Source organism: Neophocaena asiaeorientalis, unplaced genomic scaffold (assembly GCF_003031525.2).
Source record: "Neophocaena asiaeorientalis asiaeorientalis breed wild unplaced genomic scaffold, Neophocaena_asiaeorientalis_V1.1 scaffold391, whole genome shotgun sequence".
Classification (NCBI taxonomy): domain Eukaryota; kingdom Metazoa; phylum Chordata; class Mammalia; order Artiodactyla; family Phocoenidae; genus Neophocaena; species Neophocaena asiaeorientalis.
In genome coordinates, this window is record NW_020174056.1 from 2,215,860 (window position 1) to 2,359,637 (window position 143,778).

Consider the following 143,778-nt stretch of genomic DNA (forward strand, 5'->3'; position numbering starts at 1 on the left):
GCCGCAGAGCGGCTGGGCCCGTGAGCCATGGCCGCTGAGCCTGCGCGTCAGGAGCCTGCGCGTCCGGAGCCTGTGCTTCGCAACGGGAGAGGCCACAACCCTGAGAGGCCCGTGTACCGCAAAAAAAAAAAAAAAACAAAAGGATACACACTAAATCCAGCCATACATAAACAGGATTACATACCATGATCAAGTGGGGTCTATCCCAGGAATGCAAAGTTGATTTCACATTCAAAAATCAATTAATATAATACACCATATTAATAGAATAGAGGACAAACCCCACATGATCATCTCAATAGATGCAGAAAAAGCATTTAACAAAATCCCATTCAATGTTTTTTTAAAAATCTTATAAACTAGGAATAAGAGGAATTCCATGAATTAGAATACTCGGTGCTACTAAGATGGCAGTTCTCCCCAAATTGAAATACAGATTCAACACAGTCCCTAACAAAATCCCAAGCTGAAATTAAAATTTATATAAAATTTATATGAAAATGCAAAGGACTCAGAACAGTCAAAACAATTTTGAAAAAGGAAAACAAAGTTGGAGGAATTACACCTTCCAATTTCAAAGCTTTGACGCTACAGCCATCAAGACAGGCACGGATGGTACTGGCACATGTGTTGACATAAAATCTATGGAACAGAAATGAACATCCTGAAATTACGGTCAACTGATTTTTGACAAGGCTGTCAAGGCAATTCAATACAATTCTTTACAATAAGTGATGCCAGAACAATTCAATATCCAAATGTAGAAAGAGATTAATTTAGACCCTTACCTCAATAGCACACACAAAAAGTAACCCAAAATGGATCATAGTCTTAAATGTTAGAGCTGAAAGTATGAAACTTGTAGAAGAAAATTTTTGTGACTTTAAGCTAGGCAAAGATTTCTTAGATACAATACCCAAAGCATGATCCATAAAAGAAAAAGAATAGATAAATTGGCTTCATCAAAATTTGAAAGTTTGTACTGCAAAAGACACCATGAAGAAAATGGAAAGATAATCTACACAGTGGGGCAAAATATTTGCAAATTATATATCTGATAAAGGATTTGTGACCAAAATATATGAAGAAAGATGGTGGATTCAATGCTTTTATTGACCTTCCTTTCCTCCTGAAATGCCCATAAATGATGATAAACACAATATGAGAAAGAGAATGGAAGAGAAGTGACAACAAATTTTGGAGGATGAAAAACAGACAATTGTTGCTTATTTTCATAAATGACAGGAAGGCTGAACCTAAACTTGCAAAGGTGGGGAGTCCAGAAGTAGTAGCCTAGTTCACGGAGCAGAAGTCTGAAACACTCGGGAACAGAACTCAGAGACAGCAACACAAAGTGATGTGGGGCTGAAAATAGAACTTCTGTTTAAATAGCAATCGAAGTGGCCTAAAGGCTCGAACAGATATTTCACAAAAGAGAATACCAATATGGTCAACAAAGTGTCATCGTGGAAATGCAAAGTGAAACCACAATGAGATATCACAACACACTCATCAGAAAGGCAAACATTTAAAAAGCTGACATGTCAAGGTTGCTGAGGATATTAAGCAAATGAAAATTTCATATACTGCTGATAGAGGTAGAAATTGATACGAGTTTTGGAAACTCTTTCAATATCTACTAAAGTTGAGCATTGCATACCTTATGATCCAGCAATCCCATTCCTTTTATGTACCCAACAGAAATGCATAGATCTGTGCATATAAAAAGTTCATAGGTCCGTATAAAAAAACCCATATAAAAAAGGTTCATACCAGCATTATTCATAATAGCCACTTTGGGGAGAGGGGTTTTCTTCTTTTAGTTCTTTGGGCTGGCAATTAAAATGAAATAAAGCTGATAAACAGGAAAAAATCAAACTTATTACATGCGCATGGGGAAACCACATATGCATGAAGAATTCCAAAGACAGCAAGGCAAGATGAGGTGTGTATATATTCTGGACTAAGAAGAAGGAGGTGAGAGGATCTGAGACTTCAAAAGGAAGTAAGGTAATTTCAGGAAGATAAAAATAGTTGATGTTTGGTAAATAAATATTTGCTGGCCCATCCAAAGGCAACTGGGCAGTGAGAGGACTTTGAGTAAACAGACCTTGCTAGGTTCCTCCCTGCCTACCACACCTAATTCATACTTTACTATAGTTGTCTATGGTGATAGCTTCTTCCTGGGACAGGCCTCTATCTTAAATTCTTTCAGGCAGCAAGGGTGGGAGTTCAAAGCTTCTTCCGTAGTCTTTTGGGCCCTGCTTCTTTTCAGCTCAAAATAATCCACATGCCAGAGCAGCACATACTGGGGCAGCTTGCCCAGAGCCTCATCACCACAAACCAAAAGAACCCAAATATTTATCAATAAGAGAATGAATAAATAAATGGTAAACTATTTATACAGTGGAATGCTGTACGTGACAAAAGATAGCAAACTACAGCTACATGCAACAGCATGGATAAATGTCATGTAAAAAACCAAATGCAAAAAATTACAAACATGATTCCATTTATAAAAACATCCAAAATAGGTAAAACTAACTCGTGGTGATAGAAGTCATAACTTCGGTTATCTTTGAGGGGTAATGGCTAGAAGGGACATTGAAGGTTTGAGGATGTTGAAAATGTTCTGTCTGGGTTGGGTGGTGTTTACTTGAGTGTGCTGCTGTGTTCCATGTATAAGAATACATTGAGCTGTACATTTATTATCTGTGCACTTTCTGTATATAATTTTATTCTTCAGTAAAATTTCTATTTAAAGAAAAAAGTAGTGAAATCCTTGGTGGTCCAGTGGTTAGGACTTGGCGCTTTCACCGCCATGGCCCAGGTTCAGTCCCTGGTCAGGGAGCTAAAATTCTGCAAGCCATGCAGCATGGCCAAAAAAAAAAATTTAAAAATAAAGAAAAAAGTAGTTAGACATTTGGATTCCTTTCTTAACTGAGGAACGACACAGCTATCCCTACCCACTTTATGCCTTTTCCTTTCTTTATGTTATTTTGAAAAATAAGTGTACAAAATTGAATTTACCATAATTCTCTTTTTCTGGCACCTATCGTGGTTGGTCCATGTCAAGCCCTTTTTCATATTTTTGGTTTCCCTTTTTTCTTTATACCCAGTCTCACTTCCTTCAACCTCATGAATATCCACTTTTATATATTTAATGGATGACTTTGCAAGTTATCATCCAACTTTTATTTACACATGCTGATATCCATGGACAACATATAGTATTGCAGTTTTTGTGAGTTTTAAAATATATATGTTCATTGCAGCACTATTTACAATAGACAGGACATGGAAGCAACCTAAATGTCCACAGACAGCTGAATGGATAAAGAAGATATGGCACATATACACAATGGAATATTACTCAACCATAAAAAGAAACAAAATTGAGTTATTTGTAGTGAGGTGGATGGACCTAGAGTCTGTCATACAGAGTGAAGTAAGTCAGGAAGAGAAAAACAAATACCATATGCTAATGCATATATATGGAATCTAAAAACAATGGCACTGATGAACCTAGTGGCAGGGCAGGAATAAAGATGCAGATGTAGAGAATGGACTTGAGGACATGGGGACGGGGGAGGAAGGGGAAGCTGGGGCGAAGTGAGAGTAGCATTGACATATATACACTACCAAATGTAAAATAGCTAGTGGGAAGCAACGGCATAGCACAGGGGGATCACCTCAGTGATTTGAGATGACTTAGAAGGGTGGGATGAGGGAGTGGGAGGCAGGCTCAAGAGGGAGGAGATATGGAGACACATGTATGCATACGGCTGATTCACTTTGTTGTACAACAGAAACTAGCACAGCATCGTGAAGCAATTATACTCCAGTAAAGGTGTGTAAAAAATAAAAAAATAACAAAAAATACAGATATATATGACTTGTGCTAGACATCTATTCAGCATTGTTTTTTATATCCCTCAGAGTGGTATAGGTAGATCATGTCCATTCCTACCAGCAGCTGTACAGTTTTACGTTGTATGTATACACTATTTTACTTATTCATACCCCTTCTCATGGATATTTAAGTGTTTCCAACTCTTTGATATAGAACTGTGTTGTGATGAACATCTACATAATTATCTCTTTGGGTGACTATGTGAGAATTTTTCTGCCTGAGTTTATTTTCAGTAAATATTCTCAAATTGCTCTCTTAAATAGGAGGATCAGTACAGTCAGCCCTCCATACCCACAGGTTCTGCAAACACAGATTCAACCACCTCAGATCCAAAACATACACTTTTTAATTCCAGAAATTTCTGAAAAAGCAAAACTTGAATTTCCATGCTTCAGCAACTATTTACATAGCATTTCCATTGTATTGGGTATTATAAGTAATCTAGAGATGATTTAAAATATGCAGAAGGATGTGTGTAGGTTATATGCAAATACCATGCCATTATATCAATATATTAGGGACTTGAGCATCCAAGGAGTTTGGTATCCTTGGGTGTCCTGGGACCAATCCTCCCCCGAATACCAAGGGGTGACTGTATAGTTCCCAACAGCTGTGTGAGCAAAAACGTTCTTGTTTTCTCACATCCTAGGCAGCATATGATGTTGTCCAACCTAAATATTGTTGCCAATATGGATGTGAAGTGATCTCAGTTTTCATTTTTATTTATTTATTTTACTTCTCTACTAATAAAGTTAACATCTCTTTATATGCTAACCAGCCATTTGAATATCCCCATGTGAAAATTACCTATTCATTTCCTTTGCCAGCTGTCCAATATTTAAAACTGGACTTCCTATCTTTTCTTTAACCAATTTACAGTAGTTTCTTATATACTCTAGATTAATATTCTAGATATTAATCACTTGTTTTTTAAATTGCAAATATATTTCCTAATCTGTCAGCTTTCTTTGCAAATGGTGTTCTTCACTGAACAGAAATCTTTCATTTTGATGACCTCAAATCCATCATTTCCTTCTATAGCTGTGCTACGTTGTATCTTAACTCATTCTTTCTTAACCCAACATTTAAAAGATATTACCCCTATGTTTTTTCTAGTAATTTCCTCATTTTACTTTTAAGTTTTAATCATGAATCCATCTAGAGTTTATTTTTGAATGTACTGTTTGCCATGCACTTGCTTTTATTTTTATGTTTTTTTTAATATAATGACCCTTCTATTAAATAATCTTTCCCTTCCTCCTCTGGGTCTCCAGGCCACTATATAACTCAGGGTTCTGTTGGTAGATTCCATTCTGTTCCATTATTCATTTTTCCATTCCCATGCCGGTGTCACACTGTTTTAATGACCATGGCTTTGTGATATCCCTTAATACACGGTAGGGCTAATCTCTTTGTTCTTTGTTTTGAGCATTGTCTTAATTATACACGGACTTTTATTATTCCGTAAAAAATATAAAATCACTTTACAATTCTCCAAAAGTCCTGCTAGGATTTTTTTTTAATTTATTAAATTTATTTTTTGGCTGCGTTGGGTCTTTGCTGCTGTGCGCAGGCTATCTCTAGTTGCGGCGAGCCAGTGCTACTCTTCGTTGCAGTGTGCAGGCTTCTCATTGTGGTGGCTTCTCTTTGTTGGCGAGCATGGGCTCTAGGCCCACAGGTTTCAGTAGTTGTGGTACGCAGGCTCAGTAGTTGTGGCTCACGGGCTCTAGAGCGCAGGCTCAGTAGTTGTGGCCCACGGGCTTAGTTGCTCCGCCCCATGTGGGATCTTCCCGGACTTGAACCCATGTCCCCTGCGTTGGCAGGCAGATTCCCAACCACTAGTGCCACCAGGGAAGTCCACCTGCTAGGATTTTGATTCCAGTTGTATTAGGCTTATGTATTAATTTGGGTACAATTGACACCTGTACAATATTAAATATTCCCATCCATGAGAATAGCACGTTTCCCCATTTATTTGGGCCTTCTTTTATACCCTTGAAGAGAAATTCAAACACTTTCTCCACAAAGGCCAAGTGCATTTTTGTTAGTGGACACTTTATAGTTTCGTTTATATTTCAAATATCTTATTTTCTAACCAGTTTTTGCTCATACAAAGGAAACTTATTCACTTTAAAATCTGATTTTGAATATAGTCACTTGGATGAACTCTTTAACAAGTTCTAGTGGCTGATTCTCTTGGATTTTCTATGCAAATGGTTATATCCTCTGCTCTTTCCAATAAGCACGTTGAGACCCTTATAAGGGAGCTAAAACTTGGGTCGGGAACTCCTCGGAACACACCTGCTTCCTCCCTCGAGAGCCAGCGAATCCCGTGACCCGCGGGCTCTTGGCTGAGCGCTCTGCCCCAGCCAGGTGGACCCACTTCGCCGCAGGCCCCCGCCCGGAGGAGGGGCGCCGCGCCCGCAGCCCCCGCCCCGCCAATCACAGCGAGGCCTCGCCACGGGCCGGGAATGACCAATCCGCGACTTCTCTCCTCCGGGGCCGCCAACGCTCTGCAAAGTTAGTCGGCTTCTGGGAAACTTCTTCCGCAAGATGGCCCAGCGCTGATTTGCGGGACCCGCAGCGACGGTTACCTGCCCCGGGGCCACAGAGCCGCCGGCCCAGCCCCCGAGCCTTGCACCTCCGCAGCCCTCGAGCTGTCCTCTCGCGCCCATGGCGGTGGCCGAGCTGTACACGCAGGTAGGCAGGGCGGCCCGACCTAAGGGAAGGAGCGCGGGAGGGAAGCGGCCGGGCGCTAATGCTGACTGTACCTGGCGCCCGGGCCACACCTGTGCACCTGGCGCGCTCGCCGCGGGGAGGGGCCGCGGAGACAAGGGGGGTTCCGGGGAGCCTCGTATCCCCCGCCCCGCCGAGAGCTCGGGTCCCTATCGGTGGGGATGGCGCCCCCGGGAGCCTGGGTCCCCTCGGGATGGGAAGACCGAGTGCTAGGGGCTGCTTCTCCGGCCGGACCCGAGCTTCCCGGTGTCCAGGAGTTGCGGGTCCGTCCCTTCTCCCGCGCCACAGAGGGAATCAGACTTGCCCACGGAAACTCAGAAACCTCAGACACGGGCGAAGAATAGTCTGTAATCTTACCCCTTGAACAACTCGGCACAGAAGCTCGGACCGCAGTATTCAGGATGCTTTCTAGAATTCCCGGGTCTTCGAAATACCTGCACGTGCACTGAAGTTCATCTGGTGCCTGGAGCTGCGGGTGCTTGGGAGTGTGGCCCAGGCCTTACCCGTAGTAGAAGTTGAGGGCTCCTGGGAATCCAGGGATCCTGACGCTGTAGTCACAGGCTCTTTACTCACATTTATAAGGTGCTTTACCGCTTATAAAAATACCTTTCATGTACACCCCGAGTACGGGAATCACTCTAGAGCATTCCTCTGAAACCTCCTCTTCCCGCAAATGAGGGCTCCCCCCCTTTGCTGGGAAGGTCAGGATTCCCACATGGTGCCCAGAACCTTCTGAGATGAGCTTGGTTAATTATTTGGATAAAAAGTGTGAAAGAGGGGCTTTCCTGGTGGCGCAGTGGTTGAGAGTCCGCCTGCCGATGCAGGGGACACGGGTTCGTGCCCGGTCCGGGAAGATCCCACATGCCGTGGAGCGGCTGGGCCCGTGAGCCATAGCCGCTGAGCCTGCGCGTCCAGAGCCTGTGCTCCGCAACGGGAGAGGCCACAACAGTCAGAGGCCCGTGTACCGCAAAAAAAAAAAAAAAAGTGTGAAAGTGTTGGAAAAAATCCACTCGAATAGCCATAAAACCAGATACTCCTGTACCCCAGTGGGGGAAATATATGGTACCCAGTATTCAGATAGATGAGACTAGAATTCATCCATTTCCCCTGACAAGTGCACTAGCTTTATAATAAAGAGACACTTTTGCTGTAGACATATACCATGGCTGTAAATAATTTGTTTCAATGGTTTAAGTAAGCGTTTTTTCTTCTACTTTGTTTAATTAGTTAACAGTACAAATACAAACTAACCAAACAGTATTTCCCCCTCTATTAACTAGAGTTCTAAATGGCAGTGGTAGAATAGTTTTACCAGTGAGAATGTGAGACATCAAATATCCAGCAGTGCTTCTTAGATCTTCAGCTTACTGGAGCTAAAAAAAAAATCTTGAAAAAAACCTATTCTTGGAAGATACTTTGGAGGTTGGAGGAAAATGCTGATTAATCCATTCTAAGTAACAATTTTTCCTGAAGCAAAAAGACACAAGTGTGAATACCCCTATCATAAAGTGACTCATGCCACAAATATTTATTAAATACCAACTAGGTACCAGGCACAATGTAGGAAAACTAATATGGAAGAGTTTTCTAGAGGTGAGCTTGGATGGACAAAGACTGAGAATCGCAGAGCCAGAAGAAGCCTTGATGGCCATCTCTACCCACTTTGTGTCCAAGTAAGCACCTGTGTCCAGGCACCTCCCTTCCCAGTGGTCAATCAGCCTCCAGTTTGTCAGTTCCAGAGGTGGGAAGCTCCCCCATTTGTGTAGCTACCTGTTTAGGTTTTAGAGAACTTCTTTGTTAAAGAGTTCTTCCTTAAACTGACACAAAAATCTTAAGCTCTCTCCCTTGCTTCCCTACCACTCCCTCCCACACTCGCGAGTCTGCAGATCTAGCCATTAGTCTAAGTCAAAGTGTGTGACGGGGGAACCTTGGCCACAGTGAACCCACAGGAGTGCTCTGTTTCCCTGCACAATCTTAGCCACATAATGTTTTAAAAGAACCTGAAACCCATTGCTGCACTCAGAGGCAAGTAGTCACCCTGTAGCAGGGTGATGGGTGGGCTGTCCAATCAGGGATCCGTGTGTGGCAGCCAGTTCCTGTGTGACATCCAGACCCGCCCTATGATCTGCCCGCTGCCCCACTCACCCACTTTACACTGCTGTTACCTGCCTGGCCCCTGACTAATTTCCCTTCCTGCATTGAAGACAGGCATATTATCTCCCATAAAACATTTGTTTAGCCCTTTTTGTATATAAAACATTATGCCTGGGGAAGGTTAGTCTTGCCTCAGGGAGTTTTCTGATGAGTGAGAAATGAGAAATGTCAAGTAATTCAATCTGCTGAGGCCTGAAAGGCATGGAGGAGCCTGCTGGGGGATGGGGCTTAGCAGGGGAGAGTCATGGCAGCCAAAGAGTTAGGTCAGGGCTTTATATTCCATTGAATATTTTGAATGGGGATGACAGGATCCAGGGTGGTGTAAGTCAGATATGCCAGCGGTGACCATGAGATTCTGTGCCCATGGGAGAGAGGCTGGAGCCAGGTAGCTGAATTCTCAGGTCATCCTAAGTGCATGGGGGAAAAAATTAGGGCTGCAGTGTTAGACATGGAGGATGGAAGGAGCTCGCAGAGAGCATGGAGAGGTAGGTGAGAATGGGAGACGGCACTGGGGCGTGTGAGGAAGAGAGATGACCCAAGGCTGACATGAGGTTAGAGTCTGAAAGATCGAAGCAGGCTGGTGCTGTTGACACAGGGACTTCAGGAGGAGGAGACGTTAGGGAAGTCATGAGGCAAGGTTTGTACCTGCGGGGGTTGATGTGGGGAAGGGGCTTCCAAGGGAGAGTGCCCTGAGTGGTTGGAGGTTGGTATAGAAGATGGGCCAGGAGTTTTCCCCGTAGGTAGTGATTGAAGCCCAGGCATGAGGGCATCATCAAGGGAGAGAAGAGGGCTAAGACAGGACACTGGGGATGCATCTGTTCAGGGAGGAAAGGAGGCAGAGGGGCCGCAGATGGAGCCGTCACAGGGAGGGGGACACGGGAGGCCTGGCACGGGAACCACAGGAAGAGAGGTTCTGAGAAAGGGGACACTCCGGAGGAAGTGGGTTGAGAGTAGTTGCTGCCAGTTGAAGTGTGAAACGACCCACCCCTTTTCAAAAGCTCTTTGGCAGCGTGCCTTAGAAACGTTCAGAGCATTTGCTGCTGTTCAGCAGTGCCACTGTTTGAAATCTCTCTGAGAAAAACCGGTCCGGCCATCCTCTAATTGAGCCCCTCTGGAGGCCCCTGTCACTTTCAGACTCACTGAGCAGCCGCAAGGCCCCGCCTCTCTATCTTCCCCTGCTGCCTGCCAGCTCCTACCTTGGCTCAGCCTCTGCCCAACTTCTTGCCATCCTGCAGTGCATTCCCGCAGTGTCACCACTCTCTGTCTGTTCTGCTCACCGGTGCCTGCACCTTTCAGATTCAATGTGAGCAGTGCCTCTTCGTCTTTCCTATTTTTTAAATCAAAGTATAGCTGATTTACAATATTGTGTTAGTTTCAGGTATACAGCAAAGTTATTCATATTATTTTCCATGATAGGTTAATACAAGATATTGAATACAGTTCCCTGTGTTATACAGTAAATCCTTTTTGCTTGTCTATCTTATGTATAGTAGTTTGTATCTGTTAATCCCATACTCTTAGTTTATCTCTCCCTCCCCCGCTCCTTTTCCCCTTTGTAACCATAAGTTTGTTTACTATGTGAGTCTATTTCTGTTTTGTATATAAATTCATTTGTATTATTTTTTATATTCTACATATAAATGATATATAATATTTGTCTTTCTCTGACTTACTATGATAATCTCTAGGTCCATCCATGTTGCTGCAAATAGCAATATTTCATTCTTTTTTACTGCTGAGTAATATCTATATCTATATATATACACAGTCCATTTTGTGTGAGATATATATATATATATATATATATATATATATATCTCACATCTTCTTAAACCAGTCGTTTGTTAATGGGCACTTTCCATGTCTTGGCTGTTGTAACTAGTGCTGCTATGAACATTGGGGTACCTGTATCTTTTCGAATTAGAGTTTTCATCTTTTCTGGATATATGCCCAGGAGTGGGATTGCTGGATCATACGGTAGCTCTAAGGAACCTCCATACTGTTTTCCATAGTGGCTGTGTCAGTTTACATTCCCACCAACAGTGTAGGAAGGTTTTTTCCTCCACACCCTCTCCAGCACTTATGAGCTGTAGACTATTTTCTTTTAATAAATAAATTTATTTATTTATTTTTGGCTGTGTTGGGTCTTTGTTGCTGCACGCGGTCTTTCTCTAGTTGCGGCGAGAGGGGGCTACTCTTCCTTGTTGTGCGTGGGCTTCTCACTGCGGTGGCTTCTCTTGTTGTGGAGCACGGGCTCTAGGCATGTGGGCTTCAGCAGTTGTGGAGCACGGCCTTAGTTGCTCCGCGGCATGTGGGATCTTCCCGGACCAGGGCTTGAACCCGTGTCCCCTGCATTGGCAGGTAGATTCTTAACCACTGTGCCACCAGGGAAGTCCCAGTTGTAGACTTTTAGATGACGGCCATTCTGGTCAGTATGAGGTGATACCTTGTTATGGTTTTGATTTGCATTTCTCTATAATTATTAATTAATTGCTAGTCATTAGCAGTGTCGAGCATCTTTTCGTGTGCCCATTGGCCATCAGTTTGTCTTCTTTGGAGAAATGTCTGTTGAGGTCTTCTGCCCATTTTTTGATTGGGTTGTTTGTTTGTTTTATATTGAGTTGTATGAGCTGTTTGTGTATTTTAGATATTAACCCCTTGTCAGTCACATTGTTGAGCAGTGCCTCTTCTGAGAAATCTTTGCAGCCAGCCCCTCCATCCAGGCACTTTTCATGATGACTTGTAACAGCTCCTTAACTCTGTCTCCCTATTGACCAAGGGTTTCTAGAGAACAGGGAGCAGTAGAGACTCAGTAAATGTTTGATGTGTGCATGCGTGAATGAATGAGTTTTTTTGCTTTCAGAAAGAGCTATGGTCATGACGATGATGATGTTGATGATAGTTACTTTTATCTTATAGTTATTGAGTACTTCTTATGTGCCAGATGCCATCCTCAGAACTCTGTGAACTTTATCCGCAGAACGTCTTTCATTTAATCTGAATAAACAATGCCATGTGTTAGTTATTGCTATTCCATTTTTACAAATGGCTCAGGTTAAGTAAGTTGCCTAAGGTTACATAGAAGCGATGAGCTAGGATTAAAAACCTATCTTCTCGATACCTCCTACTCTCACCACCTTATTCAACGACCTTATCATCTTCCTTCTCTTCAAGGGATCTGACCTTTCCCCCAACACACAGAGGATTTTTGGAAAGTCCATTCATTTCATAGCTGCCTCCTCCAACATCTGGTTATTTATCAGATTATTCCTTCTAATAACTAAAATGGAACCAACCCCAATGTCCAGGAAGAGGGCTAGAGTTACGTGAATTATAGATTGAAGAATAGAATAGTATGAAGCCATAAAAAATGCTACTGTGAAGAGTTCATAACAACATGGGAAAACGTTTATGTTACGTGGAAAATGATGGCACAAAAATGCATCTGCTCTGTGATCATAAACATATAAAATATGCAAAGTAAGAAGACCATGTGTATCAATAACAATTCAGCAGTCAGTTCTATAGCTGCAGAGAAGTCAAGGAGGATGAAGGCTGAGGAAGTGTCATGGGATTTGGCCACCAGGAAGTCCTTGGCATTGCTTCTCTTTTAGTAGAACCGTGCGGGAGAGAGGGGACAGCTGGGCATGGTCACAGTCTGAAGGGATGGAACTGGTGGAGGACTGGAATCTGAAGATGTAAGCAAGGCACCAGGCATGGAATAGCTTCAGAAGGTAATGGTGGACCTGAGGCTGGGTGGCAGGAGTTGAAAGACATGGAGCTCTTTAGAATGAGCTGTGGGCAGGACTGAGAGCTTGAGGAGAGTGATGATAGCACCAACTTTTTTCTTACAGCATCATTCCAGACCCTTCACCATCAAGGCCACCACCCTCTGGGTGGATTTCAATTCCTTGATGCCCATCTTTGTGGCACTATTCTCTAGATCTGATCTGCTCAGCCAGAGTACCGTGGAACTCGTGGGGCTGCTGCCTCCTGTGAGCTGCCCTTAGTGCAGGCGAGCATTAAGTCAGTGTTCTGTTTTAAGCAGAGCTGCTACATGCTGCCCCTGGAATGCACATGCATGGTGGCTGGGGCTAAGTCTTGGTTCTGCTAACTGGATGACATTGAGCAAGTTACTTAATTTCTCTTGAGTTTCCACACCCGTAGAATGGATTTAAGTCTTACCAGTCATTGTAAGGATTAAATTACCTGTGGAAAATCCTTAGCACAATTATCTGACACATAAGGCTTAATAAAAGTTAGTTGCTTTTTATATTGATGCTATTGTAATACAGTTAATTTTTGGTACCTAACTATTGGACTTCACATTTATTCCTTTTAAATTTTCCGTCTTGTTGTTTAGTGTTTAATGTTCTGCAGCTTGTCAAAACCTTTTTGAAGCTTTTTTAAAACCTTTTTGTATCTTGATCATCTTTGGCTGATCATTTTATCTGCATATTTGATATACATGTGTTCTGGTTTTTTATCTAAGATACTGGTGAAAGTGATGAATGGAGGGTGAGGCGGTAGAGCTGTATAGCATGCCTCTAAAGACCTTTCTAATTAACCAGAACTCAGGTTTTAGCCACAGATTCACAAATCATATTATCCTTCACCCATCTCTTTCTCTTCCTTGTGCTTGAGGAACTCACAAGACATCTTCACAGAAATTCTGTGGAAACTCCGATATGCAAGGTCAAGAGAAATGCAGTCCAGGGCCTCTGTCTCAAATAAGGTCAAAGCTCAGTTTAATAACTTTCCATTAGCTATTCTAAGCAGCTTTTAGATTTCTATGTGACATTAACCACCCTGGAAAATTAGGTTTTTCTATTGTATTATATACGGATAGTTCAAAAGAGTAATAAAAGGGACCTAAAGACTAAAATACCAGGTTGATTGGTGCAGACTACTTGGAATTTGAGTTTTTGTTCAGTAGATGTTTTTATGGGGTGCTAGCCATGGGGAAATCGTTGTATTGAGTTCCAGGGCACAAAGACAAGGCTCTTGAAGCTCACATGCCAGTGGGCGAGATGGGAAGCTACCTGAAAGCTGGGGAGGGAGCATCCAGTCCTGCCTAGTGGGAATGCTGAGCTGACTCTTGACTGCTCAGAGCAGTTTGCTCACAGATGGGGAGAGGAGGGGTGGCACTGCGAGTGGAAGGAACAGAAGTGCAGAGCAGAGAGCCAGGAAGAGCTTGGCATGTTCTAGAAACTGCTGGTGGTTTGGGTGGCAGCAGGCAGAGGGTGGATTGAAAAGAAGGTGAGGCCTGAGTAGGAAAACTGGCCAGGACCGTGGTTCCCAGGCCTGGATGTTCATCAGAATCCATCAAGGGGAACTTTCATCTTGCTGGGCCCCACCCACGGAAATTCTGATTCAGGTGTGGGTAAAGGAATCTGTCTCTCCACAGAAACCGGTACTCAGCCTGGTTGAGGAAGCACTCCGCAGGTTGTGGTACCCATCAAGAGAATATTGGTGGGCACAGCATAGGGAGAGCTGATTGATGGCCATGGCATTGCGGGTGGATGGGGCAGACAGGTGAGACCTGTTTACGTATAGGCGTCCTAGCACCTGATAACCATTTGATTGTTGGGGGCTAAGGGAAGGAGGGAGAGGGTGTCCAGCGCTGTCCCAGGTTTCTGATGCGACGGGTGGGGGAACTGAGGAGGAAGGTTGTGTGTGGGGCAGGCGTAATGATCACTCAAGCTTGGGATTTGTGACTGTCAGAGGACATTTAGGGGCTGACGTCTGGGAGACAGTTGGAAATGTGGTCTAGACCCACTGAGAGATCTGGGCTGGAGGCCTCAGTGGTGCACAGTTGCCAGGGCAGTCGTGGAAGCTGCGGGAAAGGGTGAAACGCTCCAGAAACAGCCCGTCATGAGGAGAGGCCGGGAGGGATTTAGGGAGACACGGGAGGAGGCTGGGGAGCTGGGAAGGCCTGGAGGAACGAGTGAAGAGAAGAGAGGGAGCGTGGTGTCGCTGCCCTGGCCTGGCTGACGGAGAACGTGGAGACTCCCTTCCAGTCCAGAGTGTGGCTAGGAGAAAACCCCTGTCATCCCATACGCCATGTAAAGTCTCCAAGCCATTTCTGTGGCTGATGCCGGTAGACCCCTCAAATAGACGGGAGACATGAGAAGATGCCACTCTGGTTGTATCTGAGCATGTGGGGTGGGTGGGTTTGGCCTGTTCCTGAGGACGTGGCCCTTCCTCTTGAAGCCTTTGCCTCATTCCGGAGCCTTCCCGGATGTGGATGCACCCTGATCTCCCTCCACAGGGGAAGATTCCCAGGACAGGCGTGGGCGGCAGGCCTCGCTGCTCTCCTGGCCCTGCTGCAGGCAGCCCCCGGAGGGCTTGGCAAGTGACCTGAGTCAGGAGGCCCCTGCCCCACAGGAAGGAGCCACCCTGGGGAGGTCCTATGACCTCATGTCGTTTGTCCAGACACTGCAGTTAGCTCTCTCTCCGGTTTGAAGCATTGCCTTGTGGGTTGAGGAATGTGAGGCAGAAGGGAGGGACCGAATGGGTGTAACTGAGGTGGAACCAGGTAAACTTGGGCATGTTTACTTACCAGGCTGGGTCTCAGCTGCGGGGCCCTAAATGGCCGACAGCCTTGCCGGCAGAGGCATCAGGCCTGGCGGGGTGTGCGCAGCCTGGGGAATCCGGGGCTGAGGAAGCCATTTGTGTTCACGCCAGAAGAGAAGCAGACCTTTGGTTCCATACGTCCTAATGCATTTAAGGCTGCTTTTAGCTGAAACAGACCAGCCTGTGCACTCTCAAGTAGATGGCTGCCGTTGAGAGTTCAGGATTATTTTCAGAGCCAGACTCATTTAATTAACAAGTAGTTCAAAGAAGGAGTCCCAATCTCTGGTTACGTGGAGTCCTGGCCTTTGAGATTCTCTGTGTGGTATTTGGTGAGTTATTGACCTCTCTGGGCTTGAGTTTGGGGATCAGGAAAACAAAGGCCTTGGGTTAGCTTAGTGACTTGCATCCCTTCTCAGAGCCTCAGGTTTCCATGGAAGGGCCTGAGAGACCTCAGCTGCAGAACATGGTGGGCTACCACCATTTCATTTGAAGCAAGCTTTGAAAAGAACTTTGACAGCTTGGAGTAGACAATCTCCTGGGACCCTTTCAGCTATAAAATTCTGTAGTGGCCAATTCTTGATAAATGAGATATTCCCAATTATCATAAAAATATTATCCTATAAAAAAGTATTAATGATTTCAGCTTTATGAGGTTCGCAATAAATACTTTCAAGAGCAGACCTGACATGGAAGATAGTCGTCCATGGCAACAAGTGTGTGTGGAGTTTGGGTGTGTGTGTCTGTGTGCTTGTGAGGCTTCTCTCCACCTATTTGCATGGGCGCGTGTCTCTGAGTGTGTGTCATTGCCCGCCAGGTCATTCTTCCATTTTCTCTCTCTTTCCCTTTCCCTCCCTCTGTCTCTCACAAGTATCACTCATCCCGTGCCACATTTCAGCAAACTTCTGCTCTTAGTTAGCTGTCAAGAATTAAAGCAAACCCAAATAACTTAGGGAGTCATGATTGATATTCAACCAATGATACATATATATCTTTTGTTTGATAAGTGAGGCAGCTTATATTAACTAGTAGTTTAATAAATGTGCTCCTCAACCAACTTTGTCCTAGTCTAGTCCTGACACCCCAAAGTTTGTTTTATACTTATTCTTTGTTTCCTTCAACATCTTATTATGAAAATTTAAAGTATACAAAAAAGTTGAAAAAATTCTACGGTGAGTATCTGTCCCACCACCTAGATTCTAGCATGAATATTTTACCATATTTGTTATATCACATGTCTATCCATCTTTTTATACTTCAGTCCTCAGCCCATCTTATTTTTTGAAGTGTTTTAGGGTAATCGCATACATCAGTACATGTCCTCCTAAATAGTAGTATGCGTATTGTTAAGAGTTCCGTTGTTGTTTAGTTCTTTTTATAAAATTTCCAGACAGTGAAAGGTACAAATCTTAAGTGTGCGTTCTCTGAGGTTTGAAAAAGGGCTTAACACCTATGTAACCCAGACCCCTTCAAGGTATAGAATGTTGCCATCGCCCCACAAGATTCCCTCCCCAGACCCTCCTACCCCCAGAGGCAACTACTGTTCTGATTCTTTTCCCCACGTTGTATTTGTTTTACCTGTTCTAGTACTTCATTTAAAGGACTCATACAGAATTGTACTCGTTTGTGTACAGCTTCTTTAACTCAGCCTAATACTTTGGAGATTCATTCATGTTCTTGCTTGTATCAGTAGTTGATTCTTCTTATTGGTAAGTAGTATTCCATTGTATGAGTATACCACAGTTTTATGTTTTTTTTAATTTACTCTCATGTTAGTGGACATAGGGTCTGTTTCTAGTTTTTAGCCATTATGAAGAAAGTTACCATGAACGTTCACGTACAAGTCTTTTTGTGAACATATATTTTGATATTTGCCTTTAAAGATGGCATATTCTGATTATAAAAGTAAAATATGCAGATTATAGAAAGTACATAAAACTATAAAGAAGAAAAGTAGAATGTCATAATTATTGCCCAGAATTTTTTTGTAACTGAAAACTCCTGAAGGTGCGGTCTCTCAACCCAAGGGAAGATTTCCTCACAGTGGAAAGGCCCCAGCAGTCCACAAGCCACGTGTTCAGCTGGCTCATATCCAGGTCGTCATTTGGTCATGATGTTTGCCCTCTCAGCTGTTAAGAAGCAGATATTCACAAAGGGCAGTGTCTTGTTTGTGACTATCCCCAGAGTCCAGGATGATGCCTGGTGCCAATTCAGTGCCCAGGAACTGTACTCAGAAGGATGGCAGGCACTTAGGCAAAATGCAGCATTCTTGGGCTTCCCTGGTGGCGCAGTGGTTAAGAATCCGCCTGCCAATTCAGGGGACACGGGTTCAAGCCCTGGGCCGGGAAGATCCCACATGCTGTGGAGCAACTATGTCCGTGCGCCACAACAAGAGAAGCCACCTCAACGAGAAGCCAGCACGCTGCAATGAAGAGTAGCCCCTGCTCGCTGCAACTAGAGAAAGCCCGCGTGAAGACCCAACGCAGCCTAAACAAATAAAATAAATAAATAAGTGCAGCATTCTCTCCTAAAGGCACAAACATTCCCTGCTACAGGAGTTTACACACTCGACAATTACCTTCAGAAGGTCCATTTGTCCCATTGAGGGACAATGCCAGAGGACCAATATTCCTTTGGCCTGTGAATGTAAGGAGGTGGAAAGGAGATGCCACTGTAGGCACCAGCCTGAACTGGGTGCTCATGTCAGCTCTGCTCTTGGAGGACTTGGAGTCCCTGAGGCCAGTTTTCTCTGGGAAACGAGGGTTGGACGCTGCATGGCTTCTTAGGCTTCATCTAGATCTGGGATCCCGAGCTATTGAGCCTTTGGATTCAGGAGCTTTCCTGGGTGCTACGTCATATCTCCATGTGAGTGCTTCCCAATTCTTGTTCCTTTTGGCCTGGTTATGTCCCAGGACATCAGGGTATCCTGTAGGGGTGCCCGCATTGATAGAAACCACCGATATGTGAGTAGAGAGTTGCAAATATACACATAATGCACTTGCAGCTCCAGGTTAGAGATTGGCTGAGTTAGTAGGAAGACCATGATGATTAAGAGGAGATGCCTTTCTTTCTTGGTAATCCAGCACTGTGCCAGACGCATACATAAGAGATGCCCAGGTGTTTTTTCTTTTAATTTTTTAGGTTTATTTATTTATATTTATTTATTTATTGGCTGCGTTGGGTCTTCGTCGCCGTGCATGGGCTTTCTCTAGTTGCAGCGAGCAGGGGCTACTCTTCGTTGCAGTGCAACAGAGACTCTCCCTGAGTCTGGTTGTGGCACATGAGCTTAGTTGCTCCTCGGCACGTGGGATCTTCCCAGACCAGAGCTCGAACCCACGTCCCCTGCACTGGTAGGTGGATTCTTAAACATTACATCACCAGGAAAGTCCCAGGAGGTGCCCAGGTGTTGGATGGATGGATGGATGGGATGAATGGATGGGTGAATGAATGAACGAAAGAGTGAATGAACAAACAAACAAATAGATGACCACAGGAGAACATGAAATGTGGGGTCTGGGTGAAAGCAAGAGTAGTCAGTGCGTCATGCTGCAGCATGCATGCAGGAGAGAGAAGAATGACTCACGGGGCCCTGTGACAGCTGCAGTATAGAGACATGGCAGTCACTTTGTGTTTACCTCAAGCTGCATTCAGGTGCCACTGGTGACTTCTGGAGAGTGAGCCTGCCCCCTTCCCAGTGTGTGAGTGTGAATATTAGATGTGTGTCTTGGTCGGCTTGAGCTGCCATAACAACATACCACAGACTGGGTGCTTAAACAACAGACGTGTATTTTCTTACAGTTCTGGAGGCTGGGCAGTCCAAGATCAAGGTGTTGGCAGGGTTGGTCTGGTGAGGGCTTCTCCCCTTGGGTGCAGACAGCTGTTTTCTCACTGAACTCCCATGGCCTTTCTTCTGTGCGTGCAGGTGGAGAGAGAGTGTGCATGCAAGCTCCCTGGTATCTCTTCTTATAAGGACACTAATCTTATCGGATCGGGGCCTTATGACCTCACTTAACCTTAATTGCCTCTTAAAGACCTTATCTCCAAATGTATTCACATTGGGGGTTAGGGCTTCAACATATGAATTTTGAGGGGATAATTCAGTACATAGCAATGCAGTTCTGCTTAAGGACTTGCACATCGGCGCTGAGCCAGGTGGGACATTGAGCTCGGGACTTCCACGTTTCCCACGGTGGGAATCCTTGGCTGCTGACCAGTGTGATAAGACTGTGATAACACTGCTGTAACACTACTTCCACAGCATTTTGCAAAGTGCTGTCAGCTACTCCGTCCAATTTAACCTCCCAGCAAACCTCAAAGTATTGAGTAGGTACTGTTGTGCCCATTTTATAGATGAGAAAAATGAGCACAAGAAGTTAAGTGTCTGGCCCAGAGCCCCATAGTTCATCAGTGGTGAACCACATCCCTCTGCTCCAGCTCTTGTAGACAGTGCTCAGATCTTCCCGTTAAGAGACTCACAGATTTCCTTTCCACTCCCAGGCTTTCCTTTTTCAATATGTATTTAAGAGGCTTTGGGAATTCTATTACCTGTGAAATGAAGCAGCTAGGCTGGTGCATTGCAGATACACTAGCGATTACCTCACAAGCAAAAATTAGGTAAAAGTATTCCTAATGAGTTTACTGACGTTAGTGGACAGAAGGAAATCTCCCTGAGTCTAATCATCTAACGATTTGTGTTTTGCTTTTAAAGTGCTGAAATTAAGCCTTTCTTATTCTGTTGATCAGTACAACAGGGTTTGGATTCCTGATCCTGAAGAAGTTTGGAAGTCTGCCGAAATAGCAAAGGACTATAGAGTTGGTGCCAAAGTCCTGCGTCTCCTGCTGGAGGATGGAACGGTGAGGGTCCTCGATCATAACTACCATGATGTATAAAGGAGAAACTGTAGGGTGTGTGTGGGAGGGGAGCACCTTCGGCAGAGGGCACATGAGGGGGCACCTAACATGGCCAGCTGGTGCTGTGGATCCACCCGTGTGTTTGTAGCCCTCCCCACCTCCCTGCCTCCACCCCCCACTACCCTAATGAAGACATAAAGTGTCCTGCGTCAGCTGGGCCTCTCTCTGGAATGAGATGCAGTGGACAGGTCTGTGCTCTGTGCTGCCTTCCTGGGGATTCAGCAATGTTGGGAGAATGCTGAAAAATGATCACCATTTTGGTTTTATGGGTCTCAGCACAGAGACTGGGTGAAGATGAGAAACTTGGAGAGGAAGTAGTTTGAGCCCAAGACGTAAACTGGTAGAGAAAAACATCAAGATGGGAAGAGGAAGAGACATAGAAGAAGGGAGATAGAAAACAGGAAGGGAGGGCTTCCCTGGTGGCGCAGTGGTTGAGAGTCCGCCTGCCGATGCAGGGGACGCAGGTTCGTGCCCCGGGCCGGGAAGATCCCACATGCCGTGGAGTGGCTGGGCCCGTGAGCCATGGCCGCTGAGCCTGCGCGTCCGGAGACTGTGCTCCGCAACGGGAGAGACCGTAACGGTGAGAGGTCCGTGTACCGCAAAAAAAAAAAAAAAAAACAGGAAGGGAGAGGGAGGTGTGGGAGAATGGAGAGTCAGTCTAAGGATGGATAGAAACAGGTAAGAATTGGGACCTCCAGGAGGGAGTGTAACAGGGCAGTTGGAGGAGTGACGGGAGATGGGACAAGGGGACAGGAAGCCCAGCTGGGTAGGACATTATGAGGAAGCTCTGTGGTGCCGATGTGGCAAGGGAGAGGCAAAGGATGACCAGGAGGTTGGGCAGTTGTCCCCATGGTAGAGCATGCTCGTGAAGAGTTCCTCTCAAAGGCTGGTCATGGCTTTCGATTACCAGTTTCTATGGATTTTATCTCCGCTTTAAGTTTCCATGATGAGTCGTCCTTTCCCCCCATAGCTGTAATGACATCCCACTGGATCCATAGCTAGGCTGACCTTAGGTTTTTAGAATCAAGTATCTGGATGCAGAATTGGACAAAGGATTCATGATCCATCTGGATGTCAGAGTTAGTCCTGGGAATTTCACATGAATATTAAAATGCTGGAATTTCCAAGGCATGGAAATGGTCTCTGCAGAGACAGGACATATTACTGCCAATCAGACTGTCCTGGATTTGGAGTCATCTCCTCAGATCCTGGGAAGGGAGATAAACATAGCAGTTAAGAGCACATCCTCTAGAATCAGACTATCTGAGTTCAAATCCTTCCCAGTCTGTGGCAGACTGTCTGGGTTCGGATCCCACTAAGTCTGTGACAGTGAGTCCCTCGGCTTCCTCACATGTCAGATGGAGTTAGTAACAGCATATCACAGGGCGGCTGAAGATCAGATGAGATAATCCCTGGGGGCGTGTGTAAATGCAAAGGGGGAGGCAGAGGAGCTGCTATTTCCATTTAACCTTTCCCTTCCCATCAGAAACTCCTTGGGGGCATTTATTGAGTATCTCCAGTGCAGTCAAGGTTCTGATTAGGGATCAGGTGGCTTTGGGGAGAAAAATCTCAGGGCAGCAGCTGCAGTGGCAGTTTGCTGCTTTAGTAATATGAGCAGGGCTTCAGGAGGCGACATTCCTGGCCCTGAATGAGCTGCTCTGAGGAGGAGGGGGAGAGGCAGGTAAGATGGCAGGTGGCCAGGCTGCTTTTTTTTTTTTTCTTTAACATCTTTATTGGAGTATAATTGCTTTACAATGGTGTGTTAGTTTCTGTTGTATAACAAAGTAGATCAGCTATACATATGCATATATCCCCATATCCCCTCCCTCTTGTGTCTCCCTCCCACCCTCCCTATCCCACCCCTCTAGGTGGACACAAATCACTGAGCTGATCTCCCTGTGCTATGAGGCTGCTTCCCACTAGCTATCTATTTTACATTTGGTAGTGTATATATGTCCATGCCACTCTCTCACTTGGTCCCAGCTTACCCTTCCCCCTCCCCGTGTCCTCAAGTCCATTCTCTCCGTCTGCATCTTTATTCCTGTCCTGCCCCTAGGTTCTTAATAAACTTTTTTCTTTTTTAGATTCCATATATACGTGTTAACATATGGTATCTGTTTTTCTCTTTCTGACTTACTTCACTCTGTATGACAGACTCTGGGTCCATCCACCTCACTACAAATAACTCAATCTCGTTTCTTTTTATGGCTGAGTAATATTCCATTGTATATATGTGCCACATCTTCTTTATCCATTCATCTGTTGCTTTTTAACTTAACCCTTTATCTATACCATGAAGGACAAAGCCTGCTTTATGTAAGAAGATATCACCTCTGTTTCCAGCTGTCGAGCTCATGTTCTTCACATTCATATTTTCTCCCCTCCCCCAAAGACTGTCTGTTCTATTTGTCTTTCTCTCTCTCTCCTTCTGTTTCTTTCACACATAAGACACACACACACACACACACACACACACACAATGGCTGAACTGGAAAAAGGAGGTTGTTGATTTAAAACATAATGGAGGGCTTCCCCGGTGGTTGAGAGTCCGCCTGCCGATGCAGGGGACGCGGGTTCGTGCCCCAATCTGGGAAGATCCCACATGCCGCGGAGCGGCTGCGCCCGTGAGCCGTGGCCGCTGAGCCTGTGTGTCTGGAGCCTGTGCTCCTCAGCGGGAGAGGCCACAACAGTGAGAGGCCCGCGCACCGCAAAAAAAACCCCCGAAAAACTCAGGGTAAGTATAAATTATGTATGAGCAGCACTTTATCTTATTCTCAAAAGTGTGTAGGTTAAAAATATCCTGCTTGGGGCAGGTCCATAAATATAATTGCATTGATAATGAGCAGGCAGCTGCTGTGAGGATCCATGCCCAGTTGTCCCGGATTGCCCTGAGCTGCTCTCCTTATGGAAAACAGTCCAACCAGCTAACAAACCAAACACCTGTCAGTGTTGACCAGGCATCATGACGCAGGCTTCAGAGTCAGCCAGACCCATATGAACTGTGTGACCTTCAACAAGGAGCTTAACTTCTCTGAATCTGTCTCCTTAACGCATAGTTAGGGATGTCATGCCCTCCTTAGATAGCAGTTTTGAGGATCAGATGAAAAACCAGTGCTGAGTCCTTGGCACAGGGCCTGCAGAGTGGGCTCTTGCTAAGGGACAGCTGGGTCACTTTGTGCAGCTGTCCAGGACCAGGTATGGAAAGGAAGGCAGCTTGGGCGGTAGAAGGGAAACCAGCCTGCTGGGTGTCCTTGCTCAAGTCACTTCCCCAAGCTGTGACGTGAAAGTGAAGGGAGGTAGAACAGGTGGTAATAAGGTCCCTTAATGCTCTGACATCTGCAAAGCCTGCAAGGCATGCTGACCTTGCCTTTATTCTGCTCAGACAGCTACTTTCAGAATATACATTGGTGAAATCTAGCAGATGACAGGCCATCCTGGGCCAGTTACTCAGCCCAGGGCTGAGAATCATAGAAATAGGCAGCCCTGCAGCCCTTGGGAACACAGGTGGCTGCAGACAGGAGCCACCTGTATAGGGGGCCCTCTCACAGAGAGACCATCATCCCACGCAGACTCCTTTAGACGCTTGTCACCACCACGAATGTCAACTTCCAACAGAGATTCGGCAACCTTAGAGCTTCAAGGGACCTTAGATCGTTGAGTCACTTTAGCAACAGAATCCTGTTTCCAAATGAAAACTTTCATGGCACCAGCAACTAAACCGCATGCAAGTAGAGCCCCTGTGGTAGCATTGGGATGGGATGCCCAGGTCCCTGACCATGTAACTTCCCTGCCACGCCTCATTGAGGCCTCTGTAGCTCTGAGGACCCCTGATCTGGTCCAGCCGGGCTTTTCACAGATGCGAGAAGGGAGGGCCAGAGAAGGTGAGTGACACACCCTAGGGCACACAGCCAATACCTTGATCACCTGGCTCCCAAAAGTCAGCCACGAAGGTTATTTTCTCGCTGCTATACATAAATTTGTTTTTTTAGAGTGTCAGAGGTCACTCCAAAGTGGGGTAGATAGGAAAGAGGACAGTGATTCAGCAGAAACACCAAAAAACTTTTACTTCCAGAACTTTAATTTCATCTTTGTCCACAGGAGCTGGATTATTCCGTTGATCCAGAATCTCTGCCTCCACTTCGGAATCCTGACGTCCTCGTGGGTGAGAATGATCTCACGGCCCTCAGCTATCTCCACGAGCCCGCTGTGCTCCACAATCTCAGAATCCGCTTTGCAGAATCCAAACTCATTTACACCTACAGTGGTAAGGAGAGCAATTCTAGGAGCGCAGGAATGACACTGAAACTTAATGCTCGTTGTCTAGAGCATCCTGATTATGTTTTATATTATGTTTATATTAGAAATGTTGACTCTGTCAAAATGTGTAATCACACCTAAAAATTTGCCCAGATTTCTATCTAAAAGGTACACACATCTGATCTTAGAGTTTGTTATAAAACGAAGTATCTAGGTGGGGAGAGTCTTCAACAAAAACTAAGATTGGACTACCAAGAAAAATAGATGTGGTTAAAGCTTGTGTGTGAGTTTCTCATTGGATATGATAAGTTTATTACTTATTTTGGGCAGCGGTATTATCATTATGTTTACACTGAGAATTGTAAGAGCCTCTCAGTTTTAGGGCATTGCCACCTGTCATCTCACCTAACCTTCAGAGTAGCCTAGAAATGTAGGTGACCTCAGCAGGGAACTGAGATTCGGAGCATTAAGTGACCTGCCCAGAGTCACACAGGAGATTTAATAAGTGACAGAGCTGCGGTTTCTCAAAAGAACTTGGAGAAAGAGGTGACACTAAGAATCCCATCACTGCGTCTGACATCTTTCCTCAGGAATCATCCTGGTGGCCATGAATCCTTACAAGCAGCTGCCGATATATGGAGATGCCATCATCCACGCCTACAGCGGGCAGAACATGGGCGATATGGACCCGCACATATTTGCTGTGGCAGAAGAGGCATACAAGCAGATGGCCAGGTAGCCTCCTGCCAGGCAGGGCTTCCTCTTGCTCTCCCGGTGCTCCTGCATTTGCTGGGCCTTCACATTGATGGTCGTTAAAAGTGACCATCAATCAGACCGGTGGGGGTGCTTGGTAGAGTAGACTGACTGTACCAAGTAGCAAATGACTGTTTGCTCTATTACTGTCTAAACCAAGTTTCCTGGTTTTGCCCCTTCTAGGTAGTCAAGTCAGTCCTACCAATCTGGGAGTAGCCGACGCTTTTCTTGCAGTGTGTTTGGTTGGAAGAAAACTGATTTATTCTTCACTGTGAGATGCTTAAGCATTTTTACCCACCCATGGCAGCAGACTAATGATAGATGAGCACAGGTTTTAGCTGTAGGAGATTGGGGGTTTTATTCTAATTTTGCCACTTGTTTTTTGTATGGCCTGTGAAGTTATTGTTTTGCTAGCAAACAAGGAGGCTTTTATGAAAAGCCTCCCGTGGACCAGGCACTGTGCACACACTCTCACACATCATCTTGAGTGCCCTCCCAAGAGTGTGTGATGAGGATGCCTGAGCAGTAGTCAGACAACTGAGATGTGAAGCCATCCACCCAAGGTCACCCAGCAAGAGAAAGGCAGAGCTGGGATTTGTGCTCAGACTTCTAGACTCCATGTGTAATTTCTTTTCCCCGTAACTATCCTGTTTTGGCTTCAACATCCTGATCTGTAAAAGGATCTTTGTAGATCCTTACAGTTTGCAAAAGAACTTTCACAGGCAGTGGTCTCCTTTGAGTCTTAGAACCTCTGTGAAGTCTGTTGAACCGCCATCATGACCTTATTTCACAGATAAAACCCGAGACACAGGACCTGGGTCTGCTACGTTTACTTCATAACCCTGGGCACATCCCTGATCTCCCTCAGCTTCAGGATCCTCATCTGTGAGCTGGATGCTCAGAGAGCACCCATTCCAAGCTCTGCTTATAACCAGGAAAAAACAATGGTGGCTTATACAAGGTAGAAATGCATGGTTCTCTCCTGCAGAGAAGTCTGATGGGCAGTCCAGGGCTAGCACACCACCTCTACCAAGTCATCAAGGATCAGTGCCTTCCAGCTTCCCAGTCCTTGGCGCGGGATCCTTGGCTTCAGGGCCAAGCAAGTACTCAGCCTTCTTTCTCTCTTTTCTAGGCTACAGAGTGTCCCAGGGGAAGGGTGTGCCCCTCCTGGTTAAGGAGCCCTCCCAGAAGCCCCCACAGAGCACTTCTGCTCATAGTTCATTGGTCAGGTCCTACTCACATGACCATGCCTAGCCACAGGGGAGGCTGGGATATGTAGTCTTTCATATACACAGCAACATGTCCACTAAGAATTGGGGCCTAGTCCCTAAGAAGCAGGGGAGGATGAATGTTGGGTAGAGAATTACTGATTAAAAGCCAGTAACCTGGGACACCCGAACCCCACGTCCTCAGTCTCAGCAGGTGCCCTCCATGCCTCGATGCACCTGTCAGCCCACAGCAGATTGTGTGACTCCCTCTCTTTTGTATACACATCAGAGGCTTGGGAGCCCAGCCAGGCTCAGAGGACGCCAGCTGGACCCGAACCTGCCGTCCCTACTCTGGTGCTGTGACGAATGATGTAAAAGTCTCCCCCCTTTCCTAAGCCCTGCGGGTAGTGTGGAGGCTCATGAGCAGAGGGCAGCCAAGCCCGATGGTACCAGAAAATGAAAGATCCTGGAGGTTCCAAAAACATTTGCCAATTACCTTGGCTTCTGCCACAGCAAGGTTCTTTCCGGTGCTAAAACACCCGTGGTTCTGGGATTTACCCTGGCCCCTGCAGGTCTCCAGGGCATCTGCAAGATTAGAGTCGGTGTGGCTCAGAGCCTGACAGGCCAGGACTGCTCCTGGGTGTCAGTAGCCTGAGCTCGTTAGAGCTGCAGGACTGAGCCAGCTTCAAGCTTGAAGAGCCAGTTTCCCCTGGAGGTCTGTCTAACTGTAATAGCAGAACCGAACCTAAGGCAGGCTCTCGCTGGACTTGCTGATGCTAGACTAGGAGTCCGGAGAGCCCAGCTTTAGTAACCCCAGTCCCACTCCATGCAGCTGAGGGGCGCTGGGAGTGTCGTTCACCTCCTGAGCATCTTGGCTTCCTCAGGCCAGGCTCCTGAGGCCAGGAGCTCTCTCTCTAAGGTCCGCTCCAGTGTTCACAGGGAGGTTGTGTGTTCTGTGCCTCGCTGAGTCACTGTTCTACTCGTGTAAAATGGATACACAGTATGTGGCATAGGATTTTTGTGAGGCTTAAATGAGAATCCCTGTAAAGTTTTCACCAAGCACCTGGCACGTAAGTGGTGCTAGGACAGCACTATAATAAGGTTCTGCCATCATGATCTTATGACACAAAAAGTTTAATGCATTTTTTAAGATCTCTAGGTTGTGTAACAGAGCATGTTGGCTTATGGAGCACACGTGTTCCCAAGCACATTTCAAGTAATTTCTCTCCAAGTGATGTCTTTAAAATGGTTTTATATTTAAGTGGGGATATACAGAAAGGAGTTGACATAGGCTTGAGACTGCTACCTTTAGAAACCTGCTTGCAGGTTTGACCTGTGGCCAACCTCTGGGAACTCGGATTTCAGGAAGGTCCTCAGCATTTCCTAATTGCTAAGAGTGGCTCACTGCACCTAAACTGTTTGTGTGAACAATGTGGTCCTGCTGAATATCTGCTTTCCTTCTGGGCATCTGGAATTTTGGTGTGTGATAGCAGAGGATGCCTATGCGACCGGCCCCCAGTAAAAACCCTGGACACTGAGTCTCTATTGAGCTTCCCTGGTAGACAGTGTTTCCCGTGTGTTGTCGTAATTCATCGCTGGAGGAAGTAAGTGCATCCTGTGTGACTCCACTGGGAGAAGGCTCTTGGAAGTTTACACCTGGCCTCCTCTGGACTTGGCCCTGTATGCCTTTTCCCTTTGCTGATTTGCTTTGTATCCTTCTGGTGTAATAAATCTTAGCCATGAGTGCGAATGTGTGCTGAGTCCTGGGAGTCCCGCTAGTGGATCACTGATCTGGGATTGCTCTTGGGGACTCTCAGCACAGGGGACACGACACGAAACAAAGCTGTGTGTTCAGCAGGATCACAGAGAAAAAGACTAGAAGGAAATTCACTGGTATGTTAAAAAGAGTTACTTTCAAGTGATAAAGTCCCTTCTTCGGGCTTATCTGCATTTTTTTTGATGAGTATATATTGCCTAATAGGAAGAAATGAATATTTTTAAGAATCCTTTTATTTATTTGCTTTAGAAATAATAAAAATCAGTCAATAATTGTAAGCGGGGAGTCGGGTGCTGGAAAGACAGTATCTGCTCGCTATGCCATGAGGTACTTCGCCACCGTCAGCAAGTCCAGCACTAAAGCTCGCATGGAAGACAAGGTTCTGGCGTCGAACCCCATAACTGAGGTGTGTACCCGGTGGGGGTGGGGAGTGAGGACAGAGGCAGAGGCGTGTATGGAGAAGTGGGCTGGTTCGTGTATACAGGCATACCTCGCTTTGCAGATATTGCTTTTTTTCTTTTCTTTTTTAACTAGTTAAAGGTTTATGGCAATACTGCATCAAACAAGTCTATCAGCGCATTTTTCCAACAGCATTTGCTCACTTTTGTCTCTGTGTCACGTTTTGGTAACTCTCGCAGTATTTCAAACCCTCCTCCAGCAAAAAGATTCTGACTTGCTGAAGGGTCAGATGGTGGTTAGCATTTTTTAGCAATAAAATATTTAAAATTAAGGTGTGTACATTGTTTTTTTAGACATAATGCTGTTTCACTCTTAATAGACTATAGTATAGTGTAAACATAACTTTTGTATGCCCTGGGAAACCAAAGAATTTGTGTGACTTGCTTTATTGTGACATTTGCTCTATTGCGGTGGTCTGGAACTAAACCCACCATATCTTCAAGGTATGCCTGTATGTTGTCCTTGTTAACTTGAGTTCCCTTCCTTTAAAAACCAAAGAAGTGAGGGCAGGGAAGGAGCAAGGAAGTCTGTTCCCCGGTGGGATTTGAAGGAGATTGGGGCATAGATTGCTGCTTCCAAGGCCTCTCTCTTCTACCTGCTGGGCTAGAAGTTCCACCATCAGGATTTCAGGAGTCCCCTGTTTACGTTTATATCCCAGGGGAAATTTCCTCAACCACAGAGACAACTGGTACACCAAGACCAGTGGTGTTCTCCAGCCAAACCAGCACCAACTTTCATGAGCTGATTGTTAAACAATCAGGAATTCTTTTTGCAAGTTATTGTTAAACCTTTGGTAGTTTGAAATCAGTCATGGTGGAAGTATTTACACCTTACAAATTGGCAAATGTCACATATCCAGGCTGTTCCTCCTTCCCTCCCCAAGAGTGATTCATTAGCACACCACTGACTGGCTCAGATATGTGGGCAAGGCCAACCACGATGGCACCCAGTGGTAAGGAGACAACCCTCAAGGAAGAAGGGGCATCTGCCAGCTTACGAGAGGGCCCAGAGGCCAACTCTGGCTGCCTTGCAAATTGGGAAGAGGATTGATTTGGATTTATTTGGAAGCATAGCATATAATCAAGAACGTTAGATTCCTAGACCCTTTCTCCCTGTTTTCTTGAATCAAAATCCTCCATGAATATTTATCAGACCACCTATTTTGTTTAAGCCACTGTGCCGAAATAATACAGGAAGTAATGAAAATAAGGTCCAATCCCCAAGTTTTAAGACTCCTCTAACATAACATATTTTAAATTTTAATAGAAAGATAAATCATGATCCAAGATGGCAGTAAAAAGGTTGTCAAGAAGCACTACCCTGTTAAATGCCCAGTGGATGATATCATGTGGTTATTTGTTTAGGGTTGGTCTCACCCGCTATTGTAAGCTCCATGAAGGCAGGACCATGTCTACTTTGGTTTACTTTTGCCTGCCAGTAAATAAATACATGTTGTCCAAAAGCATGACGGCCTGGACAGGAATGCGACGTGTGTGCATAGGAAGGGTACTTCCAGATGGAAGGTGCCCAGGAAGGGAGAGCAGGGTGGGCAAGAGGAGAGACAGAATTCAGTGGCAGAAGTAAAAAAGAAACAATCATGCTCAGTGTGGGAGGGATGGAGGAAGGCAGTTTTTTGGTTGAGTAGAAAGTTCGAGTAGGGAAGTGGTAAGGGATAAGGACAGAAATAAAGGTTGGGTGGAGGATGTAGACTTTGAATTGAGCATCTCTAATATTTTAGGCATAGATGAGTTGAGGCACTGTATATTATCTCATTTAATTCTCCCAACTCTGTAAGATGCATCCTTCCCCATATTACAGCTAGAGAAATTGAGACTTGGAAAGATGGAATAACTTTTCTAGCATCACACAGATAGTAAAAAAAGGAACCTGGGGCCTTGAAACGTCAGAACCCGTGTGTTTTCTCATCCCGCTCAGTGTCTACCAGTAAGATTGAGGAGAGCCTTAGAGGTGAGACTGAGGAGACCTAAGGATGTGTCTTATTCCTTGCGAGCCCCTGCCTCCCGGCTGCCCCCTATAATCAGACTTTTCCCCAGCATACAGGACTGGAATTTACTGTAACTGCTCCAATAATATTGATGCAGAGGTTTTTTTAATGTTGTTACTATGTTTTGTAGGCTGTTGGAAATGCCAAGACCACCCGCAATGACAACAGCAGTCGGTTTGGGAAATACACAGAAATCAGTTTTGATGAGAGAAATCAAATTATAGGAGCCAACATGAGAACTTACCTGCTGGAGAAATCCAGAGTTGTCTTTCAAGTAAGGATAAAAATATTAAATTTCCTTTTCCCCAACTTCTGTAGTATGGTTCACTTTCATATATTCATTCGACAACCTACATTGTTCTGTGACTTGAAGAATACAGTTTTCCTATATTTCGTTTGCAGTTTGGGTTATTTTATTTTCTATTTCTTTTTTTTTTACTATTTCTTAAAAATGAAAATTGATGAGTAGGTGCAGTATTAGTGGAATTATATGGTTGAGGGAAAAGTTTATGACTTTCAGTTTTAGGCACGTAAGTCCTTAGCATTTAAAAATCAAGTTTATCTTTCTAGAACACAAAGACTACTTGAAATAGACAAAGCTGTTAGACTGGCTTTTGTATCAGGAAGGGAATGGGATCAGATCTAGAGAGGCGGGGTTTAAGAAAAAGGCTTCTGTCCATAAAATGGAGAAAATTCTCATCGTTTTGGCCCAGAAGGAGAGTAACAGTAAACCTTGTATTGCAGGGAGTTTCTTTAAAGTTTCACCTGGTACTAACTACATTATTTCCATTTCGTAGAATGTTTCGTTTAATAACATTTTCTCTGTGGTGGTTATTTGGAAGGTGATCTTGGGCCACCAGTTCTCCCTCTGTGAGCCAGTGGAGGCAAGAAGTTGGGTCACAGCAAAAACACACGTAGATGTCCGTGTCCGTGAGAGCAGAACTGTCAATCCAGATTAGCCATCTAAGACCCTCTTGTTGAAAACCTCACATTTTCATTTGTAAAGGGCCTGTGTAATTTCAGGGCTTTTCTTTATTTTACAGTCAGAAAATGAGCGAAATTACCACATTTTCTATCAGCTTTGTGCGTCTGCACAGCAGTCGGAATTTAAACATCTTAAATTGGGTACGTAATGCATGGTGTGTGGAAGAGTCTCTTTTTTATGTAGGAATTTAAATTCTAGGTTAATTTCATCTTATAATATCGTCACTTAAAAAAAAAAAAAGTATTCTGTCCAAAAACATAAGATCCTTGGGTTCCAGGGGTGGAAATGATGCATTTAACTAAGGAGATAGATTAGTTAGGGGCAAAGGGAGTCCAGGAATAGGGGACCCCTTCAACTCCAGGGTTCTTTTCAAAGCTCCAGAGTGATTGTCGTCCATCCAGCTAGAGCTACCTGAAGAAGGCCTTCTGACCACTGGGACTTACTGATCTAAGTCCCCAAACTTTTCTTTTAATCTGAACTTCTTGGATGGTCATTTTTCTAACAGCTATGACATATTTCTGTGTCTTCTGAGACAGAGTACCTCTATCATAATTTGAATTTCCTTGATGACTCAAAATCATTATTAATCGTAACCATAATTAATTAGCTATCTGTCGGTTCGTGCAAATGGCCCGACTCCGGTGGTATCTCGGCTCTCCTGTCTTGGTCGTTTGTGCCATGTCGGTAGACAGAATTGTCTAGTGTCTCGGAGTTGAATGCACACTCCCTAATCCTGGAGAACTTACTTGCACTTGTAGAATCTAAGTTTCTTCAGATTTCGTAGAATGATAATATCCATGCCTTGTCTGCCAAATAGAATGTGAAGAGCGAACATGGAAGAGCTTTCTGAAGGCTCCCCTACTGTTCAAATATTAGATGCATATATGGTTATTATCTTGACCATAGTGATGTTTTTATACCGGTATATGTTTATCAAAACGTATCAAGTTTTCTACAGTTAATCGTACGTTCAGTAAACCTCAGTAATGCTGTATAAAGTTATTAGGTATGGGAGCAAAAGCCATGCGCTCTGGAGTCAGGCCGGTGTTTTAATTCTTGCCCTGCGGTCAGCTGTGGGTCCATGAGCAGGCCACTTCACTTTTCTGAGCCTTAGCTACTGAGTGAGCACCGTAGAATTCTAAGGAATAAGTGGAAAGACATTTGTGAAGTGCTTAAGATAGCACATTAAGTGTGAACTTTTCTTCTCGCTTCTGATGTACATGTACGTTCAAATTTCTGTGTCACAGATATCACAGCCTGACTTTTGATTTCAGGGAGTGCAGAAGAATTTAATTATACGAGAATGGGGGGCAGTACCATCATTGAGGGCGTGAATGACAGAGCCAACATGATAGAGACTCAGAAGACCTTCACACTACTGGGTAAGTGAAAGCATCCTATCCCAGGAGTGGCCATTTTCTCCAAAAAGGCTGGGATGCCCAGCATGCATGTGTTCTGAAGACACCTAATAAATTCTGATTTTAAGATGAGCCAATCAAAAAACATATTTGGAGACCAAGCGGTCAAAAAGGTGCTTTTCCCTTAAAAGATATAGAAATCAACTCTGTGCTCTATGATGACTTACATGGGTGGGATTGAAGAGGGGGTGAGAGGGAGGGGATATATGTATACATATAGCTGATTCACATCGTTGTATAGCAGAAACTAACACAACATTGTAAAGCAGCTATACTCCAATAAAAATGAATGAATGAATAAATAAATAATTTAAAAAACCCTATGGCAGGGACTTCCCTGGTGGTCCAGTGGTAAAGAATCCACCTTGCAATGCAGGGGACACGGGGTCGATCCCTAGTCAGGGAACTAAAATCCCACATTCCACCAGGCAACTAAGCCTTTGTGCCACAACTACTGAGCTCATGTGCCTCAACTAGAGAGCCTGAGTGCTGCAAACTACAGAGCCCACATGCTCTGAAGCTGCGCTCCACAACTACAGAGCCCATGCACTCTGGAACCCGGGTGCACAACTACAGAGCCCACACACCCTGGAGCCTGCGTGCCACAACTAGAGAAGAGAAAACCTGCATGCCACAACTAGAGAGAAACCCTCATGCCGCTATGAAGAGCCCGCTCGCCACAACAAAAGATCCCCGATGCCTCAACGAAGATCCTGTGTGCTGCAACTAAGACCCGAGACAACCAAAAAAATAAATAAATAAAATCCTTAAAAAAAAAAAGAAACCTTATGGAAGGGGCACCAAATTATAGCAGTAGTCAAAGTATTCTTCACCTCCATGGGCTCACAGTAAAAAAAAGTTTTACTGGGCTTCCTTGGTGGTGCAGTGGTTGAGAGTCCACCTGCCGATGCAGGGGACACGGGTTCGTGCCCCGGTCTGGGAAGATTCTTGGGAGGGTGGGATGAATTGGGAGATTGGAATTGACACATATACACTAATATGTATAATAGATAACTAATGAGAACCTGCTGTATAGCACAGGGAGCTCCACTTCAGTGTACAGTAGAAACTAACACAACATTGTAAAACAACCATACCCCAATTAAAAAAAAAAAAAGGAAAAAAGAATATCCTTGAAGAAGCAATAAAAATAATTAATTTTATTAAAAAGTAAATAAATGATCTTAACTAAGAGTATAACTCTTTGAGAAACAGTGACTTATTGCCAGTGGTTCTGAATACTAGAATGTCAGATCACCCGAGAAGATTTTCTTTTTTAATTCTAATATCTAGATATCACCCCAGACCTACTAAATCTGAATGAGAATATTTGAGAACAATGATATACCTAAAAGAGAAGAAATAATCATGTAGAAGCTTCTCATTCTAATATGTGAACTGTGTGAAAACCTCAAGATAGACCTTTCAAATAAAAAGTGTCTAACTTTGGGCTTCCTTTCCATCAGGAATTTATGAACTAGCATTCAATTTCTACCCTAATCAGCCGTTCTAACAAAACTTCTAATTTTAAAAAGATCAGATCTTTTTTTTGCTACAAAATTTAATTTTGCAAAGTTCACTTAAACTGAACAAAAGAAAATCTTTGTAGAGAAATATGCAGCTCTTAATGTTGCTCCACATGCATGCATCGGACATGGCTATGAGTCCTCTAAGAACAAGAACTTTATCTTTCTTAAAATGGCAATTTATTATTATCTCTTGTGATTCCAGGCTTACTGGGCTCACCTGGGCACTTCTTACTTCGGGATTCTCGTATGATGGTGGCAAGGGCTGGATCAACTGAGGGCTTCTTCTGTCACATGGGCTGGGATGGCTAGAACTACTGAGGGCTGGGTGGGCATTTCTCTTCCTCCACGTGGCCTTCCTCACAGCATGCCGGTCACATGTGGCTAGCTTCTCCCAGAGCTAGTTCCAACAGGCTCACGTGGACTCTGCAGGTTTTTTTATGAACCAGCCTCGGAAGCAGTGCAGCATCACTGCTGCTGTGTGCTAATAATCAAAAGCAAGGCATAGGGCCAGCTCAGACCTTTGACCCACGGGGAGAAAACTACACAGGGCATGAACAATGGGAGGGTAATGCATTGGGGGTCGTCTTTGGAGAGTAGCCAGCACAGTAGCTGTTGGGGATGTTGTGAGGGTTAAGAGATAACGTCTCTTGGTTTATGAACTGTGGCGTGCTCTATCAGAATGAGAGATCAGTACACATTTCATGAAAGCATGACCTCAAAGTATGAATCACTAAAAAATGTCCTAGGCCAGAGGTTGGCAGATTGCAGCCTGTTTTTTTAAATAAAGTTTTATTGGAACACAGCCACGCTCATTTAAGTATGATCTATGGCTGTTTTCATGCTATGGTGGCAGAGTTGAGTACTTGTGCCATAGACTCTATAGCCTGCAAAGCCTAATAAGGAAACGTTTGCTGACCCTTGTCCTAGGTGATAGAGTGAGCATAGTTGATGCGTTCCTTATAGTTTTCTTGCAGTTTGTGAAAAGATTCGTGGGTGGAGTCATGAAGCTAAGCTTCAACCCCAGTGCGTTTAAACATGGATGTCCCCTGAGGACCCCTGGCCAGGCAAAGAAGTTTGAGCAGGCTTCGGAGGTCTGTTTGCTGCTGTGGGGTAGATTCATGCGTGGAACTCACTATAACTTTGAGATTGCCATCATCCAGTGACCCCCACAGCCAATAATCTCATGCTGTGTGTTGATTTCATGGTCTCTAAACCTGCGTTGCCCAACACAGTTAACTACTAGCCACAAGTGACTGTTTACATTAATTAAAATGAAATAAATTTTAAAATTCATTTCTCAGTTGCACTAGACATGTTTCAAATGCTCATAACCATATGTAGCTAATAGCTGCCATATTGTTCAGCACAGATAAAGAACATTTCATCCCCAAGGAAAGTTCTATCCAATAGCATGTCTCCAGCAATGTGAATATCTCGTGTATACTGCTTGTGCCATTGGCTTTGTCCTCTTGTTTGTGTCTCAGTGTTATCATCTTAGACAGAGACCCCCTCAAGGGCAGACTGCCCAACACGAATCATACATTCGGGCAGATACCTTTTTTAAATGTAATTGCTAAACACGTACTTGTTGGTTGATTTGTCCATTGCTGTGGTTTGCTCTGGAGACAGTTTGGAGAAACAGACAAGGTTAGCAGTGAGGTCATCTAGTTCAGTACACAAATCCACTTCACAACACGCCCAGTAAGCAGACTTCTGGGATCTGCTCAGACTTCTTTGCCTGGTGCAGGGTCATAGGGAACCATCACTTTTATACACCCTGGGGTGAGCTAAGGCAGCTTCATGACTCCGCAGGTCTTTTCTCACACTGCAGTGGTCACTGGCGGTACACTGCTTAGCCATGATATACCCGGTGTGATTGTAACTTTGGCAGGTTCCCTAACCCTTCTATGCCTTAGTTTCCCCCTCTGTAAAATGGAAACAGTACTAGTACTTTATATAGTTGTTGTAAGCATTAGACGAGGTGATATGTAGAAAGTACTAAGGATAATGGCAGCTGCAGAGCTTCATTTGCTTTCCCTTCTGGCTCTGCTTCTGAGGTACTAAAATGGTTCTGAGACCCAATTCCAGTGTGTGCTGGGGGGGGAGGGGAGGGGAGGGGGGTCCCCACACCAAGTGATTCTCTGGACACCAGCTGTGTGTCCTACAATTCGCCTCAATTCTGACACTATCTACCTGGAGAAAGCCTCAGATCCCACAGGTTGAGGGCTCAGTTCCACAGGACTGCCCCCAGCCCACCCCGCTTCAGATCAGGTTGTCACCTGTGATTGTAACCGAATGGCTGTAATCACAGGTTCCCACAACCACCTCCTTGGATTCAGTTAATTTGCTAGAGCAGCTCACAGAACTCAGAGAAACATTTTACTTACTAGATCATCAATTTATTATAAAAGGATAGAACTCAGGAACAGTCATTTGGAACAGATACACAGGGGCAAGTATGTGGGAAGGAGCACAGAGCTTCCATGCTGTCTGAGTGTGTCACTCTCCACAATCCCCACGCATTCACCTGGGGGCTTGCAAACCTCGTGCTTTTGGGTTTTTATGGAGACTTCATTACATAGGCACCGTTGATTAAATCATTGGCCATTGACAGTTCAACTTCTAGCCCCTCTCTGCTCCCTGGAGTTTGAGGGCTGAGACTGAAAGTTCCAACTCTCAATCACAGGGTAGATTCCCCTGGCAACCAGCCCCCATCCTCACATGACCTAGGGGCATTCCAAAATTGCCTCATTAACAACAAAAGACATCTTAATCTCTCTCAGAAGTTAGGAAGTTCCCCTGGTTTTAGAAGTTCTGTGTGTTAAGAAACTGGATGAAGCCCAAGTATATACTACTTAGTTTAAATCACAATATCACAGGTACTTTAGCTAGCCACAATTTACCCACTGAGGAAGCAGAATGGGGGTGCATTTTGATCAAGAGCTCATTTCCTTTGTTCTTCTGCTGACTCTCATTTAATTCATCCTTTGATCTTTGCCTAGCCATTAAGATCTCTGACAGAAAGAATACTCTGGAAACAGACCTATCCTGGACCTCAGGCTCAAGAAACTTGACCACTATGTTTCTCGTTGAAATCTACCTCAGGCCAGTGGCGCTTTTGCAGTGATTTTATCTTACTAAAAGTAATTACTTAAGTGAGGTCTTAAGTTCTTTCTTTGACATCATTGCTTTGCAGTTGTTATTTCACTTTTTTCAGTTTTGGAAAGCATGGGGTAAGTAAGCAATGGATCATACAGAGACTGGGAGTGCCAGAGCAGATTCCCAAACTTTGTATATTTAGTTGCTTTTCTTCATCACTTACCTGTCATTTATCATGGTGATGCTCAGGGGTTTATTTCTGTTAGAATCGTCTGTCCTTCAGATGTAGGCATTAGCGCGAAATGGAACAGCTGCAAACGCCTGGACTCAGATTGAACTGGAGGCTTCCATGTAATTTTGGTTTGAAATTTTTTTTTTTAATTTTTATTGGGGTATAGTTGTTTTACAATGTTGTGTTAGTTTCTACTCTACAGCAAAGTGAATCAGCTATACGTATACATATATCCCCTCTTTTATTGGATTTTCTTCCCATTTAGGTCACCACACAGCACTGAGTAGAGTTCCCTGAGCTATACAGTAGGTTCTCATTAGTTATGTATTTTATACATAGTATCAATAGTGTATATGTGTCAATCCCAATCTCCCAATTCATCTCCCCCGCCCCGCCCTTTCCTCCTTGGTATCCATACATTTGTTCTCTATGTCTGTGTCTCTATTTCCATTTTGTAGATAAGCTTGTCTATACCGATTTGTTCAGATTCCACACGTATGTGTTAATATACGATATTTGTTTTTCTCTTTCTGACTTACGTCACTCTGTATGACAGTCTCTAGGTCCATCCCCGTCTCTACAAATGACCCAATTTCATTCCTTTGTATGGCTGAGTAATATTACATTGTATATATGTGCCACATCTTCTTTATCCATTCCTCTGTTGATGGACATTTAGGTTGCTTCCGTGTCCTGGCTATTGTAAATAGTGCTGCAATGAACATTGGGGTGCATGTGTCTTTTTGAGTTAATGGTTCTCTCTGAGTATATGCTCAGTAGTGGGATTGCTGGGTCATATGGTAGTTCTAGTTTTAGGTTTTTAAGGAACCTCCATACTGTTCTCCATAGTGGCTGTATCAATTTACATTCCCACCAACAGTGCAAGAGGGTTCCGTTTTCTCCACACCCTCTCCAGCATTTATTGTTCATAGATTTTTTTGGTGATGGCCACTCTGAGTGGTGTTAGGTGATACCTCATTGTAGTTTTGATTTGCATTTCTCTAATAATTAGTGATGTTGAACATCTTTTCATGTGTTTGTTGGCCATCTCTAGGTCTTCGTTGGAGAAATGTCTGTTTAGGTCTTCCACCCATATTTTGATTGGGTTTTTTTTTTTTTTTTTGATATTGAGCTGCATAAGCTGCTTGTATATTTTGGAGATTAATCCTTTGTCAGTTGCTTTGTTTGCAAATCTTTTCTCCCATTCTGAGGGTTGTCTTTTCGTCTTGTTTATGGTTTCCTTTGCTGTGCAAAAGCTTTTAAGTTTCATTAGGTCCCATAGGTTTGAAATCTTTTATGACTTTGATTTTGTGTGATCTTAGTAGAGAGAAGTCTCTCCAGGTTTGGAAATTATTTAAGAACCTGACCTAGCTGACATTGAGATAGTCCAGATGTCCTCAAGTCAGAAGCAGAAGGTGGCTGCAGTGGCTCTTACGGGGCATTTAGGACCTGCTGCTCTTTTGCTGGAGGAGTCGAGGGTCTCCTGTTAACTGAAAAAAATGCACAACCTAAAAGTTGAATTATGTTTTATTTGGAGGACAAAACTGAGGACTTAAGCCTGGCACACAGCCTCTCAGCTAGCTCTGAGGGACTGCTCCCAAGAGGTAAGGGAGGAGCCAGGATATGTAGGAGTTTTAAGTCAGAACATCAAAAGATTACGGTTAATTAAAGAAAACCAGACATCTCAAATTAAGGAATTTAGCACTTTTCTATTTATGGGAAGATTCAGGAGTCTGGGTTCATTGAAATCATTCCTTTGATACGCACCTTAGCTATCTAGGACCCGTATCCTGCTTTTCTCCATCCGGAATCCCCTCAGGGTGCACCATTGTGGGCAGCGATAGTGGCTGATGGTCTGATGGCCACAGCATCCATTGTTTGATGATATGGCAGGCAACATTTTTCATTCACGAGTGATATTCCACATACATTGGTCGGGGTCCCACCGAGGAAACATGGGGCACATTCAAATAGGATAAAAGGAGGAGGGCTTATTTATGAAGGGAGCAACTACAAACTGTGTGGGGCTAAGGGGGCTCCGAGGAGCAGTAGGGACCTGGAAACAGCAGCGCTTTCTGTTCAGGCACAGAGCCTGAAGGGAAGGGTGGGGAAAGTCAGTGCTGACTCGGAACAGTAACGTTCTGTCAGTTGGCAACACAGCCAGGCTGAGGCAACTTTGCAGGGAAAGAGATGGGGAGATGTACCCAGCACCTGTCTCCTCCTGCTCTCTGATCTCCTGCCAGGGTCCCCACTGGTCAAACCCCACCAGAACCCATTGCCTTGGTCCAAACAGGCCAGTCCCCTGGGGCAGAGAGCAGGGTGCAGAGCTGGAGGGGCAAATGAAATCCGTCCAGCATCCATCATAAAAAGCATCCAGAGGGGCTTCCCTGGTGGCGCAGTGGTTGAGCGTCCGCCTGCCAATGCAGGGGACACAGGTTCGTGCCCCGGTCCGGGAAGATCCCACATGCCGCGAAGCGGCTGAGCCCGTGAGCCATGGCCGCTGAGCCTGCGCGTCCGGAGCCTGTGCTCCGCGACGAGAGAGGACACAACAGTGAGAGGCCCGCGTACCGCAAAAAAAAAAAAAAAAAAAAAAAGCCTCAAGAGGCTTTAGTAGAAAAAAAAAAAAAAAAAAAAAAAGCCTCAAGAGGCTTTAGTAGAAAAAAAAAAAAAAAAAAAAAAAGCCTCAAGAGGCTTTAGTAGAAAAAAAAAAAAAAAAAAAAAAAGCCTCAAGAGGCTTTAGTAGAAAAAAAAAAAAAAAAAAAAAAAGCATCCAGAGAGCTTATGAGCAAAAAAGAAAAAAAAAAAAAAATTAACAAGAAAGCACAGCACACAGAATGAATGAGAGCTGGTTCTCCCAGGAACCCGACATGAAGTGGTTACTCAGATACTAATTTCTGTGTTGAACTTCCTAGCAGCCACAGCAAAAGGGAAACCTGGTGGGTTGTACAGCTCACATTGTGTGTCTGCACACGTCAAACTAGAAAGACAGTGAACTGGATTTTCCCTGGGGTCTACTCATTGTTCCCTGTCCCAGCTCTTGGCACTGATGGTACTAGAGTGTCATGAGAGAATTCAGGTGTTTATCTTACTAGTAACTGAGCAAGAGAAGAAATGCAGTATTCCTAATTTGGGAAAAATTTTATTTTCAGGTTTCAAGGAAGATTTTCAGATGGATGTTTTTAAGATCCTGGCAGCCATCCTACATCTGGGCAATGTGCAGATCATAGCAGTGGGCAACGAGAGATCGGCGGTCAGTGTAAGATATGTGTTTGCTTCACCCTTCCTGTGTTGGGAGGATTATCAGTAGAAACCTCTCATGGTTACCCTGCTTTTGCATTTTAGCACCAGGCACATTGGGCCTACTGGGGAGACCAGTTTAACAGGAACAAGGAAGGTAGGAGTTTCCATGGGTTACCTTCAAAAAGTAAAGCTTCTTCCCCTTGCAACAGTAGAGAAGGGGGAAATGCATTCTCTGTTTTTCTTTCATTCAACAAATTTTTACTGAGTGCCTACTCTGTGCCAGACACTGTTATAGGCTCTGGAGAAACAGCAGTGAACAAAACAAGATCAGAAGGCCTTCATGAAGCTTATGATCTGGGGGAAGGAAGTGGAGGAGGAGGAGACACAATAAACAGTTACAGGCTCTGGCAGCTGGCGATAGCCATTAAAAAGGAAAATGAAGCAGAGTAGGGGTGGGGCAGGGCTGTGCCTTTTGTATCTGGCATTCAGAGAAAGCCTTTCTAATTCCATAAGGAAGTGAATTGTGTCACCTCACACACACACTTTGAGGAAGAACATTTGAAGTAGAGGGAACAGCAGGTGCAAAGGCCCTAAGGCAGGAAGTGTTATTGGAAAAAATAGCCAAAAGGTTGGTAAATGCAGAAAGGAGTGAGAGAAAGGAGGGGTGGTAGATGAGGCCAGAAAATGGGGGGTAGGCAGGAGGGAAATGTGCAGATCATGCAGGGCCTTAAGGGCACTGGACAGTTTTAGTAGAAAGGACACCTCCTACCTCCCGACACATGCCTGATTCAAACACCAGTGGTGCTGTCTATGGAAATATATTCCCATGTAAGTCTTGTGATGGATTTCTTTTATTTAATGGACACAAGATAAGTTTATGTGTGTGTCTCTTTAGCAACAAATGTTATGAGTGGTGATTCTTGGTGGGGTATGTGTTTGCTTATTCTCAACAATATCCATGTAAAGAGGACAGTCACACAGTTAAAAATGTTTCTCTGAAGTGCAAAATCTTCTTATCGTTAAAGCTTTGTATTAACATTTGTGTCTTAGTCATCTCTGGTTGCCATAACAAAATACCACAGGCTGGGTGGCTCAATAACAGAAATTTATTTTCTCACAGTCCTGGAGGCTGAAAGTCCAAGATCAAGGTGCCAGCATGGTTGAACTCTTGGTGAGGGCCCTCTTCCTAGCTTGCAGACAGCTGCCTTCTTGCTGCGTCCTCACACAGCAGAGAGAGAGAGAGATAGCAAGCTCTAGTCTCTTTTCTTATAAGGACACTAATCCTATCATGAGGGCCCCTTCCGCATGACCTCATCTAAACCTAATTACCTCCTAAAGACCCCACTTCCAAATACCATCACATTGGAGGTTAGGGCTTCAACATATGAGTTTTTCATTTGACTGAAACAAACATTCAGTCCATAACAATATCTACTTTCATGTCCCCAAAACAACAGATGGGAACAATTGTTAATTTTGTACACCTGGTAATTTCTCAGCTCTGGGACCTGCGGTTTAAGGGGAGAGAGGGCTGAGCAGAAATGGAGGGTGTGTTTTTGGCCTGTTGCCCTACGACCAGGAAGTAATTCTCCTCCCTCTCCTCAGAGTCCTACACTAAGCGCCCTGCCCCCATCGCCACCAATATCCAGCCCTGACAGAGTCAGTCCGTTCACAAAGGAATGGGAAGTTCGGAGAAAGGTGATGGTAGGCCTGGAATGTGTGTAGGTGTGGTTCTCCCTCTAGATCCTGGCTCATTTATCCCAGAAATGGGCTGCTGCACTTTTTCTTCTGAAACTCCCATGACTTCCACCCAACAAATGCCCTTGCTTTGAACTCTGTCCTGTGAAGTTTGTTGTGAAGGTAGTATTTTGGAGGAGGAGTTAAAATTGATAGACTAAAAATCCTTTGTCTATCAATCTTAGGAGACAGATTCCACAAAAGAGATGTCAAATCTTTGTAGAAAATTATCAGTCCTGTAATTTTCAGTCATTTGCATCAAGAACTTGAAATATTGGGCAAATTCAATCGGATGAAGCCAGCTTACTTTTTTAAAACTTGCTGCCCCTTTGCATTTCTCCCGGTAGCTGCACCTGTAGCTGAATGTTTTTAACTCAGAAGGTTTGGTTCCTGCTTAGAAGGAAGGAAACCAATGGCTCTGCCAGTCCCCTCCCCCAGTGAGGGAATCAGGCACATTAAAGACAGGCTTCATATTATTGTGGTCTTGGTCAGAAGGGATGTGGGTTGGCTGTAGCACTTTTTAGGTTGTTATCTCCACTGTAATCTGATGCTTTTTTTTTTTTTTTTTTTTTTTTTCAGGGCCTCTCACTGCTGTGGCCTCTCCCGTTGCGGAGCACAGGCTCCAGACGTGCAGGCTCAGCCTCCATGGCTCACGGGCCCAGTCGCTCCGCGGCACATGGGATCCTCCCAGACCGGGGCACGAACCCGTGTCCCCTGCATCGGCAGGTGGACTCTCAACCACTGCGCCACCAGGGAAGCCTTCTGATGCTTTTTAAGTGCAATCATGTGGTTTTCCCGATTGGCTGAGATGGTGTCTACAGATCAGCCTGCCTCAAGTTCCCCTTCCCGAGAGGAATGATGGTGTGCAGTCACATGGGATCACATCTCCTTGCCTGGTGACAAGGACCCCTAGTCCATGCTGCCTGAAGACAAACAGGAGGAGAACTCTCCTTGACTGCTGGCCAGTGGGGCAGCTCTGCTGCCCAGGCTTGGGAGAGAAATAAGATTCACTTTGTACGTCCGGGAAGAGTCCCCACCACAGCCCTCAAGTTGGCTGGGAAGCTACTTTAATCCAGGGAGCCCACCATGTTCTTTCTGACAATGACACCTAGGTACCTCCTGGGCCAGACCCCCCCGGGCAAATCCCAACAACACAAGGAGGGACAGGGTGAGTGTAGGCTCTGACAGGTGGCCTGGATGTGATGCAAAGGGAAGAGAGGCTTCAAGGCTGTGTCCACATGCACAGGAGAGGGGAGAGGATTGCTTCTGTGGCCTAAATCACTACTGACAGTCTTTGGCCAGAACGAAAATCCAGGTGGGACCAAGCCCAGGGCTGCCTGGCATCAGCACAGCGGTGCCCTGCCAGGGACCAGGTGCGGGCTGAGTGCCACTGCAGGTCCTCCTGCTTCACTCCCAGACCTGGCTCTGTGTCCTGAGGCCTGGTCACGCAGAGGCCGAGGGACCTGGCTGAGTGGGCCAGTGCTGGTTTAGATGGCCCGATGGCCCTGACGGGGCTTGTGTCTTGCTTTTGAAGGAGGACGGCAGTCACCTGGAGGTGTTCTGTGAGCTCCTGGGCCTGGAGAGTGTCAGAGTCGCTCAGTGGCTGTGTAATCGCAAGATCATCACAAACTCCGAGACGGTGGTGAAACCCATGACCAGGTCCCAGGCCATCAACGCCAGGGACGCGCTGGCCAAAAAGATCTACGCTCAGCTGTTTGACTTCATTGTGGAGAGAATTAACCAAGCCTTGCAGTTTTCAGGCAAGCAGCACACTTTTATTGGTGTTTTGGACATTTATGGGTAAGAGTCTCTTCAATGAGCCTGTCTTTCCTCATTTTAATGTCGAATGCCTGTTATTTTTACGTCATTTTGTTCTGGTTGCTTTTTTGTGTTTCACATGATCAGAAAGATGGTGTTCAGGGCTTCCCTGGTGGCGCAGTGGTTGAGAGTCCGCCTGCCGATGCAGGGGACACAGATTCGGGCCCCCGTCCGGGAGGATCCCACATGCCGCGCAGCGGCTGGGCCCGTGAGCCATGGCCGCTGAGCCTGCACAGCCGGAGCCTGTGCTCCACAGCGGGAGAGCCCGCGACAGTGAGAGGCCCGCGTACGGCAAAAAAAAAAAAAAAAAAAAAAGAAAGATGGTGTTCTCTTTTTTTTGCATATATATGGATGTTAAATACAGTCTCCTGGGCTACAGTGTCTTTTTTCTAGGGTGTATTAAATAAATTCTACATCAATAATGGCCAACTTCCAGAGCCACATGCCAGCTACCATGCTGAGTGGTCTCCGTGCACCTTCTTATTCCTCAAACAACCTTATAATTACCCTCGTTTTACAGGTGAAACAACTAAGCCTTAGGAAGACTCTTTCACAGTTGCTCTGCTGGTGTGAAAACCCAGCACTGTACGAGGCTCTCACCCACTTCTGTTTCCCTATAGAGGCCCTGTGAGGTGTAGAGCCCTGACATACCTTTCCCGTTTCGTAGGGTGAAAATAACAGCCCCAGCGGTCCTGCACCTTGCCCACACTCACACTGCCAGAGGTAGACTCAAACCCAGGCCTTTTACCAACCAGCCTCCTCACACCTAAAATCTTCTTCCATTCTTGGATCATGAGGGTCATGTGTTTGCCCCATTCTCCAAGAATCCTTTTTTTTAATAAATTTATTTATTTATTTATTTTTGGCTGTATTGGGTCTTCGCTGCTGCACGCAGCCTTTCTCTAGTTGTGGCGAGCGGGGGCTCCTCTCTGTTGTGGAGCACAGACTCTAGGCGCACAGGCTTCTGTAGTTGTGGCATGTGGGCTCAGTAGCTGTGGCTTGCGGGCTCTAGAGTGCAGGCTCAGTAGTTGTGGCACATGGCCTTAGTTGCTCTGCTGCATGTGGGATCTTCCCTTACCAGGGCTCGAACCCTCGTCCCCTGCATTGGCAGGTGGCTTCTTAACCACTGCGCCACCAGGAAAGTCCCTCCAAGAATTCTAATACATTTGGGGGACCAAGTTCCCACACTGGGGTTTTTTTCTTGCTTCTTTTCATTGCCCAGTCCTGCTTTTCCAGGTCAGACTTGTGCTAAAGACACTTGTAGAACAGCCAGGAAGAGTGAGTGAGGCCTGGCCAGCGTGAGGGGAGTTAGCACCCGGGCTTTTGTTTGTTAGCAACTGGCCTTCAGCGCCCAACCCCTTCCCCCTCCCAGGACCCACCCTGGTTTCTCAGGGGGAGGAGGGGCAGATGGTCCCAGGGAAGGCATCACGGAGTATTCCACCGAGATTGGGGAGTATCCCCCCACACCCCGGGAAAAGCAGCTCTCCCTCCCCTTCCCATTTGGAGGGGAGAGCCGGCTGGCCTGCTGGGAGGGCAGGCAGAAGGGGCCGCTGAACTTTTACGCATATAGAGAGAAATCGCTTTTCCCACAGCTCTTTAATGTGAGGCTGTACCTCAGGGGAGTTCCTTGTTTAACTTAGATTCTAAGTTAATACTATACATATGACCCCCAATTAATAGTATCTGTCAACAGTTATAAATTAGTGATACATTGCTGGGGTAGTCTAGTAAATTATTTACCTTGTCCGTTCAAAAAAAAAAAGGATTTGAGCAGCCAATAATCATTTAAGCAGACTTCTAAATGGGAATAGCCCTGCTTAACAATAGTCTCTCTCATTGTGGTGGAAATGTGACTGTTATATATTTTCTATTCTTTTCTGTGTTTTTAAAATGTCTTTAAAGTAAATAGCCTTTATTTATTTATTTTGCGGTACACGGGACTCTCACTGTTGTGGGCTCTCCCGTTGCGGAGCACAGGCTCCGGACGCGCAGGCTCAGCGGCCATGGCTCAGGGCCCAGCCACTCCGCGGCATGTGGGATCTTCCCGGACCGGGGCGCGAACCCATGTTCCCTGCATCGGCAGGCGGACTCTCAACCGCCGCGCCACCAGGGAAGCCCCAGTAGCCCTTTATTTTAAGAATATATTATTTCATTCAAGAACAAATAGGCATGTGCCAGGAACTATGTCAGGTGTGATTGTTCAAGAAAATAGACATGGCTTCTGACCTCTAGGGACTTAAATTTTAGTGGCGGGGGCAGGCAGATACTTAGAGGTTGGGATGATTTCTGGGCAGGGAATAAGTAGATGGATGTGCTGCAGGTTAGCAGGGCAGGAAGAAGAGAGGGGGCAGCTGAGAACAGGGAGCTGTGAGTCAGGAGAATGGCAGGCCGGCGTCAGATCCACAGGCTGATAGACCGCTGTCATAAGGAAGTTGAATTTTTGGCTAAGTGGGCAAATCTTTGACAGGAGTAATTGTAAATTTTTAAGAACTTGTTAGAGTAGATTTTAAATTTATATTTTAAAATTAAATTCCTCCTTGGATATTTAAAAAGTAACATGCTCACTGCCACCCATGAATTCATTTCATCCCTCCAAAAAAATAAGCTCTCCTCTTTAAGTAAGAGTGTTACTGTCTGGGGCGAATCCTTTCACACCTTTCTCCAGTATGCTTATGTCTAGGTGAGCCCTCATGCATGCACACCTGCAGCTGTTGAGAGGACTGAGCTCAGGGTGACCTGGAAATAAGACAGCCTGAAAAGGAAAGTTACCCTCTGTGAAGGCGATGAAAGCCAAAGCTATGAGCGTTGAGATTTCAGCTTGGAAAAACATGGAGGCTTGTGGTTCCCCAGCCAGTCGGGTATTTATGTTCTCTAGACTCAGTGTTGGAAAGGCCTGGGGCTTGGAGTCAGACCGCAGGGAGTGAGCACGGCACCACACCTGTTGTGTGGCCCCCAGAAAGTCACAGAACCTCTCTGAACCTCAGTTTCGGAGGGGACCTCTCTGACAGGGTTATTACAAAGGTCAAATGGAAGAAATCGTGAAGATATTTTAAGAACCATAAGGATTGTTCAAATGTGAACAGGAAAACAGTCATTGATGTTTGACATTCCGCCCCTGCCCTAGGAAGTCCAGCCTTTGGCCCCAGCTGCGGGCTGCAGGGCGCGATGAGGCCCTTTTGTCTCCCCTCCAGGCCCACCCGTGGCCTGTCTGCAATGTCCAGGCCGGCAGAGCCTCTGGACCACCCAGGGCGCGTGTGGAATGGGGCTGTCAGGACTGCGGGTTCTTCTCCTGTTCCAAGTCACCCTGCAGCTGCCCAGAGGACAGTCCGTGCCCTTAACCTCCCCAGGAGTTCTAAACTGAGCCACACGGGCTCAGTCAAGTGAGATTCCCCGGGGACCCATGGCTGAAGCTGGCAGGAACCTCTCGGGATTAGAGTGATTAAGAACTAAGCCTTTAGGGGGCTTCCCTGGTGGTGGTTGAGAGTCCGCCTGCCGATGCAGGGGACACAGGTTCGTGCCCCGGGCCGGGAAGATCCCACATGCTGCGGAGCCTGCGTGTCCGGAGCCTGTGCTCCGCCACGGGAGAGGCCACAACAGTGAGAGGCCCGCGTACCGCAAAAAAAAAAATAGAACTAAGACTTTAGAGGCACCAAGAGCTGGGGTCGAATTGCATGTCTGGCACCACATTGCAATGGTCGCCATCTCTTCTGACCCTCGTGTGTAACAGTGGGGTCAGGGCAGCTCTTCACTTAGGGCGGTGTTGGGTTAAGTGAGGTGATGAGCATCAATGCTAACACCTAAAGTATTCAGCCTCCTTCTGGCAGGAGCACTCATCTGGACAGGTGGTGAATTGGGTGCCCCAGTTTTGTTCAGCCCACATCGTAGAGTGGGGTGATTCACATAAAATCAGGGTTCTGGATTCTCTTGAGAATCAGGTGACCTCACATCCTGACCTGCATTAATCCATGGCCACAGCTGGCTGGAGCTGAGTAGTACCTGCCCGTTGGGCAATCCTGGTTATCATGGGCCCCGCACAGTTCCAGCCTGCCCCGCCATTCTGTCATCTACTGGTCTCCTCTCAGCTTGTGAGTTTGCAGCTCCAGAGACAGACACTGAAAGTCTGTAAATGGAGGTGGGGCTGTCCGCCTTGGACCTAAAGGGGTCTGCTGGGCTATGGGTATTAGATGGCCTTGCCCTTTTCCTCCAAGGACTGTGAAAGCACCCCTTGGGAGGCAAAACCGTGCTGCCTCTGCGTGCAGCAAAGAGTGGGGCAACAGGAAGCAGCATTGCTTTTTCACTGGAAACATAAGTGTTACAGTCAGGTCAGCTCACAGCTCCGTCTGACACTGTTTGTCCTCGGACAAATGTTTCAACTTCTCAGTCTTATAAAGTGAGCATAATAGTGCTGATGACAGTGTTATGGTGTGGGTTAAATGATAGGCCATATTGTACCATGCCTATTTTAATGGCTGCCTCAGGTAGGTGTTCTGTACACACAAGATGCCTTCCTGGGGCAGCCTGGAAAAAGGTGACTTATAAACTGAATGCTAGGATATTTAAACCAGAAGCTTTGAGGCATATTTAAAACTTGCAGAAAACATAGAAAACTTTTAAACTGTAAAATCTGTGAAAAAATGCTAACCTATAAATGAATGAATATATCCTTCAAGTTATATCTTAACTTGTTTAAACTGTATTTCAGTTTTGAAACCTTTGATGCGAACAGCTTTGAACAGTTTTGCATCAATTATGCTAATGAAAAGCTGCAACAGCAGTTTAACCTGGTAAGTGACTTTTCTGCCTTGAAACTAGCTCTCAGCCGTGTGTGTGTGTGTGTGTGTGTGTGTGTGTGTGTGAGAGAGAGAGAGAGAGACAGAGAGACAGAGACAGAGAGACAGAGACAGACCATGGAGAGAGGCTCAGTCTGGTTCTTTCCCTCTTCACATCTTGCTGGATCACTCACATGCTGGGTCACTGCACCATCTTGTGGCCATATCTTGAAACTGCACCTTCCCTTCCTGTTTCATCTTTGTGGAGCCACTTGCCCACTTCTGTTTGAGTTCATCACCTGCCATTCTTTGACACAGGCCACCCCCGCTGCAGCCAGACCAAACCACTTAGTTTCCTGAAGGCTCCAGTCTTTGAAAGCCTCAGTATCTGCACCTGCTGCTCTCTCTGCCACAACCCACCTGCCCCTGTCCTTTCCCCATCCCTGCATCTTCACCTGGAGAACTGCTTGTCGTTTGAAATTCAGCTTCTCCCACAAAACTCATGAGAAGACAGTGTGACATCATGGAGAGCATGGGCTTTTGCTCAAACTGAACTGGGTTTGAGTCTCAGCTCTACCACCTCCTTCCTCTGGGACCTTGGGTTCTCTGAGCCTCATTTTTCTTATTTTGAAAACAGGTCCGTAGTATCTGCCTAGTATCCTCGTAAGGAGAAGACCTAACATTGAATCATACCCAGCAAATGTTTTTTTGCTTTGCTAGTCCTTGCTCCAGAATTAAGTCATGTATAAGCATAAGATTTCACCCTGTTGCAAATGTGTATTCTGTTAACATTCTCAAGGATTCCCTGGAAGTTTAGCATTTAATAACTGAAACTAAGATTTATTCCAAGTGGGTGTGCAGCATAACTAACCTGAAGTCGAGCTGTGTCTGTAGATCCTGCCCCTCCCGGGACGCCAGTGCCGTCTTGCTCCCCGACATACACGTTCACCTCAACCTCAGAATAACATGTGCAAGACACCTCCTGAAAATAGCATGTCAGAGGCTGCAATTCCATTTTCCTCTTTTTTTATTCTGCTTTTTCCTCCTCTTCCACTTCATCCTCCTTCTCCCCTGCCCCACTTATTTTGGGGGGGTGTGGGGTTGAGTCTTCTATCAATGTGCAGATCCTCCTGGAAGAGGTAAAACCTTAAAATATCAACATAAAAGCCTTAGTGAGCCCTCTCCTAGCTCCAGTCCCGTAAGTCTGGCCGCTGCTGGACCCCTGCATCTGGGTGGCCTCTGGGAGTTCAGCAGTGACAAAGTGAACCTGCCACCTTCCCTTCCTGGCTCCTTGCCTTCTACGCTCCCTCTTGCGATTAAAGCACCACTGCTGACCCAGTGTCCTGAGCCTCACGTTCATCCCAGCCTCGTCGCTCTTGCCCACCTTCCTTGCACAGTGTCTGGCCTCCACAGAACCCTGACGGGCCTTTCTGCCTCCAGTCCTGCCCTCTTCAAAGCCATCCCCACCCCCAAACCAAGTTATCTTTCCAGAACTTAGGTCTCATCGTGAACTCCGTGGGTCCTCACTGTCCCTAGGAAAAGGCCACAGGTCTGAGATTCTCTGGGGGTACACAGGGGGCTGGTGTGATCTCCCCTCTGCTGTCCTTTGCAGTCCCATCCATTGCCCTCCCCCATCACTGTTGTGCTGTCTCTCTGGCCTGTACGGGCGCCGTTCAGTTCTCAACCACCTATTGGGCTTCTGTGCAATTCCCACTGGGATTCTCCTGTGGGCCCCTTTCTCCTCGTAGCCCTTCCCCCTTCTGCCACCTGCGGCCAGGATGAGCCTGAGCCAGCCCTCTGGGAGGCCTCCCTGGTACCCTCATGGCCCGAACAAGTAGTGTACAAAGCTCTCCAAGTTCTTAGCTTCTCATACTGGCCCCAGAGCCAACATTCTCAGGTGGGCTGGTTCCCACCCGGCCAAAGAGGCTAGGTCTGCCTTGGACAGCAGCAGTGACTGAGCAGGAAGGGGCTCCAGGACAACCCTGAGTGCTACAGGTGGCAGGCTGGCTCAGGCCTTACACCCCAGGATGTGGGGACCCCCTGCGAGTGGGCTGGAAGATGACAGCTACACCCACGTTAGGACCTCAGCAGCACTGATCGTGGGTAAGGAGGGTGGCATGCATCTCAGGGTCTTCCATAAACATTCAAATCAGTCATATATCTACATTTTCCAAACGTTTATGTCCTGTTCTTCAGAAGTACACTCTAACGTTCTCTTTTACTTTCTATGTTGACTTCCGGATTTCCAGCATGTCTTTAAACTTGAACAAGAAGAGTATATGAAGGAAGATATTCCTTGGACTCTGATAGATTTTTATGACAACCAACCAGTTATTGACCTGATTGAAGCCAAAATGGGTATTTTGGAGTTACTGGATGAAGAATGCTTGGTAACTTTTTAAAATAATTGTTGTTTTTAACTTCTGAGTAGTAATCGATGAGCATATTGCAAAATGGATTTTTTTTAATGTACATGTAAATTCCTGACGTTTTACTATTTGGTTGGATGTTAATACTGAGACAGCAGTCCATAGCAGGAACCCCAGAGGGTCCAGGGAGCCTCCCGCCCTCAGCAGGTGTAGCCCACCCTTGGGTAACATGCATGACCTCTTAGGTCATGTCCAGCAGGGAGGAGCCCTTTGAAGCTGTCGCTAGGTGTATATATAGAGTGGACATGGAAACAACAAGTGACTATACACCAGTTGTTAATGACTAATAGGAACTGAGTTTTCTCTTACTTCCTGATTCCATGAGTCACCCACTGGGAGGTGCAGCTGAAAACTCAACATCATACAATTGACAAAAGAGTCTCTAGGAATTTTCCTATTATTATTACCCTCTGGGAGGAACAACTTCACAGTGAGTCAGCCTAGCAGTGTCCTTTGTCAGGCCACAGGAAAAAATAATCCCTAGGACAGTATTCATTCTTTTGGTTTAAAGGTTATATTTTAACATTTAAACACACATCTTGTTTCTTTTCCAAAGATTTATTTTTACCACTCCCAGCCCCAAATGCTTGTAACGTTGAAGACTTACTGGTATTTTCTCCCCAGAATTCTCAATTCCATGGTTCTTCTCACAGATTAGCCTTTCTGGTGCCGCCTACGCTTTAGCCCCTTCAGTGATGTAAGATTAAAAGACAGGCATCAGGGCCAAACATTCTGGACTGATCTACTGGGGGCAGGGTGCAGAGGCCAAGGTAACCTCTAGGACTATTTGTACCCACTCCACAGAGTTATTCCCTGTATGGAGTATTAGATTCACAGAGTTCAGGCTGAATATAATTGGTAGCTTCACAATCAGCAGTATCAAGAACAAGTTTTGCAACTAGCTTAGTTTAAGTAGGTAAGATCTTAGTTCAAGGAGGTAGTTATTAACTAGGCAGTAAAACAAAAGAACAGCTTTCTTCTTGAGGCAGGGGGTGGGGAGGACTACATTTGGGTTCCAATCTTCCCCCATTCAACCAAGAATAAAAATCATGTTCACATAATTTTGGGGGGAAGAAATGTTAAAATACTGCCAATTTTGCAGAAATAAAATCCTTCATTCTTACGTCATTATGTGACCGTTTCCTTTTCATCAATAACATTTTGTTCTAAAAGAGCATTGATGGGCTTCCCTGGTGGCGCAGTGGTTGAGAGTCCACCTGCCGATGCAGGGGACACGGGTTCGTGCCCCAGTCCGGGAAGATCCCACATGCCGCGGAGCGGCTGGGCCCATGAGCCCTGGCCGCTGAGCCTGCGCGTCCGGAGCCTGTGCTCCGCAACGGGAGAGGCCACAGCAGTGAGAGGCCTGCGTACCGCAAAATAAATAAATAAATAAATAAAAATAAAAGAGCATTGATATGTCCATTTAAATACCACTCTAAAGAATAAGATCAAAGACAGATGTATGCCTAGAGTTGCATTTGAAACAGGAGCCTCTCATGTAGAACAGTTCACTCTGAGGTGCAGCTCATCTTGGTTTCTTAGAATTAGTGCTTTTCCTCCCCTCTGTTTCCATAATTGCTATTTGATTTGCTTTTCTCTTCCAGTTACCACATGGGACTGATGAAAACTGGCTTCAAAAGCTGTATAATAATTTTGTCAACAAGAACTCTTTGTTTGAAAAACCCAGAATGTCAAACACATCCTTTATCATCCAGCACTTTGCTGATAAGGTACAGTGAGAGTTTGGAGCAGTGCTGTCTGCCCCTGGCCCACAGCTGTCTCCTGGGAGGAGCAAGCAGGCCAGGGCCGTTGCTGGTCAGAACCATCACGCTTAGCACGTAGCTTTGATGAAGGATACCTGTGTGTATGCGCGAGCGTGTGAGCATAACAGTTCTTAATTTGTCTTTATCACAAAATATATGTGTTTCAGTCGTACTGCTTTAAAGATAAACGTGTTGCCAATGGACCTCATTTCTGATTTGGGGCTTATTGTGAGTTCATTAACCTTTCATCAGTTTATTTTCTCTGTGATATTGCTATAATCAAGACAGCATAGTTGTTTCCTACATTGAAAGGAATATCTTTTTGTTGACCCTTTCCTTTCTTATTGTCATAATATATTTTTACATTGGTAACAGAGACTGACTCAAGATGATGGGTTTTCTAAGTGATCTTTATTTTCTTTATATGTCTCCAATTTCTTATGAAAAAGATGTTTAGTAAAAAAAATTTTTTTTAATCAAATTACAGAAAGCTTAGGAAATGGAAGGAAAAAAAAAAAGAAAATGTACCATAACCACCTGCCCTAAACATGCTTTCTCATCTTGCTTTCCTTCTGTAAGGAAACTCCTGCCCTCTGTGTTATTGCCGGGTTGGGTGTTACTCCAGTGGCTTGGCCAGCACCTGGGGACAGCCTGTGCTTGCCTGTCCTAGAGGCTATTGCTGTGGGTCAGTCTGCTGGTTGTGCCTGAGTGTCCACGGGGGCAGTGGAGGGACAGCCAGCCAGACAGCTATAATAACCTTTGTGGGCCAGAGGAGCAGAGTTAAAGGTGACCGCCTTTTAGTGCTTGGAGTTTTTCAGATAGGCTTCTGAAGAGACGCACATGAAATGAGTGATGATATATCAAGTTATATTTTCTAGTTGCTGTCCTTTATAATTCCACAGTTGTGATCCCAAGGGAAAAAAAAGGATCAGACTTCATGTAAAGCACATATGGGATTTACTTCAAGAGACCATCTCTATAGTACATGGTGTCTGTACGTTTAATTCTTGTCACCTGGCACTTCCAAGAAGACCCTCTTAAAAGAACTAACAGTGTGGCATTTTGCGTGTACTATGGATGGGTGAGAAGAAACCATACACACTGTAGGGTCAGCTTAGGTTCTCAATTTCACTAACCAAGGAAATAAAATTGTTTTGAGAGCGAGGCAGCTGTGCTTAGATGCAGAAAATCAGCATACTTTGCCATGGTCCCCAGTGCCCCCAACAGAGGCACTCAGGCCCCCGCTCCCCTGTCCCTGCCAACAGTCTCCTGGGATTGGGAAGGCTCTATATTTGTTACCCCTTTTTTCATTTATACTGGTGGCTCACACACTAGCCTGGAAGAATTTATACAACAGTCCATGTGCTGTACTCACAAGGGCGTGTTTCCAGACAGCCAGTGTTCCTGGTTCATAACCCGAACTGTGCACCAGGAAGGACACTTTCCTACCCAGGGGTCCCTGAACACCCTCTCTGCCTCCATATTCCAGCACCCCTGAAAGCCTGTTTGTTCACAGTTTGTAAATTTTTATTTTTTTATTTATGAAGAATATATATCACATTTAAAAATATATAGTCCAGAGATTTGGCTATTGTAAACAGCGCTGCAGAGGACCTAGGGGTGCATGTATCTTTTTGAATTCGTGTTTTTGTTTTCTTCAGATATATACCCAGGAGTGGAATTGCTGGATCAAATGTTAGTTCTATTTTTGAGGACTCTCTATACTGTTTTCCATAGTGGCTGCACCAATTTACATTCCCATCAACAGTGGACGAGGGTCCCCTTTTCTCCACACCCTCACCAACACTTGTTATGTGTGGTCTTGTTGACTTTATCCATTCGGACAGGTGTGAGGTGATATCTCATTGTGGTTTTGGTTTGCATTTGCCTGATGATTAATGATGTTGAGCATCTTTTCATGTGCCTGTTGGCTATCTGTCTTCTTTGGAAAAATGTTTATTCAAATCCTCTGTCCATTTTTTAATAGGATTGTTTCTTGTTTGGAGATGAGTTGTAGGAGTTCTTAATATATTTTGGATATTAAAACCCTTATTAGATATATCATTTGCAAATAACTTCTCTCATTCAATAGGTGGCCTTTTTGTTTTGTTGATAGTTTCCTTCACTGTACAAAAGCTTTTTAGTTTGATGCAGTCCCATTTGTTTATTTTTGCTTTCGTTTCCCTTGCCTGAGGAGACATTTATGAAAAAGTATTACTAAGACTGATGTCAAAGAGTGTGGTACTGCCTGTGTTTTCTTTTAGAAGTTTTATGATTTCAGGTCTTACATTTAACTCTTTAATCCTGTCTGGAAACACGCCCTTGTGAGTACAGCACATGGACTGTTGCATAAATTCTTCCAGGCTAGTGTGTGAGCCACCAGTATAAACGAGCAAAGGTGTAACAAATATAGAGCCTTCCCAATCCCAGGAGACTGTTTGCAGGGACAGGGTAGCGGGTACCTGAGTGCCTCTGTTGGGGGCACTGGGGACCATGGCAAAGTGTGCTGATTTTCTGCATCTAAGCACAGCTGCCTCGCTCTCAAAACAATTTTATTTCCTTGGTTAGTGAAATTGAGAAACTAAGCTGACCCTACAGTGTGTATGGTTTCTTCTCATCCATCCACAGTACACAAAATGCCACACTGTTAGTTCTTTTAAGAGGGTTTTCTTTTTTTTTTTTTTTTTTTGGGTACGCGGGCCTCTCACTGTTGTGGCCTCTCCCGTTGCGGAGCACAGGCTCCGGACGTGCAGGCTCAGCGGCCATGGCTCACGGGCCCAGCCGCTCTGCAGCATGTGGGACCTTCCCGGACCGGGGCACAAACCCGTGTCCCCTGCATCGGCAGGTGGACTCTCAACCACTGCGCCACCAGGGAAGCCCTAAGAGGGTCTTCTTGGAAGTGCCAGGTGACAAGAATTAAACGTACAGACACCATGTACTATAGAGATGGTCTCTTGAAGTAAATCCCATATGTGCTTTACATGAAGTCTGATCCTTTTTTTTCCCTTGGGATCACAACTGTGGAATTATAAAGGACAGCAACTAGAAAATATAACTTGATATATCATCACTCATTTCATGTGCGTCTCTTCAGGAGCCTATCTGAAAAACCCCAGGCACTAAAAGGCGGTCACATTTAACTCTTCAATATTTATTTATTTGGCTGTGCCAGGTCTTAGTTGTGGCAGGCCTGCTCCTTAGTTGTGGCATGCGAACTGTTAGTTGCAGCATGCATGTGGGATCTAGTTCCCTGACCAGGGATCGAGCCCAGGCCCCCTGTGTTGGGAGCACGGAGTCTTAACCACTGCGCCACCAGGGAAGTCCCTGAAATTTATTTTTGTGCATGGTGTGGGAGTAGTCCAGTTTGATTCTTTTCGTGTAGCTGTCTAGCTTTCCTGGCACCACTTATTGAAGAGGCTGTCTTTTCCCCACTATATACTGTTGCCTCCTTTGTCGTAGATTAATTGCCCATAAAAGTGTGGGTTCTTTTCTGGGCTCTCTGTTCTGTTCTGTTGGTTTATGTGTCTGTCTTTATGCCAGTACAATACTGTTTTGATGACTGTAGCTTTGTGATTAACCAGAGATTTGAATGTTTAAGCAGCCACCCTGGATATGTTGTTTGAGGGATTTGAGAAGCCTTATGAATCAGAAAGGGCTGCATAGAGGGTTTTTCTAAGCCAAGTTCAATCAGGGCAAACACTGACCCACTCTAAACCTGACTCTAAGGGTTTTGTGGTCCTGGAAGGTTTTGTGATCAGCTGGTCAATTTTTCTTTCCTTTCTACCACATTAATGCTGATTCAGGAAAACATTTCTGTCTGACTCAAAGGGCACCACTGAGCTTTTTTCCTCCTCCTGGTGGCTTCAAAGGCAAAGGGAACCCTAAGCCAGGTCTTCTTGTATTAGCTGCACATGTTACAGGGAAAAAACAGTCACCTGGGGCCAGTGGCAACTAATGGGTGAGTGTAGAGTGACCAGCGGCCAGTGAGAAGTCCAGGCAGCGGGAGAGCCTGGCGCTTTGCATCACATGACATATTCCCAGCTTCCTAAGCTTTCTGTAATGGCATTGCTGTGACAAACAAACTGAATCTCTTTTTAAAACATTGCCTTTATAGCCCCTTCATTAATCTTTCTTTAAAAAGAAAACTGTGGTACTTAGACGCTGTCTGCGTTTGCCTCTTTGGAACTAATCCTTTCTTTGCATAGGTAGAGTATAAATGTGAAGGTTTCCTTGAGAAGAACAGAGACACCGTCTATGACATGCTGGTTGAAATCCTGCGAGCCAGCAAGGTTTGTAAAGTCCTAAGAGGTAGTTAATGTTATTCATTGTGTACTTGACGTGGATCTAGATGTGTATCAGGAAAGAGTAAGAAGTGTGTGTGTGTGTGTGTGTGTGTGTGTGTGTGTTAACTGTCTTGTAGCAGCGAATTGTAGCTCCTACATACAAAAAATGACTGTTTCGGAATTGGCACTAAAATATGTTTCTAGCTTCTGAAAGCATGCACATTTCCACTCTATGCAAAATCAGAAATCAAATATGCAGATGACAGAGACGAAGGACAGATAATGCAATCATTTAAAGAATCACATTTCACATTTTGTTCATTCGCTTACTTATAAAGCACTTATCATGTGCCAAGCACTGTCCTAGATTCTGGGGATACAGCAGTGAACAGGGCAGACAGGGTTCCTGCCCTCATGGAGCTCGCATCCCAGAGGGAGCAGCATACCTTACACATGAAAGCAAGCAATGGTAGGTAGTGCCAACTAAGTGCTCAAGGAAAACCAAAGCAAGATGGAGTGCTGCTCTGCATACGTGAGCTCCTTGAATCCACGGTTCCGTATGATGAAGTGTCACCGTAAGAGTGACTTCTGGCTTTTTCTTTTCCTCCTTAAACATTTCTTTCAATTTAAGAATTTTAAGAATTCAAGTTCTTAAAATTTGAGAAAAAGGATATTTCATACACAGTCCTTCATTTTTTTGAAGATTTGGTTATCATATTTATTTTCCTTCTTTTAGAACGTCCCCAGTCCTTTGCTGATGCTCAAGTATTTTTTTCTCTTTTTTTAAATTTTATTTTATCGCAGTATAATTTAATTGCTTTACAACGTTGTGTTAGTTTCTGCTGCACAGTGAAGTGAATCAGCTGTAAGTGTACATATATCCCCTCCCTCTTGGACCTCCCTCCCCACCCATCCCACCCATCTAGGTCATCACAGAGCACCAGATGCTCAAGAATTTTGACAATTTCCCAAATGAGCCTGAGCACTTCCCACTAATGGTCATAAGTAAATCACAGGCCATGGCAACTTCAGTTATTAAAATTGATTTATGACAGAGAATTCAGTGTAGAAATAACCTGTATCTGCGTACAAAATGAGTTGACGTATTTCACCAATTGTTTACCTGGGGTCCAGTCTGGAAGAGGGACACAGATCGTGGTGAAGCACAGATGGGTCTCTGCACTAAGCCCGCAAGCTGTCAGAGGCCTGGGAATTTCAGATTCACTTGTTCCACAGGGGCTACAGGATGAATCAGGCAGGAATTCTCCCCCAAAGAAGATTCTCAATGTCTGATTTAAAAGAAGAAAATACGAGGTCTTCTCCAAGAGGGAAGATAAGACATTGAAAGAAATAAGTGATGCAAGGTAGAAAGTAGTGAGTGTCTTAAAAGAGGTACAGATCAAAGATGAAGGTAACTCAGAGGAAGTTGGGATTAATTCGCGCTGGGACACCATGGAAGTTATTGTGAAGGGGGTGGGGCTAGAAAATATTATTATAGCACCTTGAGTAATGGGTAGGGTTTGGATCTGCAGGGATGAGAACATGGGGTTAGGAGGGAGGAGATTCCAAGTGCAGAAGCAACGTGATCCAAGGTGCAGAGGGAGGAAGAATAAATGCTTCTCCTGTTCTGACACTTGGAGTGATACCCACATACAGACATTCACAAGCTTTCCCTTCTGCTCCCGTTCCTGGCAAAGAAACCGTCAGTCATCCCGAGTGCGGACGACCCCCCTGTGGAACTGAGATTTGGCCAAGATTGTTCCTTTACCCCCCTACTGGTTTAGACGTGGTTGTTGTGACCATTTCCTTGATTGTTCCAGCTAAGGACTGTGGGCGAATACTTTTGACATTGAAACCCTCTTTGTTCTTCCCAGTTTCATCTTTGTGCCAACTTTTTTCAAGAAAATCCGGTTCCTTCTTCACCTTTCGGTTCAGCGATCACAGTTAAATCTGCAAAGCCAGTCGTCAAGCCGAACAACAAGCATTTCCGGAGCACCGTGGGGAGCAAGGTACTGAGAGAGTTTTCTGAGGGCGAGGGGGCTGAGGGCAGGGAGCCAGGGATGAGTGGGACCCATTCCGGGCCTGGACACGGGCACTGGGTTTCTTCAAATCTGTTAATATAAATGCAAACGCAAAGAAAAGTAGTACTTCATCATCATAGTGCCTCGACCTCTCAGGCTACACACATCTGAGCAAACCATATGTTTGCACAGTAACCCGAGTCACTAAAGTCCTTTGCTGTTTGGGAGTATTGGACGGAGAACTGTTCTGTCCACAAGAGCAGGATATGCTGATAAACCCAGTCACAGACTAAAACCTTTCATAATAGATGTTTATGCATGAAGTTAACTTTTCCTCTTCTTGAGTAACTTATCAAGGTTGGACCTTTTTTTTTTTTTAAACATCTTTATTGGAGTATAATTGCTTTACAATAAGGTTGGGCCTTTTTTTTTTTTTCCTTTTAACCCGGATCTAAGCATTAAATTTCAGCACGATGTTTGTCACCTGACCTTGTTTCCTAGTTCCGCAGCTCTCTGTACTTGCTCATGGAGACCCTCAATGCCACCATGCCCCACTACGTTCGATGCATCAAACCAAATGATGAGAAATTGCCCTTTGAGTAAGTGTTCTTCTGCAACAGAGTGGGGAAGAAACACCGAGGAAACAGTTTCTGTCGTGATGTTGGAGAATTTGCTTGCAATTGTCGTGAACTTTACTGTTTCTCGGTTTTTAAATGATTCAAAACAAGCCTGCCCTCTACATATAATGTTTACACAACCCCTCTGGCTAAGCCGTCTCATCTCCGGGATTAAGCAAAAGGGTTAGATTTGAAAGAATTTTTCTACAGCTAAAGCTTACTCAACTAAGAAAGCCAGAACATTTTCCTCGATGGTAAGAATTTGTATGTGTTTGCAGGAGAGATGCTGTAGAGAGGTCTGAAGTTTTGTCTTCAAACATGCCATGAGGCCTTACTTAGACTTGTTGTCTGGGGCGCCAGGGAAAAGGCCCAGACCCACGAGTGGAAGTTATAGAGACCCTCTTAGCTGACTCAACCTGAGAGGTGTCTAAGGGAGTGGTCCGTCTGGAGGTGGTGACTGTGTCTGTGTGTCCTCAGAGGGTCAGGCCTAAGCCAGAGGGCCACCTGTGGGGTGTCTTATAAAGGGAACTCAGCAACAAGTAGGCACTGGGACGGGTGAGCTTGGACATTTCTTCCACTCTGGTTGTCATTCCAAGCTCAGCGCAAAGGCCGTTTCCCCACAAGGCTTCTCGCTGTTGCCTCCCTCAGTCAGAATCAGCTGCTCCTTTCCCCGTGTCCTCAGTGAAGCTTTCTGAACTGTTTCACAGAGGTGCTATCTTCGTTTGACGTGCAACATGTATTTATTAAGTGTCTGCTGGGCTCGGGGATTACACAGGCAGATCCTGCTGCCCAGGAGCTCACAGTTGGGGCAGGTCCGCTACACCGTTCATGGGCCTGTTTATCAACTGTGATGGCTTAACACATGATCAGGTCGTCTTCTTTCAGGTTTGACTCCAAAAGAATTGTTCAGCAGCTGCGAGCCTGTGGCGTTTTAGAAACCATTCGCATTAGTGCGCAGAGCTACCCTTCTAGGTACGTTGTCAGTTCCTTGTTTGGGGGGGAAAAGTGCCCAACTTCAGGTCTGTGCTGAGATCCAAGGGAGGGGCTGCCGCATTTTCATCAGATATGTTCATAAGGTGTCCCGCTGTGCTGTGGGAAGGCCAGATGAACGAGCACCATGTGAGACAGAGACCACCGTCCCCACCCTCACACCCCACACTCATCTCCGCACTAGTGAGGGTCGCCCGCTGCCTCCCCAGTGCCCCTGAGAAAGGGAGCTGGAGGGGGAGACAGCTGTCGGAGCGGAACGTTAACAGGAGGCATCCAGGGAGCAAAACCACCCAGGTGTGCTCAGGTGAGGTTTGTGGGCAGTGGGTCAAAAGTCAGGGTCATTGTCCCCAGAACAGTGGCAGGTACGCCCTTAGGGTCCACAGGCAGCATGCGTTTCCTCCGGCCCGGCTCCTTAGGTCTGCCTTGACTTTCCAGGTGGACGTACATCGAGTTCTACAGCCGCTTTGGGATCCTCATGACCAAGCAGGAGCTTTCATTCAGCGATAAAAAGGAGGTGTGCAAAGTGATTTTACACAGGCTCATCCAGGTCAGTCCTGCTCTCTCCTGGAACCACGGGCTCGCAAACACTGTCCTCATCTCTGCCTCTGTCTCAGGGCTGTAACTGTCGTGAATGCCTAAGCAGAAAGGAAACATGCCCCGCGCGTCTGTGTGCTAAGGAGATCAGAGCAGACCTACTCATGGGGCATCATCTCCTGACAGCAGGAGTCACCTTGAGGGACCCGAATTCAAACCCTGGCCTCCACCGCCACCGTGCCCTCCTGTCCTGCTGTGTTCTCCCACAGCCTAGGGAGCTTCTGCGGGCCAGGCTTATGTTACACAGTCAGCTAGACGGTGGCTGAGCCGGGGGTTCCAGGCATGGCCCTCAGTGTGGGCTTAGAGGTTTGCTGAAGCCATGACCTGTGATGGAAAAGAAGGGGGGAAGTTATGATGGCCAGGAAGGGGGTGGTGAAGAGAAGCCAAAGGAAGACAGAAACCAAGCCTTTCCAGGTGCCTCTGCTCTTCTGTGGAAAGCACTTATGAAAGGCTGGAGCTCACCAGCAGCCCAGCCAACAATGCACACACCCCTTCCCACCCCACAGACAGATGCCTCACCCTCAAGTCCATTTCTTCCCCAGAAAGAAGCTTTAAACAAACAAGGCAGAATATAAACTTCTAGTTCATAATCAGAGCTTGTCTGCTTTATGTCAAAGAGATGTCAGAATAACAATGTTGGTGGCATGTTTGGATCTCTCAACATTTTTTCCAAGTACTATAGAAAATCTGAAAGATTTTGTTTCTGATTATGTCATTTTTCTCTTCCAGGATTCTAATCAGTACCAGTTTGGTAAAACCAAAATTTTCTTCAGAGCAGGGCAAGTGGCTTATTTAGAGAAACTCCGGTTGGATAAACTGAGGCAGGGTTGTGTTGTGATACAAAAGCACATCCGTGGCTGGCTCCAGAGAAAAAAATTCCTCCGAGAGAGACGAGCGGCCCTGATCATCCAGCAGTACTTCCGGGGTCAGCAAACCGTGAGGTATGTTGGAACCAAGAAGACGTGTGCCATCATTTGGCTTTCTTCGCCGTCACCTCGGGGGGCGGGGCCTCCTTTCTCCTGGGACCCAGGTGCAGATGCGTCCCCCGAGGTGGCCGTGAGCCTCCAGGTGAGATGGCTGTGTCCTCGGGGGCAGGTGGTGCTGACTGCCTGCTGTCCCCACGTGGCAGAGGTGACAACCAGGACCCTGAAGAGGGGAAGCGCTGATCAGCGTGCTGCTGAAGAGGGTCAGAATTCCTGGTGAGACCAGGTAGAGGGGCTGGACTGCTGGTCCATGGGAACCAAAAACACCTAAGGTGATCAAGGTTCAAGTGAAGCCTTAGAGTAAAGACACCAGTGACCAGCCTACCTTGCAGGTGGTGGGGCAGACCATGCCTGAGGGGACCATGGCAAGGCTCTGCCCGCAGGCACTAAGCCCCTGGGTGGTGCTGCCTGAGTGGAGGGCAGTTCCGCCGGCCACGCCCACCCCCCACCAGGAGGCTATGCTGGCCTGGCCAGCAAGACGGGCATCCCTCCTGGACAGCATTTTGTGGTTCTGTGTCTGCCCTGCCTCCCTCCTTCGCTTGCTCTGAGGGTAGTTGAGGGCGCAGGTGTTTAAGGGTCAGGGTGTGTGGCTCAGCCTCCCTTGTCCCAAGCTTGAGCCTGACCTCCAGCAGCATCTGGGCTTCTGCACGTGGCTGACACACCACAGCCTTCATCTCGGCACACCCCAAACTGGACTCGCCATTCCACCACCCTACCCCCACCCTAGCCCACTCTCCTCCCAGGCAACCATCTTACACAGAAACACAGCCAGCCTTGCCCTCCTGAGCCTCTGGTGTCAGTTAATAGCAGCAGTCTCCAGGGCAGGAAACTCCAGAATTAGCTTCTTCCCCAAACTCATGCTCCCTTTCCATTTGGGAATCACCGTGGCCTGGGATTCTGTTCCCCGCTTGCCTCTTGTGTCTGTCCCGTTCATTTCATTCCTGCGCCCGTGCCCTGGACGAGGCCTTCATCATTGTTTGCCTTTCACTGTACAGCACAGCCCTCCACCTGCTGCCTTTCTCTCCCATCTTCCTAAAGCAGGGCCTGCCCTGCTCCTGCCGTGAATGCCTCCAGTGGCCCCTGTTTCCCACAGAAGAGCACTCAGGTTTCAACGTGGTATTCACGTCCCCCCATGGCCTGGATGCTGTTATAAGCATGGAAACTCTGTGAGGACAGGGACCATACTTGTCTGGTTCCCACTGCATCCATCCGTAAGACCCAGCACAGTGATTGTCACATAGTAGGTGTTCTATACATATATATATATATATATATATTTTAATAACAAATTGTCCCCATCTATCTTTCTCACCTCACAGACTACCAATTTTCTCCATGTGTCTTATATTCTAGCAATTCCAGACAAATTCCCTTTTTCTGAATATTTCAGGCACTGTTAGGCCTTCATGCCTTCACTGATCCCTTAGTCTGAAATGCCTTTTCCAGCCTTCAATGTCTACAGAAATCCTACTTTTCCATTAAGGCTGGCTGACATCTCCGCTCTTCCTAAGCAGAATGATATTTCAATAAGATCTCTCTCACAGATCTTTCAGTAGTTATTTTACTTTTCTTCTTATCCCACTTGACCATTTCTAAGTCCTTCTGTTTCATGAGGCTGCAAACATTGAAGGTAAGAACTTTGTGTTCACCCCCAGTCCTTCAGATAGGTCCTTCGAAAAACTTCTTCTGTAAGGGCCAAATATTTGGGCTTCTGGGGTCATGTGGTTTCTCACGCAGCTGTTAAACTCTGCCTTTGTAACGTGAAATCAGTCATGGGCCATTTGTAACCCTCTGGAGTAGGTGTCAATGCCCTGTGGGTAACAGATTTACTCTACATTCTTTTAAACCAAGGAAAGCTGTTACCGCCACAGCCTTAAAAGAAGCATGGGCAGCCATAATCATTCAGAAGTACTGTCGTGCGTATCTTGTCCGCAGTCTGTACCAACTGATTCGTGTGGCCACCATCACCATCCAGGCCTACACCCGAGGATTCCTGGCGAGGAGGAGGTATCGAAAGGTGCGGCTTTCTGGGATGTGAATGTCTGTTCGTACATGTCCACCACAGGTGGGATTTGGTTATTGTTTCAAAAGTCTAGGGAGGAGAACATTTGCAAATGATGCTACTGATGAGGGATTAATTTCCAAAATATACAAAAGAACTCGTACAGCTTAATATCAAAAAACCAGCCCAACCAAAAATTGGGCAGAAGACCGAGATCGACATTTCGCCACAGAAGACATGCAGATGGCCAGTAGGCACGTGAAAAGACGCTCAACATCGCTCATTATTAGAGAAATGCAAATCAAAGCTACAATGAGGTACCACCTCACACCCGTCAGAATGGCCATCATCAAAAAGTCTACAAATAATAAATGCTGTAGAGGATATGGAGAAAAAGGAGCCCTCCTACACTGTTTGTGGGAATGTAAATTGGTGCAGCCACTATGGAGAACAGTATGGAGGTTCCTTAAAAAATTAAAAATAGAGTTATCATGTGATCCTTCAATCCCACTCCTGGGCATATATCCAGAGAAAACTCTAATTCGAAAAGATACATGCACCCCTATGTTCATAGCCGTGCTGTTTATAGTAGCTAAGCCATTGGAAGCAACCTAAATGTCCATCAGCAGAGGAATGGATAAAGAAGATGTGGTATGTGTGTATATGTGTGTGTGTGTGTGTGTGTGTGTGTGTGTATGTATATATATATATATATATATTTATATATACAATGGAATATTACACAGCCATAAAAAAAGAATGCAGTAATGCCATTTGCAGCAACATGGATGGACCTCTAGATTATCATATTAAATGAAGTAAGTCAGAGAAAGACAAATATCATATGACTTCAGTTATATGTGGAGTCTTTAAAAATGATACAAATGAACTTATTTACAAAACAGAAATAGACTCACAGACATAGAAAACAAACTTAGGGTTAGTTACCAAAGGGGATAGTGGGAGGTGGATAGATAAATTAAGAGTTTGGGATTAACATATACACACTACTATATATAAAATAGATAAACAACAAGAACTTACTGTATAGCACAGGGAACTATATACTCTTATCTTTTAATAACCTATAATGGAAAAAGAATCTGAAAAAGAATATATATATAGGTATAACTGAATCACTTTGCTATACATTTGAAACTAACACAGCATTGTAAATAATTACAATTATTTACAATGTAAATAATTGTCATTTACAATGTAAAAAAGAATCTGAAAAAAGATAGGTAATAGTGCTCTGTGGGTTGATTACAAGAAATTCATATTTTACCCTGTAGGAATATTTTGGTAGTTTTATCTCCCAACATTGGAAGAGTTGATGAGTAAAACAGTAGAGACCCAGTTTGCATTTCACAAAATCTTCTTTTAAAGATGCTGGAGGAACACAAGGCTGTGATCCTTCAGAAGTATGCCCGGGCGTGGCTGGCCAGACGCAGATTCCAAAATATCCGACGATTTGTGCTCAACATTCAGCTTACTTACAGAGTTCAGCGTTTGCAGAAAAAGCTAGAAGACCAGGTAGGTGTTCCCAATGCATCTTTCATATTTACTTTTTCTAACAGATATATTTTGTTCTGGGCCAGTTCCCTAGCTATGCTGTGGATGAAATTATTTTAAGGCAGGACAGGAAAAATTGAACATAAAATTTTCTCTGCCATTTGAGCCACAACCTTGTCCCCTTTAGCGTGCGTTGTGCGTCTGCGTTATATGTTAACTAGATCCTCTTAGAAGACACACCCCCTCCTCCCCAAAAAAGCAGTTTCCTCCTGGTGCCAGCAAGGTAGCTGCTTACGAGATAACTTTCCTTCCTTAATCCTGTAAAGGGTCACAGTGATCCACTACTTGTGTTGTTGGACTACGTAAACTGTCAATATATTACTTTGACGTATAGCCCTTTGTCTTAAAAACTTACATAACTGTGCTTTGACCTGTAACAGGCGGAACAGTGCTCAGAGCTTTCTGAAAGATTGTCTCCTGGGTTATAATCCTCAGGTTGGCTCGAATAAAATACTTTATTTCTTTTTTAAATTGAATATTGATTAATTATTATTTTTTTTGTCAACACTGTTAAGATTTATGCCCTTGTTAGGAGGTTCAAACAGTTTACGTGGACCAACTAAGCTAGGAAACAGAAGCGCACTGTGAAGGGCTGATACATATGGTTGTGTAGGTTGCACCCTGCATAAGGGCACCTGCCCAAGAGAGCAAGTAGGGATGAAATCCAGTCTGGCTTCACTTGCCAGCCCATGTGTCTTGGTATAAAGCTGTACTGCCTTGAGGCATGGGTGCCTTTTTCTAATTTGCACAAAGATGCTACCTGCATGCCAAGCCATGCTCCCTCAGAGCTGCACTGGCCCAGAGAAGTTGCCGTTTTCTAACTTGCCCAAAGGTCCATGTGGTCTAGCTACAGCCCTGCCAAGTTTGGGAAGATTCCCCATACCATTCCCATTGATAGGAAAAAACTTCATATACCCTCAGCCAGTGGGAGAGAGCTGTGGAATATGCAGTGTCCAGTTCTATGAAACATACTCCTGCATCTGTCTCAAATAATACTGAGATTCTCCTACAGTAAACTTTAAACTTAGCCCTAGGGGTCGTTGGTGAATGGATGAATGTGCAGACAAGAAACTTCAGGTTTTGATAAAGTTTCCCCTCCTTGTGCTGTTGTGCAGCAGGCCTGCATGTTATATAGCTTGTGGAGAACAGCATTGAAAAACAGCCCTGGCCAAGTGGGAGCAGGGCCCGTGGGAGTGTCCGCACTCCCTGAGCTCCTTTCTAGGTGTTCATGCGCTTAGGGCTGCCATAACAAGCCAGCACAGACTGGGCGGCTTAAACAACAGACATTTATTTTCTCACAGTGCTGGAGGCTGAAAGTCCAGCATCAAGGTGTTGGCAGCGCTGGTCTCTTCCGAGGGGTTTCTCCTTGGCTTACATGTGGTCTTCTTCTCCCTGTGCGTGTCTGGGTCCTAATCTCGTCTCATAAGGACAGCAGTCATACTGGATTAGGGCCCACCTGTATGACCTCGTTTTACCTTAATTACATCTTTAAAGACCCAATCTCTAAATACACTGACGTTCTGAGGTACTGGTGGTTAGCACTTCAGCATGTGGATTTGGGGGGATGGAGGGGACACAGCTCAGCCCACCACATTAGGGCTGTCCTGGAGCTCCACGGTTGGACTAAAAGAGCCACCCACTCAGGAAGGCATTTGCCTGACTAGCTCTGCGTCCCTATCTTAACTAGGTTGAAGGTGCTCATACATGCCATTGTAATGATAACTGTGGACAGTGTAAAGAAACCTCCGATTTAGATGAGAACTTGTGAGGAGCAAATGGAACAGCTTCTTTATTTTGGATAAACCCCTAAGTATAGGATGTTTCTTTCCTCTAGAACAGAGAGAACCATGGGCTGGTGGAAAAGCTGACCAGCCTGGCTGCTCTTCAGGCCGGTGACATGGAGAAGATTCAGAAACTGGAATCAGAGCTGGACAGAGCAGCCACCCACAGGCAGAATTATGAGGAGAAGGGGAAGAGATACAAGGCTTCCGTGGAAGAGGTCTGTGCTGGAAGTGACTATGGGCATAGGTTGTGAGTCGTGCCGTGAAAGAGATCACAGTGCAGCATTTTCCCACAGAGCAGGCTTCTGCAGAGCAAATCAGATTTTGCCATTGGCTTCCATTACGGAAGAGAGCCTCCATTTTAGGGGAGGAGAGATCTGAGGCCTAGAGTCCGGGTGGGGGCAGAAGAGGAGGCTAATGCTTCAAGAAGCACAATATAAGGTTTCCTCTTCCTTTCCACGTTTGTGAAGTGATGAAAGGCCTGAGAAAGAACCCTGGTCAGATGCTTCCCTCTCTTCCAGCATGACCTTGATCTCCTGTCACTTGTCCACCTGGTGTGCATCCTGGAAGCATCGTCCCCAGAGCAGCAGTGCAAAGCATGGGCAGGTTTTTATCTCTGTGGTGTAGTAAAAAGAGCAGTAGACATAAAACCCAGATATCCCAGGCTCACATCTTCTCTGGGCAACCTTGGACAAGTCACTCACCCTCTCTGAATTTTGGTTTCCTCATATGTAAAATGGGAATAACAAAAAGGGACTGACAGAATTATTGTGAAGATAAAATTGTCAGATAGAATAATTTAACCAAGTGACTGTCATAGAGCCCCGTGAAAGCGTGAACTGCTGTTTTCTAAGCAGGTGGTCTTTATTACCGTCCGTTCTGCACCTTCTGAAGTGCCACAGCACCCACCGTAGTGGCAGCCCAGGGCATCCCTCTGCCTTCCCCGCGACCAGATGCCTGGCTGCACCAACACGGCTGCTGGCATCCCCCTCACTGCCAGTCACCAGCCATCAGCACTCAGGGGCCCCCAGCTGCCAGCCCAGCAAGCACTTTACAAGAGAACTTAGGTCGTGATCACACATCCTTTCTGAGTCTCAAAGTGTGAATCCACTTTATATCATAAATTTCTTATATTAGGTATATAAATACCCTGGCCAAGAAAAAGACAGAGAAGTTTCCTTGACTTTGGGAAAACCTTGGATTTGGTTCTTTCTCCTTGATTTCAGCCATTTCTGGGCGAGGCTGGGAACTAGTGTCTGTTGAAGTCACATGGAGCCCTTGCACGTGGAGCTAAACACAGCGTCTTGCAGTGGGCTGGTGCCGGCTGTTACCTATGGATGGGAGCCGAGACCAAAAAATACTAATTTAAAAATATACAGGCAGTGGGGACAAAACTCAAAGTGAGGTTTTCAAAAAAGCATTTTTTTCTTCCCTTTGCTAGAAATTGGCAAAGCTTCAGAAGCGTAATTCAGAATTGGAAATAGAAAAAGAACAAATACAGCTGAAGCTTCAAGAGAAGACTGACGAGTTGAAAGGTAAAGCCCAAGGTGACCCGACACACATTCACCCGTTCACAAGTCCATTCATTCAGGAAATAGGTACTGGGTGGGAACTGAGTTTCAGGCTGGACCAGGAGGCTCTGGCATAATGAGAAAACTTTCACTCCACAGAGAATAACTTTATTTAAATCGTGGCAACTGTACCCTACAGATTTATCCGGTTTATTCCCATCTTTTGTCGGAGCACAGCCGTCCCTGTCTCAGAACCTCCTGGGCCATTTACAAAGTACCGATGGGTGGGCCATCAGCCTGGAGCTGTGATTTCAGAAGATGGGGTGGGGGAGTGTAGTGGGTGGTGGTGGCAGGTATGGTTCAGAGTCTGTATTTTTTTTTTTTTTGCGGTACGCGGGCCTCTCACTGTTGTGGCCTCTCCCGTTGCGGAGCACAGGCTCCAGACGCGCAGGCTCAGTGGCCGTGGCTCACGGGCCCAGCCGCTCCGCAGCATGTGGGATCTTCCTGGGCCCGGGCACGAACCCGTGTCCCCTGCATCAGCAGGCGGACTCTCAACCACTGCGCCACCAGGGAAGCCCCAGAGTCTGTATTTTTTTAAACCTTGTAGTCATCCTGATGCATTGTCCAGGGCAGTGTTGGGATAATGTTTGTGGCTTACCAAGCATCTGCACTCAGATTTCAGCTCTGTCCAGGTTACTTAGTCTAAGTGGTACCCAGGTCCTCTGCCACTGTCCTGGCCCTGAACAAAGGGCCCCGCTTAGCACTGAGCTACATCAGCCCTGAGCTGTCAGATGCAGGCCCTTGGGACCAGCAGTAACACTTTCCTTTGGAGTGTGGAGCAGCCATCCTTAGCCTAGCTCTGTCCATCTGTACTTGTCCGACTCAAATTCTAATTGCAAGCCCTTGCTAAATCCCAGAAAAGGCAGCAGGAACGTGAGCCTAGTGGTTCCTCACCAGGTAGTTTAAATCACCACGCTGGATTATCTGTCGTGTCCAGGAGCTATTCCTTAAGCTCCAGCATGGGGGCAAGGGCGCAAGGGTTCAGGCCTGGGGATCTAGCACACACCTTAGGCCCAGCTGTTGGGGGATGTGCCAGCATCTGGAGCAGCACTAAGCCCTGGGATTCAGGTCAGAGTGCAGGAGAAGCACATGTCGGGAGGAGGAAGTAAACATCCTGAGACCTGGCCAGCAGAGCAGGCAGGGTGTTCAGGTGAGGCCCAGGATGGGCATGACCTCCTGCTGCACATACTGTGTACCCTGCACCCTGTCTCTAAGGGCTGATGATGTGGGTGCTGGGGCCCACGTACGTGGCAGTGATGGACAGGAAGAGGTTAGAGGTCTGTGAGTAAACCTTGAACTCGAATTAGGGAAGGGCTTTTTAATTACAATCCATTCCTCTTGAGTGTTTGTTCCTCTTTCTAAGTTCTTTAAGTGGAATTTCCCACAAAAAATTTTAAATTCCCACAAGTATGTCCTGAAAATTATATATTTGACAGCATTGACATGTTTGGGTGGGTAATTTTATAACTCCTTCTAAAAAGTGCCTGAAAGCGTTCACACCCCATGTTTATAAACTGCTTATCCTGTGGGTCTCCCTACACATGGCAAACTGAGTTTTACGAAAGCACCAACTTCCACTTAACTCTTGTGACGTGGGACTCAAGGATATTATCGAATGCTGTTTCCCCTTTTTGAGATTCCACCTTGGGCAAAATCTCATTGCTTTGGGGAAGAAAGTCCCATTTGGACAGCCTCTTTAGCCCATTTGCAAATAGCCCAAGATGGTAAACACCAGAATTGAAGTCAATTCTGTGAATGAATTAAACACTGAAATTATACCAAATACGGTATCTTCTAAATTAAAGCTTAAGCATTTTCCCTAGTATTTTCTGGATGACTCATGACATTCTGAAGCAGTCATTTTGATTCAGGGACATTTTACACTGCATTGGACAAACTATTAAACTGTTGGCTTTTTTTTTTTCTTTAAACAAAGACATGTAGAGGATTACTGTTGTCACGTCATCCCTGGGCTCCCCTCTGGGGCAGGACTCAGAAATGAGGTAGAACTCAGGGAAGAGGTATCAGCTAAGCACATATCGGGCTGTCAGGCTTTGATGGGCTGCATCTGTTAATCCTGTGCCCATTCTGAAGGGCACCTGTTGTGTGTGGACACATTGGGAATGTGGAGCTCTCCTAACCAGAGACCGTCTTGAACCCCAGTGATTGTTTCCCAGTGGTCAGGTGCCCACTTAGCCTACACTTTGTGTTGGATTCTTGTATTGTATTTAAATGCAACAGTGGCCTTTTAGACTTCCTCTTCCCCAGGTGAAGACAGACACTTTATTATTTTCTTGGTTATCATGAATGAATGATTCTCCACCAACGCCCTTTGGTTCCCACCCACCCCACCCTCCGCCAGGGGACATTTGGCAATGTCTGGAGACATTTTTGGTGTCACAGCTAGAGCAGAGGTGCTACTGACCTCCAGTGGGTAGAAGCCAGGGATGCCAGTCAACATCCTACAGTGAGCAGGATGGCCCCCTCTCCACAGCAAAGAATTATCTAGCCCGAAGCATCAATAGTGCTGAGATTGAGAACCCCTGTCATAAATTGATCATCTTCTTCCCAAAGGGTTTCTGTTTATTTTATTTATTTATTTTTTTTTTGCGGTACACGGGCCTCTCACTGTTGTGGCCTCTCCCGTTGCGGAGCACAAGCTCCGGACGCGCAGGCCCAGCGGCCATGGCTCACAGGCCCAGCCGCTCCGCGGCACGTGGGATCCTCCCGGACTGGGGCACGAACCCGCGTCCCCTGCATCAGCAGGCGGACTGTCATCCACTGCGCCACCAGGGAAGCCCTGTTTTTTTTTTAATAATAATATTTATTGTCTCAAAGCCAACATATCTATTTTAATAAAGCGAATGGTATTCAGACCAATAAAAGTACTCTGAAACTATTCATAGATTCCAACATAACAAATTTGTGAGGGTTATTATTTTGAAACCCCCTTATCTATTTCTAACTTATAAAAAAATGACATTTATACTCTCATCTTAAGTCCCATTAATCATAAATATCACATGATTATTCTTACATTCTCACTTTCTTAAATGTGACATGAAACAATCAAGGCATTGCTTTGTGGACATATTTCAAAGAGTATTCATTCTCTTTCACAGAAAAAATGGACAACCTCACCAAGCAGCTCTTTGATGATGTGCAGAAAGAAGAACGACAGAGAATGTATGAAATCTCATTTGTCTTAAAGCCACTGCTTTTTTCTCTCTCTGCTCTTTTCTGTTTTGCGTCTCAGCTTGCAGGTAGCAGATCACAGATACAGGAGAGCAGGGTGTGAATATTTTTAGGAAGTGAGAGACTGAGCTTTGAGAGAGCTAAGTGCCCAGTGTGCACCTCTCAGACACTGCACAGGTTCTGGAGTTGTGGGCACAGTGGACCTTTATTGCCAAGACAGTGAGAAGTTCAGAGACTGCCACCTCTTCATCTTCCATCAAGTCCAAGGATGAAAATTAGTGCCTCTTAAATAAACCTCCCTTCCTTCCCCTCACCCCCCACATTGTATCTGTAAACTTGACTCTTGTCTCAGGTAGTAATGTGTGTAACCCACCTCACACAAATTAAGACAGGTCCCCATGAGCTTGTACTGTACCAGCTCTGCCTTTCCTGTCTCAGTATCAAATCCTTTGCTAAGGTCTAGAGGCTCCAGTCTGTGCCCCCCTCTCTTAAGAAGTCAACTCACAGGCTTTTAGATCTCCAGGTAGGGATTCATGGCAGGGTGTTGGGGAGAGATGGAACATTCTTGCATATCTCTGTCCAAGGCTAGAAGGCACAGGGCTGCCTGGGTGGCAGGATATACAGCTTCCCTGTGAAGTTAGTTAGCAGGAGAACCTGGGTCTGGATGAAGAGGCAGTTAGGGGAGGGAGTGTCACTGAAAATCTCCAAGAGTTAACAGATACATAGAGTGTTTCATGATCCTACATCAGTTTTGTTTGTTGTTGTTTTTTTGATGTATCGTTGATTTATAGTGTTATATTAGTTTCATGTGTACAACATAGTGATTCAAACTTTTTATACATTGTACTCCACTTATAGTTATTATAAGATATTAGCTAATATTCCCTGTGTTATATAATATATCCTTTTAGCTTATTTATTTTATACATAGTAGTTTGTACCTCTTAATCCCGTACGCCTTTCTTGCCCCTCCACCTTCCCTCTCCCCACTGGTAGCCACTAGTTTGTTCTCTGTGAGTCTGTTTCTGTTTTGCTACATTCATTCATTTGTTTTATTTTTTAGATTCCACATATAAGTGATAACACACAGTATTTGTCTTTCTCTGTCTGACTTATTTCACTAAGGTATTATACCCCCCAGTTTCATCCATGTTGTTGCAAATGGAAACTTTTCTTTTTTTATGGCTGAGTAATATTCCGTTGTATACATATGCCACATCTTCTTTATCCATTCATCTGTTGATGGCCACTTAGGAAGCTTCCATATCTTGGCTATTGTAAATAGTGCTGCTGTGAACATTGGGGTGCATGTATCCTTGTGAATTAGTGTTTTCATTTTCTTCGGATATATACCTAGGACTGCAATTGCTGGGCCATACTTACATCAGTTTTTAAATAGGGATAGTTAACTCTTTACCTTGAAAAGTCTGTTTTTCAGTGAACTCTAAACTCTAGGATAGAGGAGCTCAGCTATTGGCATCTGCTGGTGTTCTGGGGCCACTTAGGAGTGATCATTTCAAGCAGGGGCTTGGAGAGCCAGCCTGAGGCCAAGTCATTTTGACCCCTTTGCAGTCCTCATCAGCCCTCACCTGCAGCTCCTTTTGGTCCCCGGTCAGCTGACTGGGGAAGACTTGGTCCTGTCACAACCCTTGAGAGGCTCAGAGGTGCCACAGTCAGTGGGCATACTTCTGGTCAGTTTAGGCTACACGTCTGAGATTCTCTTTACATAAGATTTCTGGTTGCAATTTGCTTCTTCAAATGTATTCTCCTGACCTCTTAGGAGCACTGTAGTTTTTTTTTTTTTAAATCTGAAAACAAAGTTTAAAAGTTTGTTAATACCTGTAAGAAGAAATGAAACAAAAACCTATTGGGAATATGACTCTCTTCCTCAGGATTTTCCTCTTTGTGCTACAAAAGCAAGTCATAAAATGGACTGAGTTGACAGCCCAGCGAGTGGGAAGATGATTTCTTAAACTCACAGAGCTCCTAGGATGGCTTCAATTCCGACTGGGCCCCTGTGAGCTATGTAGGGCTGGTCTAGGCTCTGTATGTCTCTTCGGTTATTTTTCTTGGGCTCAACTGAGCAGTCACTGTACAAGGAATTGGCTTTCTGTGGCCTTCTGGGCACTGGGTTTGCTGCAGTTTATTCTAAAATGATTGAAGAGCTGAACCCTTTCACATATTAAATGGCTATTAATTTAATAACCGTTTAACTGGTTTAGGCCTAAGTATTAACTTGTTTAGGACTAAGCCAAACTGCTCCAAGGATCCTTGGTTCGAGGCCGGGGACAGGACTTAGCAGAATGTGCCACGGTCCTTTCTGAGTGAAGTGGCCCCTTTAGGGGACCACGTGGAACCGGGGCGGCTTGGGGGATACACGACCCCCAACAAGCATTGAGTCTTTACGTTTAGCCTCCCTCTCCTGCGCGTCCTCGGAGTGACCCCTGTAGAGCCACACTTCTCTGATCAGAAGGTGTAAGAAGAAGCTGCCTTACCCTAAGGGGACAGAAAGCAGTCTGCTAAACAGAAGACCATTGTCCTCACAATAGGTCTTAACTTGGCTCTTCCTTTCGGAAGGAAGAGCCTCTTATTTTCCAAATGATCTGTAGTTCGACTTCAGGGTAAAGCCTTTAGAGACGGTTCAGAATTTTCTTTTGCTGCTTAGACTTCTTGAAAAAAGTTTTGAACTGAAAACGCAAGACTATGAGAAGCAGATCCGGTTTTTGAAAGAAGAAATGAAAGCTCTCAAAGATGAGAAGGTGCAACTGCAGCATCAGCTGGAGGGAGAGCGGGTCGCCTCTGATGGCCTGAGAGGGGAGGTGGCCCGGCTGAGCAAGCAGGCAAAGGTAGGAGCTGCTCACCCCCCATAAGCTCTTTGGCTGACTCGTCTGACCTGCAGGAGCGGGAGGAACTTCACACCCCTGCAGGGTCAGCTGACAGTACCCATGTGAGGGCAGAAAGCCAAAGGACCCCGGTTCCTCCAATTCTTCCAAGTATAACCCGCCCCCCGCCCCGCTGCCTTTGACTTAGCAATACTGGTTTTTTATGTTTTAAAAGTCAGCTTTCTAACTTTGTAAAAATTATATTTTCATAAAGTTGTTCAAGTATGTTGACCCAGAGAATACTTCCATATGAAATTATAAATTGATGTGAAACCCTGTTACATAATCCATCATGTTGTATATCTGGTAATACCGATATTAAAATTAAATGACCATATCAGAATCTTCCATTTTAAAGTGTTATCAGATAATCTACACAAGCAATGGTCCATGCCTGGACGATCAAGGTTTTAACTAAATTCCTTCCCCATTGGAAAATACAGACCCGTTTTTCCCTCCCTTCTTCAAGGCAGACCATTTTAGTGTAAGGTTGGAAAGCTTTTAAGCTTCCACTAGATATGTGAGACACATGTTAGTAGAAAATTGTTATGGTTACACAGATATCCTCTGTACTCATCAAGGAGTACCCGTGCATAGTTTAGAAGATGTGTCATGGAATCGTACCTGGGTTGCCTCTGAATTTCTTAGCGGAACTGCCAATATTCTCTGGGCCCTAGTCTCCTATTATTTGAAAGTAGTAGATTGGACTGTGGAATCTGCAGGGACCACATATGCCTATGAGTCCTGCATTCTTAGCAGCCACATAAGACTGATGTCCATCTGGGAGTCACGTCACCTGGCTGCAGTCTATATCTTGGGAAATCACGTGGCTGCCCTTGGAGTACGGCACCAATATTCGTCACTTGTTTCCTCTTTGGTAGCTAAAACTATGATCCACACTCTCCAGTGTGGTATATTAAGGAGATTAATCTGATTTTCAAAGAAAATAAACCCGTTGTCATCATGATACATGTTATAATAAGCCTGTAAGTAAATACAGTTATGACTTGGAACATTTACTGAAACGTTACCAAGAGTCGGGCTTGAGGGTGGATAGTCCTGGGTCCCCTGTCAGCTGTCCATGTGACCCTGAATGTGCCATGTAACGCTTATGCAGCTTCAGTTTTCTGATCTATAAAAGGTCATTCTAGTCACCTTATAGACCTGTTACAAGGATGAGGTCGTGTATGTAAAATGATCAGTAAATGCCAACTTGATCTCCCTTTTCACCTCCTGTGGAAACAAGAGCTTTAACCTTTAAACACTTAGACTGACTGAGAAAATATCCAGGAAGGGTTACTCACCTCTGAACAGCTCCCATAGCTGCAGAAGACAAACCTGAGCTCACATGTGAATAGAGGCAGAATACAGCCTCTTCCCCACAACCAGAGCTGCCCCTCTTGGACCCGGGTCATGCCCTCACTGCCAACTCCTAGACCTCCAGGGCATGGCCTGCCCCTGCCGCTGGGCCACGTCTAAACGTAGCTGGAGCCCAGACCCTTGACTTGGCCCACTTCCTTGCATCCAAGATTTCATCCTACAGTGAGAGAGCACTTATCCCCTGTGCTTGATTTCTCGCAGCTCCTTCCCCTCTCCCACCCCTCCCCAAACTTGCAGTAAGTACTTATTTTTTCCCTTTTTATAGTAGGGAAGCTAATTCTATTGCTACAACCAAGTACATCTGGGAAGCACAGTATTTTAGATAGTTAAACAAGGTTTTAAGGCCAAGCCTTATGGGCAGCGATGGTTTAACAAGATTTTAACGGAGAAACTGCACTTAGGACAACTTGCACAGATAAATAATACAGTAATAGTGTTCCCTTTGTCTGATGTAAATCATGATAGCTGTTTTTTCTTCACCTGGTTCCATCATTGCTGGGATTCAGACAATCTCTGAGTTTGAAAAGGAGATAGAGCTACTTCAGACACAGAAGATAGAAGTGGAAAAACATGTGCAGTCCCAGAAACGGGAAATGAGAGGTAACGAAAATATGAGTCACTGAGTCCATTGGGGTGCAGGCTGAATTTATCATAGGTGTCACTGTTAAGGCAGTGTGTCCTTTGATTGGTCTGAGGCTGGTTAGTTAGTTGGTTGGTTGGATAGCTGGTAAGTTAGTCAGCTGATGAGATGGTTAGCTGGAGAGTCTGAAGGGCTAGAGAACTGGGTCCTTAAAAAGGAAATGGGAAAAGAGAAATTAGGCAAAAATGTAATTTATACCAGTTGTGCCTTTTTCTCTCAGAAAAGGTGTCAGAAATCACCAAACAACTTCTTGAGAGCTACGACACTGAAGATGTAAGAAGCAGGTAATCATTTTTGCATTATCAAGCATTTAAAAAAAGGTAACACATGAAAGAGATGATTTTCTTACCCTCCTCATTGTTGCAGGCTCTCTCTGGAAGATTTGGAACATTTAAATGAAGATGGAGAACTTTGGTTTGCTTATGAAGGACTAAAGAAAGCAACACGGTGAGAAATTTCCCTCCGTTTCTTTGTGATTTTTCAGAGATAATGTACTATTGAAAACTCAAAAGTTTATCTTTCATAGATTTGATAGACAAAGTAAATTCCTTATAGTAGAATGGTCTAATAATCCCTGGAAATATTTCTTTGAAGATTGAGTAAATTAGTTTAATAATGAAGAACAATCTCTTTGTGGGATAACTGGCCAAATAATAAAACCCATAACCTGTACAATGAAAACTGACTATATCAAATAAGTTAGCCAGTGTTGCTATAGATATATAAATATGTTTATTTATTTATTTATTTTATTTTATTTTTGGCTGTGTTGGGTCTTCGTTGCTGTGCACAGGCTTTCTCTAGTTGTGGCGAGCGGGGGCTACTCTTCATTGCGGTGCGCGGGCTTCTCATTGCAGTGGCTTCTCTTGTTACGGAGCACGGGTTCTAGGCACATGGGCTTCAGTAGTTGTGGCACGTGGCCTCAGTAGTTGTGGTGTACGGGCTTAGTTGCTCCGCGGCACATGAGATCTTCCCGGACCAGGGCTCGAACCCGTGTCCCCTGCATTGGCAGGCGGATTCTTAACCACTGCGCCACCAGGGAAGTCCCTATAGATATGTTTAAATTTAAGGCGTTTGCTTTTTTAAAAATTAGTAAAGTATTTTTAGAGCAGTTTTAGGTTCACAGCAAACCGAACAGAAAGTACAGAGGTTTCTCATATACCTCCTACCCCTACACATGCACAGCCATTATCAACATCTCTCACTAGAGGGTACATCTTTTAAAACTGATGAACCTATGCTGACATATCATTATCACCCAGAGTCAGTCGTTTACCCTAGGGTTTACTCTTGGTGTTGTACATTCTATGGGTTTTGAAAAATGTATAATAACATGTATCTTTATCATTGTTCCATCACACAGAACGTATTTTTTTAATTATTAGAGTAAAAATATAATTTTGATGTCCAAAATAAAATTTCTTATCATTAACTGCATGTTAACATCACATAACACTTCCTAACCAGCTAGAAGGAGTTTATAATTTTATGTTCCTAATTCCATAGCTTGTAACCTTGTGTACACAGGTAAACTTTATGTGCTTAGCGCCTGGCTCTTAATTGTGGGTTTTCATAACTGCTGCAGAAGTACACACTCAGAGTCATCAGCAGAATAAAGACTGCAGTTAACTTCTTGACCCCTCCTCTAACAGCATTTTGGAGAGCCATCTCCAGTCCCAGAAGGACTGCTACGAAAAGGAGATTGAAGCTCTGAACTTCAAAGTGGTGCATCTAAGTCAGGAAATCAACCACCTGCAGAAATTATTTAGAGAAGAGAATGACATCAATGAAAGTATCCGTCATGAAGTCACCAGGCTAACATCGGAAAACATGGTATGGTCTCAGCCGCGGGCCCCAGTCATGGCCATTATTCTGGAGATGTTATGCATTAGTGGAGTAAAATTCAGTGTCTCAGCTGTAAAACAGATTACATTTCCCAGGAGTGAAATAGCTGGTTCAGAAGATAAAACTATAAAATAACCCCAGGCTGGAAAGCATTTTAAGAGGGTTTACCGTAGGATAGGTCCAGATTCTGTGATGTGTGTGTTCTTAAATCTATCCATTTTAAATCTAGCCCTAACCCCTTGGCAAGTAACAAAAAGCATTAAGGTAAAAAGGTACCTCTTGAGAGGGGTGTGCATTCAGAAGGTCAGTCGCCCTGCTCATGCCCTTCATCTCACTGTTTCAACAGCTTCCTTCTTCCATGATGCCTGTTCTTCCCCACTGCCATTTGTCTCATCCTTTCTTCTCACTCATGTCTACTGGCATGAAGAAATACCTTAGGAACCTTCTCAACAAAAACAATCCTTTCTTAACCCCACACCCCTTGCAGCCACCGCCCCATTTCTCTGGGGGGCTTGGCCACACTTCTCCTTGCCACCTGGCTGTGATTTCTCCACTCACCTCCCATTTACTCTGTGGCCACCCCGTTCTGTGGGCTGCCTCTCCCACTAACTGAATCTGCCTGGGGCTGAGCACAGAGGGTTCCTTTCCACCCTCGTCTAAGTCTCTCAGCAGCACTTGGTGGCGTTAATGACTCCGTCTCCCTCCTTTCTGTTCTGCTGGCTTCCAGGACACTGTGGTGTCCCAGGCTTCTCATCCCGCCTGCTGGCTGCTGCTTCTCTAACTTCTTTACTGGTCCCTCCTCCTCCCCCTATAGCCTGGAAGCATTAGGAAATCTCAGTGCTGTGTAAACACGTGCGCATATGTGACCCTGGGCACAGCAGACATATGGAACGGTAGTTAAGGACCTGCACGTCTTTGTTTATTCCTTGGGTGACGCTTTTATGAGGAATTTGCAGTGAAATCCAATTGCACAGTCAAACAAGTATTTTTCATTCGGACTTCAGAGGCAGGGGTGTTTTCATAAACTCGCACAATAGAAAAACTCTCCGTACATGACTGGGGTGGAAATGATGGACATTTAAACAAATATTAGCTAGACAAAGACAGAGGATTATGAAACATTGGATCATTCCAGACCTCTGATAACAGAGCCATGCACAGCCTGGAATTCAGAGGGCACGGTAGGACCCCTTTGAGATGATTCTCCTGTTTCTAGATGAGGAGATAATGTCTCTGGGCCTGGGCCAAAGAGACTGGCTGCCATTTCATCACATCATCCCTCCCTCAACTCAGCGGAGAATTCCCGTATGCCCTCCCAGATGTACACTTCCTTCTCTCCAGGAGACCTTGGAGATGTGGAGGGTTGTAGCTATGTGAGAACCGCTCACCCTGAGCATGCTGGTATTTCTCGTGACTATATAGGTCTTGAGGTAAAAAAAAAAAAAAACATTCCATAAATCCAGTCTATGCTTTGGCTAGCCCTCTTACACAACTATACTAGACGTGTGTTCCATGGGGTTAATGACCTAGACGGTTTAGTTTGCTTCTGAGCAGCTCTGAGATTTTAAAGTTTATACGTGAAAGTATTCTAATATTTCTAATTCTTCTCTAAAGATGATCCCAGACTTTAAACAGCAAATTGCAGAACTGGAGAAACAGAAGCAAGATCTTGAAATCCGCCTGAATGAACAAGCTGAAAACATGAAAGGTAACTGGAACCCTCATGAAGCTGCTTTTAGAAAATGGTTTCCTGTATCCAGGAAATGACCAAAAAAATCATCATCAAACTGATTCTCCATGGAGCCAGGCAGGTGACATAAATGTGAGAAGTGGGGGCTTCCCTGGTGGCACAGTGGTTGAGAGTCCGCCTGCCGGTGCAGGGGACGCGGGTTCGTGCCCCGGTCCGGGAAGATCCCACATGCCGCGGAGCGGCTTGACCCGTGAGCCACGGCCGCTGAGCCTGCGTTTCCGGAGCCTGTGCTCTGCAACGGGAGAGGCCACAACAGTGAGAGGCCCGCGTACTGGAAAAAAAAAAAAAGGAAAAGTGAGAAGTGGGCTGGGTGGATAGTACATTAAGGTTCGTAGGCATTTAAAGGCGGCAGCTGCCTCCAGGGTCCATTGATTGTTGGCAAGTAAGAATTCGGGCCCCAGTATTGCTTGATATTCCTATTTTTAAAGAAAAACCAGAAATCCAGGTTTTTATGTGAAATATCACAATTTTTAAATAATGGCTTGAAAAGTTTTTAAACGCTGTTGAGACCACATAAAACCTAATCTGTAGCTGGGTACAGTTTAGAACCCCGCTATCTGAAAATATGAAAATACGACCAAACCCAAATCAGAATGCAGTGACATGGCCACCAAAGGACTGATAGTTCTTCTCATTATAGGGCAACTGGAAGAGTTGTCTAATCAGTTGAATCACAATCAGGAAGAGGAAGGAACGCAAAGAAAGTAAGTATCATTGTGCATGTACCTCAGGTTCACCTTCATGTAATGCTTTTCTTTTCTGAAATTGTGGGTGAAACCAAAGAAAGGTTATTAAACCAAAAAAGCAAGGTGTTAATTAAGAGATATAATTTGTTAGCATTCAAGTGTGAAGAAAAGAAATACTTGTGTACACACACACACACACACCCTTCTCTGGGAGGGTGTATGAGAAATGAAACAAAACATTGGTTGCCTGCAGGGAGGGTAACTGGGTGGCTGGTGCATAGGGGAGGGAGGACATTTACTTTTCACTGTGTAGACTTTTATACCCCTAGAACATTATGCCATACACATGAATTATCTCTTCAGAAAAAGTTGATAACATAAGATCACGTGAAAGAGAACAGTTTCTCTCTCAGCAGACCACTTAGGATAAGGCTTAAAATCCATGTTGATAGAGAATCTTCATCGATAAACCCCCCAGGTTACATCCTGACCAACAGAGGGCCTGGTAGAGCCTTGTGAGGAAAATGTTTTGCCACCAGCTTGTTGAGATACTTTTTTTAAAATGATGGGATTTTTTGTTTTTTGGGTTTTTTTTTTAACATCTTTATTGGGGTATAATTGCTTTACAGTGGTGTGTTAGTTTCTGCTGTATAACAAAGTGAATCAAATGCATGTGTACATATATCCTCATATCTCCTCCCTCTTGCTTCTCCCTCCCACCCACCCTATCCCACCCCTCTAGGTGGTCACAAAGCACCCAGCTGATCTCCCTGTGCTATGCAGCTACTTCCCACTAGCTATCTGTTTTACATTTGGTAGTGTATATATGTCAATGCTACTCTCTCACTTTGTCCCAGCTTACCCTTCCCCCTCCTCATGTCCTCAAGTCCATTCTCTACATCTACGTCTTTATTCCTGTCCTGCCCCTAGGTTCATCAGAACCATTTTTTTTTTAGATTCCATATATATGCGTTAGCATACGGTATTTCTTTTTCTCTTTCTGACTGACTTCACTCTGTATGACAGACTCTAGGTCCATCCACCTCACTACAAATAACTCAATTTCATTTCTTTTTATGGCTGAGTAATATTCCATTGTATATATGTGCCACATCTTCTTTATCTATTCATCTGTTGATGGACACTTAGGTTGCTTCCATGTCCTGGCTATTGTAAATAGAGCTGCAGTGAACATTGTGGTACATGACTCCTTTTGAATTATGGTTTTCTCAGGGTATATGCCCAGTAGTGGGATTGCTGGGTCATATGGTAGTTCTATTTTTAGTTTTTTAACGAGCCTCCATTACTGTTCTCCATAGTGGTTGTATCAATTTACAGTCACGCCAACAGTGCAAGAGGGTTCCCTTTTCTAAAAATGTTTTTGAAGCTATTTTAATTCAGTGCTTTTGTAATAAAATATAGATTTACTTATTTATACATAACTCAAGTTAGAATTACAGTTTTAGAGTCTCACACTCATTAGTAAGGTACCATTTTATATCCTAATGTTTTCCCATACCACAAAACATTGCTTATATCAAATAATATTTTTATAACTTAGATTAGATTGCAGTTTTGTATGGTAAAAATATTTTGTAAAACCTTATAATCTTCAGAGAAGTCAGTTACCCTGACTTCTTCACTGTGAATTTTATTCACAGTCATTTCTAAGTCATCCTCATCAGATTAAAATTGACTCCCATATTATTATTTAAATCATCGGAGGAATAGATGTCAAATTTGTCATCAGTGTTCCATTCCAATTTAAAAATCCTTGAGATACTTGATTTTAAGAACAGTAAATGGACACTCTATGTCCCAGAGAGCATTTTTCATCATGTGACTTCTTTGGTAGGATTGGGGCCAAATGAGGGCCCGAAACAGTAGGAAAGTGGTGAGCACCATTTTGGAATTCTTTGCATGGGTTTTTCTTCTGTCTCTGATCACTGGGTTTTGGAGTACCTGTTCCCAGTCTTTTCACAAAGGAGATAATTATAGAGCTTTTGGTCATAACGGTGTAAGTGGGTATGGACGTCCTGTGGGAGGAGTCAAAGGGTGTAGGGAGGTGGGGACAGGAACTTCTTATCAGGTTAAGGAGAGTGGAGCAGACGTGGACTTTTATACCCCACGAACCCTGATCTCTTCCTCCCACTTTGAGTACTCCCCTATTCAGGTACCACTTGCTTTACACATAAAGTGGCCAAAGTATTTTGCCATCTTTGGAAATATCACCGCTTGATGTGACAATGAGAGACATTTCCATGACGGTCAAACTGATACCAAAATTTCCTAATCCTTTTCTCAGAACCATAGGAGCCCCAAATGAAATGCATACCAAAGAGAAAGAGAAGCTGATGGATAAGATTCAAGAAATGCAGGAGGCCAGCGAGCACTTGAGGAAACAATTTGAAACTGAAAGTGAAGTCAAGAGTAGTTTCCGGCAGGAAGCATCTCGCCTCACTGTGGAGCACGGGGTGAGGAGTTTTGTCACTTGTTGATAAGTGATACCTGCATATGCAGGCATCACTGAAGGGGGTCAGGCCACCTAAAGCATCCGATGAGCAGCATCTGCCTCCCACCAGAGCAGTCTGTTTCCTTATCTCAAAGGACAGGTGGTCTCTGAGGTTACAGCTGCCTCAGGGGAGCCTGGGGATTGACGACAGCTGAGAGAGGACAGGTGGTGAGGACCTGAGCACTGTCCCATGGACGGCACCCATCTGAGATGACAATGCCCTGGCCCAGAGCACCTTGAGGGTGATAGGCTGATGTGTGACCTTCTCTGAGCAGAGCTTACCCCAGCAAAGGCCTCTGCTTGCTTATGGGGGTGTGTGCCCTTCCTGCAGTTTTCAGAGTCAAAATGTTCTTCTATGCAATGATCATGATAGTAGATGACTAACTTTTTTTTTTTGCGGTTTGCGGGCCTCTCACTGTTGCAGCCTCTCCCGTTGCGGAGCACAGGCTCCGGACGCGCAGGCTCAACGGCCATGGCTCACGGGCCCCGCCGCTCCGCGGTATGTGGGATCTTCCTGGACCGGGGCACGAACCCATGTCTCCCGCATCGGCAGGCGGACTCTCAACCCCTGCGCCACCAGGGAAGCCGATGACTAACTTTTTTATTTTGCGGTTTGCGGGCCTCTCCCTGTTGCAGCCTCTCCCGTTGCGGGGCACAGGCTCCGGATGCGCAGGCTCAACGGCCATGGCTCACGGGCCCCGCCGCTCCGCGGTATGTGGGATCTTCCTGGACCGGGGCACGAACCCATGTCTCCCGCATCGGCAGGCGGACTCTCAACCCCTGCGCCACCAGGGAAGCCGATGACTAACTTTTTTATTTTGCGGTTTGCGGGCCTCTCCCTGTTGCAGCCTCTCCCGTTGCGGGGCACAGGCTCCGGATGCGCAGGCTCAACGGCCATGGCTCACGGGCCCCGCCGCTCCGCGGTATGTGGGATCTTCCTGGACCGGGGCACGAACCCATGTCTCCCGCATCGGCAGGCGGACTCTCAACCCCTGCGCCACCAGGGAAGCCGATGACTAACTTTTTTATTTTGCGGTTTGCGGGCCTCTCCCTGTTGCAGCCTCTCCCGTTGCGGGGCACAGGCTCCGGATGCGCAGGCTCAACGGCCATGGCTCACGGGCCCCGCCGCTCCGCGGTATGTGGGATCTTCCTGGACCGGGGCACGAACCCATGTCTCCCGCATCGGCAGGCGGACTCTCAACCACTGCGCCACCAGGGAAGCCGATGACTAACTTTTTAACTTGTGAAAATCTTCATCAGATTGTCAATGCCCTTGTCAAAATGATATTTGGCAACTCTGTCAGCTTCCAGCAATTCTTTTGAAATTTTATTGGTGTGTGAAACCCACAAGAATGAGAAGCACCGAAGTAGCAGACTGGGTGCTTTCCTGGGTGGTGGATGCTCACAGGCCCCTTCCTGGCCTGGCAACCTCCAAGACCATGACCAGGGGAGGGCTCACCCAGGCATTGGTCAGCCTGCACATGTCCACAGGCCCTGCTCCCTGTCGTCAGGGTCCTCCATTTCCTATCTCACAAGAAAAATACATGATAGGGTAAAATCACATTTTGCCATGTCAGGATTTAAGTTTGAAGAGGAATCCACAGAGTTTAACATTTAATAGGAAGTAACACATTCCAGTCAGGGCACCTGGATGATGACCATCTTTTTTGAGGGGGCCTACACCTTTCTCAGAGAATAAGTTTCTCAAATCACACTGGATGAGAAACTGCCTGCTAAATGTGAGAGGCTGTCCCACCTTCTGCCGCTGTGTCTGCGTGTGTGTCCCTCGGGTCCCAGCAGGAGCCAGTGGTGAGGGAGAGGGTAGGTGGATGATCATGTGTGTTGCACATCTTGTCCTGTGTGAGCCTTCACTCAGCTGTGAACATGTGGCTCTGGGTGTTGTCAATCCCTGAGTTGTGTGGGATTTGTGTGAGTTTGTTTCTGATGCTGCGGGAGGAGTGAGGTCCCACTCAGCGCCCCTCCTCAGGGGCCCCCCACCTCGTGTGTATGGCTCTCCTCCCAGGCAGGGAAGGGCTGGACCTGTTTCTTCCCCAGTGCGTGGAGCTGGGGACCAGTCATATCTCCGTGTTCGTTTTAACACACTATTCCTGAACCAGTCAGTAGCCTCAGTGTTACAAGTGAATAGATGAATATGCAACAAAAGAATATAATTTCTGTATCTTAGGTGGCGATTTTGCCCACAAATGAGACTAATAGTGTTATTAGTTACAGAAAAAATAAGTAAATGAAAGGATGTCCAACAGTAGTGGGTAGATTAAGTGATTATGTATCATATGACTTAGCCATTAAAATGACAGTTTGGTATATTATCAATGACGGAGGGAACTACCTGCAGTATAATGAGAGAGAAACGTAGGATGTAAAACTTTACATGCAGTATGACCCAATTTTATACACTGTATATGTGCCATATGAGGGGGAAAATAAGAATGAAATAAATCCAAATGTGAACAGTGATTTCCTCCAAGTTCTCCAGGATTGATGGGTAACTTTTTTATTATTAGATATATTATAAAATAGGCTGAAATAGAAAGGAAGAAACTGTACCCACCTCCCCACTTGTAAGGCCAGATAAAGTTCCTCATGTGTTTAACAGAGACACAGAACTGTAGTGGGGACAGGTGGCCACTGAGTAGACACAGCACAACTTCCCTTGGCTCTGAGAGTCACCCGAGAGCCCAAGCTGCAGTGACTGACTGTGTGGTAGGCATTGCTGGAGCAGAGAAGCCGGAATCCTTTCTGTGTCAAAGCCCTTGGAATTCAGGAAGAACCTAAACACTCTCTGCCCTTTATAGGAAATATTTGTAGGCATCCAAGACTCTCCTGGTTCTTGAGCCAAATTCAGCATAGGCTGGGCCACCCCCTTATCAGGAAGGAGACGCAAAGCCAGGACCCAAATCTCTGATGTTTCTCCACCTGCAGCTTCTGACATCCAGAGAGCCCATCTGCACACGTGCATATTTTTAAATTCTCTACAATAGGCATTAATTTATTAAGGGAAAATTAGATCAGGTTAACTGTGGTCTATCCGTACAATAGGATGTTATTCAGCCACGAAAAGGAGTGAGGTACTGATACCTGCTACAGCATGGATGAACCTTGAAAACATTATGCCAACTGAAAGAAGCCAAACATGAAAGGCCACATATTGTATGATTCCATGTATATTAGATGTCCAGAACAGGCAAATATGTAGACACAGAAGGTAGATTAGTGGTTGCCAAGGGCTAGAAAGGAATAGGAGGACAAAGGGGTGCCAGCTAAAAGTTACGTATTTCTTTCTGATGTGATGAAAGTATTCTGGAATTAGATGGTAGTGATGGTTGCACAACTGAGTATACTAAAAACCATTGAGTGTACACTTCAAATGGGTGAACTGTTTGGTATGTGAATTATAGCTCAGTAAAGCTATTATCAAAAAATAGGTTAAGGGGCTTCGTTGGTGGTGCAGTGGTTGAGAATCTGCCTGCCAATGCAGGGGACACAGGTTCGAGCCCTGGTCTGGGAAGATCCCACATGCCGCGGAGGAACTAGGCCCGTGAGCCACAACTACTGAGCCTGCGCGTCTGGAGCCTGTGCTCCGCAACAAGAGAGGCTGCGATAGTGAGAGGCCCGCGCACCGTGATGAAGAGTGGTCCCGGCTTGCCGCAACTAGAGAATGCCCTCGCACAGAAATGAAGACCCAGCACAGCCAAAAATAAAAAAATAAATTAAAAAAAATAGGTTAAGATGCTTCTGAGCTCATGTCCTTGTTTCTTTTGATTTCTGTAGGATCTTGAAGAAGTGTTAGACATGAAGGACAGAGTGATTAAAAAGTTACAAGATCAAGTGAAGACTCTAACCAAGACAATTGAAAAAGGTAGGAAAAATAGCATTCAGTTTCCTATTTTTTGAACTTTCAGCTAAGGTCCACATGTGTTGACATGTTATTTCCTGATGTGGTCCAAAGAATTTGAAAACCAAAGGAATGGGTCTCAACTGGTGGATTTGGGGCTCAGTGATGGGCTAATGGAAGGATCCTTCAAGGCAGGAAGATAGCTCACCACCTCTCAGATGATACCAGATATGCTCATGCAATTGTAAGGGACACCCTGGAATGACTACTTTTAACCTCTTTCTCTGTTAGCTCTCTCCTTGTAAAAATGAAACTGTGAAAAAGTTTCAAATTTAATGGCTTTAAAATTTATTTCCTCTCTCAGTGACATGGAATCAATATCCCAGTTTCTATTAGAAAAAAGAAGTAGACAACTAAGAAGCTGGACAGCAGTCCTAAACATGGATTGAACTGCACACTGAGTGTCCTCATGAGCTCCTGGGAAAAGGACCCTCTGCCTTTCTTTCCTTCACCCGCTTCTTTTTTTTTTTTACACCTTTATTGGAGTACAGTTGCCTTACAATGGTGTGTTAGTTTCTGCTGTATAACAAAGTGAATCAGCTATACATATATCCCCATATCCCCTCCCTCTTGCATCTCCCTTCCACCCTCCCTATCTCACCCTTCTAGGTGGTCACAAAGCACTGAGCTGATCTCCCTGTGCTATGTGGCTGCTGCCCACTAGCTAGCTGTTTTACATTCGGTAGTGTATATATGTCCATGCCACGCTCTCACTTTGTCCCAGCTTACCCTTCCCCTTCTGCATGTCCTCAAGTCCATTCTCTCCATCTGCATCTTTATTCCTGTCCTGCCCCTAGGTTCTTCAGAACCATTTGTTTTTTCTTTATTAGATTCCATATATATGTGTTAGCACACGGTATTTGTTTTTCTCTTTCTGACTTACTTCACTCTGTATGACAGAATCTACGTCCATCCACCTCACTACAAATAACTAACATTTGTTTCTTTTTATGGCTGAGTAATATTCCATTGTATATATGTGCCACATCTTCTTTGTCCGTTCATCTGCTGATGGGCACTTAGGTAACCCCTAGGTTCTTAATGACCTTTTTTTTTTTCTCTTAGATTCCATATATATGTGTTAGCATATGGAATTTGTTTTTCCTTTCTGACTTACGTCACTCTGTATGACAGACTCTAGGTCCATCCACCTCACTACAAATATCTCAATTTCATTTCTTTTCATGGCTGAGTAATATTCCATTGTATACGTGTGCCACATCTTTATCCATTCATCCAATGATGGACACCTAGGTTGCCTCCATGTCCTGACTATTCTAAATAGAGCTGCAATGAACATTTTGGTACATGACTCTTTTTGAATTATGGTTTTCTTAGGGTATATGCTCAGTAGTGATGTGACAATATGTGCGTGGGCTTATCTCTGGGCTTTCTATCCTGTTCCATTGATCTGTATTCCTGTTTTTGTGCCAGTACCATACTGTCTTGATTACTGTAGCTTTAAGTAGTATAGTCTGAAGTCTGAGAGGCTGATTCCTCCAGCTCCGTTTTTCTTTCTCAAGATTGCTTTGGCTATTCAGGGTCTTTTGTGTCTCCATACAAATTGTGAAATTTGTTGTTCTAGTTCTGTGAAAAACGCCATTGGTAGTTTGATAGGGATTGCATTGAATCTGTAGATTGCTTTGGGTAGTAGGTCCTGTTATTGTATCCATTCAGCCAGTCTATGTCTTTTGGTTGGTGCATTTAATCCATTTACATTTAAGGTAGTTATCAGTATGTATGTTCCTATTACCATTTTCTTAATTGTTTTGGGTTTGTTATTTTAGGTCTTTTCGTTCTCTTGTGTTTCCTGCCCAGATAAGTTCCTTTAGCCTTTGTTGTAAAGCTGGTTTGGTGGTGATGAATTCTCTTAGCTTTTGCTTGTCTGTAAAGGTTTCAATTTTTCTGTCGAATCTGAATGAGATCCTTGCTGGGTAGAGTAATCTTGGTTGTAGGGTTTTCCCTTTCATCACTTTAAATATGTCCTGCCACTCCCTCTGGCTTGCAGAGTTTCTGCTGAAAGATCAGCTGTTAGCCTTATGGGGATTCCCTTGTATGTTATTTGTTGTTTTTCCCTTGCTGCTTTTAATATTTTTTCTTTGATGTTAGTTTTTGAAAGTTTGATTAATATGTGTCCTAGCATGTTTCTCCTTGGATGTGTCTGATGTTAGTTTTTGAAAGTTTGATTAATATGTGTCCTAGCATGTTTCTCTTTGGATGTGTCCTGCATGGGACTCTCTGTGCCTCCTGGACTTGATTGACTATTTCCTTTCCCATATTAGGGAAGTTTTCAACTATAATCTCTTCAAGTATTTTCTCAGTCCCTTTCTTTTTCTTTTTTTCTTCTGAGACCCCTATAATTCAAATGATGGTATGTTTGATGTTGTCCCAGAGGTCTCTGAGACTGTCCTCAGTTCTTTTCATTCTTTATTCTGCTCTGCAGCAGTTATTTCCACTATTTTATCTTCCAGGTCACTTATCCATTCTTCTGCCTCAGTTATTCTGCTATTGATTCCTTCTAGAGAATTGTTAATTTCATTTATTGTGTTGTTCATCATTGTTTGCTTTAGTTCTTCTAGGTCCTTGTTAAACGTTTCTTGTATTTTCTCCATTCTATTTCCAAGATTTTGGATCATCTTTACTATCATTACTCTGAATTCTTTTTCAGGTAGACTGCCTGTTTCCTCTTCATTTGTTTGGTCTGGTGGGTTTTTACCTTACTCCTTCATCTGCTGTGTGTTTCTCTGTCTTCTCATTTTGCTTAACTTACTTACTGTGTTTGGGGTCTCCTTTTCACAGGCTGCAGGTTCATAGTTCATGTTGTTTTCGATGTCTGCCCCCAGTGGGTAAGGTTGGTTCAGTGGGTTGTGTAGGCTTCCTGGTGGAAGGGATTGGTGCCTGTGTTATGGTGGATGAGGCTGGATCTTGTCTTTCTGGTGGGCAGGACTGCGTCCAGTGGTATGTTTTAGGGTACCTGAGACCTTATTATGATTTTAGGCAGCCTCTCTGCTAATGGGTGGGGTTGTGTTCCTGTCTTGCTAGTTGTTTGGCATAGGGTGTCCAGCACTGTAGCTTGCTGGTCGTTGAATGGAGCTGGGTCTTAGCGTTGAGATGGAGATCTCTCGGAGATCTTTCGCCGTTTGATATTACATGGAGACGGGAAGTATCTGGTGGACCAATGTCCTAAACTCGGCTATCCCACCTCAGAGGCACAGGCCTTACACCTGGCTGGAGCACCAAGATGCTGTCAGCCACACGGCTCAGAAGAAAAGGGAGAACAAAAGAAAGAAAGAAAAAAAAGTTATTAAAATAAAAAATTAAAATAAATTATTAAAAATTTTTAAAAATTAAAAAGTAATTTAAAAAAAAAGAAAGAAAGAAGAGAGCAACCAAACCAAAAAACAAATACAGGGCTTCCCTGGTGGTGCAGTGGTTGAGAGTCTGCCTGCCAATGCAGGGGACACGGGTTCGTGCCCCACTCCAGGAAGATCCCACATGTGCAGAGCGGCTGGGCTCGTGAGCCATGGCTGCTGAGCCTGCGCGTCCGGAGCCTGTGCTCCGCAATGGGAGAGGCCACAACAGTGAGAGGGCCGCGTACTGCAAAAAAAAAAAAAACCAAAAAAAACCAAATCCAGCAATGATAACAAGCTCTAAAAACTATACAAAAAAAACAAAAACAAAAATGGACAGACAGAATACTAGGACAAATGGTAAAAGCAAAGCTATACAGACAAAATCACACAAAGAAGCATACACATACACACTCACAAAAAGAGAAAAAGGAAAAAATTTATATATATATCTTTTGGAAAGTCTGAGGTCTTCTGCCAGCATTCAGTAGGTGTTCTGTAGGAGTTGTTCCACATGTAGATGTATTTCTGGTGTATTTGTGGGGAGGAAGGTGATCACGTCTTACTTCTCTGCCATCTTGAAGTTCTCTCTCCCTTCATCTGCTTCTGTGTCACTGAACTTTTCTGACTTCTCTCTTCTAACTCCCTTTACTCTTTTGTTCAGTATTGCTTCTTCCTCCCAACCGTTATCACTAAGGCTGTATCTTCAGTTCTCTGTTCTTTTTACTATATTCCTTTCTTTGAAGAGCTCCTTTACTATTACTTATTCAGCTCTCACCTCACATTTAATATGTCCAAAACCAAAATGAGGATCTTTCCGCTTCAGTAATTAATGATAAAGGTCAGTCTGCCCTCATGAGGGCAGAGACCATGTCTGTCCTTCCCATTGCCCAGTGGTGTCCCCATTGTTGGAATGAATGAAGGAACTGCCATCGCTACATAAGGACTTCCAAAATCCACCTGCCATTCCTCACTTTTCCTGAGTCCCAGTCCCTTTTTGCCTCTTAAGACTACTCCTTCACCTTTCTATTATCACCTCCAACCCAGTGTGTCTAAAGTGGAATACATCAGCTTTCCTTCCTGTATCATGTATCCTTCCTGTATCATGTATCTATCATCATATAACAAACTATCCCAAAATTTAGCAGGAATAAAGACGCAGATGTAGAGAATGGACTTAAGGACATGTGGAAGGGGAAGGGGAAGCTGGGACGAAGTGAGAGAGTGGCATGGACATATATACACTACCAAACGTAAAATAGATAGCTAGTGGGAAGAAGCCACATAGCACAGGGAGATTAGCTCGGTGCTTTGTGACCACCTAGAGGGGTGGGATAGGGAGGGTGGGAGTGAGGGAGATGCAAGAGGGAAGAGATGTGGAAACATATGTATACGTATAGCTGATTCACTTTGTTATAAAGCAGAAACTAACACACCGTTGTAAAGCAATTATACTCCAATAAAGATGTAAAAGAAAAGCACAGTTCTGAAGGTCAAGAATCCATAAGTGGCTTAGCTGGGTGGTCCTCGCTGTGAGTTGCAGTGAAGTCATCAGCAGGGATGCAGTCATCTGAAGGCTTAGCTGGGGCTGGAGTGTCTGTCTCCAAGCTCATTCACAGGGCTGTGGTCAGGAAGCCAGTACCTTTTGGACACTCCATAGGTGGCACTAGCTCCCAAGGAGTATGGTCAGGTACAAGTGACCACACTTAAGAATACCCAAAGTATGATGTTCTTATCATGTATTTCTGCTTCATTTATTGTTCTTCCCAGTCCAGATGCAGTTCAGCAGAGGTTATTCTTAGCATAAGTAGGTTGCTTAGTAAAACAGTTAACATTCTACCTTTATCAGTCTCCAAGGGAACAGAGCTAGTAAGTCAACAGGACAGACTCTCACGCAGTAGAAGAGAGTTCTGTTAACTCTTTACCTGGATTATCTTTTTCATCCATCAGAGCCTACTCACTTTTCTTGGCCCAACTGGAGTGCTGCCTCCTTCAAGGAGAAATTTTCAACAGTTCCAACCTACCTATGTGTGATGTCTTATGTCCCCTGTATTTATTTCCTATGGCTGCCTAACAGATCACCATAAAATTAGTGGCTTAATAAAACACAAGTCTTACAGTTCTAGAGGTCAGAAGTTCAAAATGGTCTTCACAGGGTTAAAGTCAACATGTCAGCAGGGCTTCTGTAGGCTTTAGGGGGAGATTCTGTTCTCTAGCTTTTTCCTTCTTCTAGAAGCCACCCACTTTTACTGACTTGTGGGCTTCTTCCACCATCTTTGAATTCAGCAGTGTGGCATCTTTAAAGTCTTTCTGACTCTCTAACCTATGCTTCTGTGTACATCTCCTCCTCTCAGAATGGACATGAATCTTTGGGGACCAGAGGGCAGACTGTGGCCCACCCAAAGATGTCCATGTCCCAATCCCCGGAGCCTGTGAATATGTTACCTTACATGGCAGAAGGGATTTTGCAGGTGTGATTAAGTGAAGGATCTTGAGTTGGGGAGAGTCGCCTGGATTATCCAGGTGGATTCAATGCACAATAATCACAAAAGACCTTATAAGAGAGGCAGGAATGACAAGGTGAGAGAAGGTGATATGACAATATAAGCAGAGAGAGAAAGATGTGGTGATAGAAGCAGAGGTCAGGGTGATGTGGCCCCAAGCCAAATCATGTGGGCAGCCTCTAGAAGCTGGAAAAGGCAAGAAATGGGTTCTCCCCTAGAGCCTCCAGAAGGAACACAGCTCTGCTGACACTTTGATTTTAGCAGTGTAAGATCTATTTCAGTCTATGACCTCCAGAAATGTGAAACCTTTTTAATTATATATTTTTAAAAATTGTGCTTTACGCTACTGAGTTTGTGGCACCTTGTGATGGCACATAGGAAGCTAGGCCAGCCACCTTGGGATCATGCAGTTTGGTGTTTTGTACACCACATGTTTTGTGAATCTCGTTTCTTTAACTGTAATGTCAGTGTCCTGAAGGCAAGAGCATCATCTTGGATCGTTTTCATATCCCCACTGTGCTCGATATATACCAGGTACTCATGAGGATATATACCAGCAGCTGTACTCATTGATATCCTCACAGATAAGATTCACTACCAGAAGAAATTCTTCAGGATTTAATAAAGTTTGCATTTATCAGGAGTTTATGGGCAAACCAGCCAGTATGGGACGGAAAGAGACAGAGTAGTCTCATGATAACACTGGTGAAAGTTGTTTTTGTGTATTTAGTTGATTGTTTGCCTCTGCCTACAGCCAATGATGTGCACCTGTCCTCAGGACCCAAGGAGTACCTTGGAATGCTGGAATACAAGAGAGAAGATGAGGCCAAGCTCATCCAAAACCTCATTCTTGGTAGTGAAACCTGGAACTCTGAATTTTCGCTCTATCTTTGAGAACTTGAGCATCAGCCATTGCTACAGTCTTGGGCAGGGGTATTTCCTCTTCTTCCTCCACTGCTTCTTCTCAGCCTCACCACTGTTGACCACGTAATTCTTTGTTTGGGGTGGGGAGGGGCTTTGCACTGTAGAATATTGAGCAGTGTCGTTGGCTTCTATTCAGTAGAAGCCAGTAGCAACCCCTAGCCACGACAATAAGAAATGCCTCCAGACATTGCCAGATGCCCTCTGGGGATACCTTGCCTTCAGTTGAGAAGTGCTGCCCTAACCTCTTCCCAAGTCTCATCACATGGTCAGGGTAGAAGACACATCTCCTCATCTTTGTGTCTCAGCACAGGAGCCATGGAAAAAGTAATTGTGGTTCCTTTGTTCCATCTGACTTCTGCTGAGAAATTTATTTGAAGGCAGTACGGTGGAGGCTTTCCAGCCACACCTGTTACAGGAATCTCCCAGTGGGCATACTCTAGGGTTGGTGGTCTTAGAAACAATCTTACTAGACTGTCTTCACCATGAAAACCACATGGTTTTCCACGGAAAAGGATAAAAGCTGCCTCCCTATCAGTGGGTTGTAACATCTCAAAGCAGAAAGCCCATATGTAGCCTTACTCCTCATGTCCTAATTGACTCCCCTCAGAGGACATGAGCACCCCTACCCTTTCCTTTCCACCCTGACTGGTGCACAGCTGTGGGGCCTCTTTGTTCCCCTGTCACCACGGGCCTCTCACTGTTGTGGCCTCTCCCGTTGCGGAGCGCAGGCTCAGCGGCCATGGCTCACGGGCCCAGCTGCTCCGTGGCATGTGGGATCTTCCCGGACCGGGGCATGAACCCATGTCCCCTGCATCGGCAGGCGGACTCTCAACCACTGCACCACCAGGGAAGCCCTGTGTTTGCTTATTTTAACTTGTTCTATAAAGTTTCTATCTTCCCTTCATTCCCACTCTGCCTTCCAGCCATTCTCCTCTCCTCAAGACCAGCTGGTCCTCCTCTGCAGGACTTCTGTGTACCTGTTTTCTCTATTCAAGGCAGATGCATGTGATTGCTGAGGTCATATTCCATCCTCATCATAGAGGCTGAAGTGAGGGTGCATGGAACTGGGGTTCCTCTGTTACCTTGGAGATAAGAAATTCTGTCCTTTATTCAACCTTAGAAAAGAGAAGGTACTTTGCAAATGAGAAGTAAGAGAAGCAGGTGGCACCTGCATGTATATTTTTGCCAAGAAAACCGTCAGCCTGAACTCCTCAAAGGGAAAAGACACCCCTATGCATTCAGGCACTGCATCAAGTACAGAAAAGCAGACAACCCCTGCCCCATCATTATAGGTTCCTTATCGGGAGAGCTGATCATCAGCTGTAATCCTCGCTGACTCTCTCTGCTCCAGACCTGAAGCCCCGCGGTGTGGTGGTGAACATGATCCCCGGGCTGCCAGCTCACATCCTGTTCATGTGTGTACGCTACGCAGACTCTCTGAATGACGCCAACATGCTCAAGTCCCTCATGAACAGCACCATTAATGGTATCAAGCAGGTGGTTAAGGTAGGAACTACCTTTGACATGGCCCTTGGTATCATGGCTACTTTAGGAACACCCGTGGGAATGACCAGATGCCTGTACTTTTCCCATCCTTCACCTCCAGTCTTTGGTCAACCACATGATTTCTCAAACCAGTCAGAGGCCAAATCAGGAAAAGAATCCTAGCTGTTAGAAAAAGACAACTTAGGTCAGAGAGCCCTAAGGGTGGGGATCTGCCAGTGGACCCCAAATCCTTACCTGCAAAACTACAACCTGGTAGCCACCACCCCACCACTTCCGTCCCCCGGGGCTGCAAAGAGGGGCTGGCTGCAAGGAGTATGTGTCTATCCAGATAACAAGTGTGAATGCCAAGGAATGGGAAGGACTGAAAAATTACTCATCTCTTCCCTTGGCATTTATGTAATTCTCCCTTATAAAACCACAGTATGTACTTTTATTCTCAGCCCAGAAACAAAGATAACCTATATGTAAGGGACCAGTAAAATATAGATCCATTATTCTTCATTCCCCTTCCAAATGGGAAGTAATGTTTGATTTTGAGATATATGTAATTTTTTTTAGTTGGGGAAGTCCTATCTCACTTTTAGTAAAATATGTGTTCTAGAAAAGTCATGAGCAATTAAATCCTATTTTAAATACTCTAGGAAAAGGGAAGAATAAAAACAGTGAGTGCATCAGGGCATGGATAATTCTTCCCCCCTATCCCCCCTCCCACCAAATTTTATACTAAGAATTCATTATTCATCAGGAGTTAGGAATAGAAAGCTGACATTGACTTGGTGCTGGGTGCTTTATGGTCACTGTCTTCACAGGAGCTACCACTGTGTTCTTAGAAGAGACTTCCATAAATTCATGCTTTCCCTGTCCGTATTTTCATAAGTTGGGTTTTCTCAGGGTACACTTGCACTACGTTCCAGGTCATGGGCACACAGTATCTGCCCCATCGTGCTGCTCTGGAATGCTTAAATACTTAGAAACTGAAAGACACGTGGCATGAGGAGTGTAAATCCTTCCTTGCCAGCATCTACCATCTCAGCTTCTTCAGTGGCTTCCCACCCCTCCCCCTCCAGTGCACAGCACGTTAAAGCAACCCTCACTTGGTCCACATACCCCCTTGGCCACCGTGCCTTTTTTTTTCACCCCTTGCAATCTGGCTTCTACCCCCATTACTCCACAGAAAGATCACAAGTAATTCCTCTTGCTAAATCCAATGGTATTTTCTTAATTTTTATTCTCTTTAAGTGGACTGAACAGTAGCACCATCTCCTTGAAACGCTCTGACATTGTCTTTCAAATCCCAGGACTTTCCCAGTTTTCCTTTTATCTCTCTGGTCTTTATTACCTCTGCTTCCTTTGCTCATTCCTCTCCTTCCTGCCCCATAAGCGGGGGTGTTCTTGCCAACAGAGTCCTCGATGCTGAGCTCTTGTCTGTCCACCCCTTTCCTTCAAGGAGGACATCCTCCCACCTCTCTCCTGAGGTTTGCTCAGCTGTCCACGTTCCACATCATCTCTGCATCCTCTGAGCTTTTGTAGCACAGTCTATGCCCATCACGTAGGCTGTTGGCCGCCTGTTTAACTGTGTCCTATGTACGTCATGTCTGTCTTACCAGTCAGAATGTGAACTTTGGAGGGCAAGGACTGAGACATTTCTCAGGCATTCCTGCAATGCCTGCTTCAAGGATCATAACAGGTGATATAACCTGTACAGAAATACTTTGCAAACCATAACGTGCTAAATAAATATAAGAGCTTATTTTTATAGTATAAATTTAATAAAGTCTTTAATGAATAAAAAAGGAATTATTTTTGGTCAAAAGCCACCAGCTAACCAAACAGGTAAGATATGTCTGTTCTTGGCTCAGAGGTACCAAATCCAACACCAAAATCCAACTTTGTCTTTTCTTATTGTTTTTTTTTTAAAGGAACATTTAGAAGACTTTGAGATGCTGTCCTTTTGGCTTTCCAATACTTGTCATTTCCTCAATTGCTTGAAGCAGTACAGTGGAGAAGAGGTAGGATTGCCTGCCCACTCTGTGTTCTATGCTGACTGCCAGTCTCCTACCTCCTCATGAGCCAGAACTCACCATAGGAGTTAGGAATTGGGATGCCCAGCTCCAGGGGCAGCTTTTGCTCCACCTGGCTTTCTTACTCCCCCCTTACCCAGGAGACCAGCTTCACATCACCAGCTGAATGGAAGTCACAGGCAAAAAGACTTCTAGAAAGAAGTATAGACCTCAGGCATGGTACTAAGCCTCAGTTTTCTTGACTTAAAATTCATGAGGTAGATTCTGTGATTTCTCATTTTCCTTTTGGTTGTAAAATTCTGAAGTTTTTAGTGTTATCACTCTAAAATACAGCTGTTAGTTCAACATGCCTATTTTCTTCATAGCTGTTCTCACTATGAGATTCTGATAGTTCCTCCATAATCTGCAAATCCTTTGCCATCCTGACTCTGCTTTCAAGGGCCTGACATCATAAAGAAGCTCTTCACCTCCAGGTACTCACAGAGCAATATTTCATTGACCTAAAATAGCAAAAATGGCTTTCAGGGTTTTCACTGCTCTGCAAAATGGTTATACCACTTTATAGTCCTACCAGTAGTATGTAAAGGTTCCAGTGTCTCATACCTTTACCAACAGTAGGTATTGACAGACATTTTATTATTTATTAGTCTCATGGCATAAGATGATACTTTGTTGACTTAAATTGTAATTACTTGATCACTAGTGAGGTCAAGCATCATTTCATGTGCTTACTAGTCAGTTTGGGTTGCCTTTTAAATTGCCTCCTCACATCTGTTCTCCATTTTCCTTAAGGGTGATTTTTTTCTTATTGATTTGCAGGAGTTCTTTACATATTATGGGTAGATTGTGGCTTATCTTCCACTTTTCCTTATGGAGTCCTTTGTCAGACACAATTTTTGAATTCTGATGTACTTAAACCTGTCAGTCCTGTTCTTTTATGATACCTGATTTAATGTCTTTTTCAAGAAATTCTTCCCTACCCTGAGATCATGAAGTTATTCTTTCTTCTAAACTGATAATTCAAATTTAGAGTTCATAATTATGCTTTTATCCAAAATTGGTATGATTATTTATCCCAAGTTGACATGTGAGGTAATGATCTCCTATCTTCTTCCATGTGGATAGCCAGTTGTCCCAATGGAGAGAAAGTAAAATAAAATATAAAAATAATCCTACTGGTACTATTGAATAGAGAAATTAGTAAAGAAAATCCAACCCCTAACCAAAAGGAATGTTAGGGGGAGGGTGGAAGACCAGCCCATTTAAGACAAACTGGCCTCTGTGAGGCTTTAATGGGAGGCATTATTCAACACCATTTTTAAAAATCCTTTCTTTACCCCCTTCTGCCATGTATACAAAGTTCTTGTCCCTGTCTGAGTGGTTTTTAATTACTGTATTTTTATTTCTAAAATTTCAGTGGTTCTTTTTCACCTCTGCCTTTTATAATGTCCTATTCTTAATGGTTTTTTTTCTCTTTTATCTCTTTGAACATGCTAAACATATTGTATTAGTCTGCTTGGTCTGCTAGCACAGACTAGGTGGCCTAAACAACAGAAATTTATTTTCTCATAGTTCTGGAGGACAGAAGCCCAAGATCAGGGTGCAGGCATGGTTGGTTCACTGGTGAGAGCTCACTTCTGGGCTTGCAGACAGCCACCTTCTCACTGTGTAGTCACATGGCCTTTCCTCAGTGCATGGGGTAGAAAGAGAGATTGAGCTCTCTGCTGTCTCCTTCTGTAAGAACACTAATCCTATCAGATCAGGACCCCACCCTATTACTTCATTTAACTTTAGTAACTTCCTTAGAGACCCCATCTCCAAATATAGCCACCCTGGAGGTTAGGGCTTCAATATATAAATTTGAAGTGGGGGACAAATATTCAGCCCAGAACCCACATTTTAAAATATTTCAGATTGGTCTATACTCTAATTATAAAGTTATGAATCTCACTTATTCACCTACCAACTTCTTACAGCAGTTCATTTCCTTGGGTGCTTTGCAGTTTTTTCTGTGAGCTTCCATGGGAGTTGTTTTCCAATGAAGTGTAGCTCTGGAGGCACATATTTGTCAGGGAAATAAACAGGACGGTAATGTTTACAGTTGACCCATCCACAGATTGAATCACCTGTGGATCATGTGGTACTATAGTACATATTTAGTGAAAACATCCGCATGTAAGTAGAGCCATGTAGTTCAAACCCATGTCATTTAAGCGTCAAGTGTAGTAAGTTATAGAAAATAAATGCTACCACAAACATCGAGAAATCATTCGATACAAATCAGACATTAAGTTTTAAAGTATAGGAGTTATAGTAGAAGCTTATGATAATATCATTAGTAGAGATAGTATTTTAATTTTCTACATGTCTACATTATTCTTTTTTTTTTTTACATCTTTATTGGAGTATAATTGCTTTACAAGGGAGTGTTAGTTTCTGCTTTATAACAAAGTGTATCAGTTATACATATACATATGTTCCCATATCTCTTCCGTCTTGCGTCTCCCTCCCTCCCACCCTCCCTATCCCACCCCTCTAGGTGGTCACAAAGCACCGAGCTGGTCTCCCTGTGCTATGCGGCTGCTTCCCACTAGCTATCGATTTTACATTTGGTAGTGTATATATGTCCATGTCACTCTCTCACTTTCTCACAGCTTACCCTTCCCCTTTCCCATATCCTCAACTCCATTCTCTAGTAGGTCTGTGTCTTTATTCCTGTCTTACCCCTAGGTTCTTCATGACATTTTTTCCCTTAAATTCCATATATATGTGTTAGCATACGGTATTGGTCTTTCTCTTTCTGACTTACTTCACTCTGTATGACAGACTCTAGGTCCATCCACCTAATTACAAATAGCTCAATTTCGTTTCTTTTTATGGCTGAGTAGTATTCCATTGTATATATGTGCCACATCTTCTTTGTCCATTCATCCGATGATGGATACTTAGGTTGATTCCATCTCCGGGCTATTGTAAATAGAGCTGCAATGAACATTTTGGTACATGACTCTTTTTGAATTATGGTTTTCTTAGGGTATATGCCCAGTAGTGGGATTGCTGGGTCATATGGTAGTTCTATTTGTAGTTTTATAAAGAACCTCCATACTGTTCTCCATGATGGCTGTACCAATTCAGATACCCACCAGCAGTGGAAGAGTGTTCCCTTTTCTCCACACCCTCTCCAGCATTTATTGTTTCTAGATTTTCTGATGATGGCCATGCTGACTGGTGTGAGATGATATCTCATTGTAGTTTTGCTTTGCATTTCTCTAATGATTAATGACGTTGAGCATTCTGTCGTTTGTTGGCAGTCTGTATATCTTCTTTAGAGAAATGTCTATTTACGTCTTCTGCCCATTTTTGGATTGGTTTGTTTGTTCTTTAATTATTGAGCTGCATGAGCTGCTTATAAATCTTGGAGATTAATCCTTTGTCAGTTGCTTCATTTGCAAATATTTTCTCCCATTCTGAGGGTTGTCTTTTGGTCTCATTTATGGCTTCTTTTGCTGTGCAAAAGCTTAGAAGTTTCATTAGGTCCCATTTGACTGTTTCTTCCTCATTCAGTCTCAGCAGGTTGTGCATTTCTAAGGTTTTGTCCATTTCTTCCAGTTGTCCATTTAATTGGCATAGAGCTGCTTGTAGTAATCTCTCATGATCTTTTGTATTTCTGCAGTGTCAGTTGTTACTGCTCCTTTTTCATTTCTAATTCTATTGATTTCAGTCTTTTCCCATTTTTTCTTAATGAGCCTGGCTAATGGTTTATGAATTTTATCTTCTGAAAGAACCAGCTTTTAGTTTTATTGATCTTTGCTATCATTTCCTTCATTTCTTTTTCATTTATTTCTGATCTGATCTTTATGATTTCAGGGAAGAAAGAAGATAAGATAAAATAAAGTAAGATAAAATAAAATAAAATTATTAAAATAAAAAATAATTATTAAAAAACTAAATTTTTTTAAAGAAAAAAAACGGACAGATAAAACCCCAGGAAAAAGGTGGAAGCAAAGCTATACAAAGTCTCACACAGAAGCATACACATACACACTCACAAAAAGAGGAAAAGGGGAAATCATCATAAATCTTGCTCTCAAAGTCCACCTCCTCAATTTGGGATGATTCGTTGTCTATTCAGGTATTCCACAGATGCAGGGTACATCAAGTTGATTGTGGAGCTTTAATCCGCTGTTTCTGAGGCTGCTGGTAGAGATTTCCCTTTCTCTTCTTTGTTCTCACAGCTCCCGGGGCTCAGCTTTGCATTTGGCCCCGCCTCTGCATGTAGGTCGGAGAAGGGCGTCTGTTCTTCGCTCAGACAGCACGGGGTTAAAGGAGCCGCTGATTCGGGGTCTCTGGCTCACTCAGGCCGGGGGTAGGGAGGGGTACAGATGCTGGGCGAGCCTGTGGGGGCCGAGGCCAGTGTGATGTTGAACCAGCCTGAGGCGCGTTGTGCGTTCTCCTGGGGAAGTTGTCCCTGGATCCCGGGACCCTGGCAGTGGCGGGCTGCACAGGCTCCCCGGAAGGGGGGTGTGGATAAGGACCTGTGCTTGCACACAGGCTTGTTGGTGGCGGCAGCAGCAGCCTTAGCGTCTCATGCCCGTCTCTGCGGTCCACGCTTATAGCCACAGCTCACGCCAGTCTCTGGAGTTCCTTTAAGCAGCGCTCTTAATCCCCTCTCCTCGAGCACCAGGAAACAAAGAGGGAAGAAAAAGTCTCTTGCCTCTTCGGCAGGTCCAGACTTTTCCCCGGACTCCCTCCCGGCTAGCCTAGCCGTGGTGCACTAACCCCCTGCAGGCTGTGTTCATGCCGCCAACCCCAGTCCTCTCCCTGCGATCCGACCGAAGCCCGAGCCTCAACTCCCAGCCCCGCCCACCCCGGCGGGGGAGCAGGCAAGCCTCTCGGGCTGGTGAGTGCTGGTCGGCACCGATCCTCTGTGTGGGAATCTCTCTGCTTTACCCTCCGCACCCCTGTTGCTGTGCTCTCCTCCGCAGCTTCGAAGCGCCTCCCCTCTGTCACCCGCAGTCTCCACCCGTGAAGGGGCTTCCTAGTGTGTGGAAACCTTTTCTCCTTCACAGCTCCCTCCCACTGGTGCAGGTCCCATCCCTATCCTTTTGTCTGTTTATTCTTTTTTCTTTTGCCCTACCCAGGTACGTGGGGAGCTTCTTGCCTTTTGGGAGGTGTGAGGTCTTCTGCCAGCGTTCAATAGGTGTTCTGTAGGAGTTGTTCCACGTGTAGATGTGTTTCTGGTGTAACTGTGGGGAGGAAGGTGATCTCCCCGTCTTACTCTTCCGCCATCTTCCCCTTGTCCCCCAGTAGGCCTATTCTAATATTTATATTCAAAATTACTTCCAGGAATTCATGAAGAATAACAATCTGCGTCAGAATAAGAATTGCTTGAACAATTTTGACCTTTCAGAATACAGACAGATTCTTAGTGATGTGGCTATTCGAATATATCATCAGTTCATTATTATAATGGAAAATAACATTCAACCAATAATAGGTAAGAAAAGAATCGATGACCAAGAAATATTTTAAATGACATTGAGACCTTAAAAAAATAAATCTGGTGCACGGCATGTGTAATTCCAAAGAACATAATTTAAAAACAAGAAGATTTACTGATGTAAATGTCCAATTTTTAATTCTTTGATTGCTAAAATGATTACATATATAAAAGTACACAGGTCATAGTTTTATTTCTGTAGGGGGGATCCATCCCGAAGGGAAAGACTTGGGAGAACTGCTGCTACTTATATGGCTAATCCTGGTTCTTAGCCAAGTATTTTTGAAATTCTAAAGCCTCACTCAAATTCTTGTATACTTTCTTCAATTTTCTGAAATTTAAATACTTTAGGCTTTAAGTAGTTCCAGACCGTGGGTTGTCACGCTAACCAGCTCTCTGTCCTGTGATGTTGAAAGAAGAGGAGCTGTTGCCCTGCTGTAGGTGACGGTCCATCCCCATCCACCCCTTACATCTTGGTGCTCCCCAACCCTCCATTCTTTTACTTCCTCTATCACAGCTATATCCACACTAACTCGTGTGGAAAATGTCCCACCTCCTGAAACAGACACATGAGAGCAGTGGAAATGTTCTCTGGGTGTCCCCACTGTGTGTGCAAGAAAATCTTCCCGTTTTTCTCCATAGTGCCAGGCATGCTGGAGTATGAGAGTCTGCAGGGCATTTCCAGCCTGAAGCCCACAGGCTTCCGGAAGCGGTCATCCAGCATAGATGACACGGATGCCTACACAATGACCTCCATCTTGCAGCAGCTGAGCTACTTTTACAGTACCATGTGCCAGAACGGCCTGGACCCTGAGATCGTGCGGCAGGCAGTGAAGCAGCTCTTCTTCTTGATTGGGGCGGTCACCCTGAACAGCCTCTTCCTGCGCAAGGACATGTGCTCTTGCAGAAAAGGGATGCAGATAAGGTAAGACCCATAAAGCACCACTAATCCTGGAGAGGCTGGCCAGAAAGGATGCTCTTAAAGTCCAAGGCCACACACTCTGCCCTCCCTCCACAAGAGCTGCACTGCTGGAGGGTGTGCAAGATGACTCTTAGAACCTTGGAAATGTCACCCATCTGATGCCAGGCCCTCTTCCCATCACTCCACCCCACGCTACCTTGACGGTCTGGCAGAATGTCTTCTACTAAGAACTAGTAATAGTGTATTTTAAATTCTGGCCCTCTGTGGTTATCATATACTCAACCAGTATTTATTGACCACCACTTCTGTGACTAGCACTGCTGGTGGGGGACACAGGAAACAGAGGAAGGGGTGATTTGATCCCTGCCATTGAGAAGCTAAATGATGATTCAAAACCACTATAATTAAGTCACAAACAAGTGGTGAGGGAAGTGCTTCAGAGAGGAGAGATTATCGTGGACAGAAAAGTTAAAGAAGCCTGAAAACTGTGTGTGAGTGATTAAAAATGGGAGAACATTTCAGGCACGGCAATGAGTGGGCAAAGGCACAGTGGTAGAACTGAGTGAGGACCCGTCCTCAGGCAGGAGTAAATAGCTCCGTCTAGATTAAGCGGAGGTTTGTGTCGGGAACAACAGGTCCGCAGTAGAGTGGTAAGTTAGACCCAGACTGGGAGGGTCTGGAATGCCAGGCCAAGCACTGGGAGTTCATCCTGCGGACATGGTCATCCAATTTTGAGGTGTGTTGACTTCTCTTTGTCTCTAAAGCAAGGAAACACAGACCATTAGCTATTGTTTGAATTAACACTGTCACATTATTAGAAAGCATATAATATGGGATAGATATTTAAGATTTTTATAATATGTGCAGGGATTTGACACCTGTAGGTGATAGGAGAACCTGGGATGGTGATGATGGCAGTGATACAATGAAAAGTGACCCAAAAAAGTTTATTAAGCCAAGAAATAAACAAGAGGCATCCATTACATCTTTTTAGCATTAGAGGTGGACATCCCTACAAATCATTGTGGCAAATTCTCATGATACCAGGTTGTGGTTTTCAGATGTGAGGGAGTATTCAGGAGGACTGGGCTTTTTTTCCTCTTCATTGAGAGAGGAAAGACTTCTGTTTATTTCTCGAGCACTGAGCAGATGCCCTGTAGCCCTCTGAGGTAGGATTCAGGCCTATTTAAAGTAAAGCCATAAACCTCATGAGCCATAAACCTCAGAGTCTTTGCTAAACAACTCTCATTCCATCAGTAGGTCCCCAAGTTGAGTGAACATCTGTCCCCATAGGTGCTCAGTATTTTCTCCTCTCACCAATTGAAAGTGCTATTAGAGAAGTACTGACTTTCCAGTGTGTTGGTCTGAGTAAGTAGCACATGCATTTAAGAGGCATTCATTCATTCAGATATTGACTCAGCTCCTGCCATAAACAAGGCGCACCAGGATTTACAGTGACTTTACCATGACAACACAAGGAACACAATAACAAAACATGAACACAAGTGGAAAATCAAAACCACAGAAAAGAAAAACATAAACAGTAGACAGAGTAGCTTGAAAACTGGCTCTAGGCTTTCTGACTGCCAGGAGAAAAAGCCAAATGTCATAGCTCTCTGGTCTCATCTGGCTTGGAGAGGCAGACCAGTTCCTGGGAAGATATAAAGATTTTCCTAGTATGTAATTCTTTTTTGTGCCTAGTCATGAATTGTAAAAATATTATCTCATGTGCAACTTTATCTCACCATCTTCACAATAGCATTTTTGCTGCAAGTTCCACTGTGGCTGTTTTGCCCAGGGATCTTTGATAAGAACCTAGGTAGGGGTCCTGGAGACGGAGACAGTTCTGTTAGGAACCAGAATAATGTGGCCCAACTACAAACATTGCTTGATGGCCTGAGGGAATCTGGGGGGAGTACGAAAGGCATTGACTTGGGTCTTGAAGGACAAGTAGGATTCCAGCTGACCCAGAACCAGAGGAACGAACACAGGCCTCAGTGAAGGAAAACCAGCTCCCTTTGAAAGGAGCACCAGGAGTGATGCGAGGACCTAGAAAGATGGGTTAGAAAGACAAAGCAGAATGCCAGCATGAGAAATGCATGCTTTAGTCCCTCAGGAGTAGCAGCCACAACAGATTTTTTTTTCTTTTTTCAGAAGGCTTTAAACTATGAATTCAATTTCTTTAATAGTTGTAGGAATATTCAGGTTATATATTTCATCTTGGATGAGTTTTGGTAGTTTTTGGTTTTCAAGGAAGTAGTCCACTTCATCAAAGTTGCGTTTATGTGTATAGAGCTGTTCAGAATATTCCCTGTTATTCTTTTAATTTCTGCAAAATTTGTAGTGATATCCCCTCTTCCACTCCTCTGTGGGTAATCTGTGACTTCTCTTTTCCTTGGTCAGTCTTGCTAGAGGTGTATCAGTTTGGTTTCACTGATTTTTATCTTTTCTTTTTTTAATTTAATTGATTTCGGTTACTGTCTTTATGATTTCATTCCTTCTGCCTACTTTGCATTTATTTTTCTCTTCTTCTTCTAGGTTCCTAAAGTAGAAGCCTGGATTATTGGCTCTGAGACCTTTCTTTTCTAACATAAGCATTTAATGCTATACATTTCTTTCTAAGCACTACTTTAACTCTATCACACAAATTTTGATATATTTTCATTTTTGTTCAGTTCAAAATATTTTCTAATTTCCCTCGAGTCTTACTCTTTGACCCATGGATTATTTAGAAGTGTGTTGTTTAATTTCCAAGTGTTTAGAGACTTTCTTGTTACCTTTCTATTATTGATTTTTAGTTTAATTTCATTGTGCTTGAAGAACATACTTTGTCAGTCAAACTCTTAGAAACAGAAGGTAGAATGGTGGTTGCCTGGGGCTGAGGAGAGAGAGAAAAAGGGAGTTGTTGTTCATTCAATGGATGTACAATTTCAGTTTTACAAAGTGAAAATGTTCTGGGAATCTGTTATACAACATGGTGCATATAGTTAATACTACTATACTATACACTTACAGTAGTTCAGATGGTAATTTTATGTAATGCATTTTCTACCACAGTTTTTAAAAAAATCTCAAGGTACATCCAGGTTAACATATACCATAGATTGTGATATTAGAATTACCAACCATCCCACTTTGCCCAAGACTTTCCCAGGTTTATTTTTAAAATACAAACATAAATATTTTGGGACTTCCCTGGCAGTCCAGTGGTTAAGTCTTCACACTCCCATTGTAGGGGGTATGAGTTTGATCCCTGATAGGAGAACTGCTAAGATCCCACTTGCTGCATGGCATGGCCTAAAAAAAAAAAAAAAAAAACTTATAAATATTTTTACATTGAAGAAAACAAACTTTGTATGATTTCAGTTATTTTTAAATTTGTTAATATTTGCTTTTGTGACCCAGGTCTATTTTTGTGACTCTTCCCCATGCAGTGGGTTGAAAAGAATGTATATTCTGTTTTTGCTGGGTACAGTGTTCTATAAATGTAGATCAGACCCAGTTTGTTGATGGCGTTTTTCATTTCTTCTATATCCTTGCTGATTTTCTGTCTATTAGTTCTACTGATTATTGAGAGGAATGTTGAAGTCTCCAACTGTAATTATGGAGTTGTCTATTTCTTCTTTCACTCTGTCAGGTTTTGCTCTACGTATTCTGAAGCTCTGTTTTTAGGTGCATACACACTAAGAATTGTTAGTCTTCTTGGTGAGTTAGCCCTCCTGTCGTTATTTGGGGTCTCTCTTTGTCCCTCCCTGGTAATTTTCTCTGCTTTGAAGTCTACTTTGTCTGAAGGTCTACTTTTTATTTGGATCAGTGTTTTCATAGTATATTTTTTTTCCATCCTTTTACTTTTAACCTATCTGTATCATATCTGAAGTGAGTTTCTTGTAGGCAGCATATATTTGGGTCCAGTTTTTTGTTTTATTTTTTCATCCAGTCTGACAATCTGTGCTTCTTAATTGGAGTTTTAGACCATTTAAATTTAATGTAATTATTGGTATACTCAGATTTAAGTCTACCATTTTGTTATTTTCTGTTTGTTCCTTCTGGTTTTTATTTCTCTGCTTTCCAGTTTCTGTCTTCTTTTGGGTTCTTTGAACATTTCTGGTACCCCTTTTAAATTTATCTATTTTTTCACTATCTCTTTGTATCTTTTTTAATGGCTGCTGTAGTAATTACAGTATACATACTTACCTTTTTCAGTCATTTTAGAATCAGTATCTTATCACATTAAGTGGAATGTAGAAACCTTACCATTACATAGGCCCCTTCCCCTCTTCGCTTGTTGTCTTATATATTATATCTACGTACATCAAAAACTCTGCCAGACAATGTTATAATTTTTGTTTTAAACCATCCAACATATTTTAAAGGACTTAATAGAAGAATGGTCTATTGTATTTACCCAGGTACTTATCATTTCTGTTATTCTTTCATTTCTAATGTTTCAAGTCTCATTTTCCCCCCAAATCTCATTTCGATTTCATTTTCCTTTTGCCTGAGGAAATTATTTTAGTAGTCCTTTTAGAGCAGGTTCACTGACGATAAATTCTCTTAGCTTTCTTTCCTCTGAAAATACCTTCATTTCACCTTCATTCCTAAAGCATATTTTTATAGGCTACCAATGTCTGGGTTGACAGTCCTTTCTTTCATCAGTGTAAAAGTGTTCCACTGTTTCTGGCTTCCATGGTTTCTGATGAGAAATGCACAGTCATTTGAATTATTATTTCCCTATAAATAATGCATAGTTTTTCTCTGAGCTCCAAGTTTTTTTTTTCTTTGTGTTTAGTTTACCACAGTTTGATTATGATGCATCTGGGTGTGGATTTCTTTGGGTTTAGTCTCTTTGAGCTTCTCTGAACTTCTTGACTCTGTAGGTTTGTGGATCTCACCAAATGTGGCATTTTCAGCCATTTCTTCAAATGTTTTGTCTGCATCACACTTTCTCCTTTCCTTCTGGAATTTCAATGACACAAATGTTAGACCTTTCATTATTTTGTTATCCCTAAAGTTCTGTTCTTTGTACTTTTCAGATTGGATAGTCTTTATTGATCCCTTGAAGTTCACTGACTCTTTTCTCTGCCATCTATATTCTGCTATTGAGCCTATTCAGTGAGTTCTTTTGTTTCAGTTATTTTTCAGTTGTAAATTTCCATTTTTTTGAAACATCTTCTGTTTCTTTTCTGAAGCTTTCTATTTTTTCATGTATTTCAAGATAGTTTGTCCTTACTTTTTGGAGCATTTTTGTGATAGCTTCTTTAAAGTCTTTATCATATGATTCTAACATCTGTGTCATCTCAGAGTTGATACTATTAATTGCCTTGTTTAATGTGACTTAAGATTTTCCTGGTTTTTGTATGCCAAGTAATTTTGAATTGTATTCTGGACACTTTTTATTATTATATTATGAGACACTGAGTCTTTAAATCCTATGGAGAATGTTGATACTTTTATCTGATAATCAGCTCACTTGGGTTCAGGCTCTGCAGGTTGTGGTTCCTATGTCAGTTCTGTCTTCAAAGCCTTTGTAACGCTATTTGGTTTTGTCTTTTTTTTTTTTTTTTTTTTTTTTGCGGTACGCAGGCCTCTCACTGTTGTGGCCTCTCCCATTGCGGAGCACAGTCTCCGGACTTGCAGGCTCAGTGGCCTTGGCTCACGGGCCCAGCCGCTCTGCGGCATATGGGATCTTCCCGGACCGGGGCACAAACCCCTGTCCCCTGCATCGGCAGGCGGACTCTCTACCACTGCGCCACCAGGGAAGCCCTGGTTTTGTCTTATGTGTGACACACAGCGGCCAGACTGAAACTTGGGTGGTGTGCAGTCCTATAGTTTAGTCCTCAAAGTTTATGTGTGCTCTTGAGGGTCAGATCCATCCCTGGGCTCTGGGGTGTGTCCAAGAATTCATAAATAACTTTAAGGGTCACTTTCCCAAGCTCCTCCTCTCCACAGTACCCCTGGTACTTTCCAGATACCTGGGGATCCCCTCTTTGGTCCTCCAGACAGAAAACTGGGGCTTCACTTAACTCACTGTGTGGCACACTTCCAGCAAATGTCCCCACCTGGGGTCAAGTGGTGAGAGGAAGAGCAAGGAGAGTTCATGCCGTCCTCTTGAGCCACAACTCCTCCAACTGAAGAAAGTTCCCCTCTCTCAGTTTTAATTTCCTACTGGACCCTGTTGCCACAACCATAGGACTGTTTGGGGCTTGCACATGAGAGAATGAAGAAAAAGAAAGGAAAAGGAGAAAAAAGAAAAACAGAATTTCCACCCTCTCTCAGAGCATTAGGACACCCCTTTCCAGCACCGCGAGCCAGAACTAGAGGGCTCCTCCTGGAGCTCTTTGTTGGCACCCATGCGCAGTACTGAGTTTCAGGCTGCTTTGAGTTCAGGCCAATGAATAGCAGAGGGAAAGATACTGGTAAACTCATTGTCAGTTTGGAGATACTTCAAATTCTGGTCTTCTCTCCCAGTCCACCTGCTACTGTTTACTTTTCAGAGTCCTCAAATAGCTGTTCCAGGCATTCCATCCAGGTTTTATAGCTGCATTCAGTGGGAGAAACAAAATGGAGTGCTCGCTCCATCTTACCAAGAACCAGAACTCCAGCACAGAGTTTAGAGCGGGAGGATTAACATGCTCAAAATTCAGTGGATTCCCATTAGGAATCTATTGTAATAAGAAGTAGTGGGACAAAATTGACAATGCAAAAAAAGGGGGCATAACCAGTGCAAGAGATGTTACCTCACACTCATTACATCCCTATAGAATACAGTAATTCAGCATTATTGTCCCAATGCTATAACCCATGGGGAGCTGCTAATCTGGAAGGTCAGAGCTGGAACCGACCTTAGAGATCACCTAGTTCAACACTCAATTTTTTTAAACAGCTTCATTGATATATAATTTACATGCCATAGAGTTCACTCATCTAAAGTGTATATTCAGTGGTGTTTGGTATATTTACAGAGTTATGCAGCCATCACCATCATGTAATTTTAGAACAGTTTTATCACTCCAGAAAGAAACCTTACACCCAATAGCAGCCACTCGTATCCCCTACCCAAGTCCCACTGGGGAGTCCCCTCCCCCTCAACCTAACCAACAACAAATATGTTTTCTTACTCTATAGATTTGCCTCTTCTGGACATTTTTAAAATAAATGGAACCATAAATATGTTGTCTTTTGTGACTGGCTTCTTTCCCTTAGCATAACGTTTTCACAGCTCCCCCCTGTGGTAGCATGTGGCAGTACCTCACTCCTTTTTATTGCGGAATAACATCCTATTGTATGGATAGACCACAATTTGTTTATCTATCCATCAACTGGTGGACATTTGGGTTGTTTTCTTTTTTTGGCTATAATGATTAACGGTGCCGTGAACATCTGTGTATGATTTTTTGTGTGGACATGTTTTCAGTTCTCTTTAGTAAGTACCTAGAAGTGGAGTTGCTAGGTCAGAAGGTAGTTTTATGTTTAACATTTTGAGGAACTGCCTAACTGCTTTCCTTAGCAGCTGTACCATTTACATTCCCACTAGCAATGTATGAGTGTTCTCAACACTCTGATTTACCAAGAGAGGTTGAGTAACTCTCCAGGCTCACACAACGGATTGGTGGGATTAAAACCCATGGCTCTTAACTCATAAACCTATGATAATCAGTGACAGAAACAAGAATAAAAACCCCAGTGGACTAAAAGAAAGCCTCTACCAATTGAAAATTTTCTGCTAATTTGCGAAAAGAGATCAAACAATTTTTATACCAATGTAAGTCTTCTCTTCAAATACCACTATGATTTTTTCCTTTAATATATTTTCAAACCTATTATTAAGGGTACTTTAATAGATTATAAATTATTGTAGTCACTGTTCTTTGCTGAGATTTTCTCCAAAGTTTACTGCTCTTATGGCCCCTCATCCTAGACCATCGTGATCCTTAGAACCATGGACCGTGAGAGCTGATCATCTGGCCCACCCCCGTCTTGTTACAAATAAAGAAACTGCTGGGCTGTAGTCTTAAGGATCTCAGTGAGCTCTGGATTCGGCACCCTCCCCTAAAGTGTTCTAAGCGGGTCACCCCTCTTCTCTGCTCCTCTGGCATTTACTCCAGGTGCAACATCAGCTACTTAGAAGAATGGCTTAAAGATAAGAATTTGCAGAACAGCTTGGCCAGGGAAACCTTGGAAGCTCTCTCTCAGGCAGCCTGGTTGCTTCAGGTCAAGAAGACCACAGACAGCGATGCCAAGGAAATCTACGAACGCTGTACCTCCCTGTCTTCTGTGCAGGTGACCAGGCTTGCTGAGTGTCTCCCTGATCTTCACCCACAGATCATGTAATTGGCATTGCCTTTCCTGGCTTAGCCAGCTGTGGGGTGCATCTGCATCTCTCTGTGCTCTTTGGGGAGCATACGTATCTCCCATGGGCTGCCCTCTTATCTAACAGCATTTATTAAATACTAACTCTAGGCCTTAAAAACATAAAAATGCATATGACACATTCCCTGCCCGGTATACTCACATATGTGTATCTGTGGGGAGAGGGGGTGGGAGCAGGGAAGGAGGCTGGAAATGGGGAATTCTCTTAAGGTCATCTAATTATAGGATGTCCTTGCTGCCTTCTATGCTCTTCTCAGCTTGTTTTCTCTTTTGGAAAAAAATAACACATGGTTCTTAGAGCCAGATTATAGTCTGAAAGAACCACTTTTGGTTCCCGACTGTTCCCAGACCACTGGAACCATTATTTCATGGACAGAGTTGTCCTCTTCTGTGGCCTCACACCATGTTATGTACTGTTTGCAGATCATAAAGATCCTTAACTCATACACACCTATAGATGACTTCGAGAAAAGAGTGACTCCATCCTTTGTTCGCAAAGTACAGGTGAGATCCTTAAGGATGTGTCTTTTAATTTTTAGTATAAGACAGTGTTGTTTAATTACCATTATAGAAATTCAGGATTAAAGTACATGTACCAAATATACAAAGGAAAGGCATCCAGGAAAAGCAGCAGGAATTCTCCCTGTCAAATTCCCTGTTTTCAGAACCCATTTTCTCCCCGGGTGGGAAGGGAACAAAAACACCAAAACCGTGACTCACATTCTGTGTTCCTTCAGCATGTCTTGTTTCTCATCAGTCTTTGAGTAAATGCAAGGGAGCAGAGGCTGAATGGAAAGAGAGAACCTGTGTGCCCATTTTTTCTTATTTTAATCCCTGAAGTTTCTTGCCCAATGAACTAGGGCAGCAGTTCTCAAAGTTTGGTTCAAGGGTCCTTGGGGAGGGTGATTCTTGAGATGGTTTCAGGGAGTCTGCAAAGTCTGCCTTTTTCCAAATACATACCTGTATGAGGCAGACTTTTCTTCATACATTTCAACCAAAATAACATAGCACTAGAGGTGAATGCAGAAGCAGATACAAGATTCCACCTGTCATATTAAGTCATACATTTAAAAGAGTTACAAAATTATGAAACAATACCACTTCTCACTAGTTTTTTGAGTTTTCAAAAATATAGGTTTTCAATAAAAATATGTTAACATGTATTGGGCTTGTTATTTTAATGAATTAATAAATATTTAAAATTATTGTTTTAATTACTAATATGATAGATATCAGTAGTTATAACCACATGCACAAAAGCTGTTTGGCGTCCTTGGTAATTTAAGAGTATAAAGGGGTCCGGAAACCAAAAAGGTTTGCAAACCACTGAACTAAAAAGAAATATTAATGCAATAAAAATTTAATACTGAGCTCCACTCATGTTTGGTCTTAGAATTATGCCATGAGTATAGGTGAGAATAGAAAGTAGATCGATTTACAGTCAGTCCATCCTGTGGGAAATTAACTTTTGAAGTGAAACAGAGCAAGTTGAGTATTGATGAGAGCTGATCTGGAAGACCTGGATAAACCATTTCACCTTGGAGCTGTGCTGTTGAAAAGCCGTTTTGTGTGTTATCTCACATGATTTTGAAACGAGTTTTTCACTGGAGATAGAGTTGTGTTTTCCTTGCTCTTGACTTCCAGACAGCCGTAAAGCAGAGTGCCCTGGTTTCCTTACTCATTTTTCCTCTGGTTTTCATTTCAGGCTCTCCTCAGTAGCCGAGAGGATTCATCACACCTGATGTTGGATACCAAGTATCTCTTTCAAGTCACATTTCCTTTTACCCCCTCTCCACATGCTCTGGAAATGATCCAGATCCCCAGCAGTTTCAAACTAGGCTTTCTCAATAGATTATAGCAGGAAAAAAGAGAATAAATGCACTTTTCTTTCAAAAGCTAAAAGAAGGTCACATAGAGGGATGTGGCTTATTAATTGGAACTGGAAATGCTTTGGAATGTGATTTAAGGAAGAAAATAAGAATTCTCCCAAATGGGCCACATCTGCTCTTGCTCGTGGTGATGGTGCTGCCACTGTCATCTTGTAAGAACACACGCCAGCTGAGGTTGGAAAGGCCAATGCTACCTTTGGAATCTCAGCCGGCTTTTACTAGAATTCCTGCAAGTCTCGTATTTTCTGCCAGGTGCCTCTTGTCTAGATCTGTTTTGTGACAGCGGTCCACCCAGAGGGAGTGAGACCCAGGGACACAGTTTATCCTAAGTTTTCTAAAGTTCGTGTGAAGCCCAGATACATTTATGAAGCCACAAATGGGTTCTAGGGCTGAGTCTTCCAAATAATCCCATTTGGCCATGGCGGCCTGTCAAAGTCCTCTCACCCCATGCCTGCCTGATGGGGGCAGAGGTGTTTTACCAACTCTTTTTACTAAGAACGCTCCTGCGTAAAAAAATATTTATTTCAGGCCCCTCTAATTTTTAAGAGAATATTCAATCTGAAATGAATCATAGAAGTATTTTTATGTATATATCCATTTAAAACTAATATATCAGGGCTTCCCTGGTGGTGCAGTGGTTGAGAATCTGCCTGCCAATGCAGAGGACACGGGTTCGATCCCTGGTCCAGCAAGAGCCCACATGCCGCAGAGCAACTAAGCCCGTGTGCCACATCTACTGAGCCTGCGCTGTAGTGCCCGTGAGCCACAACTACTGAGCCCGCGTGCCGCAACTACTGAAGCCCACGCACCTAGAGCCTGTGCTCCACAACGAGTTTAGCCACCACAATGAGAAGCCCACGCACTGCAACAAAGAGTAGCCCCCGCTCACTGCAACTAGAGAAAGCCCGCACGTAGCAACAAAGACGCAGCACAGCCAAAAATAAAAAAATGCAATAAATAAATATACTAAAAAACCACAAAAACTAATATATCATTCAAGCTTAATTTCCACGCCATTTATCATCTCATCCTCCAGAAGATTTCTTTAAACTTTATCTGCCAGCATATTTGCCATAATTTTTCATTGTTTAATATCTTTCATACAATAACTTAAAAAAATAAGTTTGAAAAGGCAACATAGTTGATTTTCTCTATCTTACCAGCATTCAAATCTGTTTTAAGATCTTCTCATAAGAATAATGGAAGAATTTTGTCAGTTCCTCCTTTTGAGAAATCTCTTTCCCAAGTTTTGTGGGAACTATCGTTCCCCCCAAGTTTTCTCCTTTCTTCCTTTCAGAGCATAAAACATCATTTGATAAGCACTCCGGGCCTGTGGCCTCTTCTGCATCACCCCAAAGTCACAGGCCATAGCTGTGATTCTGTAACATGGGCATGTATCTTAGGAGTGGAAATAATACATGATTATGAAGCAACATCACCCTACTAATATGTAATGTCTTTTCATATTACAAATGATTGAATTTAGTTCATTTAGATACATTGTATATGAAGAAATAAGAAGTAGAAGTTTGTGACATCTTAATCAAAATAAATTACCAAATGAATTGGGTCAGATTCTTTTAATTGCTAGGAGATTACAGTTATTTTAAGTGTACAAGTCTTATGCCTTTCTTTAAGGGTCATACTTGAAGATGCTAGAATCTTTATAGATTCATAATATCTCATAAGGGCTTCCCTGGTGGCGCAGTGGTTGAGAGTCCGCCTGCCGATGCGGGGGACACGAGTTTGTGCCCTGGTCTGGGAGGATCCCACATGCCGCAGAGCGGCTGGGCCCATGAGCCGTGGCCGCTGAGCCTGCGCGTCCAGAGCCTGTGCTCTGCAACGGGAGAGGCCACAACAGTGAGAGGCCCGCGTACCGCAAAAAAAAAATAATAATAAGCATCACATAATATCTCATAAAACATATATAAAATTTTTTAGAGAGGAAGTAAATATGCTCTCAGCCCTGGCTCAGGCTCTGTCTGCATGGGGCTCCCAGACTGTGCCAGAATGAGGGGCTACTTGGTGGACACCTGGCTGGGTTTTGGTCCACACGGACTGCCTTCTCCATGCCCCTTCCTGGTCTCCCCTATGCCACAAAGAGACCATCACCCTTCCTTTTTGGCACCCGTAACTCAGGGCTCCTGTCTGTCTTACAGCATTTATCCTAGGCTATAAGACAGTAAGGCTGGCCATTCACTACCCTGTGGGCATCCTGACGTGGCGAGCGGAACTGCAGGGGCAGAGTCCTACTGGAGGCAGCAGGGCTCGTGAGGGTTCAGTCCTGGGAAGGAGTAGATCCTGTTTGGAGACGGGGGGACCTGCAGAGCCTGAAAAGTTTATGCATGGAGAAGGGGGCAGGGGAGCCCTCACCCCACAGTCTTGATCAGCTCTACGAAGCTGAATGTAGCAAGAGTGGCCAAAACAATGAGGTGCTGGTGGGGTGAGGATTGTGAAGAGGCAGGAGCTGCTGATAACCTTCAGTTACAGGTGAATGTCAGGGTTGCTCAGTAAAGCGGGGTCTGAATTTACAGGGGCCAACCCTGCTGAACTCTGTTTCCTGCAAAGGGCAGAGAACTGAGCCCTAGAAACTGGTCAACGGGGGTTCTGAGGGCACCTGGCAGCATGGATGGTCAGAAGGTTCAAGGGGTGAGTGAGTGATGCAAACTGCAGTGCGTGCTTCAGACGTGAACATGGAGCTGCAGGTGGGAAGGAAGGGAGCAGCCGAGCTGTCAAGCCCAGGTAAGGAGATTAGTTAGACGGGATGTAATTGCCTTAGCACTTGGAGCTACAGCTCTAACTTCTCACCGTTCTGCTGATCGGTTCCATGTGTTGAGTCCCTGGAAGGTATGTATGTGTTAACATTAAATTAGAATACTCAGGCTTCCTTAAATGCTCAGAAAAGTGTTCAGGTGTGTGCATACCAAGGTGTTGACTGTGGTCTTTCTGTGTGGTAAAGAGTATGGGTGAGGGGTGGTATGGTAGTTAGTCTGTACGTTCTAATTTTTCCACAATACACATGCGTATCTTTTGAAATAGGTGCTTTGTTTTCAAAATATATTTAGTATTGGCATCAGGGGAAAATTAAGCATATTTACAATTATTTAATCTGTTAAAAATTGACCCGCATGGGACTTCCCTGGCAGTCCAGTGGTTAAGACTGCACTCCCACTGCAGGGGACACGGGGTTCGATCCCTGGTTGGGGTAAGATCCCACCTGCCGCTCAGTGCAGCCCCCCAAAAAAAGGATATTAAAAACAACTGACCCACGTAACATTTCACATGTTAATGTAAATCTTAGAGTGCAGCTTATGGAATAGACAGAGGTTTCGGACACTAAACATTACACAATTTTAGTTAAGCCTGGGAGATTCATCCATTTACTGCCATATGTATCGGCAGTTTATTCTTTTTTATTACTTAAACATATCACAATTTATGTATCTAGTGTATATTGATGAACATTTGGGTTTTTCCAGTTTGGGGCTATTATGAATAAATCTGCTGTGACATTCTTGTTCATGGGGTTTTTTTTTGAGGATACAAGTATGCATTTCTGTTGAGTATATATCAAGGAATAGAATTAATATGTATGTGTAGCTATAGTAGGTCCTATCAACCAGTTTTCCAATGTGGTTGTACCAATTTATCCTCCCACCAGCAGAGGAGGTCCAGTTCTTTACATTCTCACCCACGTTTCACATCATCAGTCTTTTTTACTGTTAGGTATTCTGGTGGGTAAGTGGTGGATTCACGGTGTGGTTTTAACTTGCATTTCTTTGATGCCTAATGATGTTGAGCACCTCTTTATCTGTTTATTGACCATATGAATATCTGCACTTGTGAAGTGTCCAAGTCTTTTGCGCACTTAAAAAATAATTTGTGTTGAGATATGATTGCACACAATATAAAACTCTCTATTTTATAGCATACATTTCAGAGGTTTTTAGTATATTCACAAGAATGTACATTATCTAATTGCAGAACATTTCCATCACCCCAAAAAAGAAATCCCGTATTCATTAAGCAGTCGCTCCCAACCCCCTCTCCCCCACCTATTGGTGACCTCTAATCTACTTTCTGTCTCTATGGATTTGCCTGTCCCGGACTTATCGTATAAATGGAATCACAATTTGTGGCTTTTTGTGTCTGGCTTATTTCACTTAGCATAAAATTTTCAAGGTTCTTCCATGATATAGCACATATCAGAACTTCATCATTTGTTATTGCCAAAGAAGAGTCTACTGTATGAAGAGACCACATTTTCTTTATCCATACCTCAGTTGATGGATATCTTAGTTGTTTCCACTTTTTGTGTTACATGCTGCTACAAATATTCGTGTATAAATTTTTATGTGAACGTATGATATATCCAGGAGTGAATTTGCTTGGTCATTTGGTAACAACTCTATTTAACTTTTTGTGTAACTGTCAAACTGTCTTCCACAGAGGATGCACCATTTTACATTCCCACCAGCAAAGTCTGAGGGTACTTTTGCCCATTTTTAATTGGGTCAATGAAGCATTATTTTGGAAGTGAAAACTGGTGATATCCTATATATCCAACAGTAGGAGGTTGGTTTATTAGATTATGATACTCCATTACTCCATAGGATAAAATAATACTGAAGCTGTTACCAAAAAACAGATAGGTCTGTAAGCACTAACACAATAAAGTTAGGTGAAAAAGCAAGTAGCTAACAGCCCCATTTATATAACTAACAAAGCTTTGTCTATGGCATCAGAAAAGTCTGGAAGAATAGCCATCTAACTCAGGGAATTGAGTGCAGGGCAGATAGTGGGGATTTTCACTTTTGATTTTCTATCTTGGCACTGACTTTTTAAAAATAATCATGGGGTAGTGGGGGTTTTGGTGATTTTTTGCAACATCTCTTTAAGTGAAATATTTCAAAGAAATTTTGTGCGTGCCTTAGGGTTAGGGAACTCCTACTGCAGAACAACTTCATGTCAAAGCTTGTTAAAATGGGGTATTTTTATCTTTTTCTTGTTAAAATGCCCATTGAAGCATTTGCTCTAGCTTGAAAAATTCCCTCATCATAAAAAGGATTATTGTCAATAAGTACAATAGAATGTACTGAAATTAAATTTAGCCCATGTTATAAATATAAATGAAAAACACCAGGATGTAAAAATATAAACAGTGTACATGACCAGTATGACCCCTGGTCCTAAAAATCTATTCTTGCATACGCCGAAATGTGAAAAGGAGTCTCTCTGGGCAGTGGGTTTATAGGTGATTGTTTTCTTCCTTATACCTTTCTGATTTTTCCAAACTTTCTACAACAACCATGTATAATGTTTATAGTTTTAAAATACTATAATCTTCCAACTTTAGTTTGTAGCTTGCCCATGTTCAACCAACCAGATCTAAGATGCTAGCTATGCGATGTGATTTAAGGTTGATATAATTCAAAATGTGTAGTCTCCATTTAAAAATTGGTGTTTTCCAAGAATATGCAATGACATGCAAAGGCGAAAACACTATTAAGCAAAAAACTAAAGTTCAAAATTGCGTATGACATGTCATTCCAATTTTTAAAATATATACACATAGGTGCTTATGAAGATACTAGAAGAAAACATAAAATGCTAACACAGGTCAGTTATTTGTTAGGACAGGGCATGTAGGTGATTGATTTTCCTTCTTCATGTTCCTCTGTTTCCAATTATTTATAATGAACATGTACAGCTCTTATAATTTGAAAAAAATTAAAATTCAGTTTGGGAGAAAAAAATTATCCAGATTTGGAATATTGGCAATTTTTCTTTTCTTTTTAATATTTATTGGAGTATAGTTGATTTACAATATTATGTTAGTTTCTGCTGTACAGCAAAGTGAATCAGTTATACATATATCCACTCTTTTTTAGATTCTTTTCTCATATATGCCATTACAGAGTATTGAGTAGAGTTCCCTGTGCTATACAGCAGGTTCTTATTAGTTATCTATTTTATATATAGCAGTGTGTATATGTCAGTCCCAATCTCCCAATTTATCCCTCCTCCCCCCTTATCCCCTGGTAACCATAAATTTGTTTTCTACATCCATGACTCTACTTCTGTTTTGTAAATAAATTCATTTGCATCCCCTTTTTTTTAGATTCCACATGTAAGAAATAGCATATGATATTTGTCTGTGTGGCAATTTTTCTACTTCTCTCTTTGTAGGGGTTGATCTCCCATAATTCCTAGTCATCCTTCTATTCCTTCTGCCCTCGCTTCCTCGGGTTCCTCTCTCCTTCCATTCCTGCAGCTGCTACTCTGTCCAGACATTATTTCCTCTTTCCCAGAACATGATAACAGTCTCTTAACCTAGTTGATTTTCCTGCTGTACTTTGTCTCTCTGACCTACTTCTGGAAGTGCAAATGCTGGAATAATCCACTTGAATGACGTCAGTCCCTTGCTGAATAAATCCACGGCTCACCTTCCTAATGCTATTACTTGGAGTCCTCAGCACGACCCCGTGACTGGCCGCCTTAGCAGGTTTGGGCAGTGGGGGGCGGGAGGTGGGCAACATTACTAGGCCCCCGGCACGGGCCAGGCTCGGGGGGCAGGCCCTTTGCCAGTCTTTAACTCGCTCTTTGGGACAAAGCAGAGCGGCTTGATGGTCTAGCTCTGTGGTAAACGTTGTGGAGTCCCACTACATACAGATTCAGGCTCCGTCACTGACCTTGATCTCATTTAATCCCTCAGCATTTCCTCTGTGGTAACACGGATGTCCTTCCTCCCTCCCAGGGTGGCTGTGAGAGGTCAGGGACCAGCCCTTGGAGGTGATCAGTAGCTGGTTTTCTCCTGATCTCTCATCCTTAGGGGACTGCCCTCTACTCCTTTGTTCCTCAGAGATCTCAAGAACTCCACCAGCCGGCCCTTGGCTGTAGGAGTCCACCCTAACTCATGAGCTCCCCATTCTCTCCCCAGCCCCCATGGTGACCTCTGGTAGACATTCCCCCTCAGCGGTGTCCCCACTGCCACCTGCCCCACAAATACATCCCTCTCATTTCAGGCTCTTCCAAATGTTCAGACCAGGGCCCCAATATCTTTACACTCAGCGGTTCTCTTCTTTGCCCTTGACATGGCCCACTCTTTGGAACGCCTGTTAAATCGGCTCGGTGACAATGGCTGTTCCCTCCCACCTTTACCGCCTTGACCTCCCTCTCCAACAGTGGCACCACGACCCCTCAGACCCCAGAGCATTGCTTTAGTTCACGTCTTCATCTCGTCTGAACTGTGGCCATAGGCTCCTCTCTGCTCTTTCCTCATCTCCAGCCTCATCCCCGCTCCCCTCCTTCCCCCCACCCCCCCACCCCCCACCGCTGCTGTGGTGGCAGCTGCTATGGCTGCTGCTATTGTAGCCACCCACAGGGCAGCATAACTGTATTCCAGCATGGAGCTAAACGCTTCCTGCGCTGTCCCTCATAGTTCCCCTGGTACCCCTGTGATGGTAGCTTCTAAGATACCCATTTGACAGACTAGCAAACAAAGATTCAGAGAGGTGAAGTTACTTACACACACATCCCTTTTTCTTCTCTCCCTCTTTTTCAGCTTCATCTTGGGTAAAAGATGTGTGATCAGACCTTTCTCGTTAACGTATTTGGCTCCTGTGACAAATGTTTCAAACAACGGGCTCTGAGACCAGTTTTCAAGAAATCTCAACAGCTCAGCTACTGTTCACCATGTGCAGAAATTGTAAGTGATGCTCTTTAAAACTTTAAGTCATTACTTGTCTTGAAACAATATCTAATGTGAGGGTCCTGTGACAGGTGGGTTGCCAGAGAATCAGTTCACGCACACACACACACACACACACACACACATTTGCATCACACCCAGGCTGGGTGAGACAGTATAGTGTGGGGATTTAGGATGTGGGCTCTGGGCTCTGACTGCCTGGGTTCAACTCCCAGTTATGTTACTTGGAGGCCTTGTACCAATGGACCTCCCCTCTCCCAGGAGGTCTGTTTCCCATCTGTAAAACAACAATAATGGCATCTGTCTCATAGGGTTTTGGGGGAAACAAAAGTGAGTTTATTTGAGAAAATGTTTAAAACAATACCCAGCAGAGGAAGTGCTCAATAAATGTTTTAGCTTATTAGTTTTTAGAGCTAATGCTTTTTTCTTCTGTCTTCTCCTAGTCTGCTTGGCAAGCAAGCAAGCTAAAAGAAACTCTGGTAAATAAAGAGCCGGGGAGCACCTTCCCAAAGGCCCTGTTCCAGCTGTCCCTAGGAACAGCTCTGCAGAAAATTGAACCATATAGGGCCTCAGTATTTAGCAAAATCAGGCTCAAGGAAAAGTGCTCCTTGGGTCTAAGCCTTCAGCGAGGGTAGGCACTGAACACAAAACCTGGCACTTTTCAAAGTACACACATCAATCCTCACCAGAGATGGCTTTGCGCAGGCTTCAGATCTTGCAGCAGAAATGCCCACAGCCGGGCTGAGGCACTAGGAATATCCTGTCTCAGAGGATTTGCAAAGCCGTGTGGAGCCCCCACCTGGTCACAAGTGGTAAAGCACTCTTCCCCACAAGCTCAGTAGGAAATCCTGATCATGGACACGATGAAAAAACAGAAAACAAAACACATAGCTAAGGGAGGAAAGATAACGTTGACATTTTACCCAACTGAAGAGGAAAAACCATATTCATCCTTTTGGTCCCACTGTAACCCCTGACAGTGATCACATTTTTAAAAATTATTCCTATAAAGCAAATTGCAAGTAAGCAGCCTCAGGTGGCACACAGGCTTTGGTACAGCATAGTAATCCTGACGTCACGGGGTTCAGGCTCAATGTGATGGGCTTCTACCTGCAGCACATTGTGTTCTAAACTTGGATCTGCAAACTGCAAACTGAGCACATTCAGTTCTTAAAATAAACCTGCTTTTTGATGGCCCTACCATCCTGGAGCAGTGCTATTTATTAATCCAGCTCTTTTCCTTTTGAAACAACTTCCTCTGTGGACAGAAGGAGCCCAGAATCCCAGATGTCAGGTCCTCTGTAGCATCACAGATTCTTCCCAGGTCAGAACCCCGCCTGGAGATATTCTTCAGAGGATTGTCGCCAGCTATCTCCACCACAAGCACCTGGGGTTCCCAAATATTCAGACAGATTCTTTTGACTGTGCAGACATCAAAATGACTGACAGCTAACTTTTTAATCCAGGTGTTTGGGATTGTGTAGACACAGCCCCCCGTGGACACTTTTCATGGATAGGGGCAACCCTGTAACTCCACCACTGCTGAAACGTAGCAGATCTCAACTTTTCTGACCCCCAGCTTCCTCACTTACAAAAAGCAGTGAACAGCAAACCACAGGAAGGCACTTTGCAAACTTTGCCAGCCATTGAAAAGTTACATGGCCTCATGTCTAGATGGTAAAGTCTCCAGATTGGAGGCTGTTTGGGGGTTATTTTACACAAAGAGCCTTCAGAGGAGGGCACACACCAGTATGAAGCTCCACTCACCCCAGGTCTTCACAAACAGGCAGCCCCTGAGGCAGACACACACATCCCACGGTGGGCAAAGAGGTGCCAGCCTGAGGAGGTGATGAGAGGATGCTGCTCTTTCCAGGTCTTCTGAGATGACCCTTGGGAGAAGTGTCCCCCATGGTCCAGTGTCTCATTTAAATTACTTCCTGTGAATTGCTCAAGTGTACCAGGCAGCCTTAATGATAACAACCAGCACATACTCTGAATGCTCTACGTAGTTACTCCTGATGAGGATCCTATGAGGAAGGTGTTTCTGACACTTTCTGGGAGTGTGAACTAAACAAATCATTTGACCTTTCTGTGCCTCAGTTTCCTCATTTGTAAGATGGAGGTGACAATAGTACCCATTCAGGGTGACTGTGGTGAGTTATTAATGTAAAGCACTTGGTGCCTGGCATGAAAAGAGACTGGAAAGAACGGATGCTTGAGTCTGCCACAAAGTCACTAATTTGCTTCCTTGAGGGAACTATAGCAACCCTTCATTCTAAGGTGGAGGAAGCTGCCTCAGAAGTGACGTATCTGAGATCGCTGGGCAGGGGCTCAAAAGCCCCGAGTCTGGGTCCCTGTGTGTCCCTGGCCCCACCACCACTTCCTTCTGCTGCCAGGGACTTAATTCCCGAGTGAATAAAAGAAAGGCAAAACCAAGAACGGGCAAAGACCCCACAGCTTCTCAGAAGCCAGAACTAGCTTTGTATATTTAAGTCAATAAACGAGGAGAGTTTTCATTTCGTTGTAGGGGGAGCATCAGAGCTACCAGGGGTCAGACTGGGTACCAGTGGCGCGAGCCAGGCCCCCTTAACCTCTCCTCTCTCGGCAGGCAGAAGCCACCAAGGACGGGAGATGTGTGCGAGGGACTGGGGGAAAGGGGTGTTGCAAGGGCTGTGTCACTGGGACTTCCCCAAGCTCCCAGGAGCCGGACAGTCCTGGGTTGGAATCCCAGCTTGGCCCTCACTAAGTGCGCGTCCTTCAGCAAGTCACGTATCTCCTCCTAACCTCGGTTTTCCCACCCGCAAAATGGGCACGACACTCCCTGCGTCCCCGGGTGCTGTGCGTTGCAGCGCTAACTCGGGCCTCGCCTAGGGCACTGCGCAAGGGCTCTGCGCCCGCGGACACGTCCGGGGAAGGCGGGAGGGGGATCGGCCGCAGCCGCCCGGCTCTCAGCAGCCGGCGTCAGCGCCGAGGGGCGGGGCGCGCTTGGGGAGACGGCTGGAGCTGCGCCGGTGGCGGCTCGGCGCAAGCTCGCCGGCCCGGCCTCCGCCGCCCGCTGACTCGCATCCCCGCTTCCCTCCCGCCGCGTCCCCGCTCGAAGATGGCAACCGACGGGCTGCACGAGAACGAGACGCTGGCGTCGCTCAAGAGCGAGGCCGAGAGCCTCAAGGGCAAACTGGAGGAGGAGCGGGCCAAGCTGCACGACGTGGAGCGTGAGTGCGGGCCGGGGCGGGGCCGGGGTCTGCGCGCCTGGAGGCGGGCCGGGGAAAGGAGACGGGCTCCGGCTCCCGGGGGGGATAGGGGGAGAAGATGGAGCGGGGCGGCCCGGGCCCGGAGCCAGGCCCGCGCCATCGCCCTGGATGAGGGCCCCGGTGCCCGGGCGCCAAATGAGACGCGGGTAGCGGCCCGAGCCCCCGGACGCGCGGGTGGGGGACCCGAGACGGACGCTCGCGGGCTCCCGGCACCTCGCAGAGCCCCTGCCGGCTAGTGGAAGCCAGCCCGCCTCTGGGTGGGGGCGGCCCCTAGCCGCTGTCCTCCTTACGTTGGATCGTGGGACCAGTTACGGTCATCACCTGCCTGTCTGGAAGACGCAAGCTGATCTCATTCTTGCCCTTCCCCAGCGGAGCGGGGTGGGCGGGGCGGGGGTTGGTTGTCAGCAAGGGCAAGCAGCGAGCTCTTGTGGACGCGGCCTAGGGTAAACTCCTGGGTTTTTTGGTAAGCATTTTACTTACTCCATCACTGTTGTCTTTTCTCAGTTTTGCTTTTGCAAGGACCCAGACTGATATAAAAGCTCACTTTTCCAGTCCGAGAGTGGAGAGCCAGATGGGGGAAGGGAAGCAGAGGAGCTTACCAAATCCAAACATTTAGTTCCTCTAAGGCTGTTTAAGAAGCTTTTGGATGGATGAGGTGTCGTTAGCATAAAACAGCAGTAGCAGTCTTAAATAAACTTACATTATTGACCACGACCATAATTCAGAACCGGGCTGTGACTTTTGTGAGGGAACAGCTAAATAGCCAGGTTACATGACTCTTAGTGGGATCAGCTTCCCTTTACTCTGTGGGATGCTTTGTCCTCAGTAGTGCTTGGGCTCAGGCCAGGCTTGGGGAAGTGGCTTCATCTGCTTCCTTTTCAGCCCTGAGGGTGGCAGCTCCCCTTTGCTGAACAGGGCCTCCTCGTGCGTGTGTTCTCAGGCACACCTATACATTGTGATCCTGCTCTTTTGGCACCATCCCTCTACATTCACTTTGGAAAAGAAAGATGGGGTTTATGCTAGGTCCTTTAGCACCTGATTCCTTTCTTTGAAAAAAAAAAAAATCACTTGATAGAAGCAGGTGACCTGAATTTCAAATGTGCTGTGCTTTTGTAGGAGGCAGGCTAAGCCCCTATATCATTTAGAAATGTATTCAGCTACAATTAGCTATAAACCCCAAATAAAGTAATTAAGCAAATTGGGAGTTATTTTTCTTAACAAGAGCAAGGGTAGGCGATTATCAGCTTTGGTTCAGCTGCCCGGTGTGCTATCAGGAACCCATGCTTCTTCTGTCTCCACTACCTCAGAGCACTGGCATTTGCCCCATGATTATAACTGCCACAGCGCCCAGCATCACCTCCGTATCCAGGGCTGGAAGAAGGGGGAATGTGGGCACCAGCTTCTGTTTCTCCTTCTTTTCAGGAAGGCAAAAGTTTTTTCACAAACCTCCTTTCTCCCCAACAGATTTCTGTTTGCACTTCATTGGCCAGAACTAGGTCACATGGCTACAAGCAAGGGAGGCTGAGAAAGGGAGAAGTGAGCTGAGTACGCTGCCATCCCCAAACAAAGTTGGGTTCTGTTATCAGAGAAGTAGGGAATGGATAATGGGTCTGCCCCATTTCCCTTTGCAAATTCCTACACTCTGCAGGTGATAGTGACGATGCTGCAAGCATGGTGTTAGTGCCTCGGAGGTAGGTCGTCTGATTTCTCCATTTTACAGACGAGGAAACTGAGGCACAGAGAGGTGAAAGGACTTGCCGAAAGATCCCAGCTAGTAAGTAGTGGACCCAGGATTCCAGCCCAGCCAGTCAGAGCTCCAGCCCATCCTCACTTCAGCTTTTTTGCCAAACGTCTTAGTGCTCAGTGCAGAGGGCATTCTCCAGAAACGCTCTGGAGAGTAAAGGCTGCCCACTGGGATATTTTTCAGGCTTTTCTGTGAATCTGGTAAATTGCCTAAGGCAGAGCGATGGTCAAGATGCAGCTTTTCAACAGGGAACCTCTGTCCTGCCAAGAATGCAGTGCTCTCAGAGGTCGGGGCCAAATTTTGGACCCACAGTGGAAGGATTTATCCCCACCTGCATATGTTAGAATTTTTGAGTAGAAAAGACCAGAAGCCATGTGGTCAGGGTCCCCTTTATTCCCTCTGTATCTTCCGGACCACTTCTCTTCCACTCTCATGTAAAACCCTTGTTCCTTTGAGTCTCCGAGCATTCAACTGATCTCCTCCTCCATGCTGCTGTCTCCTGACCCCCCAGCCAGGCTCCCTCCGTTTTTGAGGACTATGGCACATGGCTCAAGCCTTCCTTTTGACCCTAAGCCCTGTCCTATCCCTGGTGTCTTCAGGATCCACAAGGGTGAACAGGAGAGTCACTCCGTCACAGCCCCCCGGGGTCTTGTAAGCACTCAGCACTGCTTCTCCTTTTGTGACCGCAGTCTCTCCCACAGAGATCTCCATGATCCCTGGGCTCTTCTCTCTTCCAGTCTCTCAGCCTCTTTCTGAACATGTGCGTTTTTGCATTTTGGTGATGTTAAATCATAGGTTGCCCTGTAGCCCCTACCCTGGTCGGGGAAAGGTCTTTAGGCCGTAGCCAAGGTGACCAAGTCATCCTGGTGCACCTGAGACTCTTGGTTTTAAAATGGAAAGCCTTGCATACTGGGAAGCCTTCAGTCCTGGGCAAACCAGGACAGTTGTTCAGCCTTCTGTTAGCTCTGACTTGCCCAAATTCTTGCTGTAAAAAACTCAACACAACAAAACTACAGAGCATAAACTTGGAGGAAAGAGAACTTAACTGAACTTCAGACTCTCAGTTCTTCAGCTCCCATCCCTTTGACCCTCAAACCAGCATCCATTTTGTTGGACCCTCATTCCCAAGTCAGACCCTGGGCCAACTTTAACTACAGGAAGTGGCCTTTATGGGTGACCTAAGAGGAAGCCAGCCTACATCAAACTCCACAGCCCCAGGCCTCGGGCCCCTGCCCTGCCTTTCCCCTCACTCCTCCAGCATTTCCTGCTTCTCTCCACACGTTTTCCGTCATCGCCTTCTGCTTACCTTCTCCCATGGGTAGGTGCTCGCTCGGTGGATTCTCAGGCATTTTAGAACCGTGAGGTGGTAGCTTGTGTTAATTTCCTATCGCTCTTGTACAAATCTCCATAAACATAGTGTCTTAAAACAACATAAATTTATTCTCTTACAGTTCTGGAGATGAGAGATCTAAAATGGGTCGGAAGGGTTGCATTCCTTCTGAGGCTTTGTGGGAGAGTCCATTCCTTGCTATTCCCAGTTTCTAGAGGTTGCCTGCATGCCTTGGCTTGTGACCCCACCCCACTCCAACATCGTTTCTGTCATCACATCTCTTTCTTTGACTTTGATCCCCCTGCCTCCCTCTTATAAGGACCCTTGTAATTACTTACATTGGGCCCACCTGTATAATTCAGAATACTCTTCCCATCTCTAGATCCCTAACTTCATCACATCTTCAAAGCACCTTTTGTCACGTAAGGTAACATATTCACCTTCTGAGAATTAGGATGTGGACATCTTTGGGGGGCCTATCACGCAGCTCTTGAAACTAGAAGGGTCACCTGCTTCAGCCTCAGTTTTCGGGCACAAAAAATTTTCTTCCCCTCCCAACAACCCTCTCCCCTTTCCTTGGGGATGAAGTAGCAGCAGAGATCCAGGGAAGGGTTAAGGGATTTCCCAGAGGTTATGCAGCTACTCTAAGGGCAAATGGGGAGTACAGCTCTCCTTCTCACCATGGTAGACGGTCTCTCAGAAGGCTGAGAGTCACATTAAAATGGAAAAAAAACAGAAACGAAAAACTAAATCTGTGTGTGTGTGTGTGTGAAGAGGTGTCAGTATTGAGTAAGAAAAAAAAAGGGCCCAACAGTGTGTATGATATAGTCTCATTAGCTTAAACAAGAGCTGCTTGTATATGCATTAAATTTGTGGCGGGAGACACAGGAAGCTTGTTATCTCTAGAGAGGGGAGTGGGGGGATGTAGAGGTACGTTTTACTTTATACACATGTGTGCATTTGTTGCTTTTATAATAAAAAATGAATACTGAAATGGGAGTCAAGATCCAGAGAAAAGGAGAGAGTTCAGTTTTAAAGAGTTCTTAACTTGAAATTAAAGAGACAAATGATCTGGAAGACAGGCTGAAAGCAGACAGCAGGAGGGAGGCCGTGTTCATTTTGGCCAACATACGTGGCAGCCTTGTGGGCCTGTTTGGGGATGACTTCATTCCGGTTCCCAGCTCCTTTGGGGAAGATTCTGTTATTATCTAGGAGCAGAGCAGCTCAAAAAAGATTTGTGTAATGTCTTAGGTTAAAAATCAGACGAAATATGGGAAACCACAGGATTTATCATCTGATGCTATTCCCTTTTCTTTGTGTTCTAAGTGTAACTTTGTGAACTTGTGGCTAGAGCCTTGGACTATTCTGACTTTACAGTGTAAGGAGAAATTTAGGAAAACCGTATTTCTGGATTAGTCTGAAGCAAATATGTTGATCCACTTTTTCCACGTTCTAAGGAAATACGCTGCGTGTACTGAGGCTTATAAAAGTGAGTTTCCCAGCAGAGTAATCTGCTTCCGGCTGCTCTTCCATGTGTGGCCTGTGGTGTCAGAAGGAGCAGAAAGCAAACTTGCCTTTCATTTCCCCGCCCCTTCCTCTTGCTAGAAAACTGTCATAATAAGCTAACGCCACTGTAGCAGATTCAGAAATACAGGAGAACAAGTCATCCATAACCCCACCACCCAGAGGTAGCCACTTTTAAGATTTTGATGTTTTCATGTTTGTGTGTGTATTTATAAGCTTACTTGGGACTTTATAGCTTACGTTTTCATGTCTGCGTGTGTATTTATAAGCATACTTGGGATTGTAGTAGGTATAGTTTGAGTTTAGTTTTTTTTTTTGTATGAGTCTAGTTTTGATTTAACCCAATGGATTGAATCGCTCCTCATGTCATTTTACAGTTCTTTTTAATGTCAGTATTTAAAAATTATGATTTGGAAACATATAGTATTCCATCATAAAGGCTGTACCATAACTTAACCCTTCCAACTTTTAATTCAGGAATTCAGGCTTTTTTGTCTGTGGCTGATTTATGGTTTGGGGGTAATTCAAGAATCTCTGACAGAGTGAAATAAATCAGAAAGAGAAAAACAAATACCGTATGCTAACACATATATATGGAATCTAAAAGAAAAAAAAAGTGGTCATGAAGAACCTAGGGGAAGATGGGAATAAAGACGCAGACCTACTAGAGAATGGACTTGAGGATATGGGGAGGGGGAAGGGTAAGCTGGGACAAAGTGAGAGAGTGGCATGGACATATATACACTACCAAAGGTAAGGTAGATAGCTAGTGGGAAGCAGCCGTATAGCACAGGGAGATCAGCTCGGTGCTTTGTGACCACCTAGAGGGGTGGGATAGGGAGGGTGGGAGGGAGAGAGACGCAAGACGGAAGAGATATGGGAACATAGGTATATGTATAACTGATTCACTTTGTTATAAAGCAGAAACTAACACACCATTGTAAAGCAATTATACTCTAATAAAGATGTTAAAAAAAATCTCTAACACAAGTGAGGTAATGTGATTATAAATGTTTTCCTTCCATCCAGGTGGGTGAGGGTTTTGTATACATCCCACCCCATTCTACCTTGGGGTAGAATCAGACAGAATGAGTTTTTAAAAATTAGCTTTGGATAAGTTTTCTTCCTTGATTCCTTTGATCTTCTACCAAATTGTGGCCATCACAAGACTGTATGTTGGTGCAAAATTTAGTAAGTTATTCAGGATCATTTTTTAAAAATATTTATTTATTTTTGGCTGTGTTGGGTCTTCGTTTCTGTGTGAGGGCTTTCTCCAGTTGCGGCAAGTGGGGGCCACTCTTCATCGCGGTGCGCAGGCCTCTCACTATCACGGCCTCTCTTGTTGCAGAGCACAGGCTCCAGACGCGCAGGATCAGTAGTTGTGGCCTACGGGCCTAGTTGCTCCGCAGCATGTGGGATCTTCCCAGACCAGGGCTCGAACCCGTGTCCCCTGCATTGGCAGGCAGATTCCCAACCACTGCGCCACCAGGGAAGCCCCCAAGATCATTTTTAAAAGAGTTCTGTTTTCGTATTTAAGACCTCTCATATGTCTTTGAACTTGTGTTCTGTATTTACAATCAATTTCACAATGTTCATTTTCAGGGAAATTTTAGAGCGTGTTCATGCTGGGGTCATTTTTTCACGGACTTATGGAACAACAGGAATGACGCTGTTGCATAATTGCACTTTATGAAGTTACATGGCTTGAATTCTTGTGTATTGACCTCCACGTTCTACATTTTACTTTAGGTTCCTGTGTGCACTGATTATAAAATAAATAGCAAAACTATTCCCTGAAAGTTGAGAGGAAGCCACATCTTTTTCTTTTTTTTGTTTTTTTTTTACATCTTTATTGGAGTATAATTGCTTTACAATGGTGTGTTAGTTTCTGCTTTATAACAAAGTGAATCAGTTATACATATACATATGTTCCCATATCTCTTCCCCCTTGCGTCTCCCTCCCTCCCACCCTCCCTATCCCACCCCTCTAGGTGGTCACAAAGCACCGAGCTGATCTCCCTGTGCTATGCAGCTGCTTCCCACTAGCTATCTCCCTTACGTTTGTTAGTGTATATATGTCCATGCCACTCTCTCACTTTGTCACAGCTCACCCTTCCCCCCCCCAATATCCTCAAGTCCATTCTCTAGTAGGTCTGTGTCTTTATTCCTGTCTTGCCCCTAGGTTCTTCATGACATTTTCTTTTTCTTAGATTCCATATATATGTGTTAGCATACGGTATTTGTCTTTCTCTTTCTGACTTACTTCACTCTGTATAACAGACTCTAGGTCCATCCACCTCACTACAAGTAACTCAATTTCGTTTCTTTTTATGGCTGAATAATACTCCATTGTATATATGTGCCACATCTTCTTTATCCATTCATCTCCAAAATTTACAAGCAGCTCACGCAGCTTAATATCAAAAAAACAAACAACCCAATCCAAAAATGGGCAGAAGACCTAAATAGACATTTCTCCAAAGAAGGTATACAGATTGCCAACAAACACATGAAAGGATGCTCAACATCACCCATCATTAGAGAAATGCAAATCAAAACTCCAGTGAGGTATCATCTCACACCAGTCAGAATGGCCATCATCAAAAAATCTAGAAACAATAAATGCTGGAGAGGGTGTGGAGAAAAGGGAACCCTCTTGCACTGTTGGTGAGAATGTAAATTGATACAGCCACTGTGGAGAACAGTATGGAGGTTCCTTAAAAAACTACAAATAGAACTACCATATGACCCAGCAATCCCACTACTGGGCATATACCCTGGGAAGCCACATCTTGATGAAAAGTTCATCTTTGTCTGAAGCCAGTATTACAGGTCATTTCCAAGGCCCCATAGATAAACTCTTCACACCCTTGTTTTACAGAGGAGGGCACAGGCTCAGAGGACACATTTGTTTACCTCTAATTTATAAGTGTGCCCTCCTCTCAGGCCTCATTTTCCTTTCTGAGAAGTGACAGGGCTGGCGCCCTATGTCGGCCTGCACGCTTGCTGTTTGGACCTTGGGAGCCCCTGGGCTCGAGGTGTGCAGAGCAGAAGCGCCTCTGAACCCAGCAGCTCGCTTGACTGTTCACCAGCCTGGCTTTGCTCTGTCTAGTTTCTAGATTGGGCTTCTAGTAAGATTTTATCTATGAGAGAAAGTGGAAGCATGCAGGGATAGGGAGCCTTGTGCAATTCAAATAGAAGTTTGAAAACAACTGCTCCACATGACTACCCGACCCCAGGCCCCGGGCAGGGAGGGTTCAGCCCTGCACACAGGACACCCCGCACAGGGTGCCTGGGAATGATGCTGGGCACTGCTTGTCGAGTTGCTAAGGTTGCTTTTGGCTCTAACTTGGCACCCCTCTCCGTGCCAGGTGGTGGCTGAGCCAGGTGAGGGCGGGTTTCTTGACTCTTGGTCTAAATGACCCATTGCTCTGGCTACATCAGGAAGTGGGAGTGATCCAAGGTTGGGGTGTCTTCTGGACCAGGAAGCCTTTGTCACTGCCTCACCTAGTCCTTGATTTTCTAAAGAATCACAGCCACCTGCCCAGAGTTTACCCCACGATGGGAGGTGTTTATCTGTTCTTAGAGGCCCAAGTCTGTGTGTGCATGAGGTCCTTAGCCTCCCTGAGCCTGTTTTCTTTTTGGTAGAAATGGAGATAAAGCCTGTGACCTCAGACCACGTGTAAAGCTCTCAGCCCAGCTCCTGTCACGTGGGAGACACACGGTAAATGATGGATAATGGCAATGGGCATCGAAAGCCTTCAAAAATGTGCTTTCTGTTTAACTCAGCAATGCCACAAATTGGAATTTATCTAAGGAGGTAATGCAATGCAAGGGTATCACAGTGGCCCTGGAGCAAAGTAAGTGTCCACTGGTTGGGGATTTTTAGTTAATGGTATATTCATAAGTGGAATGTTCTGCCGTCATTAAAAATGACAGGTAATTACATTTGACATTTCATGGCCCTTCCATTTTAGAAGCTCTCTTTCCTCCAGGTCATGTTGTTTCCAGTGTTTTGGTCCTCAGAGCCCTAGTCCCCACCTGTACATTTTTGATTCCTGGCCGAATATCGTTAAGCACTTTAATTTGCTTTCCCTATTAAACCTCAGCACACCCCATGGATTAGGTCATGTCTTCCATTTTACTGAATAACGAACAAAAGTAAATGGTAAGAAACTAATTTCCTGCCTCCCCCTTCCCTACCCCAACTCCTATGCATCCTTCAAAACCAGGTTCCTGTGACGTCTCCTCCAATGGCTGCACCTGCAGCATAGTCAGCCATGTTGCCTCGGCTCCCTAACACCTCTGTTAGCTACCTTCTCACTACACTGCAGTGGTTACCTGTGTGCTGGCCTGTCCGTGCCCTGCAGACTGTGAGCCCAGTAAGAGCAGGAACTGTTTTCTTCTTTTCCGTACCCAAGCATTTGGCGCATAGGAGGGAAACGTCATTCAAGCAGTAGACAGTTACTGGCCTATACTTCCAGCTCTATCCCTCTTCTTGAGTTCCAGCCACGGCTTTCAGTTTCCAGCAACTACCCTACTTGCACATCATTCATAAGAAAGAGCGCTTACCATCTTAATTCCCAACCAGCTCCTTTATTTCTTCTTTTTTAAATTTTATTGGAGTAGAGTTGATGTACAATGTTGTGTTAGTTTCAGGTGTACAGCAAAATGATTCAGTTATACATATACATATATTCATTCTTTTTCAGATTCTTTTCTCATATAGGTTATCACAGAATGTTGAGTAGAGTTCCCTGTGCTCTACAGTAGGTCCGTGTTGGTTATCTGTCTTATATATAGTAGTGTGTGTATGTTCATCCCAAGCTCCTGATTTATCCCTCCCCACCACGTTTCCCCTTTGGTAACCATAAGTTTGTTTTCAATATCTGTAAGTCTGTTTCTGTTTTGTAAATAGGTTCGTTTGTATCATTTTTTAAAATTAGACTCCACGTATGAGTGATAGCATATGATATTTGCCTTTTTCTGGCTTACTTCACTCAGTATGACAATCTCTAGGTCCATCCATGTTGCTGCAAATGGCATTATTTCATTCTTTTTTATGGCTGAGTAGTATTCTATTGTATATATGTACCACATCTTTATCCATTCCTCTGTCAGTGGACATTTAGGTTGTTTCCATGTCTTGGCTATTGTAAATAGTGCTGCAGTGCACGTATGGGTGCTGGGTGCACGTATCTTTTTGAATTATGGCTTTCTCCCCAACCAGCTCCTTTCTGAATTGTCCGTTGGGGTTTGAGGCATCGCTGTGTTCTCAACCACAGACTCTGGAATCCTCCCCTTATCTGCCCCATTTCCCCGCCCCACCCTCCCATCCAAGAAGCTGCCTTTCTGAACCTTCTCAGAGCTGCCCCGCCTCCACCTTTAGTGGGTATAACTCACCTGGGGAGCATGTGGAAATGCAGCATCCTGGCTCCATCCCATGGATTCAGACTCCTTGGATCAGGAAACGAGTGAGGCTCCCACTGCCAGTGCTAGCAAGTTTGCACTGATAAATTTAGGAGTTGGTTGGCAGCTGAAGCAGAGATGATGGATGAGGGGTAGAGAGAGGTACAGAAAACGAAGGGAAAGGGGCTGAAAAGTTAGGTTAGCCCACCAAAACCTGCTGCCTAGGATTGCTGCAGTTGACTGAAATTTAGTAATCACTGAGCATTCCCTTTATCCTTTCAATAAATATTTACTGGGTACCCACTGTGTGGGTACCCCATGAGGGAAGCGAGGGGGCAGGAAGGTGAGCGGAGGCTCACGGTTGCACAGCTGGTGTGTGACTGCGCAGGACTGTGACCCGGAGCCCGGGCTCCTGACCGCTCTGTTGCAGTGAATGCTCCAAGGAGATCCAACAAGACAGCACTCCATCCTCCTGCCACTTACCTTCTAGTGGAATTTCTTAACAGGCTGTCATTCTATTCTAGTAAGTTGTTATTATAGAAACCAGCTAGCCTTGTTCATCATTTCTTTCTTTAAAAAAGAAAAAGTTAAATCCTGAAGGCATGGTTCATCAGAAGGCAAAGGAGAGAAGCCACATCTGTCCGGAACCAAGCTCCCACAAATGAGTTACAGAGCATGTTCCACTCGTTCCCAGTTTTTTGGTTTTTGTTTTTACTTTCCGGTGTTCAAAGTTTTTAAAAAAGTCTCTAATTCAGCAGATGTGAGATTTGGCAGATAGAAACAGGATAGAGTAGGTTGGGAGTGAATCTATATATGGGAAGAGAAAATGCAGTGAGAAAAAATAATTAATAGTTGGGATGTGTTCAAATTCATGCTTTGCAGGGAGGCCCTGTTTTGGTTGGTGAGTCATCTGTTTTTTTTTTTTTTTTTTTTTTTTTAATGACATTAAATGGCTATGATTGTCCTAATGCTGAACTGGGGGAAGCAGCACTAATATTGGTATGAAGTTTCAAAGTAAAATACTAATTAGAATATGCTCACAGCTCTGAGCTGGTATAGGCTTGTGTAAAAGGCCTATAAGAAATTAGAAACATTCAGTCTGTTTTTAAATCGCATTCAATACGTTTTTGTGAAGAATGTTTCCATAAAAGACTAACGTGCTGTTGGTGGCAGTAAAGAATGCGGTGTCTTCGCAGAAGCGATGGCATCATAATTGCATACTCGTGTAGCACTTTATAAAGTTTAGCAAGTACTTTTTAACAGCGTGGGTTTTCACAGAGACTTTTAACCTGTTCGCTCATATTTATTTCATCACAAAGAAATGGGGCAACTATAAGAAACCAAGCCTTCTTGGAGAAATAAATGTCTGCTTCCAGGGCTAGGGCAGGGAGGGAACATGAGCCCGCAAGAAGATGTGCTCCGAGGATGATGGGGACGTGTCCGAAGTTCTCGACACTGAGCAAATCAGGGATGAGTTGGGCATCAAAATAAATAGTAGTAAAGGATTATAACTTCTTGAATAAAATGAGAATCCATGAGTCCCTACTAAGGTAAACGAATGAATAAATACGTTGGGGAAGAAGGAACACTCCTCTTTATATTAGAAAGTCAACTAAAAAATGCAGAAGGAATGATGGAATTGGAAAAGTCACCACTTACCAACCATCAAAATAATTGGTTCAGGCAAGAATCATGAATGGATGTTAAAAGTAGGGTATTCAAGTTTGAGGAGTATTGTGACGTTTATATACTCTCAGAGTACATCCCCACAAAGTACTTTTTCATGACAAAAGGCAAAATGGTAACTGTATAGTGGAGAACCCTGGCAGATGCCACCTTGACCAAATGATCCGAGTAAACATTGCTGGTGATGGGACTAGCGGGCTGCCTCCTGACGGGACAGGTGTTCGGGGCAGGACCTCAGCGCTAGTCTGTGGTGTCCCTGCCAAACGTGCATTACCCAAAGCTAATCTTGAGGAAGCATCAGACAAGCCCAGGTTGGGGAAAAAAATAACTAGAGATGAAGGAAAGCGACCAGTGACTGCAACACGTGATCTTAGGTTTTCTTTTGCTGTAAAGATGTTGTTGGGACAAAGGAGAGCATCTCGATAAGGTCTATAGATTAGACATCGTATTGTTTCAGTGTCAGTTCTTTGACTTTGATAGTTGTACTGTGGTTATGCAAGAGAGTTCCTTGTTTTCAGGAAATACACACTGAAGTATTTAAAGAGAAGGAAGGGAAGAGGGGAGGGAAGAAGGAAGGAAGGATTTCCTGAGAAGGGGCACTGTTGTCACAAGGGTTAAAGCACAGAGTCAGCCCGTCAGCCCAGGCTTCAAGTGAGGGAGGTGGGCACTTCCCCAGTGAGTGCCAGCAGCTCCCTGGGAAGGCCAGAGCCGGAGCCTTGCCTCTCTCTACGCGTGGTGTTCTGTCTATACCAAGACACCACACCTTTCCTGGGGCTGTCCCCTGGCCTAGAATGCCCCCTTCTCTCCTCCCCACCTGCCCAGAAAAAGGCCCAGCTGAAAGATTTAGAGGAAGGAGAAGCAGAGGTGGGGTTAGGAGCCCGGCGCAGCCTCCAACCTGAAAGGGAGTGGCACCGCACAAGGGGACAGAAGCCACATGACCCCCACCTCAGTTTCCTCACCTCCACAATGACGGCATGGACTGGATGGTTTCTGGGGCCCTTTCTGCTACTTTGCGTGAATTTGTCTCCCTCTGACAGCCTCTCCAAAAGCCCCCCAAAAGCTCTCCCTTGGCCTCAGGAAAGAGGCTGTGTTCCCAGCCCCTGAGAGATTGATTTTTGGAGTGCCTTCCTGAGGTATGTACCTTCTGCAGATCATGTGTTCAGACTTGTGGAATGTTGCGTTGATCTCTGCCCGCCCTGTGAGTTTTCAGTAAATCCACAGTGTACTGTTTGGAGGGTCAGTCAATTTGCTCTTTCCTGCAGCATGTGGATTGGGCAATTACCATGTCCCAGACCCGTGCCCGGCATGGGGGGGACCAGTGAGGAAACACAGGGCCTGCTGTTGAGCAGATGGGGCACGTCCTGGCACCTGATAGGACGGTTTCTGTAAAGCCACTTGTCCCTGTGACTGGAAAGTAGTAGGTAAAAGAACCAGAAGCCCCCACTTTGCTCCTGGTCAGTTGTATGAACTCGTATCAGCTGGATAACCTCTGTAAGCCTCAGTCTCTTCACCCATTCAAAGGGAATAGCGATATCACTCCACTGCCTACCTGCCCGCCTTGCAGAGCTGTGGCCCTTCAGTGGGAGAGTTCTATGCAGAGCTTTGCAAATATGAGGCAGTCCTGTCCTTTTTCCCCTCAACGTACATATATGGAAGTGCTTTGAAAAACAGGGTCATTTTTTATTGAAGTATAGTTGATGCACAATATTATATAAGTTATAAATGTAGGGTCTTAAACACAGAGAGAATGACAGCGTGTCTCTACCTTCTCCTGAGCTTGAAAGAGACAGCATTGCGAGGGCAATAGGGTAAAGCGCAGGAGAATGAAGCACCGATGGCTTCCCTGTGCCAACTTGTGGCTCAGACCTGGTCCTTGGTCACGGGATTGAGTGTGTCTTGTCCTTGCAGTGCACCAGGTGGCCGAGCGCGTGGAGGCCCTGGGGCAGTTTGTCATGAAGACCAGAAGGACCCTCAAAGGCCACGGGAACAAGGTTCTGTGCATGGACTGGTGCAAGGATAAGAGGAGGATCGTGAGCTCCTCGCAGGTATGTCACACCTGTCAGGTGATGGTGGGCACATTTCTGATTGTAAGCTGAAGGGAAAGAGCCGTCCTTTTCAAAAGACCCTCTCCAAATGCTATGTCACTGCCTGTTCGCCAAAGGACACGAGTTACCCCGGTAAGAATTCTCTGGCATACTTGAAAACTTCACTACTTTGGGTAGATTTGAAATTAGTAATAACTGAAATATTATAAACTCTATTTTACAAACCATTCAAAAATTTTCTTCCTGAGTATATTTCAAGGTCTTATTTGTAAGTGAAACCATTTTTAAATTAGGGGGTTTTTTCCTCCAAGTTGAGGGCGTAAGTGGTTGAAGTGCCATTGTGGCTTCTTTCAGTTTAAGAGTTTAGCAGTTTTTATGCCTTAAAGAACAAATTTAAACTATGTATTTTGTGAAGTATACTTTTTTCATTCATTTTATATAGCTGACATGGTTTATTTTTACATCTTATGTATTAGTTATTAAACTGCTGCATAACAAATTACCCCCAAGTTTAACAACTTACACAGTGAATATTTCGTATCTTACATGGTTTCTGAGAGTGAGGAATCAGGAGCAGCTCAGCCGGATAGTTCTGGCTCAGGGTGTCTCACAGGGTTGCAGTCAAGATGTTGGTCAGGGATGCAGTCATTAGACAGTTTGGCTAAGGCAGAAGCTCACTTCCAAAATGGCTCACTCACATGGCTCTTGGCTGAAGGCCTTAGCTCCTCACCATGTGGACCTTTCCATCGGGCTGCTCACGACATGGTGGCTGGCCTCCACCAGAGCAGGAGAGGGAGACAAAGGCAGAAGCCGTGCTGTCTTTGATGACCTGGCCTCAGAAGTGACATTCCTTCCGTTCTGCATTCCGCTGGTCACACAGACCAACACCGATATAATGACGGAGGGGCCTGGACAAGGACATGTCTTTCAGGAGGCTAGCTACTACTGCTTAGTGCTTTTTATGTCTATTTTGATGTTACATTCGTTGAACATAAAACCATAAACTGAAGTCATATATTTTTATGGCCAGTTTACCGCCCCCCCGACCCCTGCCTCTGCCTTTAGTCCAGCTTTTTCAAAGGAAAATTTGGTTTTTATTTATAACCCTTTTAAGTATCAAAACTGTAAATATTCTAAAGAATCCATGAGTTCTAATATCTCTGTCGGTACTATGTTTGATAGGACAGGTGTTATTAATCTCCTGTATTACCTACAAATCTAGTATGTCACGTTGCACTTGCTTTTTAAATGTTCATAAAAAATTTAATGTATCAGTTATGTATTTAACTGGAAAAAAGAAAAGGTTTTTACCCCTACCACCCTGTTACAATCATTATTATCTTAGAGCACCTCTTTCTAGACTTTTTTCCAAAGGCTCCTTTTTACAAAGTGGTTGTTGAGATGTACATGTTGCCACCTAGCCTTTTAGACTTTTTTTTTTAATCCTTAAAAGGATGCCATATGTTGGACTTTCTGTCGCTCGTGTACCACTCTTACTAGAGAGGGTGGGAGAGGAGGAGGGATGCTTCAGCACTGCTGACTGACTCCATCCATCCACCTCTACTGCAGAGGGAGTCGGAGAGTGGGTGGGGGAAGGGAGGAAGGTGGGAAACAGCAGAAGGGCTCTGGAACAGGCTTTGAGTGACTCAGAGCAGCCTTTCTCCCTTAAAAGGCAGGAAATTCATCTGCCTGACTGAGTGGGTTGGGGTTTGGGGTGGAGGCACAGTCTCTCCAGGTACGTAGGCCCCTGCTGTCTGTGCTCACGGAGGGACCACATTTAGTTATGAGACTGCTTTTAGCGTCTTGGTTGCCTTTCTCTCTCCAGAGCGCACAGTAGGTGGGCGGTGGAGCCAGGCAGGCGGGCTGTGCGGTGGAGGAAGCCTCTGAAGGGAATGCTGACTTGGGTGATACACTGAGTCTCTACCCCCCGCCCCACCGCAGCCCTCTGCTCTGTTATCTAATTCACCCACACAGCATGTATGGGCGTTTAGTCAGAAAAATTAGAAGCACAAATGTGCTTAGGAGTCTTAAAAGGCCCCAAACCGCCGACTTTGCCTTTGATCACGGCCTCTCAGCCCCACACAGCGTGAATATGGAAATCCTCCATCAGATCAAGTGAAGCAAGCAGCTGTGTCATTTTCATTACTCAGACCTTGCTGGTGCCCCTAAGTGGCATTCACCTCTCTCACCAGATCTGGCTCCAAATGGCTTGAGTGATTAAAAAAAATCAAGCCTGCAGTAGAGGCTGCAGATTCTCCATCCCTGAGGATGTAGGGGGGACCCATGTGCTGAAGGAGGTCGGCTCAGCCGTCCTCCTCCACTGCCAGCGGGAGCCTGGGGGCCCAGACAACCCTTACACCACGTTCTGGGTAGACAACTGCACTGCAGTGACTGGGGCTTACGTGGGTTTATCTCTGATGGGTTTGCATTACAAACAGATGGCATCATAGCCCCTCCCCACACTCCCTACTGGGGCTGCAGAACGATTGCAGTGAAAGTGGCCGTGTTGTCTGTGGCATCGCCCAGAGCTCACCCTCCATAGGGAGTGCTCTTTGTTTCCGGAACAGCTGCCCACGGGGGTCCCCACCATCATAGGTGTGAGTCCCATGTTGTTTTGCAGGGTGGGTGGGGGTGAGGCTGTGATGTCCTTGAGCACCTGGGGGAGTCAGACTGATGTCAGACCCACCCAGTCCCCCTCCACAGCTTCCACACAGGGAGGGGGGCGAAGAGTGGGGTGGGGCTCTTACACGGTTCTGCAGGGAACGTGGACTCAGGCGAATGGTAGGGAGGACAGGCTGGGGAGGTGGGGTGGGGGGACCATTAGTTACTGTCAGGCATCTGAAGGTAATTTCAGCTTTACCTTATCCCTGTATAACTTACTGACATTCGGGGTACGATGGTGATGACAGTTTACCAACAATTTGTGCTTGGTTTATAATTGGCATAAAAGAAGTGTCTGAGTGTTGCTTTCTGTCATTGTATCTACACAAGGGATGCAAGGTTGAGAACTGAGACTTGCATCAGGCTGGAAAGTGCTGTCGCCACCCACTCCCATTTCTTCAAGGATGGGTTGGAGGGTCTTGATTGTCCAGATACTTGCTCTG

At 44.7% G+C, this 143,778-nt stretch overlaps 2 protein-coding genes and 1 non-coding gene across 8 annotated transcripts in view; all 3 read left to right on the forward strand.

The window, feature by feature from the left end:
• The first annotated feature begins 2,779 nt into the window (after positions 1-2,779).
• Positions 2,780-2,851, forward strand: TRNAE-UUC (transfer RNA glutamic acid (anticodon UUC)). The gene has a single exon. It is a non-coding gene; the product is annotated as a tRNA-Glu (tRNA).
• A 3,573-nt stretch (positions 2,852-6,424) lies between these two features.
• MYO5C (myosin VC) lies at positions 6,425-116,655 on the forward strand. Of its 4 annotated transcripts, none has more exons than XM_024754326.1 (41): positions 6,425-6,613; positions 20,120-20,230; positions 24,386-24,551; positions 25,135-25,279; positions 28,532-28,688; positions 30,877-31,020; positions 31,790-31,871; positions 33,006-33,113; positions 41,159-41,265; positions 44,521-44,786; positions 49,507-49,588; positions 51,823-51,963; positions 53,607-53,732; positions 57,971-58,054; positions 59,923-60,057; positions 60,571-60,668; positions 61,572-61,658; positions 62,112-62,223; positions 63,000-63,211; positions 65,105-65,270; positions 66,645-66,791; positions 68,665-68,829; positions 70,053-70,146; positions 73,305-73,368; positions 76,043-76,223; positions 78,146-78,239; positions 78,500-78,563; positions 78,646-78,726; positions 79,932-80,112; positions 81,739-81,832; positions 82,515-82,578; positions 84,866-85,034; positions 88,865-88,952; positions 95,597-95,695; positions 97,118-97,272; positions 99,192-99,281; positions 104,640-104,790; positions 105,436-105,718; positions 113,821-113,995; positions 114,509-114,589; positions 115,791-116,655. In XM_024754326.1, the coding sequence occupies exons 1-41, from the start codon at positions 6,587-6,589 to the stop codon at positions 115,941-115,943; spliced, it is 5,229 nt and encodes a 1,742-aa protein (XP_024610094.1). In that variant the 5' UTR covers positions 6,425-6,586; the 3' UTR covers positions 115,944-116,655. The 4 variants fall into 4 exon arrangements, with proteins under 4 accessions (XP_024610094.1, XP_024610095.1, XP_024610096.1 ...); XM_024754327.1 differs by having other exon boundaries at positions 76,058-76,223; XM_024754328.1 differs by having other exon boundaries at positions 24,386-24,449.
• Positions 116,656-126,667: 10,012 nt separating this feature from the next.
• Positions 126,668-143,778, forward strand: part of GNB5 (G protein subunit beta 5) — a 43,529-nt gene continuing 26,418 nt past the window's right edge. For 2 of the 3 annotated variants that reach the window (XM_024754332.1, XM_024754331.1), the window contains exons 1-2: positions 126,668-126,897; positions 140,538-140,674. In XM_024754332.1, coding sequence (XP_024610100.1) covers positions 126,786-126,897; positions 140,538-140,674 — 249 coding nt within the window. In that variant the 5' untranslated portion in view covers positions 126,668-126,785. The remainder of the gene's footprint in view (positions 126,898-140,537; positions 140,675-143,778) is intronic. The other variant, XM_024754330.1, reaches the window with a different exon arrangement.

What these genes read in the sequence shown, in the direction of transcription:
- MYO5C (XM_024754326.1), top strand. Translation starts at nt 6,587, where the DNA reads ATGGCGGTGGCCGAGCTGTACACGCAG. An exon ending in ACTCATTTACACCTACAGTG is followed by an intron (nt 24,552 to 25,134) that starts GTAAGGAGAGCA and finishes ATCTTTCCTCAG; the next exon opens with GAATCATCCTGGTGGCCATG. An exon ending in CCAGAAACGGGAAATGAGAG is followed by an intron (nt 78,240 to 78,499) that starts GTAACGAAAATA and finishes TTTTTCTCTCAG; the next exon opens with AAAAGGTGTCAGAAATCACC.